This window comes from Chelonoidis abingdonii, chromosome 13, assembly GCF_003597395.2.
Source record: "Chelonoidis abingdonii isolate Lonesome George chromosome 13, CheloAbing_2.0, whole genome shotgun sequence".
Lineage (NCBI taxonomy): Eukaryota > Metazoa > Chordata > Testudines > Testudinidae > Chelonoidis > Chelonoidis abingdonii.
In genome coordinates this window covers 16,745,377-16,888,271 of record NC_133781.1, presented here as the reverse complement: position 1 = coordinate 16,888,271, position 142,895 = coordinate 16,745,377, and the positions used below count along the sequence as shown (strand labels likewise).

At 49.9% G+C, this 142,895-nt stretch overlaps 3 protein-coding genes across 6 annotated transcripts in view; 1 reads left to right on the top strand and 2 right to left on the bottom strand.

The window, feature by feature from the left end:
- Positions 1 to 16,168, bottom strand: part of RNF157 (ring finger protein 157) — an 89,084-nt gene extending 72,916 nt beyond the window's left edge. For all 3 annotated transcript variants that reach the window (XM_032792842.2, XM_075071777.1, XM_032792841.2), the window contains exon 1: positions 15,687 to 16,168. In XM_032792842.2, coding sequence (XP_032648733.1) covers positions 15,687 to 15,774 — 88 coding nt within the window. In that variant the 5' untranslated portion in view covers positions 15,775 to 16,168. The remainder of the gene's footprint in view (positions 1 to 15,686) is intronic.
- Positions 16,169 to 33,852: 17,684 nt separating this feature from the next.
- On the top strand, positions 33,853 to 48,884 carry UBALD2 (UBA like domain containing 2). The gene is made up of 3 exons (XM_032792840.2): positions 33,853 to 34,372; positions 36,066 to 36,128; positions 47,239 to 48,884. The coding sequence occupies exons 1-3, from the start codon at positions 34,253 to 34,255 to the stop codon at positions 47,557 to 47,559; spliced, it is 504 nt and encodes a 167-aa protein (XP_032648731.1). The 5' UTR covers positions 33,853 to 34,252; the 3' UTR covers positions 47,560 to 48,884.
- A 29,046-nt stretch (positions 48,885 to 77,930) lies between these two features.
- Positions 77,931 to 135,585, bottom strand: QRICH2 (glutamine rich 2). Of its 2 annotated transcripts, XM_075071775.1 has the most exons (20): positions 134,611 to 135,585; positions 126,255 to 126,359; positions 122,685 to 122,765; positions 121,825 to 121,941; positions 117,476 to 118,616; positions 107,759 to 107,853; positions 106,677 to 106,777; positions 104,831 to 104,945; positions 102,910 to 103,161; positions 100,211 to 100,333; positions 99,414 to 99,488; positions 98,422 to 98,586; positions 96,230 to 96,351; positions 93,536 to 93,601; positions 91,332 to 91,433; positions 89,572 to 89,784; positions 87,184 to 87,349; positions 82,876 to 82,963; positions 80,628 to 80,750; positions 77,931 to 78,445 (listed from the first exon to the last, which is right to left on the bottom strand). In XM_075071775.1, exons 1-20 carry the CDS (start codon positions 135,151 to 135,153, stop codon positions 78,243 to 78,245), a joined length of 3,996 nt encoding a protein of 1,331 aa, XP_074927876.1. In that variant the 5' UTR covers positions 135,154 to 135,585; the 3' UTR covers positions 77,931 to 78,242. The 2 variants fall into 2 exon arrangements, with proteins under 2 accessions (XP_074927876.1, XP_074927875.1); XM_075071774.1 differs by lacking the exons at positions 89,572 to 89,784; positions 102,910 to 103,161; positions 104,831 to 104,945; positions 106,677 to 106,777.
- Positions 135,586 to 142,895: the final 7,310 nt, after the last annotated feature.

Genomic DNA, 142,895 nt, shown 5'->3' with positions numbered 1-142,895 from the left:
CTGAATGGCGCTGGAAAGTGAATTCAGTAAACTGCTGAGCAATGAAATGATCCCAGCGATTTCCAATTCAGCCACATGCTACCATTGAAATTAAACAAATTTAGTCAATGCGTTCAGATTTTGTTTGTCTGTGGAAGTGCTTCACTTGAATCCCCCGGGGCTGAAGCCTCCAAAGCCAGCTGTAACTGACATGAGACCTGTTCAAAACTGCGACATTGTGGAGGGATGATCCAAGGTCTCAAGAACCAGGAGCCCTATTCTTCACGCTGTCTGAGTAACTGAAACAGTCCTTCTGCTTGGGGTTAGCACCACTGTCTATATTAACTGTCTAGTCTGAAAGGGAAACTCCAGAGAGTTGTTCTGTTACCATAATTTGGTGATTAGACAGAGTCACGGAAGAGAGGAGAATTCAAGGCAGCTTTTAAAAGACACCTGTCCTGATGTCAGCAGCTCCTCTGATCTAGCTCAGAGGAGGGGACCATTTTAATGACACTTCCCCAAAAGAACCTGTCAGTAAGTGGTGCTCCCATCCTACTCGAAACAAAACTGCACAGAGTCATCCTGAAGTCTGGTTTGTTAACCACGACACTTCCAAAATAACTCTACGCAAAATCCCCGCCTAAGGCTTCCCCCCAGGCGCAGCTGCTCCTAGGTGTCTTTCCATCGTGACCTGTGCACTCCACTCCTCCCTGTACCCATGCGCTCTCTGCTGGATGCCTACCCTACTACTCCCAGGAGTCAGTGAAACTTACTACATGGCTTTCCCAGCAGGATCACCAATCAGGTAAAGAGGTGGGTTATTTTCAGCAGACACTGACAGCCTGGACAGGCCTCCTTAAACTGCTCACGGTCAGACTGAAAGGATCGCGTTTTTCACTGGAAATCAGACAGTTTCCAAGTTGCTACGAAGCTTGTAAGGGTCATTTCAATGGAGCAACCCTCTCCTCCCTGCTCCCTTGTCTTTTTAAGTGATAGACATGACTTTGCCATCGCTTGGAAGTGGATCTGCAATGCTACTCCCTTCGGCTTTGTTTAATAAAATGTATTTATTTAAATCGCAATAAGAGAAATTGGACAAACAAAAGATAGGGAAAAAAAATCATCAGGATTTGCAAATCTAGAACCATGTCCATTACATGCCCATGAAATAAAGCATCGGTACTGGTTGAATCAGATGCTCTGCAAAGAAATTAACTCTGTCCCACAGGCCAGCACAAGGCATAGGTGTCACTTAGCCCACGGGGACTTGCTTAGACCTTGGGTTTGCCCTCTGAAAAGGGGACCCAGTTCAGCCCTGGGAGTTCCACTCTAGTAGTAGTCATTATTACATCATATGAAAGAGAGAACTCCACCTTTAAGGCTCTCTCATGGAAAACCTGATCCCTCTGGTCCCATTTACTTCTTCAGAGCAGCATTATGGCAGCTTCTGGTCCAATTGTTAGCCTGATTTTAAAGCGCCTCTCTGGTCTAGTGAGTTGCGTCTCTTAGCACCTGGTTAGAGTGATTAGCTCTCTTTTATCAAGAAAAACCTCGTCGCAGGACAGACTTGGAAATCTTCATGCAGATTTTACTGAGGGTAACATTTTCAAGAGCACAGAAGTGATTGAAGAGCCCGAGTTGTTTCTCAGGCAAATTCCCAATGGAGACAATGGGAATCTGCTTGCATAAGGGCGTAGCCTGTGGGCCAAATCTTGAGGTCAGTTTTCATCAGTACAGGCACCTTAGTGAAAAGTACAATTAAGGTTTACCTCTAAGAATGATCTATGTGCAGCACATTCTTCCTTCAGTGCCTGCACACTGCCTGGTTATGGATGCTATCTACCTGCCCCTGGGGAGAGCAGATTCCCAGCATGAGTTAATGCATCACATACATTTCCCAGGCCTCTGACACCTGCCCCTTCGCCCTCTAAACAATTCACAGATTTCACAGTAAAAGGTCAAACCACCTTTTAAGGAGCTAGCCTTAATCCCAGCCACGCCAGCAGCAATAGATAGCCAGCCTCTGACTTGCAAGAGATAAAAGAGGGGGGATTGTTCTCCAATGATTCTTCAGTTTCACAAATGGAGGGAGAGCAAATCAACATTGGGGATTAGAAACAGAGGTATTAATCCTTATAATAGACTTGATTTAATTTCTAGGCTTGCTAGAGAATACAGCAGCGGCAGCCGCTCTTCCCCCACCCCCATCACCCAGTCACTGTCATGCCAGAATGCAGGGATGTCTCCAAAAGCCCTGGGAATGGCAGGAAAGGGAGCAGCTGGAGGTCAGAAGCTGAGTCAGTCTAGCTCTGCTGCTGAGCCAGTAAACACTGCCAGAATAGTGAGATACTGACAAACACTAGAAAACACTGGGCCCATTTCTGCTCTCACTGGCTCGATGTAGATCAGGAAAGATTCTGGTGCAGCCAATGGAGTTAAAAACTGGCGTGGGATCAGACTCAGACCCTGTGTGTCTCAATATATCTGTTCAGTTCAAACAGTGACTGCCTACAACTCCCAGCTTTACACTGGCATGTCCCCACAGCTCCTAGGAGGAGGGGCGGCCGGGAGGGCTCCACACGCTGCCCGCGAGTGCCACCCCTGCTGCAGTTCCCGGCCAACGGGAGCTGCACCTGTGGAGCCAGGTTAGGGTTAGGGGACTTGCAGGTAGGAGCCGGGTCGGAAGCCTGCCAGCCCTGCCAATCTCCTCCCCTGCCAGCACCCACGGGGGTCCTGGGCCACGGGCCGCTGCCCACCTCTGCCCCCCACCCCTCCCCAGGACCAGCAGGGATCCCGGGCCACCCCCCCATAGCACCCACAGCCCCCGGCCCAAGGTTTACGTAGGGGTATATAGTAGAAGTCACGGACAGGTCACAGGGCCAGGAAGTTTTGTTTACTGCACATGACTTTTACTGAAAATCCCTGTGACCAAAACATAGCCTTACCTATAAACACTTTGGTGCAAGGACTAGTTCTCACTGTTGACACAATGGGGGCCATACCTGAAACTGGCCTCTTTAGGCACTACCATATCACAACGAATAATACGGTTGTTTAATTAACCTTAACTTACACAGTTGTTTAATTAATCTTAATTTCAATGTTCTAACATTTGAGCGCTTTGCACCCTTTGGCACCTGTGGACTCCATGCAGATACAGGGTGGATCAGAGCCTTCTGGGGGGGGTAGGAGAGTGTGAGGTGACATTTGACATGATTCCTAAAAGCAGCTAAAAGTTACACTGTGCAATTTAAAAAAAGAAAACCACCAGACACCTAAGCGGGTACAATGACGTAGCTCACAGCTGAGGAAGGCTCGACTATCAATTATTGATGCCTGCTGCTTTCTGGCCCCATTTTCCACGTGCATAATTTATAGGTAAGATAGTTTCACAGAGAGAAAGCTGCCATCTGAAAGAACTCAACAGTGAGCTGCCCTCAACCTTTGCTAAAACCGGTATGGGCACATGTCTGGGGAGGAGAGGTGAGGATATACATCACATGGCTTCACTTGGACAGATTAAGGGACTTGGGCAGAAGAGTAAATCACAGAAGTGCACATTAAACCGTCTAAGGGGAGTTTCCTAGGCCCCTACAAAAGTTTAAAAGGGGGCAGCCTGCAGTAAGCAGCAGAGCCATTTATTGTGTGTGCTCAACAATCCTGGAGCCCTGGGTTCAAATCCTGATCTAGCACCAGATCCACTTCTGACTACGCTCAGTGGAAAGGCCCCCAGTGGACTGGGCACTTTGACCACGATGGTCTCCCGTTACTTCTCAGTGAGCACGCTCCCCACACAATTCAGTCAGCCAGGTGAGAGAGGGCTCTCTGGAGGACAGGTGCTGCAGATCAGAAGGGAGGTGTCTCTTACCTGTGCATGGCACTCTATAGAGAGCACATGCAGAGACACATGAGGAAGCTGGCACTGCATCCGCCTAGACAATGCCTGGTTCTAGATAGGGCCCAGCAACCTCTCACTTCTCTGAGCGACTGAAGTTCAGGGTGAAGGTTAAAAGAAGTTGAAGGCCAGGGCCCAAGGCCCCCAATGCAGGCAAGGGAGAGCAAAAGCTAGTGTAGATGGGGCAGCACCTCTCCAGAATCCCATGGAAACCCCTGGGCAGGACTGGAGCTCGGAGGCAGGGGACTCAGGGGGAAGACACTTTACACTGCTTGCTCTCATCTGAACCCAGGGGAATTCAACACAGCAGTCAGTGCTGAAAGCACTAGCTCCTATTTCCCCTGGGCACAGGGGTGGGCAGGGGAGTCAACGGCTGCATTTCTCCCACGGAAGCAACTATGCTGGAAAAGCTCCCTATGCAGGCATGAACTTTCCTTCCCCTGGGATCAGAGGGATTTGGAGACTGTCCCGCCTACCTCCTCTGATGTTCGCCCAAGCCCCTCCACCTTTCGTATTACTCCGGACCGTTCTGTTGTCTTGTGGCCGCTGGGGCTCAGCAGCTCTGGACTATGTCCAGATCCACCAGAAAACCTGTGTGACCTGGTGCAAACCAAATGATCTCCCTGGGCCTCAGTTCCTCATCTGTGAAATGGGGATATGGTGTGTGGTATCACTCACCCCCTGGGGAGCCACTGGGACTGCATGTTCCCACATTCACACGGCATTCCCTCGCCCCTTCATAAACACCGTCTTCCTTTCAGATGCAGACTTAGTGCTTGCGAGAGGGGAAATGTTGCCTTGTAAGGATGCCCGAGGAAGGTGTTTAGTTTTCCCAGGTTTCTGGGTGGGGACTTGAGCTGCTTTTGTTTTGTAATCTGAAGAGGAACCCCTAGATAGTGAACCAGGCTCTTGCTGCTCCTGACACCACCCGGCAGAGTGGTTATACCCCTTTCCTCTCTCTTATTTAGACTGTAAGGTCTGCCCGGCAGGGACTGTCCCTTACTATGCACTTGTACAGCACCTAGCATATCAAGGCCCTGGTCTCAGCTACGGTGTCTCGGTGCTACTACAATACCAATAAATAGCAACACCACTCAGTCAGGTGAGCCTTGGGGTTCGCTACCCCGCCTGCCCCCAGCTCATTGGCTGAAGGGGGATGTAAGAGAAGGGGCTGAGGGGAAGAGTTGCCTAGTGATTACAGTGCTAGCCTGGAACTCAGGAGACCCAGGTTCAAGCCCCATCTCTGCCACAGATTTCCTTTGTGACCTTGTGCACTTATTTCAGAGTAGCTGCCATGTTAGCCTGTATCTGCAAAAAGATCAGGAGTACTTGTGGCACCTTAGAGACTAACAAATTTATTTGAGCATAAGATTTCATAGGCTACAGCCCACTTCTTCGGATGCACAGAATGGAACATTAGCAGGGAGATACATATACATACAGAGAACATGAAAAGGTGGGGATTGTCCTACCCACTCTAAGAGGCTAATTAATTAAGATGAGCTATAATCAGCTTTGCCTCGATTTCCCAACTATAAAATGCAGATACCAGCATTGACCTACCCCACGAGTGCGGTGAGGATAACTGCACCATATGCTGTGGCAGTGGCGGGTATATGACAGATTTCATTATGCTCAAAACTGAGTGAAAACACCCCTCCTTTTACCTTCTTTAATACAGGATCACTTTGGTACATAAGAAGTCAGAGTTTGGAAAATAAGTTGGCAAATGGAATAAGAAAAAGCATTAAAGGGAAAAAATAAATAAAAGCATTTCCAAGACTGGTTTGTTTTTCTGTTATGAGGGAAGAAGATCTATAACCAACTCCTTACTGGAGGGAAAATGTCTAGCTTCCACTCCAGCTACCATGAAATCATTTGGACACAAACAACGAAAGCTCTGGAGCAATGAGAGCCTTTGGATTTTTCTCCAGGTAATCTGGATAACAGCAAGATGTCTTGGCTCCTGGCTATGCTTGAGCCCTCCTTTCAATACCAAAACTCCGCTACTGCCCACCTACAAAACTCTTTGCTTTTCAAGCAATAATTGAGCAGGAAGCCTTATAAATTTTCCATAGGCCCAGCAGAACGGCATCAGTCATGGCAGAGGAGATTAAAGAGGGAAGTGGTAAATTGACAGTTTTGGCTCATCCACATGAAAGAGGAGAAGGAGGAAGCAAATGGGTTGTGCTGGTCCAATGCTCCCCTCCCAATTAGGTGCAAGAGGGGGAGCGGGGAAAGAGAACAACAGATCTATTGTTGCATGGAGTTTGCCGTCTCTATGATCAGCCTTTAGTGAGCGCAAAGTGAATGGTTCCAGTGGGATCAGAGGGTAGTTATATGCTGCTGGGGCACGTCAACTCTGACACCGGACTCCCGAAACACTAACTGTTGTTTCCATCATGCTGCTGCCTTCATCATCAGTTCATGGTCTGGAGTATTAATACTTTGCTTCCTTTCCTTTCCTCCCTTAAGTCACTCACACATGCAGGGACATAGGTCATGAGCAACAAGATCAGAGATTCATTCTACGCTGACACCCTGGTGCAGGAAAACTTGCAAACCAGGCTACCTTGCCCCACCTCCGGTGAAGAGCTTGCTTTGAACATTCTCCCAGAAATCAACCCTTGAGCCAAACACTTTAACTGCCTGGGCACTGCTGGGAACAGAGGGGAGGAGGGGTCTGAAGTCCCCACTGTCAAGCAACAAGCTTCCTATTATTGGCTAATTATAATTCTTTAACTGGCACCTGCCTCAAGAGGATTAAACTCTGTCAAGGATGGTTAAATTGTTGAGGGAGAGCCAGGTTCTAATAAGATTTAAAACTTCTGAGACCTCAAGGAACAAATGAAGAATACAGTAGAAGTGAACTGTGCGATTTTAAAAAAGCAACAGAAGTTTGAACAAGGCATCACGATGTCACCTGTACACTAAGACAAGCCTCGTGTATCAGCATCCCTCCATGTCAACGTATTCACGTAAGAGAAGTCATAGACGTACACAATGCGTATTTGATGTGACCGGACTCCTTTTCATGTGTGTGCTGAACACCCAGCAGGTGAATTGCTACAGAGAAGGAATCTTGGGTTTGTCTTGTCCCGGGAAGAGATCTAATTAGGGTTCCACCTGCAATACCGTACACTCTGAGACAAAGAACTCGGCCATGGAGTACAGACAAGCACAAGGCTAAGTAGCTTGCAAGCAGCAGGCAGCTTTTTCCAGTTACTGTGCAATGCAAGGCTAATATACTAATGACAGCTGGGCTAATCAACTTAAGAGCACAAATAAAGCTCTCTTGCAAGTGTCCAATCGCTGTGGGTCTGTTTCCATTTTGCTGATCACAAAGAATTTGCTCGGCAGGAGGGGGTGGGTGGAGAAAGATAATGCCCCATCCAGCTCTATAGAAAACACTGCAGTTTAAACAGGAGTCAATTGACACCCTACACAGACAGCTCCCTCATCAAGTGGGCTGAAAGGCACTGTTCACCTTGAGAACTCCTGTGCACATAAAGCAATTGAAGCCAGTTTTGCTGGTTTTCTAGAATCTATTGCTGACAATCACCTGAGACTGCGGCTTTGCATTTCATTTCAGCTCCAAATCTGCTATACCACATTCCTTGCAATATACACCATTCATTACACTTCACACTCAGGATTACACATTAGTTACATCTCATCCCTTAGGAACAAAAGGCTGAAACCACTTTCCAGTTGAAAGGTGCACCACGGGGCAGTGTTACAGGGCAGATCAGAGGGTGACCATTTTTACAAAAGGGTTTGAAATCAAAAGAACAATGAAAATGGGTGGACGTGCTGGGGGGGCCAATTCATACTTCGTCTTGAAGCACTTAGCACACTGTTGGTGACGCATAAATAATCATATTGGGACTCCAAACACAACTGGGTCGGGCTAGTGCATTACAACCCTAAAGGGAAACTGATTAAAAAGAGGGGAAACTGACCAGGCTACTGCCACTGTCCAACTTGATCCAAGTGGAGCAAACAACACAAATGAGGATAAGTGAATTACTTTTTTTTTTTAATACCGATTGGATCATCTAAGATGTCACTAACACCACACATAAGGGATTCTTCTCGAAATGTACAGTGAAGCCTCTGCTTCTGGCCACCTGCTGTCCACAGCTGTGTTAACGGCTTGCAAAAATCTCAGTCCCTGTGAGATTTCCCAGTTAGAGTAATTTAGGCTGTAGCAGGCACCTGCAAGCCCCTCCCACCCCCGCACACACACACCTGCATACATTGTTGGTAACCTGCATCGACGGCTGCTGCTTTTCCTGTAGAGAAGAATGTCAGCAGTGTGTTAACTGTAAACTGAAGGCAAGATCATGCCCAACCCTGCGCAGGCATACAAGGAAGAGAGGTGGAGGGGGGAGGAGTTCAGGCACTAGGATCCTTCCATCTAGGGTGACCAGATGTCCCGATTTTATAGGGACTGTCCTGATTTTTGGGTCTTTTTCTTATATAGGCTCCTATTACCCCCCACCCCTTCATGTCTGGGCAGAAACCTGTGGAGCACCTGATGCACCCCACTGTAAGGTGCAGTGGATGCAGGTGATTTTGGAGGCATCATCTCTGTCTCAACAGCTGCCTCTGGCCTGATGCATGTCTGCATTTCCTACTGTGGGAAGTGGTTCAAAGCCACCCTCCCTCCTCAGCTGCCTCTGGCCTGATGCATGTCTGCATTTCCTACTGTGGGAAGTGGTTCAAAGCCACCCTCCCTCCTCCCTTAGCCCATTGTGGTATGGCTCATTTAGATTAGTGCAATAAGCCAGACAGAAGCCCTCAGGAGAAAGCACAGGGAGAACAAAGCTGAAACAGGAGAACGCTGTTTGGATTGTCTTCTTTTAAACAAACAAACTGGCAGCCACAAGCCAAAAATGTGGAGTCCTTGAGTCCCTATGGCAGCCTCTGATATGAACAGGTTCCACTGTTTGTATTATTTATTCCAATCGCACCTACGGACTCCGACCCAGTACAGGGCCCCATTGTGCTGTGCCAATGCATGAGAGACAGTTACTGCCCTGAAGATCCTCCATCTATCTGGATAAGGTAGTTAATGGGTGGGAGGCAAAGCAAAGGCACAGAGAGGTTATGTGACTTGGCCAAAGCCACACAGGAGGGCACTGGCAAAGGCAGAAGTAGCGCACAGGCACCCCAGCTCCTAACCTAATCCCCTGGATCATACCACGACACTTCCTCTTCTTTTGACTGTCACCTGGATGGAATGCTCAATTCCATCAGCGTGCCAGCACGACTCAGCACATATGCACCTTAACCGTGGCATCAAACCCCAGTATTTTGTTTGCACGGCATCACTGGTTGATTAGACCCCTCACGTCAGAGCCACTCGTATGCTCAGAGCACCTAAGGTTCAGTTTATGAATTTCAATAAAAACCACCTTTGTCTACCATAGCAGATTGGACAGTGGGTGGGGGAATCAACTTGTAAAGATAAACAAGCCTCCTTGACAAATAGTTTCTGAAGCCGATTCCATAATGGATAAGGCCCAGTGTGACAGTGAGCACTCAGTTATCAGACCCAATGTGAACTCAGATCTCTGCACTGCTGGTGGCAGTTTTCACAGACTTTAAGGCTGGAAGGGTTTATTAGGAACATCTAGTCCGAGCTTCTGCATAACATAGACCTGAGAGTCTCACCCAGCGATTCCTGCCTCAGGGGCACCTCTACACTGCAATACTGATGCGGGCCAGACAAGGGTCTTTCACTGCAGTGTAGACAGGGGTCAGCAACCTTTCAGAAGTGCTGTGCCACGTCTTCATTTATTCATTCTAATTTAAGGTTTCACATGCCAGTAACACATTTTAACCTTTTTATAAGGTCTCTTTTTAAAAGTCTATAATATATAATATATAACTAAACTATTGTTGTATGTAAAGTAAATAAGATTTTTAAAATGTTTAAGAAGCTTCATTTAAAATTAAATTAAAATGCAGAGCCCCCTGGACCAGTGGCCAGGACCCAGGCAGTGGGAGTGCCACTGAAAATCAGCTCACGTGCCACCTTCGGCACGCTGCATAGGTTATACCCTGGTGTAGACATACCTAATAGTCCAACGACCTGAGGCTGAACATATATCCATTAGAAAGACATCCAGACTTGATTTAAGACTCCAGGTGATGGGGAATTTGCCACAACCCTTGATGATCTGTTCCAACAATTAGTTACCCTTGTGACGTTGTAGTCTACGTGGTTTTATAAAAATATGCTATGAGTGAATAAATGTAACTGGAATATGCTTCATGCAAAAGGTCTCTTGTAAGGTATCACTACAAAGCTTATAATCTACTGAGTGCGATCATCTTATTTTGTATAAATGTACCACTCTTGTATCTGAACTAGAAATATGAAATATAACTCTGAGGCCTACTGTAATTATGCAATGTGGGCCATTATTGGTGGTTCGGAATCTTGATGACTCTCATTAACCAGGACAATTGTCTGCAGATGGCTGCGGTTTACTTGTAAGGGCTTGGCTACACTCGAAACTCCAAAGCACTGCCGCGGCAGCACTTTGAAGTGTGAGTGTGGTTGCAGCGCCAGCGCTGGGGCACTGTGAGCTCTCCCAGCGCTGCAGGTCCTCCACCTCCTCATGGGGATTAGCTTGCAGCGCTGGGGCTCCCAGCACTGGGGCACTGTTTACACTAGAGCTTTACAGCGCTGTAACTTGCTGCACTCAGGGGTGTGTTTTTTTCACACCCCTGAGCGAGACAGCTGCAGCGCTGTAAAGCGCCAGTGTAGCCCAGGCCTAAGTCTTCCTGTATACTTGTGTGCTGGCAAGTGGGCAATGAAGTGTTGCAGTGACATGTGATCATCTCACCAGAACTGGAATCCATCTTTAACATGGTGTTTTTCTAATGAGAAGGAGGGGGCGGGAACCCAAAGAGGGACAAAGGATTCCTGCCTTATGCAAAAGATACATAAAGGGGTGGAACAGAACAAAGGATGGAGAGGAGCCATCATGAAGAATCCTCTAGCTACCACCTGAGCTGGAACAAGAGCTGTACCAGGGGAAAGAATTGTGCCCAGGCTGGAAAGTGTCCAGTCTGAGGAAAAAACTTACTGAAGCATCTCTGAGGGTGAGATTATCTATATTCAGTTTGATTAGACATAGATTTTGCACGTTTTATTTTATTTTGCTTGGTGACTTACTTTGTTCTGTCTGTTACTACTTGGAACCACTTAAATCCTACTTTCTGTATTTAATAAAATCAGTTTTTACTTATTAATTAACTCAGAGTATGTATTAATACCTGGGGGAGCAAACAGCTGTGCATATCTCTCTATCAGTGTTATAGAGGGCGAACAATTTGAGTTTACCCTCCAATAAGCTTTATACAGGGTAAAATGGATTTATTTGGGTTTAGACCCCATTGGGAGTTGGGCATCTGACTACTGAAGACAGGAACACTTCTGTTAGCTGCTTTCAGGTAAACTCACAGCATTGGGGCAAGTAATTCAGACCCTGGGCCTTTGCTGGAGCAGACGAGAGTGTCTGGCTCAGCAAGACAGAGTGCTGGGGCCTCGAGCTGGCAGGGACGGCAGGGGTAGAAGTAGTCTTGGCATATCGGGTGGCAGCTCCCAGGGGGTTTCTGTGATCCAACCCGTCACAACCCTCATTGTTAAACACTTGCCTCTTGTTTCCAGTTGGGTAAACTGGGGTTCTGGATACCTTTATCCCAGTACATACAGTCTTCAAATTGGCTTCCACATCACTACATCCCATGGTGGGGCTCTGCATGAGAAGATACCAGCAGAGCTGCTGCACAGGAGATTTACGAACGGATGCTTTGGAGGTGCTCCCCCTGTTTGTCTATGTGACAGAAGTGAATGAGAGGAGACAGGCACAGTGTCCACAGTTACCCCTATTCGGTGGCTCTAAATATCTCACGTAAGGGATGCAAGAGGAGCTACAGCCATTCTTCCAGAGTGCAGGGAAGGAGCTACAGAACCGCAATCTAGCCCTGGTGCATCACCCCCTCCAAGCCTCCTGCATGCTTCACCAGCGTAGAGTGTGACTAATGAGTTGAAGTAAATTTCACCCTTAAACCTGGGGTGCAAGCTGAGTTACTTGCATCTTCCAACCAGTAGAAAGGAAACTAGATGCAACTGGGAGCAGAGAAAGGGCGTCACCTTTTTCCACACAATGAATAATAGTGCATTTCAATTCTTCGCATAACTGGCCTGACCCAGCTTAACAAGAAGCAAGAGGACATGACCATATTTCATTAATATGGCCGCATGTGTCTGACGACTTGCACGCATGAGTAAAGCGCCTGAGTCAGCAGAACCATGACTTTGGCCAAAGCAATGTCTCAGACTTTCAACAGAGAAACAGCTATGGCTGGGTAAAATAAGATACTTACGCAGTGAGGGAAAGGGCAACTGACAAGTCCCATGCTGATCAGTTAGACCCAGAACCCCTAAATCTATGAGAAAACAATAGGAGCTGCAAAATCTCGGCATCTCTGAAGCAGGGAACCAAGGACCATGCATACGTTCTGAGCCCCACCGCTTCCTCTTTGCTACAGCTATCATGTTCCCTCACCTCTGGAGAAGGTTACTTTTAATAATACACCCATCTCTAGATTTGCATTCCCAACTTTTGCATTTCAGAGAATGTTTACACTTCACACAAGCGACGCATGACACTTGTAGAAACCAACACCACAAGCATCTCTCCCACCCACGCCCAGAACTGTTCTTCTAACTCAGCCATCCCGCAAAAATTGAAAGAAAATTCCACTTAAGACCACAAGCAAAACAATTGTAATTTCTCTTGGTTACTAGTCCCCGGTCATCTTAGGTTCAGATGGCGGTATTTGCTCCGAAGACAACTTCTGGTAAACATCTGACTTGGTGAATTACTACTTCAGTTCCTGATCCAGCCTCGCAACTTTGAACCCGAGACACACTAAAAAAAATCACATGGGGGAACCCAGACAGTGCTAGAACCTGCCCCATTGCACCACGCTGCACTTTGCCTGGTAACGGAGTGCTCCAGTACCAGATTTGATACAGCATCTGTAAGTGTCTCTATAAGCCCGGACTTCTCCAGTGATAACCTGGACCCAACCAATCATCTAAAACACCTAGCAGCTGAACTGAGCTTTGCAGGTGCTCAGCCAAGCAACCGAACTGAAGATGAGAAAGTCCTTCTCACTCACGAAGAGCTCACTCTGTTGAGGAGCAGGATAAAGACATCTACCCCCAGCACTGCGGCCTCCAGTCTAGTCACTCCTTGATATTTTGAGGACATCAAATCACGGTAATACCAAACTAACCCATTGCCCTTCCTCAGCATCTTTCATCTGAGGACTGCAAAGCAGCTTACAGACGTTGATGAATGATGCCTCTCAAATCCCGGTGAAGTAAGTGGGGGAAGTATTATCACCCCCATTTCACAGGTAGGGAAACTGAGGCTCAGAAAGGTTAAATGACTTGCCTGGCATGACAGAGCCAGGAATAGACTCCCTGGGGCGGGGCCTTGGGGGACAGGGCGATATCGGGGGTGGAGTCATGGTTTGGGCACCGGTGCCCCCCCACACTTTTAGGAAGCTTCCGCCATTCCTGATGGGGATCTGCGGCAAAGAGATTAAATGACTCTCCCAAGGTCACACAGGGAGTCTGTGGCAGCACCGGGAGTTAAATCCACCTCTCTCAAGCACTCGTCCAATACCTTAACTACAAAGCTACCATTCCGCCTCTTCACATTTTTCCTTCTGAACTTTAGATACCTACTGTAAATGTCACTCATTTCCCAAAGATTTTCCATCAGGTCACGATACAAAACTTAGTTACATTTAAGGAAGGCAAAATAAAAGGATACAACAAAAATGACAGCATTTAAAGTGGCTCATGGGAAAGTGGAAAGCGAATCATCTCTAGCAGTCCCAGCACATGCCAAGCTCACAGTATCTACTGCAGTATTCAGGGACTCCACATAACTCCCCTTGCTGTAAAAAAGTGCGACTCCCATGTGTGCATCAAGAGGAGATTAAAACCACCAGGCATCACCTGTTTAAAATGATGACCCCACCAGAATAGACCTTGTAGTGTGTCCGGTGGAAATGAAGTTGTTAAACGCCAATAACCAGACAGATGTTTCGGCAGACCGATTCCAGCTATGCTGGCTATTACAAAGGCAAGCACGTATTTTCAGTACAGAACACAATTTATGTTAGCAGTAATTCTTTCTAAAAAGGTCCTTGCTAGTAATTAGCTAACAGTTTTTTATAGCACTAGAGCCCTTAGCTTTTACCTTAACCTATTAATATTCAGTGCCTCAAGGTTCATTTTGCAAACCAAGTACAAACGCATGGTGGATCAAGACATCTTTAAAATAGGCACCCCATCATGCAATACTTTGCACATCCATAACACCTTCCATCCAAGGATCACAATACTCTTTATATTTATTACTGAATTAACCCTCTCATAAGATAGATATTGCCATTCCCATTATACAGGGGGAAAAGGAGGTCAGTGATTCCTCAAGGTCACTCACTCTTCCATGAGGAAGAGCCAAGATCAGAATTCAGAACTGCTGACTCTCAATGTTGTGCGGTTTCATCTAGACCAGACATCCTGCTTGCATGATCATGTCAGAAGCACAGGTTCACCGGCTAGGAGAATTGCAAACCACACTCATGAAATCCTCAGGGGAAAGGTCAGTCTCAGATTGGTCAATAGGGAACTCGAGGGGAGTTTAAACAATGGTTTTAAAAATAACATGCAGCCCTGGTAAGTATCTGAAAGAGCGCAAGCCCCTAGTGCCTTGAGTGATATTGTCACCCTGGGAATTATTCTTCAAAACACAAAAGAAAAATGAAGTGGAACACGATACAGCTAAGTTTTTAAAGCCAGACAACTGTTTGCACCTTGTAATGACAATTTATCAATGCAATCTATTTAAAAGAGAATCATTAAGCTGGCAGACTGGAACTGAACCTGTACTTACTGAAGTTCTTATCAGAACCCAAAGTTCATTCCTCATCGTTGCAATATTCGTAAGCCGTTCTTTTCCGTGCCACACAAATAATGCAGAACACTGGCAAGAACAGCTGATGACACAGCTTTGTGTAATAGGCCAGAATTGTATAACCCCCACCCAGCATTTACGCATTTCATTTTTTAAAATGCAAGTAACACACGAGGCAAACATTCCAACCTGTGTGAACATACACAAGCCACCACATTTACGGTTAATTTGTATTCCATGCATGCACACACGAAGATGGGTATGTAGCAATTCATTGTGGGATGCTGTGGTCCCAGTTCAGTTTTTACTAGGGACTTCAAAAGGAATTTTGCCACAGCAAGGACTGAGTAAAACTCACTTCAATCTCTAGATTTAATCCTATAGCTATATCCACATTAGATACAATTAATAAAACAAATAGAATAGAAAGGTCATTTCTTTACCAGTGAGCACGGTGCTATGAATGTCACCAATATAATTCAGGCCCCGTGTAAAAATGTTGCAGCCTGACAAAGTATCAGCCTGCAAGCAAGGGAAAAGAGGATTTAGGGCAGTCCAGACCTTTGAGAACCTTTGCCTGGAAGCTCATACTTCCTGAAACAAACTCCACGAAAACTGATCAATTTCAGAAACTACTGCATCGCCCCCTACCCTGCAGAAGGACTGGACCAGCCCTTTTCCCTCACCACACATGAAATGATTGCCACGCTAGTTGAGGCTGGAGTTAGCTCCTGAGCATGCACAGGTCAGTCACATTGCTTCCCATATGTCCCCCCCTCTTTAAGCCTTACCAGATTTAGGAGGATATCTGTAGACTGAATTAGAAGGGATGTCCACCTCTTCCACCCCTGCGTTCTGCCTGCTAGTCAGCGCCCCCATGGCTGAGCCTTGCAGAGGGGATCCAGAGGCTGGGCTGGGGTGTTCCTAACGGGAAGAACGCAAGAGCAGGCAATGCAAGCGGGAGAGGGGCAGGAGGAGGAGGGCAGCTTCACACAGTCCTCAGTTAACCGCACTGGCTTTGCCCACTGCTCCTTCAGTGGGGAGGCTGCCGCATTGACTCTCCTGCTGCTGCTGAGCAGGGGACAGGAACAGCTGCCCTCACGCCCATCCCTTCCTCGCCGGAGCTGAATGCACGGCTGGACTGGGCAGGGGCTAGCGGGGGCCCCTCCTGGAGCACTGCGGCTCACCAGGGGCGGGGGATGGTGCCTGCATCGCCAGGGCTGAGGATGCCGCCGCCGCCGCTGTTGCTGGAGGGCCGAGAGGCAGCCCCTGCCCGCAGCAACATCATCTCCCCCTGCGCCGGCAGCCGCGCGAAGCCTTTGCACGGGGGGCTGGGCGCCGCCTTGACGTTCAGGCGGCTCGCCAGCCAATGGAGGCGGGGAGGAGGCAGCTGTCACCGGCCGGGCCGGGCCGGGCCGGGCCGGGGGGCAGGAGCCGCCTGCAGGCAGCTGCACGAGCTCACCTGGCTGCAGCAGCAGCGCCCCAGCTGGGGCGGGGTCTAGGCTCGGGGGGCAGAACTGGGGGGCCCGGCCCCGGGTCCAGCCCCGGCCCGGGGTGGGAGGAGCTGCTCAGAGGCAGGTCCTGCAGCCGCGAGCGGGACCCAGAAGTCACCTGCCGGAGGCACCTTGTGTGCATGGAGAGGCCGGTGTGGGGCCTCTCCCGCTCTTCTGAGCAGGATCTCCCCAGTCTGGGGCTGCGGCCCCTGCCCGCCCGCCTCCCTCTGCGCAAGGGGCTGGAAGGATTCGCTAGACAAGTCTATTAACCGGGTCCCCAAGGGATTCCATCAATGACACCAAAGGGGCCCCCTGAGTGCTCCCAGCACCTTCCCTGTCCTGGCTGGGAGCTCGCTAGACAGGGCGATGGGCCCTTTCCACGGAGACTAGATTGGTCTTGGAACTCCCTTTAAATGGGCCAAATGTGTCTTTTTTCACAGGCAAAACCAGAAGTTGGGCCCCAACCCAGCCAGTTGTTCCCTGCGCATGGACTGCACTGGAGATCCACCTGCAGAGCTCAGTGCAGGATCAGGGCCCCAGTACCCTGCTGATTATACTTTCAAGCCTAGGCCCGGAGCCACAAAGGTACATCAGCACCTCCTAAGTCTGGGCTTTAGGGGCCTAAGCCCCAGTTTTGGCCAGAGAACTCCCACCAAACCCCATAGGCACCTAAACACCCAGCTCCTAAGCAGTCAGGGCAAAAGTTCCTCAGCACCTGCATTTCTGCCTGGGGGCCTGTGCACTGCCTCTCTCTAGGCACCCAGACACCTATCTCTGCCTAACCGCAGGGGGAAGATAGGCAGGCAAATGCCTGAATCACATGCAGGGTCCAGTCTGGTCGGGGTGCTCAGGAGTTGCCTATGGGCTCGGGGCCCCTTCAAAATCCTGCCAGAGGAGAAGCTGCTGCTCCCCACGGTATAACGTTCAGTCCAGTAGTTACAGTATTCATTCATGGCAGAGGGGGAGAAAGGATTTGAACAGGGGTCTCCCGACAAGCTGCCTGCCTCCAGGCGGCTAGTTCCCGTTCGTGGATCGCTAGCAGGGATAGGCATCTCTGTTTAAATGCCTGTCTCCAAGAGAGGGGCAAGGCTTAGTATGTACCGCTCTCATTGGCATGGCCCATTGGGAAATTAGGTGGCTCCTCGCCTAGCGTGCTGGCTTCTGTGGATCCCATTCTAAGGCGCCTTTCTCCCCATTTGTTGTATAAGGAGCCTAGACACCTAGCTCAGCTTTGGGGATCATGACGTGTTCCTGCCCCTAAAAGTTGGCACCGTGCGCTTAGTGTTGCAATGCCGAAGTCCCTTCATAGATCCCACCCAGAGGCACTGTCTGTTCTGTACAGACGTGATAAACCAGTGGCTCTTTTATTAAGTACAGAGGTTTTACCTCATTTCCCCACCTACCTCCTTGTTTTGCATTGTACTGTGAAATGATTGTCAGGCTCCAACCCAGAAGTGGCTGCATTTCATTGGTGCTCTCCATATAGCAGCTGTAAAGCACTTTCATAGAATCATAGAGTATCAGGGTTGGAAAGGACCTCAGGAAGTCATCTAGTCCAACCTCCTGCTCAAAGCAGGACCAATCTCCAGACAGATTTTTGACACAGGTCCCTAAATAGCCCTCTCAAGGATTGAACTCACAAACCTGGGTTTAGCAGGCACATTATATAAATGTGAGATTATTATTATTTATCCTCAGATACCCCCTTAATGCTTCCTGGAGTTCCCATACATACAAACACACTTTCCCCCAAACTACTTGAGTATCAGTTCCAGAACAAGATTCCATGGGTATACGATGCCATTTTTAAAATATCATCGTTCTGACCTATTTTCATATATAAATGTCAGAGAACAGAAACTTCTTTTAAAATGCTAGAAATTAATCAATCCTCCAATGCAAATTAATGGAGGATCACATGAATGTACTTTAAGTTGATATCACAGTTGCTACAAATACTAAATCAGAGAGGCATGTATGAAATTAGATGAATGACCACGTTGCCCTAAGATGTATATTCAATGATGAATGAAACTATTAATGTTTTTTCTCTCCTCCATAGGTTCCACCCTTCTTTCATTTATAACTTCCTGTTTCCTCTTTCCTCAAGAAATTAGTGCAAACATCCAAAGCTCTAAACATACTAAATGCTGGATGTGTTTCACTTCAAACAATTGCTTTTGATTCTCTTGTAAAGAACACACGCAGCATTGCCAACTGCAAAATTGTGAGTCAGGCCCTCAAAAATAATGAAATTTTACAAAAACAATAACTTTGGGGTTCCTTTTATTTGCCTTCTGGTTTTTGAACCTTTGTAGTACACTCAGGACTCATTATCTAGCTTTTTTTCTGAAGCTCTGGGGTTAGAAACTTACCTTTTTCTTCTTTTCTAATGGAACTTGAGAGTCTCACAAATTCACGTGACTCCAGGAGGTGGAGCTTTAAGAAAAAACACCCCCAAAAAATGAGACTAGCAATCACATCCAAGTGCTGACAACCCTGATTCAATGCCTGACACTGCAGTTCATGCAGAGGCAAGACACGTGTAGGGATCAGACACTGTCACAAGAGTTTTTCTCCCATGCAGATTCCAGGACTGGCCCTTCGAGCACTCTGTATTATTTTAGTTCACTTTATTTTTCCCTGCTGCTTGCATGTTAGTTTTACAAGCAACAATTTCTCCATTCCACCCACCCTTTTTCCCCCATGTTGACACACTCTCTTGCATCTCTGTTGATTCTTAGGTCCTGATCCTGCAGAAAGTCTGGGGGAGCAGACCCCCTGCACTTGCATGGAGTCCCAATGATGTCAACAGGGAAATCTGCCCACCCAGACCTTACAGCAGGAGTGAGGGCTTATATTTTACTTTCCAGCAACCCTATGCCTCCTTTTTTTCATATCTGTTGAGCTCCGATATTATTATTTCATGGGGTAGCTACCTTCTTTCTTGATCCCCTTATAAAAACTGTAAGAGATGGAGGATACACTCAGTTACATGGTGTTCTGTATTTCTGGTGGCTGAACCTACAATTGGTCTTTGTATCCCATTTATTCTCTTGCCACGCCAAGCAATTGCATTTATATAGAAAATGGTTGGCAAGTATTTCCGGCACAAATGCCCATATCTGCACACAAAAAAGCTCACCCTCAAATATTAATGCAAACAGAAGACTGTCCTGTGAAAGTTTGCAGAAAAGGAGACCACACGGATGGATCAAATCACAAGTCAGATTTCACATGCATGTTCGAATTTTTTGTGGCCATTCATCCAGCTCTAGTCCTGATGCTGAGCACTCACCAAGCAGCTATAACCTGGCAGCCAAGGTTAGGTTTGAGCAAATTACATGTTAAAGGCAAATGTTAAACTTAAGACAGATTTTGCATCTGTTTTTTCCAGAATAAAACTTCATAGATTTTAGGGAATAAAAGCAAAACTAAGATTGACAGACAATGTAACATTGGCAATTCACATCATCATCAAAAGAAATGGAGGCACACGAATTGATAACTTATGGTTTTCTTTTCCGTGTACCACACCTTTAAGATTGCTAGTAGTTTGCTGCCTGCAAAGGCCCCTGACATTTTGTGAGGCTAAACTGACAGTGTGTTATGGAGCCAGAGACGCACAACAAACTGCACTGTCTCACCAGGACTTTGCATTTATTCCTCAGTCTTTGTAAACATCATTCAGTCTAGAAACACAGTCTGTGGCTGGGGATGGAAAATATAGCAGAAGTTATGTGCTCTATATATTCTGCAAACCACTAATGAACTCAATGGGCCTTCAACACAATTTGTTCTGCATAGGCAGATCCCTGCCTTTCAAGCCCCACTGAAGTCAATGAGGTCCAGCTGTGCAGAGCAAGGTATAGGGCTCAGAGAAGCTTATGGGATCAGGCCCATGCAGCTAGAGATGGTCTGATCCAAAACTCCGTATCCACACCTACCTGAATTTTGGGGAGAGGGTCAGAATTCAAACCTGGATGCAAATTTCCCAGCTGGGGTGAACTAAGCACTCTGGATCTGCACAACGCTCAGCGTTAGCAGGGGCAAATGCCAGAGGTGGGTCTGAATTTCAATGCTCAGGATCCATCTCCATATTCACTTCTGTACAGAGAAAACCCCAGGGAAGTATAAATGTGGGCACAGGGGAGAAAGAGCCAGCAAATTTCATTAGAATGAATCCCATCAAACAGACTGCAGGATTTTACAGCAGACAATAATTCAAAATTATGCCCGAAAAGAGCCATAAAACACCAGTTATTATGCCCAGTGTTGGTGTTTTATGGTGTCGTACTGCAGCGTAGTATTTTATGATGCAGTGCTGTAGTGGAGGAATGTTGTTTAAGAATATTGCTACGGGAGGATCTGAGTCTAGATCTTTTTTTTCTTTTCCTTTTTTTCCCCTTTCAAAGCGTTGCTTGCAGAATTTAAATACTGTATCTCATCAGGCAAAACACCGACAGCCAAAACAAAGTCAAGGCAGATATAGCTGGGCCAATGTACAAGGCTCAACGTCTCCAGCTTGGGGAGGGCGGGAGGGAGGGGGAATGGAAGAGAGACAGGCAGTGTTTAGACTGACTCTGCATCTGTTGTGCAAGACCCGAGGGCTGAAGCACTAAGCCTATTCATCTAGTAGATTAGGAAGCCAGAGTATTCATTAAAGGGGGCGATCGCCAAGAACTGTAATCCTGCTAGCATGTCTGTTCTCTCCGCTGTATCCCCCTTGTCTGGAGTTCCTGCTTTAAAATCTGATCTGACCCTCACTCAGCTGCACTCACTGCAGAGAAGCAGCAGTAAGTGCAGAGTATTAGTTGCTGACATCACCCAGCTTAATAACGATACAGCTGCCGCTCCGGCCGCATGAAGTGGACACACCGGAGGGCAACACAGCACAGCAGCCAGCCTGCCAGGAGTCGCAGCTGAAGGCTGTAGGGAAACGCTGGCCTGTATCGTGCCATCAGTATGAAGCAGAACCCCTCACCGGAGTGAGTGGCATGACAGGACCCTCGGCTGCTCTTTTGAATGACTGTTTGGCTGGTATCGTTCAGCGATTTCTAAGGATGGAGTTTCAAGGGGCAATGCAGAATGTGCTGCTAGGACCCACCCAGGCCTGCACTCCTCACCCACACAAAATTCCCCCATTGCAGCAATGACAAGCCAGCAGAGAATCAGGCCCTTAAATATAAACAATACTAAAATTAAATGTAAGGGGATTCTGATGCTTGAGAGAAGTGCTGGACAATGAAGCGATTCTTCCGTATGGATTAATACTTAGTTATTTTCATGCAAAGATCACAAAGCACGTTACTCAGGAGGGGAAATATCATTACCGTCATTTTAATGATGGGGAAACCAAGGCACAGAGAGACAGTGGCTTGCCGAAGCTGGGGAGAAGTTCAGCTCTCCCAAGTCTAGTAGACCCTGCTGCCTCTGCTGAGGTCAACAGGCCTACTCCAGGGAGTAAGATGATCAGAATTTGTCCTTACATCTAATGCAATGTCAGCTCCTTCTCTACCCCTTCAGTGGTGATTGGCATATGCAGACAGTTTATCCCAGAGCACCCTTCCCTTCATTGTTTCTTACCCAAGCTCTCTCCTGTAGGAGATAAAGCTTTCCAGGTGGCCTTTTGGCTAAGATCACGATCTGACATGTCCTGTGTCAGGAGCCTGTTTGCTGCTCTCACAAGGGGAATGGGCTTAGCTATCTAGTTGAATAGCTCTTTTCCATCTCTATCTACTATGAGTCTGTCTCATGACCTTCCTTTTTATCTTGTGCTGATTGAAATTGCCATTGGGTTTCTATGACTCCGTCCTTTTCTGGGCCTCCTCCTACCGCCCTGACTGCTCTTTCAGCAAGTCCTCTTGCTCCTCTGCCCATCCCCTTCTGTGTTGATGTTTCCCCACAGATCTGTCCTTGGACCTCTCCTTCCCCACCTCTCTCCTCATGACCTCCGATGGTCTCTCTCATCACCTCCATGTCCATGCCTCTTGGATCTCTCTCCCCACCCCAGCTCTTCCTGTCTCTTCAATGTACCTACTTGTGAATGTCACACCACAGCCTTAAACGGGCCCTGGATTAATTAGATTGTCTCATTTTTCCTCTTTACGCTCTCCCCTTTCACCAGGGACAACTCCAGTCCCTTCCCCCATCACTCAGATGAAGGGTTATCTTTGACTCCTCTCTTTCTTTCTCCCGATCCAGGATCTTGCCACATTCTGCCTGATAACACTTCTAAAACCTGCCCCATCCTCTCCAGTCTCTCTGCAAGAACCATGGTTCTCCTTAACCTGCACCAACAGAACCGCCCTCTTTCTAATTCCCCCCTCCCCGCAAGCTTCTCACCTCTCCCCCTTCCATCGACTGAATATGGAGCAGCTCACTTGATCTTCTTCCTGGACTGCCTACTTAAGTCCCTTCACCGGCTCTCTCTCTCTTCTTACAGAATCCCGCTCGTTTCTAAGGCTTTGCTCATAACTACATCTCACCTCCCATTGCGGGAAGAGAAGCTGAGGCTCTCACTCCAGATTCAGCCATTGCATGGGTCCACATATCACATAGCTACTGCCCAGGCCTAAGGATTGACGACACAGAGGGGAGGGGAGGTTTGAAGTACAGTAAGAGGCCACTGTAATCTCCTCTAGGCTTTTCACCAAGCAGCCAACAGTCAAATAAACATAAAGGCCTTGTGCTAAACTGCAAGTAGCCCCCTTCCTTGCCCACTGTAGCCACCTTCATGGACCATGGGGCACCAATTGCAGGAGGCACAGGAACTCTGTCTGCCTTCACATGGCCAGAACATTCGCTGTAGTTAACTAGTTGTCTTAATAAGGAGCCAGTTTAGTCTGAAAAGCATGGAGCCCTTTCATGTTACTACCCAGCCCGTGGTACACGAAACACCCACTATGCATACAAACAGTTTATAGACTGGGATTAGTCTACCCCCATCCTCCCCACTGACTGGAGTTCCAGTCTTCTCTCTGCCTGAAACTGCCCATAGTCACACTTCCCTCTACCTTTCAATTACCAGCCCTTCCACTGCTTATTGATTACAGCTGGAAGATCTTTTGTCCACCACCATGGCAGGTGTTGCATGACTGTCTTAATAAATGCCCTGGATTCAGGACAATTGGTTAATCAATCCCTTCCTGCTTATGCCAAGGTTAGAGACTATGCACTCCATCAAAATTGCCCATGGAAACTTTACTCACTTTTGACCTCGGTAATATTGCTTATGACACTGAAGATTTGAGATTTTAAGGGATAATAAACGGGTCAATAATCTGACTGAGAAACTCAGATTCTTTTGGACAGTGGAGCTACAAGACACTTAATGTCTGATGATTTTGCTGGCCTCGCTCTCCTAACAATGGAGATGGTGAATGCGAGTAAGCAAGCAGAACTGATTAACGAGCCTATTGTGGCAGGCAAAAGGAGCCCCCACACAGACTAAGCCATGTAGTGGAGCTGGGGAATCTTTTTCTAGAGAACCCTAGGATGTATGGAGTCTGACGTTGAATCCAGTGAAACCACTGGGACTTCTATCACTGCTTTAACGGGAGACTGAGCCCATGCTGGAGCGCTTAGTCAGTTCTGGCTAACACAGTGTCAAGAAAACCCAGGCTAGGTGCATAATGCTGTCCAGGTGCACACTCGAGACTAGTTATGCCAAAAACTTGTGCCCTCATCCAACAAGCCAGACAGCCTTTTCCCTGTGCAACGAAAAAACCCCTCTGAACAGCTCTTCGGTCCTATTGCAGGGTCTGCTGCATGTCACAGGGAACTCAATGTGGGCTCAAAACAGAGGTGAAATTGGGCCGGTACGAGCTGATACGGTGTACTGGTAAGAAGTTGGTACCGGCCTGTACGCAGCTGTTGCTGCCCCTTTTGCCAGCCCCGGTGGCGGCCCTGCCAGTAGGGACCCACCTTAAAGTGCTGCCACTTTAACATCGTTCCCCCTTTTACTGGGAGGGGAGGAGCAAAAGAGGCAGCTGCCCTGGGGCAGGCAATTTAAAAGGGCCCGGGGCTCCTGGCCACTGCCGCCACTACCACATCAGTGGCCAGAGCACCAAGCCCTTTTAAATTGCTGCTGAGCCCTTTAAATCCCAGCCCCAGCCTGGCTGCTGGAGCCGCGGCCAGGATTCAAAGGGCTCTGGGCTGCCTGCAGCCGCGTGGAGCTCTGAGCCCTTTAAATCCCAGCCCCAGCCCATCCACTGGAGCCGCGGCCGGGATTTAAAGGGCTCTGGGCTGCCTGCAGCCACGGGCAGCCCAAAGCCCTTTAAATCCCCTCCACAGAAGCCGGTGCGGTCTGGCATGGTATACTGGCTCTTGCCGGTACGCCATACCGGACCGTACCTGCTTACTTTCACCTCTGGAATGGGGTATTTCAAGAGGCCCTCAGACATTTTTGGTCTACCTAGATGACCTGTTGGTTTGCAAGTAAAACACAGGTAGAACATAAACAACATTTTAAAACAGCATTTAAAGTCAGTTTACAGGCAGGAAATAGGCAGCTCATAAACAACAGTTAAAGGCAGCCTTGTATATCCTTCTACAAATCGGTTGGTACAGCAAATTGGATTTTCAGCAAGCAGGAAATCCAGTACCGTTCCTAAGGTTTATTGTGTCCAGTAGAGGTGTATCTATCTAGGAGCCAATGGAAAGTCACATCCGCCTTGAAGTGGCCACACTTGTGTTGTAGGTGTGAGAACTTTCCTTCCACTTGCAAGTTACTAGAGGAAATGTGTTGCAAGATTTTGCCTAAATTGCCTTTGTCTTACTCAAACTGTTTAAAAGCAGTGATGCCCCTGAACCAGAACCCCAGATGCAAACTGTTATGTTCATGGCATACACAGAGAGAGAAGGTAGATGAAAACAAAATACTCTTGCTGGAAGGTTGTAATGTAACACTGCATTATTTCTTAGAATTCAGAACAATAACACATGAGAACCAAAACCACAGAGACAGACAAAGCAGGCTGCTCCCTAAAACGGGGAGGCACAACTCAACCCACCTTCCTCTAGGCTATCTGTCTGCAGTGCAGACTGACCGCTGCACCTTCTAGGTCACATGCTTCCCTACAGAGCCATCTAGCCTGCAAGCAGGATCAGGAACTCTTCCCTCCTCCCTCCCCCCATTTCCTATGCAGTCCTCAGTACACCACACAAACCTCCTCAAACTTTGAGAAAATTCAGATCCAGACTGCATGGATTATTCCGCTCTCCATAAAGGATCTGAACTGGAACCTCCAAGGTCTGAACACCACTGAACTTGAGGAAAGTTCTGGTCCAGATACGGAACTTCATGACCTGGGTCCACCTCTAGTGAAAGATAAATGCATATTTTTGACGGTGAGTAAAAAGCAAGTGCTTGCTGTAGCCCAAAATAAGCTTTTCTTTGTGAATCCCCACATTTGCCTTATATAGTTATGACAGACGATTTTCCTAAGGCAGAAAGAGCTGGTTTGAGTTGAGTCCAACCATTGGTTTCAGAGTTTGGACAGTTTACACTGGCTGAACAAATTTATGCTACTTTTGAAAAGGAATGATTGACGATTGTACAGTTATTTGTAATGCATGTAAGAAAGCCAAAATGTCTTCCAGAGAGGTATTCTGTAGTTTGAATGGATCATACCTCCTTCCATTATTTAGAAACTCAAATAAATCTGTCCCAGAGACAGACCAGCTGGATGGAACTGCTACAGATATGTATGACTTTGAGAGACAGTTTTATCCCAGGGAGGCTGACACAGCAGCCAAAACCTTAGCTAGCAGCTAGAAGTCAATATACTTATTGATGTACAAGCTGACCAGAAATGTCTCCTGTTGCCTTGAGATACTTATTTTAAACATCTTTATTTTAATAACATTTTTGGACAATATACAAGCTCGTGTAACAATATAAAGACAAGAGAACTAGTTCTTCTCCCAGTTACACCAGTTTGGCACCAGTATAAGGTCACTGACTGCAGGAGAGTTACTTCTGATTTACACTTGTGTGAGTGAGTGGAGAATCTGGCCAATGATAATTATTAGGAAAAAAGGATAGATTATTCTCTATATATCCCAACGTGGCAGAGCCATATGCCTCAGACCTTCTAGATCCCCACAATGCTTTTTGTTTATTTGGGGGAATTGATATAACCAGTAAAAACTTCTTGTCTTTGTTTTACTGGCCCAATATGTGGCAGGATGGTAGGTGGAAGGAAGGTGGTGAAATGTGTCTGTGACATACTGAGCTGTAGGCAGTGCAATCTAGTGATCAGAGCAGGAGCAGAGTGCAGAAGCTGAGGCATGGTTGGACGGCAAGCAAATGGTTGGAGTCAGGAGTTCAGAGGTAGACAAGGCCTCGGGCTGGAGCAGACATGGGCTGGAGCAGGCTGGACAGGAAACAAGTCTGGCACAGCTATGGGCATGGAACACATTGAGCAGCCACTGCGCTGCTCTTGCTACAGGGCTTAACTCAGGGCTGGTGCAACCATTTAGGCGACCTTGGCTGTTGCCTAGGGCACTGGGATTTGGGGGGGCGCCATTTTCTTCAGCAGCGACCACGGCGGCTGGATCTTCGGCTGCCCCGGTCGCCATCAGCATTTAGACAGAGGGAGCTGGGGCAGAGGCACAAGGGGAGGGCCGCCTGAAGCAAGTAAGGGGGGAGGGCGGCATGCAGGGGAACTACCTGCCCAAGCTCACCCCTGCCCTGCCTCCTCCCTGAGCACGCCATAGCTGCTTCACTTCTCCCACCACCCAGTCTTGCAGTGCCTAAGCTGCCGCAAGGGGGCACCTCAGGGCAGAACGGGGGAGCTGCCGCAGGGGGGGCACCTCGGGCGGGGGCGTGGAGCGCAAGGTAGAAGTTTCGCCTAGGGCGCGAAACATCCTTGCACCGACCCTGGCTTAACTGATGAGCTGTTGGATCTTCTGACCAATAAGGGAGTCACTTAAGCTATGTCTACACTTAAGCCGCTACAGGGGGACAGCTGCAGCTGCTTCAGTGTAGACACTCACTACAGCAACTGTAGTTCCCCCATCACTGTAATTAATCCACCTCTCAGAGGGGCAGTAGCTAAGTTGCTGGCAGAATTCTTCCCTGGACCAAGCACTCTCTTTGCTGGGGGTCAGGTCAGCTTGACATGGTGCTCTGGGGTGTGGATTTTTCACACCCCTGTGCACAGCCGTAACAAGGAATTTTTTGCGCCCGAGGCAAGCGCTGGCTCCAGGCTCTTTGGCAGTGGGTCCCTGAGTCCCTCTCGGATAGGAGGACCCGCCGCCGAATTGCCGCCGAAGAATGAATGAAGCAGTGGCGGCAATTCGGTGGCAGGTCCTTCCCTCTGAGAGGGATGCAGAAACCCGCCGCCGAATTGTCACCGAAGCAGCAGGAACAGTAGAGCTGCCGCCGAACGCGCCGCCGATCGCGGTAGAGCTGCGCCCCTCTGCTTTGTGCACCCGAGCCAAGTGTCTCACTCGCCTCGCCCTTGTTACAGCTCTGCCCCTGCGCAACGTAGCTGGAGCGACCTAACTTTTTAGTGTAGACTTGGCCATACTGAGGGTTTGTTGCACCCCGCTGAGCTCATGGGATTGCCAGGCAACCTGAGCCCAGAGGCAGCTTGGTTCCTGAGAGTGCCAGTGTATAAACATACTGCTCAAATGCCTGTTGGGCTATTGCGAGTGATTCTTTTACCTCCATGGGAACAGATGACGATGAAGTTTGTTACATACATGTCCAGGACAAAACATTGCTATGACCCCACTTGGTTGTGGGCTACCATACCAAGGCCCTAATCCCGCAAGCAGCTCCACATAGGCATGCAGACTTCCGTGGGATTTTTGCATAGGAGCAGGGGACTATCCACTACGATCAGCTTGCAGCATGGGGGAGCCTAGAGATCAGGAGTCAGATTCTAATCTCAGTCACATTGGGGGAAATCTAGACCCCTCTGACTGCAGTGTTGTTATTCTGCCTTCCCACTGCTGTGACTGAGGTCAGAATCTGATCATTCTCAGCACCCTCCCTTGCCTTGCTTCCTAACTGCAATCGGGAAAGCAGGCTGCAATCCACAATTTGCCAAAAGATTTTGGAACACGAAGTGTGGTTTTGGTGGGGGAATAAAATCTAGTTTTGCCTACAGCTTGTTACCCTCAGGGGGAGGGACTGAGTGATCACAGAAGGGAATGCTGGTCCTTTCACTGAGGCACCAGAGAGTAACTCAGGAGATCTGGGTTCAATTCCTGGCTCTGCTACAAACTTCCTATGTGACTTTGGGAAAATCACGTAATTGCTCTGTGCTTCAGACCCCCTCTCTAAAATGGGGGTTATACTTCCTTTCTCCCACACTTAGTACATCTTCCATATTTAGAGTGTGAGCTCCTCAGGACAAGGACTATATCTTCTTATGTGTACATACAGCACCTGGCACAATAAAGCTCTAATCTCTAGGTGCTACTGTAATACAAACAGCAACCTGCTAACCAACCCATGTCACTTGGCTTTGTTAATCAAAGGAAGCCTGGATGGATGAGTGGCTGCTGAATATGTGTACAATCTCATCCAACTGGCAACTAGTTATGCCCCATTTTATTCAGCGACCTGGACACTGAAGCAACCATTTTTTGCCAATTACCTCTCCCCCCTGTCTTTTTTTGGTGAGTTTGAACACATTAGACAAGTCTCAGATTTGTTCATTATTTGGAATTATTCCGCACGTCTTCAACAAATAATTCTTCACTAATGATTCAGTGTGAACCCTCATAAACTGTGCTGTGTTATGTCAACCACATGGTCTGGTTTCTTTTCCTGGATTGGACGACTAATGTAACCAATCCATTGCATTACAATCACCTCTCTTCAAAGGGCCAGCTCAAAGTCCTATGCCTCACCCATGCCTGTTATCTCAATGGGCCATGAGTGGTATATAGGCTTGGTGCTGGTCTTTATTGATTTGGAATGTGAGCTTTTTCTCTTCATGTTCAACATGAATGGGAGTTGTGTGCTGGACAGGAGGGTACAGCCTCAGGGACGGAAAGCATGAGGCATGTTTCTGACCTGAATAGGAGGAGGCATTATATTTTGGAGAGGAGGCGCGGGAGGGGATGAATCACTGTACAAAGAGAATAATCATGTCTATTTGTTCACAAGAATCTGACCTTTACAATGTAGAAGAAATGGCCCCATTTCAAACCACAGCAAATGTTAGCAAAGTGGGAAACTCCAGATAGTATAGAAACAGTTTTTTGAGTGTCAGTGGGGTTCCTTTGGTTTCGGTTTTCGTGCTTCTGGGGTTACTGAATTATAGAAAGCAAAAGTAGGGCAAGGCCAATTCTGGATAATTTGGATCAAAATGTTGCTCCAAAGAATACCATCTCCCACAGCCTGAACAAGAGCTGATATTCCAATGGAATTTACCCACTAGATGACATCATGGTAAAATCCATACATAGCTGTCTGTGTATTTATATTGTCCTCATGATTATGACAATTCCCATCAACCATAGTATCTCAGTCTCTGCAGGCTCTTTTCATCTTAAATCAACTGTTTTCACTGTGTCTGGTTGCAAAGTCCAGGCAGTCCTTTGGACAACACTTGTTTCTCTGTTTAGTTATATGCTTTAAAGAAGTTTAAAACAATAGCAGCAGGCAGGCTACTCCGTGATGAGCAACCCTACAACAACCAATCAATGTGTGTGAAGTGGAGGCAAGAATGACTGGATCAGGAAAGAGATTTCTGTCTCAAATTTCTCACTGGTTAGTACACTGAGTCAAATGTATTACAACATTGTGGGGGAGGGGAAGGGGGAGGAAGCAAAACATATAAGCCCGGCCAGTGTCCTTTAAACTTCCCTGTCCTCTCTGCCTATTTCCCTTGCCTGTCCTTGCTGACAGGGAAGATATTTGTAAATTTCAGCTTTCTGCTCAATGGCTTCGCTGTTCCTGAGATGTGATTCCATGATAGGGAACTATAATATCACAAATTGGATTGTGACGTCTCTGAAAGTATTGGGCCTGGAAGCAGGCCGATTTGACACTTGTATTAATAACAACAAGCTGGTATGTGGCCCTTTTCACAAACACAAGGGCCCAGATACTCAAAGGCATTTAAGTGCTCAACAACCATTGAACTCAGTGGCACTTAGGCACCTAAGAATCTTTGAGAATCTGGGCCAAAGATCTTGGCAAAATCATGCAGTGGGAGGATGGAAATTCAGGGAAAGAAATTTTGTAGGTAAACAGCAACTTATTAAAATGTTAGTTTTAAATGTCAACTCCAGCTAGAGTTACCTGTCACTAACGGTGTATTTGACATTCAAATCCTCCTTTTACTTAACGTACCTATGTTAGCTCCACAGGTGTGCTTGATGCTTCACAGAGAAGCTGGGAGGAATAGTCCCTGCCCCTGCAGAGTAGCTGGGGGGCTCAGGGCCCATGTGCTGCTGCCACCGAAGTCAGTACGACTCCCACTGGTGCTGGATCAGACCGTAAGACCCACACACTTACTACCAAGTGTAGTGCTTACTACTGTGACTGATTTAATTGCTTACAGCAGTAACACAGAGACTCTGGGCCAGATTCTCAGCAGGTGTAATTGATTTACGCCACCTGAAAAGCTGGACCAGCATCTGCAAAGTTAGGCTTTAAGATCAAATGACAAACCTGGGACCCTTGCATGGGAAAGGGTGAGAGTACATAAAACAAGTTTGGGTGGGTGCTAAGGTGTCACGTGGTGCATTGTGGTGGCTCCGTTTTTTAGCTGTTCCCTCTAGGGGGTATGTGTTTGAAGGAATGTAATGAAAGGTGGGGTTAAAGGCAGGATCTGAAGGGGAGGGCAGTAACATGGCAGGAAGGATGTTGCCAATGTAGAGTGAAAGTACAGAAGTGCTTGCCTGAAAAGGAAACAGAGGGGCCCTTGCGGGAAATTGAATTCGTGGAGTGCAGGGGCCTAAAAGTATGAGAAGAGGGAAGCTGGTGATGTGTCTGTTTCTTCTTCAACAGTCAATCACCTCACTAACACCTAATGCTGCATAGGAGGAAGCAAAGACTGTCACCGACCACAGAATCTGGGTAATTGGGCTACATGCTGGGGATCTCTGCTGGAGCAGGAGGAATTCTCACCCTTGGGATCATGGAGCTGGCCACAGATGCAGTAGCCGATATGGGAAGCATGATGGATCTGCACAGTTGTGGAACTACTAGGTCTGCCCTGAGACCTCTCTTGTCTTACCCTTTCCCCAGATCTCACCTTTAAGGCAGTTTGCAATGACCCACACACACTCCTGGCAACCTGGATCCCACTCCTGCCCCAGCATAAATGTCTGGATGGATCCATTTCCGCAGGCTGCTCTATGCAACTGGAAGCAGCGTTTGCCCCTGTGAGCAGCTCTCATACACTGTTTAAAGTGCCTGACACTGTCCGCTCTTGGAAAAACACCAATTAGAGCTCTAAATTCAGATTTTGGCACCTAAAAAACCTCTGTGGGTCACCTTTACCTGACTGTGGCAAGCAGGGCTGGCTTTAGCAAGTGCAGGGCCCAATTCGAACAGTTTCGACGGAGCCTCAGCAGGGATGACTAAAAAAAAAAAAAACACGTAAAAAACACGTGGGGCTTGTACTCACTGGGCAGCGCTCCGACTCTTCGGTGGCGTGTCCTTCACTCGCTCCGGGTCCTCAGCGGCACTGAAGGACCCGTTGCTGAAGTGTCACCAACGACCCAGAGTGCCGCCGGGTGAGTAAAAATTAAAAAGGAACCTCTAGCCAGGGAAGGGATTCTTGGCCACTTGTCCCCTTGCCCCCCGGCGGCCCTGCCACTGGGCGCGAGGTCTGATTTGGGGAAATTGGTGGAATTGGCCTAAAGCCGGCCCTGGTGGCAAGCAGGACCAACCCTAGGCATTTTGTTACCCAGGGCAGAAATGTTTCTGGTGCTTCCTGAGCAGCTGAGGAGGGGAAAAAAAGTTGTGTGTATGTCTGTGTGTGTGTGTGAGAGAGAGAGAGAGCGCAGAACACCCAAGTGCACCCTCAAAAGTTGCTCTGCAGGGTGACTGCCCTGATCACCTGCCCCTAAGGATGATCCCGGTGGGAAACTCATTCAAGAAAAATGAATTGCTCCTCACATAAATTCAGCAAGAGAGCCAACAGAGGCTAGTGGACTGAGCAAGGGGCTGGAAGTCAGGAATTCCTAAGCCCTAATATTAGCGCTCCCCATACATTGTGTGTGGTCTCACATTACTTGACCTCTCTATACCTCATTCAGTTCCACATCTGTAAAACAAGTATGATAGCTCTGTCCACATATCTATTCAAGTGACACCATCATAGGACCTAATCACATCAGCCACGCCATCAGGGACTCGTTCACCTGCACATCTACCAACGTGATATGTGCCAGCAATGCCCCTCTGCCATGCACATTGGCCAAATCGGACAGTCTCAACACAAGTATGACACTTACCTGTCCCACATGGATGGTGTGCAGCTTCATTCATTTACGCCTCATGAAGACCCTCTTAGTATTTGGTTTGTTATCAATTCTATGGCAGTCAACACTGCGCTCTTCAAAAACTTGAAGTCTGTGAGGAAGTATCATTAACTGCATTTTGCAGATAGGTAAACTGAAGCACAGAGCAGCAATGTCACTTGCTCAAGGTCATGCCATGAGCCTGTAGCAGAGCCAGGAACACAGCCCAGCTTTGATGCCACAGAGACCTGATTATCTCTGCAGTTATGGGCTGAAGTCTGGGAATTCCACATATGCAACTGATGGGGTAACAGGGCCCTGTACCCCAGATTTAACTTTGTACTAGAAGTGAGATTCTCACACACATCCATCCAACGGGCTGATTCTGAATCCTTCCCATGTCCCCAAAGGACACTATGGGTTGAGGTGCTACAGAAGTGCAGAATTGTGACATTGCAGCTTTTTACCACTGTGCTTTTCCGGGGGTGGGGGGGAATTGGATTCCATTGTTTGCCATGTCTCAAAACTAATTAAAAAATGAATAAATAAATAGAAATAGCAACCCTCAACCCCCAGGATTAAATAAACTGCAAGAATCGGAAGTTGCAAATGTGCTTTCTATTGTGATAAGTTTGGTTCTCAGGATCACTAGTTCTTTCAAAGGAAATGAGTCAGAGCTGTTTCTGCTGTTGCTCGGTCGAGTCCTGCTTTTCCAGCTGAGCATGTTGGTTTCAATGAAGCTCCTGAATGAACTTGGCTTTACAAACATTTTTTTTTTCAACCAGAGAAAAACAGAAAGCGGTGACAGCCAATCAACAAGCCGGCCGGGCTTTCGAGCTCAGTTCGCACAAGAGCACAGCCTCACCCGCCCCTGGAAAGACAGAGGCCAATGATGGGCCTCTCCCTATCCAAAACACAGCAGCCATCCAATGGGGAAAGAGCCCGATGGCTCGTTCTCCCCCAATGAAGCATGAGCTGGGGGGAAGGGAGCGAGAGAAACAGCCACAGCCTGGGGAGCTGGAAGATTCGAATCGAACGTTCATACATGTGAAGAACACGGCGGTGGCCAATCAGCGGGCTTGGAACGCCGGGAACGGAACGTTGAGACACCTCCGGCCTCCCCCCGCTCTTTCCTCACATGCTCCTCCCCTGCTGCTGTTGTTTGTGGTGCTCAAGCCGCTGAGGAGCTGAGGGACTGGGGCAGGGGGGAGCACAACATAACCGGCTCGGTGCCGATTGAAGCAGGCGGGGGGAAGCAGGGGTGGCTTGGCCGAGCCGAGGGACCACGGGAGCAGAGTGTGGGGTGGAGAAGGAGAAGGCGAGAAGGGCCTTTGTGGATTTTTCCCCCTACACACGCACGCCGCAGCGGCACCGTGTGTGTTCGGCCCCGATTCCCTCGTTATTGTGGTTTCGTTTCTCTCGCCATGTCGGTGAATATGGAGGAGCTGAGGCACCAGGTCATGATCAACCAGTTCGTGCTGGCCGCGGGCTGCGCTGCCGACCAGGCGAAGCAATTGCTGCAGGCGGCTCACTGGCAGTTCGAGGTGCGTGGCTTAGGGGGGACGAGACCCCACGGGGGGCAGGGTTCGTGGGGGGCCTCGCGTGCTGCTTCTGCTGCCTTTCCTCCTTCCATCACCCTCTGACCCTCGGATTCACCCCTTTCCTCCACCTAATCGCTCCCCTTTGCTAAAACAGTTGGCCTTGGAAACAGTTGTGGGGGTGGAATGTGTGTGTGTACGCGGCTTTAAATAACAACAGCTGGGACACTGCCGGCTGTGCCACACAGGGCCCTGGCGCCGCCGCTGAATAGCAAGTTAGGGAGCTGCACATAAACAATCCTTTTACTAGGACTTCATTACGATTACCTATTGCAGCAAGTGCCTTCAGGGGGCCAGCAACGCACGAGGCCTCGCACGTAATGTCTGTTGCTGCTGTTGTGGGTAGAAGGGAGGAGGGGAGAATACATTTTATTCATGTAATTTCCGAGGGGGGGAGAAACCGACTTGCAGATCTCCTGGTGCCTATTTATATATCGCGCTGTAACCAAATCTGTGGCTCTCCTGGGCCTTGGAACGAAGCATAGAAACGTGGTCTGGTCTCTCTTCGCCCCCGATTCCTCTGGTGGGGGAGGGAATTCATAGGGGAAGCTTGCTCTGGAGCTGGGGAGAGGATTCACTATGTGCTGAACCACTTCCCAGCCCCACACGGGGATGCGGAATACGGAGGAAGCCTGTGTAGTAAAATGTGGTGTCGCCGTTTTTCGGTTGTTTTTTTCAAAGAGGGGGCTGTTATGTAAGGTGATAACGGCTTTAACTCCCTTCACGTGGATAAAGACGGGGGAGGAAGCGGGTGACAAGTGTATTTTATATATATATATATATATATATATATATATATATAAAAAGACTCGCATCAAAGGAAATAATTACACATGGGATTTTGTCAATTTCTTGCTGCCCTGTGGGCGAAGGCTTTTTTGGTGTGTATATTCCTGGGGAGACTTTGTGACACTACCCCTTTTCCTGCCCCGATTTATTGTCACTCGTGTCAGCGAAACCGACCTGGGGTCTCTTAGCCAGATTTTACTGACCTGCTTTGATGGTACGTCGGCCGGATTCTTCCTTGCCTGGCAGTGTTTTGCGTTTCTGGGTTAGGTAGGCATGAGATCAGTCCAGCTGGGGAAGGGCTTGGGGCTGTGTTCTTGTTTTGGATTCCTTTGTAGCTTCATTCCTCCTTTTGCAGGGGAGAAAATTAGCATTTCAAAGCCAGTCCAGGCCTGCGGTGTAAAATGCAAACAGCTAGATCAATCATGTTTGTTTGTTTGTTGCCTTAAATTATTTGTTTACAGTTGAAACATACTGCAGGGTGGAAAAACAAGATCTAATCACTTTTTTATAAAACACAACATTTCCCGGGTCTTTACTAGCACTAGCCCCTATCCCAGTGGCTCTCAAACTTTTTTACTGGTGACCCTTTTCACATAGCAAGTCTCTGAGTGTGACCCCTCCCCATAAATTAAAAACACTTTTTTGTATATTTAACACCATTATAAATGATGGAGACAAAGCAGGGTTTGGGGTGGCGGCTGACAGCTCATGACTCCCCGTGTAATAACCTTGTGACCCCCTGAGGTGTCCTGATCCCCAGTTTGAGAACCCCTGCCCTATCCTGTGTGTCTGCATTTTCCCCCTTTGCTCTGTCTGACTGCTGGAATTAACTAATCGTTGTTTTTTGCAGACTGCTTTGAGTGCATTTTTTCAAGAAACTAACATTCCCAACAATCATCACCACCATCAAATGGTAAGTGACCCAAACTTCACAGACATGTGCTGTTCCCTATGTTATCTTCACTTCCTGTGGGCTAGAACGAAATTTACAATGGTGCGTTCTTCCTCCCTCCCACCCTCCAAATATTGCTTAATCTCATGAATATATGAAATCTGAAAAGGTTATTTCTTATCTCGGAGAGCCTCATAAAAGCAGCTACAAATGCTTCATCAGTTGCCACTCTTAACCACCCCCTACCTGTTAAAGTTTTCTTATGAAAAAATATGGAACCAAGGGGAGGGATTCCCTGTTTCGCACATGCAGCGTCTGCATTTTTGGAGGCCACCTTTGATACTGGGGAGGGGAACACGAGGCTGGAAGCAGAAGTGGTTGTGCATTCAAAACTCTCTGTTCTCGTGACAGCCATATTGGTCTGCAACAAGAGAAATACACAGACTACAAATGTAAACAAGAGCCAAAATGTCTGCCAGGAAATAGTTTGTCTTCACATAGATCTAGATCGTTGTAACAAGTACAAGATCTAAGTGAATTGGGATGGGAAAGGGGGGCAGGCCCTTTCTCTCAAATGTTTCCTCAGAACTTTCAGCAAAACTTTATTTGACCTTGGCTGAGGGCAAATCTCTTTAGCGAAACAGAGGAAGTTTTTTTTTTTAGGAAGCTAAACCAGTGCTGTGTGTGAGGATAAATAGTGGATGGAGGCTAAGCCATCAATTTTTCTTTTCCTGTACTTGCCATTGTTAAAACCTGCAGCCAGTTCTAAAAGATTTGGAATAAAACAGAAAAATGGCTCTTGGGAACTTGGTATTAACGCTCTTATTTCCTCACTTAATACCTTTTTTCCCCCCTTTCTGGCAGAAAATTTCTTGCCAGTATTAGAGTATTATGGAGGCCTGAGCAGAAACAATTCCCTGTTGTGCTAGGTGCTGTGCAGACAGCCCTGCCCTGAAGAGCTTTCAGTTTAAATAGACAAGACTGAGTGTGGGGAAGGGAAACTGAGGCACAGATTAAATTACTTGCCCAACGTCATGCAGCAAGCTAGTGGCTGAGCTGGGCATCGAAGTCAGATATCCTGAGATTTAGTCCAGTGCCTTTCTCAGTAGAAGAGCCTCTGTGAAAGGAACTAGATTTATTTTGTTTCTTTACTCCTAGGATAAATCTAGTGTTAGGCCTATCTTGTATTTGTAAATTAGCTTGGAAATTCATAGGCACTGTCCCTGGGTGGCTTGATTGAGGGCAAGCTTTCACTCAGGCTAGAGGTTGCAGTTACTAGTTTACAAACCCTGATCAAGCTCTGAAGATGCAGAGGTGATTCAAGCTGTTTGAAATGCTTAACTCACAGCAGGAGTGATTCCTTACCAAGCTGAATCATTTACTGCTTGGTTGCTACAGGAAGCTTAACGTATTTTAATCAGGCTGGTTTACATGAGAGTATTAAAACCCCCAGAACTGGAATATGAACTGAAGTGAAATCTACCTCCAAGCTCTTATTTTAAATAAGGGAGGCCAACATTTTAGCCGATAGCCCTGAATCACTTAAATTCAACACTGAACAGTCATTTCTGGTGTTCTAAAAATCTTTGAACCCTGATACTTAGTCAGATGCAGGAGCAATGACATTGGCATGCTTGTCCCATTACTCATAAAACGATTTGACACTTAGATCTAAGTAGATCTTCAGTTATGAGGTTGTCTCATCAAAAGAAAAAGGCAGAGGAGCCTATTCCTGAATGCTTTAAAACCTCTCTGTGCTGTCCAGTGTTCACCCTCTTCATTACAAGCTTACAAATACTGGATTCTCTAAAAGCAGCTTAATAGTATTTCCAAGCAAAGGAAATCTTGGCTGCTTGGTAGGCTAGCTTCACCTCTCCCTCTTTTTATAACCAGTTACACATTAATCAGGAAACTGGTATACATGTCATGATCTGCAATGTGACCATTCTGTTTGCCAAATGTTATTCATCTCTCGTTCCCAGATACTAGTCTGACTTTTGTGCTGCATTTTTGTTGTTGTGTGGTGTTCCCTGTGCCTTAATGACTTGATTTCTGCTCAAACTTAAATGCCATGAACAATTTTGATCACTGAGAGAATAGACATTAAGAGGAGAGGTTTTCCAGTATCTCAATTTGTTCTGAAACACAATTTTACAAGTAAAACTATGAGCAAACCCCACCAAAAATTGCACAAAGTGAGCAGCTACACACCATCTCAGATACATCTGTTTCTCTTTCGATAAGAGATACTCCCCATATCACAAATTCTTACACACCATTAACCTTATAAATTTATAAGTCACTCAATTACACTATTTCCATCCTGTCAATACACCCATCTGAAATGGGATGTGAACATTCCAAGTGAAGAATTTCTTGGGACACCCAAGGGTAACTTCATATGTTTAAAAAAACAAACAGTATTCTTTGTGGACAGGAGAAAAGTCATGTAGCAAATGGGGTGCTTTTTAGTCCCCAGTCCTGCAGACTGCTCAGCATGGGCAACGCCCCAATGGAGCTCAGCTGGAGTGTGGCTGCCTGAAATTCATTGCCAGACTGGGGCCTTTCACCTGGTAACTGAAAGTTCCATATAGTTTCCAGAGCAGAAATTGTAATAGCCAAATTTCACTCGTTGAAGGATAGAGGCGAACCCTGAAGTGTGAGTGTCTAGATTCTAAAGTGGCTCTGAGGTGTTGAATTAGTTGGTTTGGTTTTTTAATCAGGGATGCATAAACTGAGTGGAACCTACTCTGGCTTTTTACTAGATCTGATTCATTGCCGTAAAATACAGGTGATGACAGAAGCTGGGTGGGAAGTTAATCAGCCCTGCTGATAAAACTGCAGGCCCTCGCCTGCAGCAAGGAGGGTCGCTGTCCCTGCATAAAGATGCCCTGATCACCCCCCTTTGACTCCTGTCAATTGCTGTTTTCTGTTCCTCTCCCCACCCCATGGTGCATTGGGAAAAATCCTAGGAGCAAAAAGGTGCCTGCAGAATGTAAGCAAAATCCCCCCCACCCTCTTTTGTTACGTTGTCCCGGCTATTTGCTCAAGCATGGTCTGGTCTGGTAAGGATCCAAATGAGGCAGGTTTGAGACCCACCTTTCCCTGCCCTTTGCTGTGCAGAAGTCAGTCCGTAAAGCAGCAAATGCGATATCCTGGTCCCGTAAAGCAAACCAGCCAGAAAAGAGGAGCCTATTTGTCCTTGTTGCTTTTTGTTTGTTCGAATCACTTTGTTTAAAAAAAAAAAAAAAAAAAAATTCCCTCCTGCCCCTGGGGTGAAGGTTCAGCACCAGACAGAGTGCATTTCTCTGGCCAGCATTCTTGTTAAACACGCAATATCCACCCAATGCACAAAGGTCCAGCAGCTCAGAGGCCCCCTCCCTCCAGTTTTTTCATGCTGTCACATGGGGTCGTGTCTTCTGAGCACAAACAAGATTAACTTATTTATTCAACGTATCGAATGGGCTTGTCCTGCAGGCAGCTGAGTGCCAAAGGATAAAAGGCAGTTCAAGTTATTGACGGTGTCTGAATAAAAAGGACCATGGGGAATTTGGAGATCAAACCCAGCTCTCTTTCTCCATTTTTCAGGCAGAAGTCTGAGGAGCAGCATCTTGTTACTCTGGTGTACACTTGAAGTAATTCCACTGAAATCAGCTAGAACTGATCCTGCTACCCCACGTGTAGCTGAGATCAGAATCTAGCCCCGGGGAGGGATAGCTCAGTGGTCCCCAACCTTTTTCGTCTGGCGGGCGCTGGACGAAGAGCCACCGAGGACTGTGGTCGGCGGACGAGCGTCTGCTGAAATCCCGCTGAGAATCGGCAACGTCATTAGGCATCGCCGCTGAAATGCCACTGACAAGCAGCAGCATCCAGAGGCGTCGCTGCTGAAATGCCACCGAAAATCAGCGGCATTTTGGCGGCAACGCCTCTGGATGATGCTGCTTCTTGGTGGCATTTCAGTGGGTGCTCATCTGCCGAACACATAGATGCCCCAGACACCACTTTGAGGACCACTGGCTCAGTGGTTTGAGCATTGGCCTGCTAAACCCAGGGTTGTGAGTTCAATCCTTGAGGGGGCCATTTAGGGATCTTGGGCAGAAATCTGTCTGGGGATTGGCCTTGCTTTGAGCAAGGTGTTAAACTAGATGACCTCCTGAGGTCCCTTCCAACCCTGATATTCTATGATTCTAAATGGCCCTTACACAGTCTCTTGAAGTTCACAAACAAACTCGGGCTCTGCTGCTTCAACAGAGGAAGAGGAGTAGGACTAGCGTAATGGAGCCTGCATGTTGTGATTTCTCTCCTATTGCTCCCCGCAACCATCAGAGCGTCTGCTGACCTGTAGCTGTGTATTGCAGATCGCTTTCTGATGGCTGTCACTTCTCCTGAAACGATGATAGTTTCTTCTGCTTTGCTCTTTGAAGATTTAGGCACTCAGGCCACTTTGCACATGATCTGGTTTGCATTCAGTAATTTGTACCGCCTTAACCGAGGGTCTCATTCTGCCACCTTGTATTGAACAGTGCCTTTCTCCACACATAGCCCTATTCACTTCATGGGGACTGCTCCGTGTGGGTAACATGGCAGAATTGCTGTCTTTAAACTAAGATGGGCTGAGGACAAACCCACCTGGATTCCTTTTGGCTGCAGTATTTAGGGATATTTTCAAACTAGACTATTGGAGTGCTTTGCATAATCCCAGCTCTTACCAAGAATTACCAAGAGACGATACAAAAGTTATGTGGGAAAAAGAAGGTAAATCCTGAAACTCTCTCTGTTAGTGTATTTACTACGTAGGAATAGGTAGACTGGATCAGACCCAAGATCCATCTAGTTCAGTATTCCAGCTATGACAGAGGCCAGTGTAAGAATCCCACAGGAGGTAGATGCTCCCTGCTCCTTCCACCAAAGATTTTTGTCTATTACCTAATAATTAGAGATTGTCTTAAGCCTTGAAGCATGAGGTTTTGTCTCTTCCAAAATTAATTAGCGTTACCTCTAACAACTCTGGATATTATCATCAACAGTAAAAGATTGGGCACTTATATGAATAAGTTTTTTAGCACTACTGACATCCGGTGGCAATGAGTTCCACAGTCTAATTAGATAAGAAATCACTAGGCTGGGAAAATCAGTTATATTCCCTGTTCAGGTTGTGTGGCAAACACTTAAAAAAACAAAACAAAAATCTTAGACGTGTGTCTTAAGATCTTGAACACCCTCACCCGTCTCCCCCACAAATTGATTTGGGCAACTGGGTATGGTGGGGGAGTGAATCAGGTTTAATGCAACCTCACTTCCATAGAATTGGTACCAGTTACAAAATTCTGCCTTTCCATTCCCTCCCAACACACAAGGGAGGTGTATGAAAGAGCCTGTTTGCAGGCACAAATTTGAAGGTACGAAGAAAGAGGCTCCTTTGAAACTTGACATATAATATTTCATATAAGATGGATTTAGTTAGGATAGGTTTTAAAGGACTTAGCTATAGCTAAGCCTCAGTGACCTGCAGAAGGATTGTGGCAGCTCTGCCTTTCTGGATGAGAAGAACATACACGAAGAACAAGTACAATGTTTAGAAGTTAACTTAGGCCTGGTCTGCTCACAAAGTTGAACACAAGTGTTTGATCTGATTTCCTTAAACCAACGTGGATCCCTTTGTGGACACTCTTAGTTCAGTTTAAGCCTAATTTTTACAAGTGGAGCTTCAAAAGCTGCAATAAAGCAAGTCTAAAACGAGTTAAGAGGGTCCACACACGCAGGTTTGTACTAGAGCAACTGAATCACTCTTTAAACTGGTGCAACTTCTGTGTGCGGACAAGGTTTTGGTGCAGTGCTTCTCTTTAAGAGGAAGACACCTACAAATCCCATCCTTTCTAAAAACCCAACAAAACCGCTGTCCTTTTGAAAACACACGTCTCTAGGAATTGTTCTTACAAGGCTGTTTATAAAGAGGGATTTTTCTGGGAGGTCAGTAATGAATTCTCATGCTAGGTAGCGATTTCGGAGATTATGCCCAGGACTAAAACTAGCAACTCTGCTTCCGGTTGCTGAGCTACAGTATTAATTCTGCAGCTTTTGTTTGTTGTTGTTGAAGGGGGCGGTTAGGAAGGGTGAGTCACTGTGTGTATGTGTGTTGCAATCCCTTCCCTTATGTCTGCACCCTCCCCCATTCATTATTTTGGCCAGTGTCGGTATTTCTTAAGTTCTGGGCTTGCCGTTCTGCCCTGGGCCGCTAGAGGGGAGCAGCTGGGACAATCTCCCCCTCTGGGTGTGTTGCTCGTGTAGCAGGAGGGACAGACTCCACTAGTAACTTCCTGAACCTGTCCTTTTAATTACAAGGGTATGGCCTTTGTGGGCTGCCTTCCTAACTTCTCTTTCTCTAGATGCAAGCATGCGATTCTCTAGGGAGTCCGCCCACCAGGAGGCATCCACCTTCTGTTAACCTGCTGATCTAGGCCCTGATTCAGCAAAGCACTCGCCCATGTGCTTAAAGTTAAGCACGTGTCTAAGTCTTTGCTGAATCAGGGCCTAGTTACTACCTAAACCGTCTGGAGCAGGGGACTGCATCTTATCAGCTTTTTTGCCTCCAGTCAAGTGCATCGAAGTTGATTGACCCCCACAGACTTCAGAGCCTGATGATGATACAGGCTGCTGCCTGTTCCCAATACAGCCCAGGCTAACCATTTTTCTGCCTCTGCTAGTTATGCTTTTTTCACTTCCATTCTGCTGCTCCGCAGGCTGTGTGCTGCACGCTGTCTGTGCACTAGCTTTAGCTAGCTTGCTCCATCTCTCGTGGGTTGGTTTCAGTGTTGGATTTTTCTCTCTCACGGCTGTTGCACAGAGAGGGTGTGACACTGATTACAAAAATATAAAGACCTATCACAAGACTAAGCTGGAGTCCTGGGGAGGGCCTAGGAGGGAGGAGGGCACTTGAGACTAAAATTAGAATGAATGGTTTACCAGGAAATGAAAAAAAGCTGATAAGTTGCTTTTAACAGTGGCTGTTGTGTTTGTCCTCTCTGAAGCGTGTGTGTGTGTGTCCGTCCGTCCGTCCACTTCTTTCTCACTCCCTTAGAGCTGGGTAAATTGTGATAGTTGGAAGGTGAGATCATCTAAAATAGCCAACAACTGTCCACCGCTGGCCCCAGCACAAAATTTACTCCTTCACCTGGATTATAATGGGAGGAAGTTTATTTGCATTACAGTAGCAGCTAGGGGCCTCAAGGGAGAATTTCCTCATCTATCCAGCGTTGCTTGCTGGGGGCTGGTAGAATTCTGCAAGGATGATTGGAAAGAAATTAAATTGTGTAAAAAATCTTTGGTACAAAGACCTCTCGCTGTCGGTCTCTCTGGCGTCACCCACACTAGTGGCCTGGGTGTTCAAAGATTGCTTCACTTTTGCAAACGGTTGCACAGCCACTCAGTCACGCCCCCACCCCCAGCTTTGTCCCCTGAGAGGTCTATAATGGTCTGACTTCTCCTTCCTCTTTGCTGTATCTGAGTTGTGCATGGGGCTTGCCAGTCCTCGAGGGTGCACTTCCCTTCTCCCCAGGCTTGAAGTAACCAGGTTCCTCCCCTTCGCCCTCCCACACCTATGGCATATTCTGACCTTTTGTACACATTGTTTCTCCCGGTCTATTTATAGTGGGTGGAAATGTCAGATGTGGGTTTGGGGGGCCTCTCTGATTTTGCCTTTAAAAAATCCAAACCAAACCCCTCTGTTCCACCTCTTAAATGTGCCTCTGAAGAATTCACAGATTATGAAGGTGGGACAAGCCAAGCCAATCAGTTTGTGTTGCGGCCAAATCTGAGGGCATTTGCCATCCCCCAGTGTCCTCGGTGTTGGGGGTAGAGCCTGGGCCTGAGGAGCAGAGTTGCAGTAACCCAATCAGAGCAAAGTCCTCTGTGAGACAGCAGAGGTAGCCGCTCATCCTGCAAGTTCTGTTTGTTGTGGTAACGCTCCTGTCTCGGTTGCTACCCTGGGTCACTGGGATATTGTTAACATGAGGCCCTGGTGATTCCGGAGAGGGGACCCACGATCTGGACACTTGTTTAGCAGCAGGAGTAGCACTGCGTGTACACACGTCTTCCCTTTTCCCCTCCTGCCCCCCCCCCCCCACGAGACCGCTGATCAGGCAGACAGTCACTGCCATGTGTTCAGGGGCTGCTTTATAGCCTCTGAATCACTTTTTTGCCATTGGAACCTCTAACTCCTAGTGAATTGGGAAAAGCTGAACCCCCATCCAGCCATGGGTTAGAAGGGAGATCAGATCCCTTGCATTAGAGCCATGGAAACTGTTTGGAGAGATGGGTGGAGGAGGCTGTGGTTTGCAAGACCCTTTATTCCTGTAAGAGCTGAAATTTTCCTTTCACCCTCTTCATTCCCCTCCACTGGCTGTAGGCAGACATGGCACTGATCTGATATCTGCAACATACGCTATTGGACTTAACCCAAAGGGAGCCTGTGGTTTTAGAGCAGAGGCTAGAAACTCAGATAGACCCAGTTTCTCTCCCAATAGTGATGCCTTGCAAAAAAGAAGTGGTAATGGATCAGGCCTGGTTGCCTTGGAAAGGAACGAGGAGGAACCATAGGGCTATTTTGGTTATGTTCGCTTCGTAAGTTATGCTGACTACTATGATGGATTTGTTATAAAACCCTGGATGTAGAGATCCATTTGGAAATCGAGGTTCTAGATTTTGTCATGACAGTTATGACTTTTGACTATACCTGCAATTTGCAGAACAGATAACAGGGGCGGACTAGGAGGCACCTTATCAGAATACTCGGACAGTCTTTCAAAGAGGTACCTGGAACTGGTTTGTCACCTTTTTCGGGACCTTCTGGTTGACTCTTTTTAGGGGTTTTTCTTGTAATAAGTTAAAGGGATTTTCCATTGATTTGACCCAAAAGTTAGGCTTAAAAAAAAAACAAAACTAAAAATGTTTCTATGACCTTTAAAAAGTCAGCTGCACGGGGTTGAGCTTTTAAAGTAAAAATTCCCCTGGATTAAAGCACGGCATAGGTGCGCTAGTGCATGGAAAGGGAGTGAAATGGCTAGTTGTTTTTTTTTTACTGTCACAGCACGTGTTTGAAAGAATAAATTCCCCTTCTCCCCCAGGGAAGAGTGAATTAGACTTTCAAAATCTCTCCATTTAAAGTATTTAAAGCACCGTTAGTATTAGGCTAATAGGATCCTAACCTCCAAATCAGATTTGTCTGGGGATTTTTATTTATTTACACCCACTGTTACAATGATTCCTAGAATACTGGAACTGGCCAGTTATTTGAAACATTCCTTTTTTGGCTGGTTTGTTCATTTGGCAGCACTTTGCATATAGCCAGTTTCACCCTTTCCCCTGTGAAATCAGTTAGTCAGTTTCCCCTCTTGGCCCTCTTCGGTCCTTTGCTGTTGTGAGAGGTTTTAAATAGGAAAATGTGATCGTGACCAGAGAGACTGGCTGGGGGAGAGTTGTTCAGGGACAGCTGGAGCACTCAAAACTACTCCTAACTCAGAGTCGCAAGCGTAGCAGGGCCCTGACCTTAGGGTTCCTAGGTACGACCATATTGCTACTAAATAATCTCCTTCAGAACTGACTAGATTTCATTTCAGTTGCAGCCCTTTAAAATAGCTTTACATTTTTCAACCTACTGGCACCCCTTTAAGATCTTAATGCACAGCAGCAACAGAATCAGGCAGTGAAGTTCTGTGTACAGAGCCAGCACTATCCTCAAAACAAAGCCAGCCACAGCACAAGCAGAACAGGCTGAACCCAGGGCAGAGCCTCAGTGAATTTCACCTGAAGGTTAGTGAAGGGAGAGGAGTCTTGCACCGACACACCTTAAGCCCTGGAGCTTTTAGCCAATGTTGAGAAGAGGCTGTGCCTCCTGCAGCCCCTCCTGGCATGGGGAGGTTGCTGAGAGAATCCTGGGTGCTGCATTTCAGAAAAGCAGCACAAGGGGTGGAGCTGACTGCTGAGATTCAGATGTGCCTTTGGGAGGCAGGTGGAGGAGGGGTGGATTGGTTTCAGCCTGTTCTGAGGCGGGATGGTGGGTAAATGCCAAGATCTTCCCAAAGTCGCTGATCACAGTTGGGAGCACCGGGGAGGGGGACCCATATCATGCTGATCCCTTAAATCTCTGTGGCGTGGATACGGGTCCCCCTCCCCGGTGCTCCCTGAGGGAGGCTGTTCAGTCACAGAAAAGTTGAGCTTTACTGGTAGCATTCATCAGAAGACGGCAGCCTCCTTCCGAAGCAGAGCGGTGGGAAAGTTCTGCTGTTTCACTGGCGTGCTTCGCGGAGGTTAGAAAGTGGTGTTGTAGGGGGCCGGTGTCTGGCAGACTAGCAAATGTGTCGTGTCAGGTTCATCAGGTGCCCAAGGCCAGCAGGGGACGGGGACAAGTGGCCGGGCAAGATGTGGTAGAGGAATCTAAGGGCTGGGTTCCTTTGATACTGGAATAGGACAAAGCCACAATCCTGAACAGGGCCTGGTGTAATGGCATCCAGGCCATCCCAGCAATGGCTTTCCTCCATCTCTGATGTCAGCGGCTTTACACCCCCCCAGGAGAGGTGCAGAGGGGCGAAGTAACTTTTTCAAGGCCAAGCCGAGTTGGTGCCACCAGTGGAATCAGAACCCAGGCTATCCTGGGTCCCAGGCTTACAATCAGACCACTCTAGCCCAGCAAACAGGGAAATAGAGCGGGAGTCACGTTTCAGCATTGGTTGCGGCCTTGGGCAATGAACCAGTCTCTGTTGCCCTGTCTATACAGTCAGTTACTAACATCAATTCAGCTCCACCATCATTGGGAGCCCTAGTGGCCACCGCATCAATTAGACTTGCTCTGATCAGGGCTAGACGTTGCGGTGGCTATAGCAGCACCAGTTTTACAGTAGGGCTGCTCAGGTGGCTATCCCAGGTGGCCGTCCAAACTTTATGGCAGGAGAAACGTTTCTGCTGCTGACACAGAGAGGGTTAGTGTCATCACTCCTTGAGACTGAAATGGTTTTACTGAGGTAGTTCCCAGCTAACAATGACAGGTTCTGCCTTTCCAGCTCGAGCAGATGATGCCACGGTGTTGTAGTGGTCGCTGATGTACATGTCTGATGCTCTGTCCTTTCTCTACCTGCAGATGTGCACACCTAGCAATACTCCAGCCACACCTCCCAACTTCCCGGACGCACTCGCTATGTTTTCTAAGCTGCGGACCTCAGAGAACCTACAGAGCAGTAACAGCCCCATCACATCTATGGCCTGCTCTCCACCGGGTAACTTCAGCCCCTTTTGGGCCTCCTCACCTCCCAACCACCAACCCGCCTGGATGCCACCCTCCTCTCCAACTAGCCACAACCTCCACCATCATCTCCACCATCAGCAGCCCATGTGGCCACCCGGGTCTCAGCAAGGAGGCTCCCAGCAGAAAGCTATGGCTGCAATGGATGGGCAGAGATAAGACTGGATAACACTGAAGTGGGGGACAGGGGGGGCAAGGCTGGGGGGAGGGGAAAACAGAGAAGAGGTGCAGGAGATCAGGGCAGTGAGGGAGGGGGTTCCCGAAGATGGCACTGGAATATTTTATAATTCTTTTTGTAACTCTGCTGGGATGGTTGTCAGCCCATGTGGTTTTTCCCTTCCGGAGCGTCAATAACTGGTCTTCTCTTTTTTAATATATAACTATATAATATATAAATATCTAATGTATATAAATCCAGAGAGAATGAGAGCAATGGAAAGAGATTGGGCAATGGAAAGAGACTGGCAGCCCGGTGGGCAATCGCAGGATGGTCACGACGCTGCTTGGGTGAAGAGGATGTTGCTGGACACTGAGAGCTTCCCTTGGGCAGAGGGTGGGCTGGCTCAGAAGCTGTTGCCATTGGCTTCACTTCCCCACTCCCCTATTCTTTGGCTGCTGCTGCGGTGTCGCTAGATGAGACGGGGTTGGCCGTCAGAAGGCTGTATGACTCGCGCATGTGGCTCGCCTGAAATCTGCTCTTACAAAGTGAGGGAGGAGGGGGAGACGCACCCACTGAAACTTGGCCACTGTGGGAAAGTGTCCAGCGTGGGGAGGGAACGTGCCCTTTGAACCCGGAACTCCCGTGCTGCAGGAACAGGATTAGGGAAGGAGATGTATGGCTGCTGGAACAACGTGGAGCAGGAGGAGCAGGGCACATTGCCGACACCTCTCCCCTCTCGGTAACACCAGGCTGCGTTTTGGCAGGCTCTGGGAACAGGCGTCGGAAGCTCCCGAAGGACAGTGTGACTCTGAGATATTAGGTAACCAGTCCGCTTTAGGTCAGCGAGAGGACTGGGGGATGGAGCCAGGGGTCTGGATTTCCTGGACATCCTTGCTGGGCATGGTAAAGCCCTCCTCCTTTGACCTCTGTTGAAAATCATCCAAGTCTGCGCATGTGCCCTGAAAACGAACGAGCCTGGGATTCGTGTCAATGAAATCTCACCATGCCCAGGCCCTGGGATGCACCCTTTTGCCCCCCTCGCCCTGGGGAACAGTTGGTCTCCTCCTCCCTCCTGCTCTGGCCCTGTTCCCACACCAGACAATGCTCAGCCTGGAGAGGCCGAGCTGGAAGGGCAGTTGTGCAAACTGTAAAGGACCATCCTTCGCCGCCCGGCTCAGCAGCAGGGGCCGAGGGCTCCTTCCAGCCATGGCAACACGGAGGGGCTGCGACTTTGGGGTTTTAGTTTCCAAATCAGAATCTTGCTTAAACAGGTTGAAGGTTTTTTATTAATTTAAAAATTAAAAAAAGAATCACTTTTTTTTAACCTAACGGCTCCCTGACTTTTCTCTGCGCTGCTGCTGGGTAGCTAGAAACAACCCAGTGCCCCAGTGATGGTGAGCTCCACACCAGGTGCAATGAGGGAGACCAAGGGGCACTTTCCCCCCCACGCCTGCTCTTTCCAGTGCAGATTCTCACTCCCACCAGTCGGGCAGTGCCTTGGGGTGGCTGAACGTGTCCTATTGCCTCTTTGCACTGCATCTCTGGCCAAGGGTGTTAGGCTGGGTCTAGGTACAGATTTTTTTACTGACTTCACTGTCTGATTTAAGAACGTAGGAACACCAGACTGGGTCAGAGCAGTGGTCCATTTAGCCCAGTAGCCTGTTTTCTGGTAGTGGCCAATGCCAGGTGCCCCAGAGGGAATGAACAGACCAGGCAATCAGAGTGATCCATTCCCAGCTTCTGGCAAACAGAGGCTCGGGACACTTCAGAGCGTGGTTTTACATTTTCTGCTGAATTGGTCCAACACCTAGTGTGGACACAGTTATAAAGGTGCCTAACACCATTCTCCTAACTTACTGGAATATGCTGTACCAGCATAACGGTGCCTCACCCCAGTAAATTAGCATTGTGCTGCTTCCACAAGACTGGTTTCAAACACGTGGCTAAAGTGCTACATCAGAGGGTGCAGACATGTCCTTTGCCTGGCTGAGAATTCTGCCCCACATCCCCCCGTTTGTCCTCTTGGTCTCACTTGAACTCCAAAGCCGCTATTCTGTTTGTAGCTGCCAGCGGTGACTAAGGATTTTCCTGAGCCTCTTCAAGGCAGGGCTTGAAAAGTTTGCCAGCTGCCTGCTCGCCAGAGGCAGGTATGAAAAGCAACACCCTGGTGAAACAGACTGCTGGGAAAAGGGATGGGGCTGAGCTTCTTGCCAGGGGCCCATTTCAACCCTACACAGGATCCCTCTTTTGTGTTCCACTCTGGCGAGTGGGAGTATGAAGACAGGTTAAGTCTACGCCTCTTGGACTGATGGAAGTGGAAAAGCAGTCCCACCTCTCTTCTCCTTTGCCCCCAAGCCCTGGCTGCTGGGAAGGGGAGGGCTGCTCGTCCACTCTGCCACTCCCTTGGTGTCCCGTCCCGTCCCTCCCACTGCACTCAGCTTTCCCCAGCACCGGTTCAGATTCTTGTCCCTTTGCTAGCCATAGCATCAGTGAGGCTTAGCCCCACTAGCTAGAAGAGCAGCACTCAAGCTGCCTGCAGCCTCAGGAAGCCGGCACCATGTCTGTTTTACCGAGGGAAGGTTCTTAGCAAACAGGAAGCTTAAATTCTGCAGAACTTCTAGTTCAAGTGCTCACACCCCGCCCCAGAGCCTAGCTGAGTCTATGGTGAAGGGAGGAGAGGGGGGCTCGTCACTAAAGCAAAAGACTAAGTGAGGTGCTACTGCAGGGATGGCTCAAGTGCTTAGTGACAATAAGGAGCAGCACATGCTCAGTCTCTCTAGGAACGAGTCTTAGCAGAGTAAACAAGTTATAACTCGCCATCATTAGCTCCAATGCAGTAGGGCTGGGGGAGCCTCTCCCCACCCATGCCAGAGGCACCACACGTGGGGCTGGCCTGGTGGGAGGGACTCCTGGGTCCAGCATCCCCACCTGAAACCTGTGGCAGGCCAGTCTCTAGAATGAGCCTCAGGCCCCAGTGTTTCAGTGAGATACTGCACATGTGGTGCACACTGAGGAGGAGGATGAAGGTTGAAACCTTCCTGTTTTTTTCTGAGGAGGAGTCACCTGAGTTGGAGGGGCTGGTTTGGGGCCTTCTGCCAGCTCCCTGGAAAGGGTGGGTAAGCTGGGCCACCAAGATCCTGGGCCATGGCCAGAGATTTTTCCACACAGCTGCTCCATGGGGTTAGAAAGGAGGACCACTTCATGCCCTTCAGTAGAGGGGAGATGATGTGTGGCTAGTGCCCTTCCCCCAAGGGATCTTTCCTCTCCACGGTTCACAACCCAACCCTGAGCAGGTCCATTGCCCTGGTTAGCAGGTCGCCGAGCTGTATTGTAAGTGCAGAGAGCTAGCTGCGCGACGGCGGGAAGCCTCACACACCTCGCGTTTCCTGAAAGCTGCCAGGAGCGACTTGGGAACTAGTGGGAAATAACCCCATGGGAGGGTTAAGCCAGCTATTGTTTGCTGGGAGTTCGGCTTCTGAACTCCTACTCTTGCTCTTTCATTGGGCAAAACCTTGAAACTGAAAAGCTTTTCACTGGGGGCTTCAAAAACCAACAATCTGGGGGTAGGAAAGTGCCACTCAAATCCATAAGGGTGTAAATGGGAGGCAAGCGCAAATTACCATCAGACTTTCACTTCTCTGGCCCTGGCCCTGAGTCCCTTGTTTCCTCCAGAGGCGGGATCTGAATTCAGAGCTTTGTGCATTCCCAGCAGGTAAGCCCCTTCCAGCAGGCAATGGACCAGCCTAGCACGACAAGTGGTGCTGGCGTAATTCATCACTATGGCTGGAGTTCAGCTCTCTGGAGAGGGCCAGCCCGAGGCCTATGGACTGCCCAAAGCATACTACTTCTTTGTCTTTCAGTAGCACCTAGGGGCCTCCTAGAATTTACTACAATCCGAGCAAAAGATCAAAGTGACAAATTGCCAGCATGTTACAAAATTCTGTTCCTTTTTCCAAGGAGTCACTCCCGCTTTCCCATATGAGTAACACGCACTAAGGCGTCACTCACTCCAAGAAGCCCCATGTTCGTTACAGCACTCTAGCTGAAAATCTAGATGCACAAACTCCACGTCCGTTCTACAGCCCCTGTGTTGCAAGCACCTGCCATCTCAGTCATGACCCTGTGCAAGTTCTTGCCTCAATGCACTCAGCATCAGAATATATTCACTGCCCTCTGCATGCATGTCCCCTGGACTCTGTCCCCTACGGAGTTCCCAGAGCAGACTGGGGCAACCACGACTCCCTTGGCGCCTGTTTGCAGTGGGATAAAAAGCCATGTGTGTTGTCATCAATTCAGTTGGCCCATGACCACGTGGGGCTAGAAACATGGTTGGACTTGCAGTGTCTTTGATGGGTTTTGAGGTGGGGGAGCTGTAGGAGGCAGATACGTTTCGGGAACAATGCCGAAGACAGCGCTCCAGAAAGTGAGCCAGCACGTAGCAAAGGGGTGAGGCAGCCAGTGCCCCAGACCGCTGAGAACTTAAGCCCTGATAGTCAGTGAGCCCTTCATTGCTGTCACTAAATACACTGCTCACTGCAGAGGCTCAGAAACATGGGTCTTTTTGCCTGCCAGTTCAGCCCTGCTATCCTGTGTCACCGATGTCTGATGTGTGTCCTGCAAGCAGGGCCGGCTCCAGGCAACAGTTTAGCAAGCAGGTGCTTGGAGTGGCCACTCTGGAGAGGGGCGGCACATCCAGCTAGTTGGTGGCAATTTGGCGGAGGGTCCCTCACTCCCAGTTGGAGCGAAGGACCTCCCACTGAATTGCTGCAGATCGTGATTGCGATCGTGGCTTTTTTTTTTTTTTTTTGGTCTGCTTGGGGTGGCAAAACCCCTGGAGCTGGCCCTGCCCGCAAGGGGAACTGTCAGGCTTTTGATACAGGTGAAAACTGTCTAGTTGCATCCACTCCCGCCCATTTCTGAATGCGTCAGTCCCCCTGCGCCGGAGGAGAACGTGTCCTAGGAGCTGCACATGAGCCGTTCCTGCTGGCGTGAAGCACAAGACTGACTTGCATGTTTGCAGTTTAATGCTGGTGGAGGTGCTGGATTGACGGCCTAGGAAAATGAATTCCTCAATCCGTGCAAAGCCAAATTTTTCAGGAGAGCCCTGCACCCCGTGTGCTGAGCTCCTTTGAAAAACTGGGTCCAGTTGTGCGTGCTGAGCCCCACTGACCATTCCAGCCATAATGTATCCACAGTTCAATCCCCAGATTGCTGTACCAACAGGCCCTGATCTGGAAGGTCACTTCTAGGGTGGAGAGGGTTGTACAGTGCCTATTCAGATCCTTGGCTCACTTGCTCAGACTGCCAGCTGGAGTTGTGGTTTCCTTAGCATGGATATAAGAACGGCCGTAGTGGGTCCATCCAGCCTAGTATCTTGTCTCTAACAGTGGCCAGTTCTAGATGCTTCAGAGGAAATTAACAGAACAGGACAACTTTGAGTGATCCATCCCCTGTCATTCAGTCCCAGCATCTGGCAGTGGGAGGTTTAAGGACACCCAAACCATGTGATTGTGTCCCTAATCATGTTGGCTAATAGCCATTGCTGGACCAATCCTCCTCAAATTTACCTAATTCTTTTTTTAACCTAGTTATACTTTTGGCCTTCACAACATCCCCTGGCAATGAGTTCCACAGGTTGACTGTGTATTGTGTGAAGAAGTACTTATGTTTGTTTTAAATCTGCTGACTAGTAATTTCATTGGGTGACTCCTAGTTCTTGTGTTGTGTGAAGGGGTAAATATCTATTCGCTTTCTCCACACCATTCATGATTGATAGACCTCTATCATATACCCCCCTTAGACATCTCTTTTCTAAAATGAACAGGCTCTTTAATCTCCTTGTATGGAAGTTGTTCATACCCCTAATAATTCTTGTTGCCCTCCTCTTTGAAATGGGGCAACCACACAGTATTCAAGGTGTGGGTGTACCATGGATTTAGATAGTTGCATTATGATGTTTTCTGTTTTATTATCTTTCCCTTTCCCAATTGTTCCTAACGTTGTTAGATTTTTTTGACTGCACACTGAGCAGATGTTTTCAAAGGACTATCCACAATGACTCAAGATCTTCCTTGAGTGGGAACAGCTCCTTTAAACCTCATAATTTGTATGTATAGTTGGGATTATATTTGTCCAATATGCATTATTTTGCACTTAGCAACACTGAATTTCGTCTGCCATTTTGTTGCCCAGTCACCCAATTTTGTAAGATCTCTTTGTAACTCTTCACAGTCAGCTTTGAACTTAACTGTCTTGAGTAATTTTGTATCATCTGCAAATTTTGCCACCTCACTGTTAATCCCTTTTTCCAGATCATTTATAAATACACCGAACAGCACTTGTTCCACTACAGATCCTTGGGGGACCCTGCTATTTACCCCTTTCTGCTGTGAAAACTAACCATTTATTCCTACCCTTTGTTTCCTATATTTTACTAGTTACTGATCCATGAGAGGATCTTCCCTCTTATCCCATGACAGCTTACTTTGCTTAGGTGCCTTTGGTGAGGGACCTTGTCAAGGCTTTCTGAAAGTCACAGTCCACTGTATCCATTGGATACCCCTTGTCCACATGCTTGTTAACCCTCTCAAAGAATTCTAACAGATTGGTGAGGCATGATTTCCTTTTACAAAAAGCATGTTAACTCTTCCCCAGCATATTGTGTTTATCTATGTGTGTCTGATAATTCTGTTCTTTACTATAGTTTCAACCAATTTGCCTGCTACTGAAGTTAGGCTTGCTGTGCTGTAATTGCCAGGATCACCACTGGAGCCTTGTTTAAAAATAGGCATTACATTAGCCAGCCTCCAGTCATCTGGTACAGAAGCTGATTTAAGCAATATCTGCCCATTAGTGACTGGATAGAGACCACCAAACTCATCTCCCATGATGGTAAAAACGATTGACCCAGATTTGGATTTGATCCTGCGACAGAAGTAAAAAGTGACATCCTCTTATTGTCAAGAGCCCAGCCAAGCTGATCATTTCACTAGTGAACATTCCAAGCACAGGGCCCAGTTTTCACAGAAATAAAGAGAAGAGATCAATGTGTAACTTCATGCTGACCACTTGCACTATCACTCACTATCGCTATAATGGAGAGAGAATGACACATTTAAAATAAGTGGCTTTTCTCTGAAAAGAGAGACAGTGAAACAATACAAAAAAGCCACCTTAACTCAACAGATCATCCCCCCTGGGTGTATCGGAATACCAGCTGCTGACTCAAGTGACTACTATCCTGTGAGGGTTGTTTTTTTTTTACTACTTTCTGCTTCTGCTGGGGGTGCAAAGCCAGCACAGCTGAGAATACAAGATGGATTCTCTTCCTTCTGGAGCATCATCAACAGATGTGTATTAAATTTCAATCAATTAAATCCGGGCAAGGCCACTGATGGCAGGTGTCACTGTGTGCATAGTCCAAAGACAATGGGACCGCACACGTGTCACTGAAGGTCTAATGTAGCCTGGTTAACGTCTCACAGGTGGGGACATCTGAGAAGCAAAGAGCCCAGCTTGATTCTCAGATCCCAGGCTGAGTTAGCTGGACTGGTTGTTACAACCCCCATCTCTTTTCACATGTGCACTGAGCATTTTTGCTGGGAGTCTGTGATACGCGCCAAACACAGAACCTCATACTGCGGTTCTTACAGAGCTTTCCTACACCGTACATGGTGATGAAAAAGATCCTGCCCCAAAGAGTTTAGGGTCCATAGACTTGTGCATATGACAAAATGTTTGACATCGAGACAGCTTGCTGGTCTGGTCAGTGTGGATGAGATCAAGCTGTGTTAGAACCATGTGACAATTCAGTAAAGACCAGGGCTGTAGCATGAGTCCATAACATGGGCCTATCCACAGAGACAATCACTCTGCTTGTAAGTTATATCTCTCCCCTGCAACCCTTTGCTTGTCTCATCTATTTACATTACAAGCGCTTCAGGGCCGTGACTCTCTGTTAGTTCGTACAGCCCCTGGCGCAACGGAGCCCTGATCTCGGTTGGTGTGACTCAGTGCTACTGTGATACAAATAATGCAACCAAAACCATTAATCTTGTGCCCCAACTCCAACGAGATAAAACCCTGGACAGCAGCACAGGTGGGGGAGGTGGAGCCCAATGAATGAAGAGAGGACGCTGCATGGCTAAGATGTGGTGAGACTGTTCATGTAGTGGGAAATGCATTGGAGTTTGTAGGGAGGAGGGTTTCCTTCTCCAATGATTCTGCATTGCGAGCTGCTGCAGTGAGCTGGTGAAACTTAATGGGGCAGAGCAAGGGAGGGGATGTGGGGAGGCTTCTGGCCTCACTACTGGGTGAGTGTTCATCTGGCAGGGGTTGCTGGGTTCCCCTTCCCCTTCCCCTTCCCCCCTCCAGCAGTGCTCAGATCTGGACGGCAGCGTGGTGAATGGGCCACTTCAGAGAGCTCTTGCACTGTGTACTAAAACCCTTTCAATGCTCTCTCTGTTCAGGCAGCGAGAGGGGCCGCCAGCCCTGAAAACTGAAGTTCTCTGTTCATTCACAAGCCTGGGATACCAGGCAACACATTAACCTTTGCAAGTCTCCTCTCTGTGCTCTTCCCAGAGCAGCTTTTCACTGATACAGGGCCTAAGAATAAGGTTGCTCAACTCTTCCCATTGCAAGACTTTGTTTTCAGTTGCTCATAACTTTGCCAGGCTGTAACTGTCCCATGCTGGGTGTCTGCCTCAGGCTGAGAATTTCTGGAAAATTTCAACCAGAATGTTAAAAAATTCTGGGGACCTTTTCTTTGAGAATCTCTAGCCCCCCACCACATACCCCGTTGGAGCAGGGACTTGAGACGTGTCCCTTTGTATTGGGGATGTGCCTTTTGCTATCCCTGTGAAAATCCACCTCCATGTGGCCAAGTCTTTGAAAATTTGCAGTTCACACATGCTCAGTAGGGACTTGCTAGAGCTTTGCAGCTAAGAACTCTGAAGATTGTCTGCACTGAGCATGCTCCAGCCCCAGGCAGAGTCCGACCATCTGCCTACAATTGCAGCCCCTGGCTGCTGCGGGCTGTGTCAGGTCCAGGCCCCTGGACCGAGAACAGGGAGCCTTTCATGTGACCTCAATGGTTCCCCTCCTGGCACCCAAGCAATGTGGACGGTGAAGGACCCAGATCCACAAAGGGCTTGAGGTATTGCAACACAGAGCACTGCACAAAATGGCCAGTGCTTGTCCCACAGCTGCCTTCCCCCATCAACTTTTAGGCCAGTCACTTAGGACAAGCGAGACCCTGGTTCAATTCCCCCCTCTGCCTGAGGGGGAGAAAGGATTAGAGCAGAGGTCTCCCCGCATCCTCTCCTCAGGAGAGTGCTCTAACCACTGAGCTATGGGATATTCCAATGTGAGGTTCCCCCAGGCACTCCTCTTGGAGCTGTTCCATTGTGAATAAACAATGAAAGAGTCGGAGTAGGGGGGGCCGGACCCTGGCTCTCCCACCACCTAGCTGGGTGCCTAGCCACTGGGCTACCGAGTCATTCTCTCTCCCTCGTCCAGGGACCACTTCCTTATTTACCCTCCTCCAGCCAGATTCTGAATGAAGTGGGTGGCCTCTGGCCCTGCAGGTGAGAGAGGCGTCCCTTGCCTCTCTTCCCCCGGGGGCTGGAGCCTGCTGGGGCTTAGGCAGGAAATAGGTGTCCAGGATCTTAGCATCTCGCATGCCCAGAGGTGGAAATGTGGGTCCCTAGAGAACTGTCACAGCAAAACTTCAGGAGCTCAGTGAGTTCAGGTGTCTCCAGGGAAAGATACATTTTGCTATCCGCAAGCTGTGTTAGTCCAGCTCCTAAGGAAAGTGGAGGAGGCCTCCTCGCTTGGGATTCTTAGCACTAGTCTGGCCAAAGCACCAGGAGATGAATATGGGGACAAGCCTGTACTGGAAGGGAGACAGGCTGAGTGACCAGGAGGACTTTTCTCATTGCTAATTTCTGGGATCATAAACACAGCTCTAAATGAGCCCACGGATGGAAAATGATGCAATACAAACAGCTGCTTTAAATACGAACAGGAAAAGGAACTAGACTGCCCAGCGGGAACCAAAGTCAGAGACAAACTGCTATGAAGAGCACAGCTCGGTGCAGCCCTCTGGCTTGCACAGCAAAGGTCTTTAACAGCCCCGCAGAGCCCAGGGGGAACCTGTGTCAGCTGAAAGACTCCCCAGGAGCATGTTCCACATCTGCACAGATAAAGGGGAAAAGCCAGGCAAAACCAACGTAAACTGAATCACTTACCAGCGAGAAGGGCTGGGGTCCCAACCTGCAGCACTCAGCAGCCAGAGGACTACCATAGGGCTGCAGCTGGTTCGTCAGCCCAGATTTAAAGGGCCAGGCGCCAGGAGAGCATGCTGAGAAAGGCTCCTAGAAGATGATAGCCAGTGATAGGGAGTGCTGTGGCCAGCTAGGTAGTGAAGCAGAGAATTTATGGGACTAGCTTTTCAAATGGTCAATGCCTATAACTGGGGCTAGGTTTTTTCAAAGTTATTTAGCTCCTTTTTCTGGCACGTAACTAAGGGCTGGGCTTTGCAAGGTGCTCTGTTTCCACTGGGCCCCTAAGGGGCAGAGTTCAGAAGGGCTCAGCACCCAGTCAGGTACCGTGGGGTGTCCATGGGCAATGAGCTCCCTGGGCAAGCGGATTGATTTCTTCTCTCTGAGGAGCTGGGCTCTTGGCGAAAGGTAGCCGCATGTGCTCTGTCTAGGAGCTGAGCATGTCTGCCTTTGCGTAAGGTTTGCTGCCCTTTCATCACATGCCCACACAGTGAACTACCTGCAACTGCTGCAGCTCTGCCTACTTGATGCTGAAGGGCTGAGTTCGTTCTGGCAGGATTTGAGCTTGTGGTTCCAGAGAGTCTAGCGATCTCACACCCAAGATAGCTAATCTGCAGGAATCAGTATGAGGAGACTAAGGCTATGGCTACACTGTGATTAAAAAACCGGCAGCCGGCTCAGCTGACTCAAGCTCATGAGGCTAGGGCTGCAGGGCTAAAACTAGTCCTGGAGATGTTCAGGCTCTAGCTGGAGCCCAGGCTAGCTCCTCCATGGTCACAGAGCCCAGAGGGTCTGTGCACAGAAAAGTGCATGGAGATCTCAGGACAGAAAGTGCCACAAATGCTCAGCAAGCAAGACCAGTACTAGCATCCCTTGGGAGAGTGTCTCCTTAGAGCCTTATGCCCAGCACATGATCTTGGTCCCATTGAACCCAAGGGGCCACCTCCAGGTGATTTCAGGAGCCTCAGGACTGGATCCAGGACACACCTCCCTCTCTGGTACTTCTGGTAGGATATGGGGTGACTCTAAGCTGAAAATCATCTGCTGCTCCTATCTGAACTCCTGCAGGCACTTCTGTTTTCTGGATGGCTTTTGTGTGGCTTGGCCTGTTCTGAGATGACACCCTGGGGTTTGCTCCTGCCCCTGCTCACATGGCTCAGCAGCCCCTCCCCAAGTCCGTTCCCCCTGCCACCCCTTTGCTTCCTGTAGCTTTGGCAGCCTCTGAACCAATTCCTTCAGGATGTGGTTGACCCCAGGCACTCCAGAGAGGGAGAGAGGCAAGTCACTGACAGAGCACTGAAAAACTGTCCCTTCACGCTCAGCGCTCAGCTGACCTCTCTGTCCTGTTCCTATTTCGGGGCTGGAGGGGAACTGGGCTTGCAAACACATGGGCTAGGGAATACAGGGCACTTAGCATTCCCCCGGAGAGTCCTCTTCTCCACTCCCCAGCAAGAGCGCCCCACATCATGATCCCCCTGCCTCCCATCTTGGGAACAGCTCCTATCTCATGGCCCTTAAAAGGAGGGTAGTTAAATGGGATTATTTAGTTGAATAGTGGTAGTGTCTGGGTGTGTGTGTCAACACTGCAGCGTAAGACTAGGGCTTGACCTCAGGCTCAAGCCTAACCCCCTCCTTGTGTCTACACATAAATTGTGTTAACCCAGGGCTCGGACCCAGGGGCCAGGACTCCACAGGTGTGGCCAGGGCCGGCACTAGGATTTCTGACGCCCTAGGCGCCGGGACATTTCGCCGCCCCCCGCGCGGGTCTCGCGGCTCCCTGACCCAGGAGAGGAGATGATCAAGTGTTAATTTAAGCTTCCTTTTTCTGGCACTACAGGGCTGGACTTGAGAGACTAACCGTGTCTTGTTTGCATGTTTCACAAGCTCCAGAAAGTGCAGACCCCCTAGATGCAACGAGCAGAAGATTCCAGAAAGGGCATCACACCTACATGAAAACCATGCTTGGACAGTGTCGAATGTATCTGAGCCACATGAGGGTACCTGGTGGGGCATGGTTACATATAATTCTCAGATGCAGCCAGCCAGGCTAGAGGGGTAAGAAGCGGGCACGAAAGAGTCCATCCGTGACCCACCGTCCGTGGCAAGCGGATTGATTTTCGCCTTACCTACATAACACTCTGAGGAGCAGCGCCTCTTGGCGCTCCGAAAGGTAGCCGCATGCTGCTCGTCTAGGGAGCTGAGCATGTCTGCCTTTAACGTAAGGTTGGCTGCCCTTTGTCAATCTCACATGCCACACAGTGACTACCTGCAACTGTGCTGCCTAGGCATAGCTCCTACTTGAATGGAGAATTCGCTCTGAGTTCGTGGTCTGCGCAGGATGAGCTGTGGTTAGTAAAAGTCTAACAGATCGTGCGATCACACCATGACTGACCATCGATAGCTATCTGCAGCCATTCAGATCTAGGTTATGAAATAGGAGACCTTGCACAGGCTAATGGGCTCACAGTCGTGATGCGCTTTTAAAAAAAAACAGTCTGCATTCACGGCAGCCGAGAAGGCGGGGCTTGCCACGCAGCTAGACACATTCCAAGCTTTTCATTGGCAGAGGCCTTCACGAAGGGTGCTGATCACCAGGCGCTCATACACACAGAGGCCGCACAGATCGATGCACAACATTCTTCCCATAGAGCTCTAGTCCTTGGTTAAGTCCCGAGGGCGTACTTATGCTGTACCTTCCACTAAGGTCACAGAAAGTGACCCAGAGGTGGATGAAATCAGAAAACAATTGCAGTGTGCAGAGTAGAGCTCAAGGACAGAAAAGTGCCAGAATGCTCAGCCTCCAGGAGCAATGCTGAGCAGTAACTGCAGACTTCCAGCATTCTGTCCACTCTGGAGGAGAAGTGAGACAGCTCCTAAGGAGCCGGCCAATGTGCACAGTGTGATCCTTCAGATCATCAGCATGATCTGTGGCTCCCAAGTCAGTGATCTCCAAAGACGCACGGATGCTAGGACATTGCGTAACTTTTGGTCACGAAGTGCTGATTGGCACTGGTGAGAGCGCGTCAAGGGAGTACTGGCGATTCCGAGGCCACGACTAGCGCATCTCACTGAGCACGTGGGCATAGAATTCCTCATTCTGGGGCACATCCACAGGATATGGGTTATGATCCAACCCGAAGCAGGTCTACTGATGGCTAGCAAATAATCATACTGCTGGCAATTGTCAATCAAGGCCTACCACTCTGAAATACACAGACTAAGCCTGCCACGAGGTCAGTGGGCATACTTCGAACAGTAAGTCACATAGCGTCTGGGGTGATGTTCGATGCTGATTGTGAACTGCTGTCGAAGCCAAAACGGCGACGCGCCCATGCGACAGCTCGCGTTACGACAGAAAGTGTATCAAACACTCAAGCCATCACAGTGCTAGAAAATCTCCAGCACTAGCAGTCATGCTATGTGGCGGAACTGACGGATTTTGCTGCTGGCACACTGAATCGTAAATGTGTTCACAAATCTTGGGTTTTGCATCCTGCCCCTGCTCACATTGGCTCAGCAGATCCCTCCACACCTCAAAAGTCAACAGAAGATCCAGAAATCTGCGCCACTCATGGCGTGCCACCTGCTTTTAAAACTGGGCCAAATTTTGACATATCCTCGCGAGCTGAAGGTTCAAATTACAATATTCATATGGCAGCCTCTTTACTTGTTAACCACTCAATCCGTACTTTCTAGAATGACATTGTGGTTGAACAAAATACACCAAGGCAGCTACCACGTCAAAGGGGAATACCGAAGAGAGGAAGTAGAGCCAGTGGCATCATCTAGTAAACAGAACTTATTTGACTAGGGACTACATAATGACGCAAACAACCTACTAATTAGACTATTAAAAAAACACTCAATGATCAACACAAAAAAGTGAACATTACTTCCTTTTTTAAATAGTAGGCTCAGACTCTGATCATAGAGATTTCTAAATTACCTATTCTGCTCAGCATTAGCTGACCTACAAGAAGAATCAGCTCCTGTGTTGTATTAGCGCATAAAGAATAACTACAATAAGAGGCTACATGTATAGGTGGAACTGGAACAAATTGACATGGACAGAGAACATATCTTGCCTTTAAAGAAAAGAATAGACACTAAATATGAAATTTATTTGGAGCACCTGAGAAATACACGAGCTCGGTCTCTACCTAGGTGTTAAAATATACATATGGCACTGTCTAACGCATACCTAGAGCAAGTTAGCCCAGTCAGACGCATGTAGCCACCGATCGCTCACAATTAACCTCTGACAATCATTTGCCACAGAGACACCGAGCACATTGAAATAGTCCAACAATCCATATGTAATATGTGATAGTATCACCCCACCATGGCCAGCCTAGCACACCATCTTGGGAACACATTCGTGGCATATGCGTTGTCAATATGGCTTCATGTGTCATCCTCTATAACAATGGAAAACAGGTGGAGGGTTGATTCATATAAGTCCGAAATTAGACGCAAAGCATATCTAATTGATAGTTGTATACTAATCTGTGGAGTAAAGTAATGGACGCAGGTCTTGGTGTCGAAGGAACATCTATAAGCGGGCACCCCCGCCGTATAAGATCTAATATAGAAAGGACTTTTTTGTGACACAATCAAGAAGCATTCAAATAGCCTAACAACACATCTGCCTTCAGAACTCTTCCTCGAGGTCTACAAACTTCAGAGTGTGGCAGAGTATATCTGTAGCCGTAGTGTTAGCAGTTGGCAGAATGTCAATTTCCCATGCGCAGCCGTCTTTGCTCATCGCATACACTGCCCACGCAGTGGCACCAATTTTGTTAGGACAGTTCAGCTCTGAGTTGTTTCGACTCTGAAGAAGTAGAGCCTCTACGGCACTATTCTGAACAATAACATTGTTCAATGTGAGCTAACTTTCTTTAAGCCCACACCTAGCACAACACTCTCAAGAAGCGGAGGCAATTCAGTTATTCCGCTCTCTGCGCCTGAGCTCCAATCCGCAAACAGACTGGAACCTGAGAAACATTATAAGGAGCGCGATGTCAATTCGCGGCCCCATCTAAATAGATCAATCCCTTAGCAATACCGGGGGGGGGACGCCCCGCGCCCAGCCGGAAAATCAGTCTTAAGTCACACTAGTACTGGCAAAAGACTGCAAGACCATAAAGTTCGTGCAGACCCTATCCATACCACATAGTACGGCTCTTATACTAAACGGGGAAATGCAGCCAAGTTAATTCGAGAGCGCGCCCGGAACCGCCGCGGCGCCTCCTGACCCGGGGGACACCCTGGGTTGCGGCCGCTGCGGGCGGCGTCTGACCCGGGGCGCCCTATAAGCGCCCGGCTGCCCGCGGCTGCGCGCTGACCCCGGGGGCGCCCTAAGCTGCCGGGCTGCAGGCAGCTGCTGCCGCCGGCAGCTCAGACTACGCAGCAGCTGCTGCAACCATTTAAAAAATTTGGGGGGGGCGCCGCTTTTTGGCACCCCCAAATCTTGGCGCCCTAGGCAACCGCCTAGTTCGCCTAAATGGTTGCACCGGCCCTGGGTGTGGCAGGTCTGAGCCTGAGTCAAGCTGGGATCCAGGGTTCAAGCCCTCTTGCTTTTTAGTGTAGAGACAGCCCCTCTGTACTCCTGCTGCAGGAGTCCGCCAAAAGTATCCCACAATTCCACAGGCCAATAAGACAAGCATTTCCAAATGAACGGGGTGGGGGGGTTGGGGGGGCAGAATACAAAAGTTGATGATGTACAAAGGATGGGAGAGAGCTGGGGAGAGAGGAAAGGGCTGGCCAGAGCAAGGGCGGGAAAGAGAAAAACCTGGACAGGGAGGTATAAAAAGGCAGGCGCTGGGGCTAATGGATGGGTTGAGTGGGGAGTCCTTACTTAGCTTGTGCGTGTGTTTGGGCAGGGAGGGAGAGTGAGAGACTGGGAGGCCGGATCCCAGGGCTCCACGCCCAGGTACATTGCAGTGTCCTTGAGCCAGTCCTTAACCCCAGCCACAGGCATTGACTTTCCAATGTGCTGGGGGGTCCTTGACCCCCCAGCTCTGCCCCAGACTCCATCCCACTTCCTCCAAGTCCCCACCCACCCCATTTGGCCTCCTCCCCCGAGTGCACTGCATCCTCGCTACTCCCCCCTACCCCTCCCAGAGCCTCCTAATTGCTGCAAAACAGCTGATCACGGCAGGCATGGGGAGGGAGGAGGAGGTGCTGCCCATTGGTGGGGGGCACCAGCAGGTGGGAGGCACTGGGGGAGGAAGGGAAAGGGTAATGGGGGTGGCAGAGCACCCACCATTTTTTCCCTGTGGGTGCTCCAGCCCCGGAGCATTCACGGACTCGGTGCCTATGACCCTAGGTGTGAGGAGGTGGGGTGGAGGGGAGTGATATTAACCTGGCTCACTGGGGTGCTGCGAGGGTTACTGCTAGCGTTTGCTAATAACCTACCAACAATCCACAGCTGCAGCCGGAGCTGACAAGCCTCAGCTTGGGAACCGACTCCCCCTGGGACTTGCAGGCACGAGCCAGCCTCTCGATCCCCATTAGCTAAATTGTGCTCCGTACCCCTTACTCTGCACGAGGGGCTCTTGAGACCGGGCTCGTGCAAGGCCACTGGCTCCTGAGGCCCTGTCCCTAAGGCAGGGCTTTGCCCAAATGGCTCCTCCTCATCTTTAAGGCACCTGCATTTCAGTGGCTCTGTGGGACAGCCCATGGGGAATGTGGCCAGGGGAAGGGCCTTTCAGCATGTCCTGGGGCACGGGGCAGGAGCTGCCCCCTGCATCACATGTTAGAGGAGATGGAGAAACCGACCCCCTCGCACTGGTTTTCTGAGAATGAGACTCAGCAGAAGGTGCTGTTCCTTGGTGTGTTCGGGGTTCCTGCCACAATCGCTCCCCACCCACTCTGCCCTGCATGGCACCCATTGCAGCACTCACACAGCCTGTCTCAGGAGAGAAGAAGATGAAACCTACTTGGGTTGGACCCTCCCAGCACAGAAACCTGAGAGCCACCAGCTTCAGTCATTCAACTGGGGCTTCCCACCACTGGGCCATGAGCCCCACTGAGACCTGCTTCCCAGCTCCTAGAAGAACCTAACTCCCTCCTAGTCACTCCTTTGTTCACAGGCATGTCTCACCAGCCCTTCTGGGGGATGGCTTCCCACGGCCACCCAATACCACACGCTAGTTTCCACTGCAGCAACGTCTTCTGAGCCATGAAGGAGCAGCCCTCATGGGCTGAAAGGAGCCTCCAAAGGGAGACTAGTCCCGGGCCAGAAAGATCGGAGCCATGTGGGGGGGTGGGGGGGACTGAGGTTGGGTGAACACTAGGCTAGCGAGCAGCTCACATGCCTGGGATCTGAGGGCAGCATGTTAACGAGTGTTAGTGTGCGGCACTATTGGGAGTGGGGCTCTGGGGGTATCGGAGACAATGGATCCCTTAGGAGTGAGCACGGAAGCGGCTTTGTGGGAGACGCAGTGGAAGCCGGAAGGAGTGCATTGCATTTGGAAGGGGTGTTGTCGGCTGGTTCCTGCACACATATATAACTTTAGGTGGTTCTGAGCTATGGTGTGGGTGTGGAAGCCACATGTGGCTGTGTAAGGGAGAGAATGCATGAGAGAGAGAGAGAGTGTATGTGTGTGTGAGAGAGAGCGAGCATGCAAGTGGGAGGCTGGGAGTAGAAATGTGTATGTTTGACTGAGCATTTGTGTGTGTGTTTAAGGCTTGTCTGCATGGGAAAGCTGCACCAACGCACCTGGTATGAATTTACAGATTGCTAGCAGTGAACACTTATTTCCATATCAGCTTGGACTAGTTCAATTAAACCAGTTCCTGACCCACTGAAGCTAAACTGAAATCAGCCTCCTTGATGCTGCAGTCAGAATGCCCTTTGCTCCAATTTAACAATCAATTCTCATTACACTGGTGCAACTGTCCCATGTAGACAAGCCCTAATTCCTGGCCGTGTCGCCATGAGAACAATTTGTCAGCTTTCCACTGCACCTGAGCAGCTGCCCTCATGCTACACGGGTCGTTGTTGGCCGCCCTGGCCGAGCTGCACGCGTGCCAAAACCCATTCCCCTTGTGGCGAAGCATTAGCTCACCCGTAGGGGCTGTGCAGGGCCATGGGGTAGTGAGGGTGAGCGGCTGTAATGCAGCAGGCCAGCCTCCAGACGCAGGGCTGGCCTCGTTCTCTGCAGCCCAGTCCCTGCTGCAGCCGTCACTCCCCGGCTGTTTCTGTTCTGCACTCTGTGATAATATTGGATTTCGGAGAAAGAGGAAGTTGAGATGACTGTGACCTTTTAGCATTTGGCAGGGAGGGGAAAGCGAAGCCAGCAGGTGCTTTGCCTTTCGCAGAAGGATGAGCAACCCCTAGGGACTGTAGCCATGAGAGTCACATACAGCTGGGGCAGAGGGGGATATCCCCAGGGGAAGGGGGCTGCCCCTCTTTCCCCACCCACTCTGCTGTACTCACTTAGCACCTGCTGGTTATTCCCACCCCCTGTTTTGGCCTCAGGGGAGCTGCCAGGGCAAGCCCTACCTCTTCACGCCACCCACCACTGCCCGGCCTGGAGCCTGGGAAAGTTTTGCTGGGCAGGTGATGGGGTTTTACTGTAGCCCCAGCTGCCCTGGCTTTAGAAGGCTTCCATGAAATAGAATCACACTCTCCCATGCCTCTCCTCGCCCCAGGACCCCCCTGCACTCTGCTGCCTGCCAGCTGATGGTAGGAATTAGCTAAGGAGTCAGGTTTTCAACACAGCACCGTCCCCAGCAGCGTTCACAGTGTTTTCAGGCTGCCATGATCTGCTGGGTGCAGACTCAGAGCACTTGAAAATCTGGCAGCTTCCTTCATAGGAGCTGAGCTCTTCGGCAAACCTAGTCAACGCTGGAGGAAGCTTTCAGGAGCTTCTCAATCTCCCATAGTAAAGGCGAGGCCTCCCTGCATGTTGCTGGAGTCTCCCTCTCTTTGGGTGCTATAAAATCATCTCTTCCCAGAGCTGACTCAGTCCTGGGGTTCATGAAGTTCCCAGGCCTCTGCTCCATGGTTCTAGCCCACTTCCTGTGCCCAATGAGCCAAAGCGAAGGCTGCACACTCTGGGCCTGGTCTCACTTACACTTAAGGCCCCGACTGATTTGCAAGTGTTTCCAGCCCCAGGAAGCCGAGCACTAGGAGAACTGCTTGGGGGATTAAGGGGTTTACTACAAAACCTTTCAACCAAAACTGGGGGGAAATTTCATTTCCAACAGAATGTCCATGAAAAGTTTTTCAACAGAAAATCCCCATGTTTCCATCCCATCTTCCTTTCCAAAACTCATTGTCACCTTTTTTTATTTTTTTTAAATGGACATTTGCTTAGAAGTTTGTGAGCAGCTGAAACCGGCAGCTCCTGCCCGGTGTAAGGGGTGCGGCAGCCTGGGGTCTGATTCTGAGAAACCAAAGGACTGATTCCTCTGAGTGCACCTGGCCTTAGTTGCACTGCAGCAGCGTCTGGGAGGCCTAATCTAGGATCAGGGCTCACTGTGCTACGCGTTGTACAAAACCCAGAACCAAAAGCTGGTCCCTGCCCCAAAGCCCTTACAATCCAAGTATAGGACAAGAGACAACAGATGGACACAGATAGCCTGGGACATACAAGTGACCAGTGAGACAGAACTGCTCCGCGTGATGGGGAGCGATAACAGTGCCACTAGCAGTCTAACCACCGTCAGGGGTTTTTTTGGTAAGTTCCAAGGCAAAGGAGAGTTTGAAGGAAGGATTTGCAGGAGCATAGGTGCCAACTCCATGGGTGCACCAGGGCTGGAGCACCCAAGGGGAAAAATTAGTGGGTGTTCTGCACCCACCGGCAGCCAAGCTCCCCCCCACCTCTCTCCCCATATATGATGTGTCCCCACTCCTCTGCCTACCTCCCAGCACTTCCCCTGCCCCCCGTCCTGCCACTGCCAAACAGCTGTTTAGCAGCATAGCAAGCTCGGGGGGGGGGGGGGGGGGCAAAGGTGGCATGCTCAGGGGAGGAGGCGGGGAAGAGGCGGGGATTTGGGGAAAGAATCAGAATAGGCGCAGAGAGGGGGCGGAATTGGGGTGGGGACTTTGGGGAAGGGGTTGGGATGGGGGCAGGGACTCATGGAAGGGGTGGAGTTGGGGCAGGGCCAGGGGCAGAGGGTGGTCGAGCACCCACCGGTGGGAGCAGCAGTCGGCACCTACGTGCAGAAGGATCACGAGGTAGCTTTGGAGAGGTTTATGGGGAGCATGGGGAAAAGCACAAAGGTGCGTGTTTGAAAATTAAACAAGTGGCTGATGGAGGCAGACGTCCTTGGGTCTCGGCTCGATGGGCAAATGGGAGATGAGAGGTAGGGTGGGGACAGGCTGAAGGGCCTTGGAAAGTGAAGACAGGCAGCTTGTGTGTGATGCGATAGAGACGGGGGAGCCGTTGGAGAGATTCAAAGGGAGGCCAAGGGCTGAACGGCCTGGAAGCTGAGCTATCACTGCACACCTAGAGTCAGCCCTGGGGAATGCTGGGGGGTGTAGGCAGCACATCTTGGATGGGAGATGCCCCCGGTGGAGCTCTGCGCTGTGGCTGAATGATCTCACCCCACCCACATTGTCACTTTCTCCCCAGAAGTTGGTTCACTTTAGAAGCCTGGGAGTTGTGAAGTTCCCAATAGCTCTGCGCTCGCTGTGGCAGGCTGGGCCGGGCCTGGGGCGAGTAACCATCAGTATCCGGCCGGTGCTTCCCGCTGGCTTGGGCAGGCCCAGCTGCATTCCCAAGCACTGCAGAGATGGAGCTATGCCCCCATGTCAGCAAGGGGGCTGGCCCAGCACAGCGGCCTCCGCAGCCTGAGCCCTGCTGCAATCTTTCTCCCAGCCCAGTAAAATCCCATTGTACACACACACGCTAACCCATGCGCCCCTGTACCCAGGCTCTCCACCCCCATCCTCTCACACTACCCCTGCTTACCCCCCAGACTCACCCAAACACACCCAGCCATATACACTACAGGGGCACAGCCCACTTGTGTAGTGGGGAAGGGGCCTAGGAAGTAAACACTACGTCTTGAATAGTCCCTTAGCGAGTAGTTTTGGCCCACGTCAATGTGTGTCCAAGTGAGCTAAACAAGCTTCTGGTCCAACCTCGGGGTGAGGGGGGCTGAAGCCCCCTAAGTGCCTAGTGGTTTATGCCCATGCTCACCTCTGCTCAGTCACACTCCATACACTCTACTCCATTACATGCCCTGAACCCCCGACATCTACCCCCCAGCACGACAACCCCCACTCCTTACCTTCCCACGCCCGCCCCAGCCTACATACCAAAACACACACCCCCGTTCTTGTGGCAACATCTAGCACTGAGCACATAGCTGGAAGCTTTGTCGTGGGAGGACGAGGAGCCCTATTGCCAGTCAACAAATTGTTCCTGTAAAGGGCCTGCCCTAAGCTCCTCTTCTCACCTTTCAGTCAGCAACAAGTCAGCGCTTTGGGGCTGGGAACAGACTCTGTCTAATGCGGTTCTGCAGCAGCAGTGGGAGGGGAGCCTGTCCTAAGCCTCGGTGCTGCAAGGATCGCACCCAGAACTCCTCTGGGTTGGGCAGGATTAGCACAGTGCGAGAGAAACCAGGGCCCTGCTCGGAGGCGGTTTTCCTTCCATCCTTTCTCCTGCTGCCAATCACATGGAGACACAGGGGATGGAACAGTGGGACTGGACCAGGCTTAGTAGATTGATGTAGGAGCCCCAGCGAAGGATCAGGGCTAGCTGTACAGCCAGGTAACAGACAGTCCCTGCCAACAGAGTTCACAATGAAGGTGGGGGGGCGGGGAAGATGCCAGAGGGAGTGGATCTACCTGAGCCTCTTGACCTATTGTTATTATCCCCAAATGTTGGAGGAGGTTGACAGTACATTCAGATTTAAACTTTGCACGCACACACACACGTATAACAGCCCACCACTGAAATGCAGCCACCGACAGGGTGGAAGGCAGCTGCAGGTTCACATGGTGGTTTAGAGCAAACAGTACCAAGAACCCTAATTCTGTTCGCTGAAGCTGCAGGGGGGATTTAGGGTGATAGAATGTAATCACCCCAATTTGCCTTTGACCAGGACACTGGGGTTATCGGCCTTCTTCTTAGGGAAAGCAGAATGGGTCCCAGATGGGCCGAGTTGGGTTTGATGTCCCATCTGAAGACAGTACGTTGTAGCCATTGAAGAAGGGAAGCATTTTGTCGCTGCCTATCTCCATTCCGCTGCCGAGTCTTCACCTAAAGAAGGTGGCAAAAACCACACCCCCTCCTGGTGTTACCCCGATGGCTGTGGTTGCCCTGTGGATGCCTTTCCAATGGTAACAGGGTGTTCCCAGCTTGAGTGTTGCAATAGCCTCAGCACGCTCCAGAGCTCTTTTGAAATGAAGCAGGGAGGAGGCAATTTGTGGCAAAGGGAGCTTGGAAAGGCAAATGAGGGTGAGAGGAAGAAGATGCAGTGACACCAGAGCAAGGGAAACTAGCAATCCAACCTTGTGCCCGCTCCAGAACAGAGTAGGGGTTTAGTTTCTTTTTCTGAAGACAGGAAACCATGTTGCAACAAGGCGGCTGACTCTTTGGGCTGTTAGTTACTGTTGTATTGGCTGCCACAACCCAGGATTTTTGGTCAGAAGCAAAGAAAGATAAGTCTCATCTTCCGTTCCAACCTAGCAAAGCTTCGGCTTTCAGCGAGGGGGCGGGAGAGGGGGCAGGGGGGAAGCAGCATAGGATGTTTTGTAAGAGGCAAAGATGAAAGAAAGTTGACAAATCAGAATTGCACCAGCCTTTGGGGTAAGTGATAAACTTCAGGACAATTCACTTGCTCAGGGAGAAGCTACCAAAAGTTTACAGTCTCTTTAAAACAGGTTCTCGCCATGCTGCGAAGTAGGGCCCAACAACTTCCCAAAAAACTCAGCTGAAACCCTCATCTTTTTACCTGGATTCAGGCTGAAACAGTGTGAAACCAGCTTTATTCTAGACCTATGCCCAGCAGCTCCCAACAGCCAGCCACGTGCTCAATACTCAGTAACTACCAGCAGTTTAGATAGGGATAGCAAAGCTGCGAGGACGGTCAGTGATGGTCTCCTGCTGTTTCAGCACCTCCTGCTGGAATTTACACATGTGCAGGCTGCAGCCTGGGTTCCTGGCGCAGTTGATTTCCGTTGATGCTTCTCAAGGAGGAGCTTTGCCACTGTACGTAGCGCACAGAGTTGAGTTGGCGGTACATTTATTGCAAGTTGATGGCATTTTCTTTCCGTGGGGCAGTGCCCCACCAGCAGAGGCATCAAGGCCTGGCCTCACGGAGCACTCTGCCCAGTTTACCCAGCCTTAGGACACACCAGTGAAGCTTTGTGGGTAGCTGGTCCCAGTTTTGGCTCTGTAATGAAACAAGAAACCAGGTGAGTGGCACCTGGGTTTAGGCTCCATTTAACATTTCTGCCCCGATTCATTGCTAATGCTTTGGAGTTGTTCCTTATAACTGGACTTCACGGCTGCACGCTGGGCCTGCTAGGACTGGTCTGGATGGGTGAGCTGTGGAACTGCAGTGCTGATTAAGTTGGCAAACAGCTGGGTCAAAAATCTCACCTGGTCTCAGTAGCAGTTGTTTCAGCAGGGAATTATCCACCTCAACCAGTTCCAGCAAACAAAATAGCAAAACCACTGAAAAAAATTAGAGAAAAATGTGCATTTCCATAAAGTGCAGGGCATCTCCAGTGCTAGTGGTTTGAAAATTAACTTTTCAGAGCAGCTTCTGGAATGGCAAAATATCCCCAAGTTTCTGCAGTATTTCAGCACTAGCCAGGACGACACACGCACACCTGTTGCCTTTTAAAGCATCACATCAAAGCAGCTGCTTTGAATTGCTTTAACCCTAGGACAGGATTATTAGAAGGGGCAGTAAAGAAGCCAGGCAGCGCCCTGGGGCTCCCATGGGAAAGTGGTGCCGTCCCATTCACTCTGCCATGTAACTCTCTCTGCTGGAGCACCCTTTCCCAGCCCTTGCTCTGAGCACCAGCTCTGGGACTTGAGGCTCTCATGACCTGTCCTCCAGGCTCTCACTTCTTACCTCTCGGAGCCTTGCTGCCGAATCCTGCTGTAGCAGTGCTGCCCGTCTCTTAGGCAAGTTGGGTGTGCTCTAGCCCAGTGGCAAGACTGGGCTTTAGAGTAGGAATGGCTGAATGTGAAGAGGCAGGCGTGGGCTGGGATTGCTCAACTAGGAGTCTGGCAAACTGGTGAAATTGCCTGTGGTCTGATGGAAAATTCCTGGGCACCTACAGCCAATATGTACAATAAGAGTTCCTTGAGGTCCCCTCCACATATTGATGCCAGGGATTCCTCAGCCAGCCCTGTTTAGCACCCCCACAAGTCCTCTCTTGCATAGCTCTGCTCAGAAGGGCTCACTCCCTCTTCCAATCCAAAACCTCCACAAAAACCGTTCAAGGAAGACAGCCTGGGATTCTGCAAGGAAGGCCTCAGGCAGTCAGCTGCACCTCTCCCAGTGAAGCTGTTGAAATCCAGGCCCATGTTCTTTCAAAGGTTTCGTGAAGGTTCTGGAACTTGGATTGCGCTTTCCATTCAGAGCCGACTAGGCTGTGTACCTTCCTTTTTCATCTGAAACTAGAACTCGCTCCCCTCGTCTCACCTCTGAGTGTGTTTACAGGAGCAAAACAAAATGCAACTGTAGCAAAAATCCAAGGGAAGCACAGAGATTTATTACTGCAATGTCCCATGGCTGACACCCATCCACCCTGGCATGTTACAGACAGGAGGGTCCCGATTCATCAACAGGATTACATTGATTTCAATGGTACTACAGTGGTATGAAAGGGAAGGATGCAGTAGTGAATCTGGGCATGTGTGAGTGTGAATCTGAACACTGCAGGGTGTGTGGGGAGGGCAATGTCTTTAGATATCCATCCTGCTTAAGAATTCTCTGGATATTTGTGCCTACAAACAAAAGCCTCTGCAAAGCAAATCTGAAATTTTCCTGTAAATGTGAACTGAGATCCAATGTCTCTCCCTTTGCTACGTATTATAATTTCTAAAGCATTTAACCCCGCCTTTCAAGCCCCAGCTTGCACATGTGCACACACAACTTTCTTCATGCAACCCCCCGACCCCTTTGTGTATTTCTTTGTGCATCAGCCCCCGTGCGACAGAGTCCAACAATAGCGACTGCATGTTCAAACCCCACTGAATACATGGAAAATGAAATTAGACAAAAATTCCACCACCTGAATGCAAGAGCACTAGTGCACAAAAAATGCACATGCAAGTGCGTGCGTGCAGAACTGGGAGCCAGCTTGAGGCCCTGCTGGTGTTCTGACTTCCAGTATTTGCTTTATGGGCGGTGTATTTTTTTTTGCAGGCAAAACATCTAGATTGATAATAAACAGCACATGGGGTCAGGTCAGGCCGAAGAGACGAGTCTGGAAAACCTTCCTGCCTTTGACTGCCGTTGGGGCCAGGTGCTCACACATTTGCAACTGACTAGTTTCATGGAATTGGACCATTGAGTTATAAAAAAAAGTGTGCACCACCCAGCTAAACAAAGCCACTGGCCCAGTCCTGATTCCAGAGCATCTGATGCCAAATTCTTCCTGATTTCAAAGGGACCAGCATTAGGTCCTGTGTATCTCTGGCTACAGATATCTGGAGAAGTAACTAATTGTCTGCCTGCTTGCAAGTCCCAGAGACTGACAGCCAGTCTAAGGCCTGGTCTACACCAAACATTTAGGTCAACCAAGCTACTTTGCTCACAGGTGTGAAAAATTCACACCCAGAAAGACACGGTTCAGCTGACCTGAGCCACGGTTTAGACACTGCCGGTCGCATCGACCAAGCTACTTGCCTGTTGGTGGGAGGGTGGATTAACTACAGATGAAAAAACCCTTCTGTCGATGAAGCAAGTGTCTACACTATGGTGCTGTGCCGCTCTAGCATCCGTAGCATAGACGAGCCCTCAGCGATCACTCTCACATTGGCTAAGACGCTTAATCCCATCACTGGAAGCAGCCAAGACAGGACGTACACAGTGGAAACTGTGGGTGCAGCCTGTTCGTGTTGCATTTTCTTTCAGATGAGAAATTTGCATCTTAGAGGCAGGGACTCAGCGTGAAGTGTGAATGAGTGAAACAAGGGAGCTGTACAGATCAGAGTGAATTAGAACACACCCACTTGAGCAGCACATTGCATCCGAAGTGTTCACGTCCTCCCCCTTCGCTCCAAGGACAATAAAACGATCCCAAGTTGTTTTGAACAAACATATGAGGAGCAGTTTACCACTGGCATAAGCAGGCACAGCTCACGGCAATGACTAGTTAGGCCCCATACAATGCTACTTAAGTAAACAAATCCACCGCTTCTGACGTGGTTAATGATGACTAAGGAGTCACGATCATTCCTTTGACAAGCCCGGGAAAGGCGAGTCAGGCAAACATTGCTTAAAACTGGTCTGTTTCAAAAGGTTTTCCCTCATCCTGGGCAATCATACGACGGAGGCGGGGGGGAATATTTTAATAGCCTGCTTCTATATGTCCAGAGTTGCTGGTTTCCAAAGGCCAGAGCCCATATTCAGTGGCTCTACCGTCAGTCGGGAGTGGCTGCACAGCAGGCTGTTTCCCATACCTGGGATGCAGCGAGGTGTTTGCCTCTTTTCAAGCTGGGGCCAAAACGGTGCTCTCGGATCCCCGCCGCCCATCACAGCTGTGCTGCAGTTCTGCTCTCAGACTCTCTCGCCTACGTCAGCGATGGCGCTGTGTGCACAGCCAGGGCACCAGCTGGGCAGAGCTGGGACGCACAGAACGAGCATTGGCATTCTCTCAGGAGTGAATCCTGCCCCTTCCGCAGCAGGCCTGGAGAGCCCTAGATACAGCGGGACTAGTGCAGTCCTGCAGCCTCTGAATGCTTGCGGAGGGGAGAGACAGGGTTTGGGAAGCTTGCAAAGACAGCAGCACAGTGAGGCCTGGGGACGGGGCACGAGCAGGCCAAGGGAGGACAGTGATGGTGGAGCCCTGCTTTCCAGAGATCCACCAGGGTGCTGGAGCAGAGAAGGCATGAAGAATTCCTCCTCCACATTCCAGCATTGGGGGTGGGGTATACACTGAGAACACAGGGCTGAGGGGTGTATCATTCTCTAAGGTTAATTTAATTTTAAACTTCAGGACCATGCAGGATGCTGTCATCTCCAAGTGACTGCAGGCTCCCAGCATACAGCCAGCCACACAGGTGCTTTCCGCAGGCCTTGGGCAGCCCATGGCATTTAAGCGCAGCAAGAAGCATTTGTAGTCGCCCACCATGCCCCACCTGTGTGGCCAGTGTGCAGTATATGGCATGTGGGTGCAGCACACATGGGCAGCCTGCCCACAGTGCATGGCATATGCTTGGCAGGAGCCAGGCAGCATCTCTGTGCTGCCAGCATGCACAGCAGGTGTCCAGCATGGGCTATTAATGAAAGGCAAAAACTCAGCAGACTATGGACAGCTTTTACCCTGGCATGGCTCTGGGTCAACCACACAGAACAGACAGCATGTCTACACTGGACTGTCGCACACTGGAGACCTACAACAAGCGTGCCATATATGGTGTTCACATGCAGTGGACATGTCACGTATGTGGGTCCAAAACTTGCCCAAGTTTAATCCACTTGGGCCTAGGCACCCTCAAAATAGAGCTCCTGTGGTGGGACCTAGTTGTAAGAGGTGCATAGGCTGTGTCCAAGCCCTCTGCACAGGGGTGAATCTTCCCCTGGTCCCTCCTCTCTAAGCTGGTCTCCACTACACACCATCACGTCCTTCACATTAAATCATTCAGCGCCCAGCCTGGTTCCCATCGAAGTCAAAGGGAGTTTTGCCATTGACTCTAATGGGAGCTGGAGCCAGCCCATACTATTCGCTTCATTCAAGTTTTCCCCTCACAGAAACACTGTTGCTTTCGGTGTGCACAGGCAAGAGCTTTCAGAATGCAGGGATAACGATCCTGAATTGTCCCTCCTCCCGGGAAGCGTCCACCATCATCGCAGGGGCAAACACTGCAGTGGCAGGATATTTACAGGTTAACAACTATGACAGAACAGGTAGAGGCAGGATGTTTATGAGACAAGTGTCAAGGGATGGACATTTAGCAACAGGGCAAGTGGCATTACAGCCTGTGCCATGTATTTACCAGGAGAGCGTCTTGGTTATTTGCAAGGTTGGTGGCAGGCAATGGGTCACATTACATAGCAAGCGTGTGATGATTTCTGATACCTGCATCAAGTCACAGATGCCATTGGCCAAGGGTAATGACAAAACAATGTTGGGACCACGCAAGGAAGTAGCTACAGGCCTTAATCAAGTAAACCCTATGTAATTACTAACCCAGTTAGGAGGACTTACACAATAATTGTGCCATGTGATCTGTCTAGTATTGGTTACACTGACAGTTCTCTCAACACAGCCTGTTGAAACCTGCTGTCCCTCACCCCAGTGGACACACAAAGGTGTGAGTGAGCAGAGGATTGAAATCAAGCTGCATCGTAGCGTTTTTACTGCTCAGCCCTCCCTTAACTACGAAACGCTACTTGCCGCCTGCACTCTGGACTTTGGTTTGCCTTCTTGTGCTAGGGCCGTCCGAAGCACCTCCAGCACTCTATGACAAGAACAAGAGTCCTCTCTTTCTCTCTCACTCTCAATCCTAGCTCCAGATGATGATCGAACCGGCACCGGCGCCATGGAGAGGATGAAAATGAAAAGCATGCAGCTAGGTTAAAGGCAGCAGGCACAAAGTGCATGAGACCGAATCAAGGAATGGGGACAATGGTGCCAGAATCTAGATGCAAGCCAGGAGGATTATAGGGTGGGGTTTTCCTGTCTGTTTTCTGTCTCCCCAACTTTGGGATTATTTGTAACCCTTCATACCATCCCCTTGCGTTTGTACAGCTCCACAGATCATGGAATCTCAAGCTGCTTTATGTGTGGATGAAGCAGGCCTCACAACAGGAACTTTTACAGATGGTGGAAATGAAGGCATACAGGGGCGGAGGAGTCCACCCAAGGTCACACAGTGAGTCAGTGGCAGAGCTAAGAACTGAACCTGGCTTTGACATTAAGTCTTGTGCCTTATCCACAGGCCACCTGTCCTCCTCAAATCACTCAGCACTATCATCTCCCTCCCTCCTCACTGACAAAAGAAAACAAAGGGCTGAGAAGTGTAGATGATATTAGATGGGGCTGGTGCCCTTTGCCTGATCCCCAATCTGAGGCCCAGGCATTCAGCGAAGCAAAGACCTGTGCGCGGGGGCCGGGGGGGGGGAAGAGCAGGTCTGATCAGAGAGGCCTTTGCGTGCACCGGATGAGGAAACGACAGCACAACAGATTCTTTTTGAATGACTTCTGGAGCACGAGCACTGCCCTGCTGTAGGAAAGGCAGCAGTCACCAAAAGTGTGTAGCCCACTGCTTAGAAATGATTGCTCTGACTCAGGCTATCTTGCCAACTCCAGTCTGAGCACAACTGCAAGAAGCCCATGCTGGATCAAGCACTGTGTGAAGGGATTGGGAGAGGGGAGGCTACCCTGGTGCTCAATCCCCTCCCTGCCTGCCCCACAAACCCTGATTTGACTTCTAGAGGGACCAGTCCTTACTGGTAATGGAGCTCAGGCTTTGCTCACATGAGGGCAGCACTAGTCATTTGCTAAGGGGCTTCCCAAGGGCCACCGCCAAAGTGCACAGAATAGAGCAGACTGTAGCCTACCCTCTCCTTCAGTACTAAGGTGCAGCCTATGAAGACTACAGCTCCCAGTATGCAGCACTCCAAGTAGCTACTGAGGGCCGGTAGTGAGCCACAGCTCTCCACCCAGGAGACAGTGGGTGGGCCGTGGGGGTAGGGTGACCAGACAGCAAGTGTGAAAAATTAGGACAGGGGATGGGGCTAATAGGAGCCTATATAAGAAAAAGACCCCAAAATCGGGACATCTGGTCACCCTACATGGGGGAGAACTTTGGGCTGCATTCTGCTCTGGTGCTTTTCGTTCAAACAAGTCACCAACAGTTTGGTTTCAAAGACTCCCCTTTGGCCATGAGGTGCGTCGGGCTCTGTGAGACACAGGACCCTGCAAGATCCCCAGGGTTGAAATGAGCCGGTGTCAAACTAGCTTAGGCAGAAGATCTGGTATTTGCAAAATCTACTCAGGCAAAGCTAGCAGCAGTGAGGGAAGGATTTGCAAAGGCCAGGGATGAATTGTTTTCACAACTGACTGTGCTGCCCACCTCCGCCTTTTCACAGTGCTGCTGCGTGGAACAGCCCTAGGTCCTGTTTGCCGCAGGGACCGCACAAAAAGCTCCCTGTTCCTATCGCTGCGACGCATGTACACAGCCTCCTCTCTGTTCTGCTCACTCTTTATTGCCTGGCTTCCGTCAGCGAGCGCTGCTTTCCTGCCATCGCAGTCACTGTAACGGAGCCGGCTGCTCAGCCGATCGCCGGCGCATGGAAAGGTCCAGCTGAAGCTCTAGGGTTTCTTTCTCCTGCATGGGAGAATCTTCTCTTCCCTCCTCAGGGGGAAGTGTTGAGGTTGATAGATGGGTCAGGTCCACCCGGGACAGTCGACCCTCTGATGACACGGGCCTGTTCTTTAGTGACCTAGCTGTACCTACAGGGAAACATTGCAGACGATTTAACTGACGGATTATCCAGCTGTCTGATTTTCTGCGCATCCTGGGCCATGTCTCTGTTTCGGCACTCATCACCCATTCATCCTGCCTTCCCCGTCCCTCACTTCCTGATCCTTCCCCATCCAGCTGCTTTTCCATCCATTATTACATCCAGCCACCCTCCATTTGCCTACCTTGCTTCTATCCTTCAACTATCAGTTGTTATGCCTCTGTCCACCCATTCGTCGACATGCTCTTCTACAAATCCATCCATCTCCCCTACCTTCCACCACATCCTCAGCCTGCTCCGGACAGCCACTCCATGTTTGTTTATTGAGACCCCGCTGAAGCGCAAATTAAGTGTGGGGCTTCAGTGAAGCAGAGAATTTGTCCCTCTGAGTGAAGTTCACCCCAATCCAATCTGTTATTTCACATATATATTGATGGATCTTTTCCTCCATCCTTGCTGCTTTCAATCCATTTCTCCAATCAAACTTTTTGCCTTCTTTCTTTCCATACCCAATTCTACCAAGCTAAACACATGCTCTTCCTGCTGAAGGCATGTCCATTGTCAAATGCTGTGTGTCTCTGTCGTAATGGTGGGAGGAGAATATTGCTCTCAGCTGTGCTGAGAGGTTCTGTGCTTTCCCGGCAAGCTTTTCACTCAGGACAGATTCTATTACAATTGTTCTAGCCGATCGTGTTTTAAATCACGGCTCAGATCACATGGTTCTGCAGCATCACGCAGCTCACCCATACCAACATGAACAGATGGATGGGCTGACACAGGGACTGCCAACAGATCTCAAATCCATCATCATCAGGGTGTTTTTATGAAGGACACCGCTGGGCACTAGTTTAGAAGAGTCTGCAATGTTGGTCGTTTTCCCCGCAGCACCAGTACAAAGCTTGGAATCAAGAACATGTCTTTCCTTCTTGCTTTGGGCCGCAGGCTGCCCTCAGCCACACAGCACTGACGGGACGGCAGGAAAGGTCCTGCATCTGGGCCGGGGAGCGCTGCTGCATCCCCCCACGGCCCATCTCTCTAGCTCCCATGTGTGGCCCTTTTCAGGGTGGATGGAACCAGAGAGCAGCTTCCCCTCCAGTCTGAGTGGATTGAATCAGCAGCATTTCCCCTTCTATGCAGCGAGTATCCCCACTGAGTGGGGTGCTGGAGCAACTGCCTGTGGGGAGGATGAGGAGCAGCGCCGGGCACTGGGGAGGTTCCCACCTGCAGATCTCAGCTGGGTGGGGCGGTGGGAGCTGAAACACCTGCCTGGGGCAGGGCAACCCAGCCACATCCCTGATGGAACGGCAGGGAGGAAGCTTTGCATGTGGCTGTTCCTCCTCCCTCCATGGGTTTTCCCCACGGATGGAGCAAGGGCCCCAGTGATTCCCCCCACCCCCAGTGTACCCCCCTGATTTGTTTACAGAGCCTGTCAGTGTCCCAGGGGTCCTTTTATTTCATTGTCAGCTTTTGTCATCGCCGAGGTTCTGGCAAACAGCCTCAGCCCTGTAATGGGAAGCAGGTTTGTTCTTTAACTCATGCCCCCTCTGCTGGCTGCCATTGCAGCAGCTGGGCACAAATACTCCTGTGCTAACCAGGGGCGTCTCTAGCCATTTCGCCGCCCCAAGCATGGTGGCATGCCGCGAGGGGTGCTCTGCCTGTCGCCGGTCCCGCGGCTCCAGTGGACCTCCCACAGACGTGCCTGCAGAGGGTCCGCTGGTCCCGCGGCTCCGGCGCACCTCTCGCAGGTGTGCCTGCAGATGCTTCACCGAAGTTGCAGGACCAGCGGACCCTCCACAGGCACGCCTGCGAGAGGTCCACCGGAGCCGCCTGCCACCCTCCCAGCGACCAGCAGAATGCCCCCTGCGGCATGCCGACCCAAGCACGCGCTTGGCATGCTGGGGCCTGGAGCCACCCCTGGTGCTAACCATGGTTAGTGGGGACTCCAGTGGGTCTCGTCCCTCGGGAGGAGGGAAGCATCCTTGAATCCTCCTCACCACAGCGCCTCCACAGAGCCTGGCATAACCTACCCCAGCTCCAGGTGAGGGGGAATCTCTGCTAGGAACACAGGGAACAAGACAGAGGATTCCGCTAGGAGCCTCTCAGTAGCACATGCTCATCAGACAGTAAATTCTCAGGGGGCTCCAACTCCCATCTAGACCCAAGTGAGGTACCTGAATTGCTGGGGGAAGACAGTTTGGCACTGTGCGGGCGTGCAGGGAGGCTGGCTGTGTCCATCAGGGCCGGCTGCCGTTGGGATGAAGACCGGGAGATCTTGGGTTTGGACTTCAAAGGACCTGGTGGGAAGCATATTGGTAAGTGGAGGCTTTCAACAGTTCTTGGAGCCACGTGGCGCCACAAGGTAATGGTGGCTCAGGTCCCACAGAGGATAGCCCATGGGAGAGCTGCGCAGATCTGAGATGGGTGTTAGCCTTAGACATTCTAGGCTACATGCATCCCTGAGGGAATCTCCTGGACCTGGACCTGGTGGAACTCCATTCAAGTCAGTGACCTGAGAATCTGCTGTGCAAGGACCTTTCACAGTGGAGTCTCTGTGGGACCCCATTGCGTGTGGCCACACAGCAGGAAGCCACCCAAAGAACAGGAAGCTGGGATAAGTGGAAAATAGCAGATCGCAGTGTACCTTGCAGAGAAGTGTATAGGAGAATTAACACAATGCCTCGTGGGGAACTGACTAGCACTCAGTGCTAGGGAGAAGCTACTTGAGAGGGGGCTGCATTCCCTGCTCACACGGAATCAGTGCTGCAGTACTGCTTGGTCCTGTTACAGTATCCTCTAGCCCAGGATCTCAAAGCTCTTTTCATACATGAATGTGTCAAGCCTCACACAATCCCCCTGCCTCCACCCCTCTAAGAAGCTTTATTAACCCCATTTTACAAATGAGGAAACTGAGGCAGCGAGCATGCAATTTCCCCAGCCCGTGGCAGAGGCAGGAAAAGACCCCAGGGTTCTTGCCCCTTCATTTCCTTGGAGAAAGGTTTGACCTGATGCATTTGCTGAGCCCCCTGGATGCTCTCCTTATTCCTGGGGACTAGCATGCAGATCTGAACATGCACACACTGTTCTGCCCTGTCAAAACTGCCGCCCGCCTCGGGCATGTTGTTATGTAACTGGCAAAGCCTACAGGAGAACAGATGAGCTACTGGGACTATAAGGGACGGACAAGTTCATTCAAGCTGCTGCTGTCACCTGGCAGTGATTCCAAGAGAGGAATGATGCACCCAAGTGCCAGACTGGATGCTTGACTGGTGACCCAGTTTTCTCCCATTTTTGATTGGCTCAGTTGCATGCTCTGATGTGGTGCCCTGGCTACTGGTGGGAATCCCCAGCACCCCATGAGCCCCATTGGCTGCTCTCTGACCCCTCCCCTCAAGTGTCCCATTGGCTGGTCCCCCTTACTCAATGGCAGGACACCACTGCCCTGCGCATTCTTGCATAGGCCGAAGTTTGGCCTATCGCTGCAGAATTTGGGAGCCATTCCCACGACAGCCAACAGGGGGCAATAGGGGCACATTCTTCACGTCTTGCCTCCAGCCTTGGTAGTTGTGTTTGTGTGGAGGGGGCAACATCTCAGTCATAGGCTAGAGGAACAGGAAGGGTTAATGCACCAGGACAAAGCATTCTGGTCCTCAGCGGTGCTCTCAAGGCGGCCAGTCTTGCCCTCTTCAATGAGGTATCCCAGAACACTGGGGGGACAGGCTCCCCTGTATCCCCGGTGACAATCCCTACTGCCTTCCAGCTAGCAGGCACAGAGCTACCTCACACTGTAGACACAGGGGACCGCTACAGCTTCCACGCCCCTATTGGACTCAGGATGGGAACTACCCAACTGTTAGGTCTGAGATGAGCACTGAAGCAGGCTTCGAGGGAGATCATACCTCCCATTTCCCAAGCTGCTGTTTTAAGGATATCGGATTTACAGGGGTTGGGGAGAGGGCCGGAGATCATGTGAGCAGCAGATTCCATCCAAGGAATCGAGATGAAGGACGATCCTGTGGTTTGGGTGCTAGCCTGGGACTCGGGACAAATCCCGCCACAGACTTTCTGTGTGACCTTGGGCAAGTCACTCTGCGTGCCTCAGTTCCCATCTGTATAATGGGGATAACAGCCCAGCCCTGCCTCCCAGCATGGTTGAGGCTAGAAATACATTAAAGATTGTCAGGTGCTCGGATACCGAGGTGCTGGGGGTCCATCATACAGTGGCTCTTTTCAGGGTGCCACGTGGACAGTGGATCCGTTTTGGAGGAACAGACAAAAGAGGGAACACGCTTCTCTGCTCTAAATCTCACATTTCTCAGTCTCTGTCTGGCCAGCATGATAAAGAAACAGTTGCATTCCATCAGCAGGCAGGAGGCAAACAAAGCCTCCCCAAAGAAAACATACAGGGGATTCGAGACTTACCATCCTTGGCTGAAATTGATGGGAGCCGAGTGTCCATCCGCCCTTTGTAGATGTGTCCATCCAGGCCCAGGATATCCACCTCTTCATGCTAGGAAAGAAACGCAAAGACAGAACTGGTGTCCGTGCTGGTGGTTAAAGTCAGACTTGGGGATAGAGTTCTTTTTAAATGCCAAGCGTTTTTAAAAGAAAACAACAGTGAAAACCCCTGGGAACAAGCTGGATGGCATTGGCCAGGTTGGCTCAGTGGTCGTTTATCTACCGTCCTGCAAAGAAATGTCATTTCAAGGTTGGGTTTGATGCAGACTAGTGACTCAGTAAGAACAGCATTGCTGGGGCCCCCTGGCTACTGCTTCTCAGTGGCTCCAGATCAATCTGCTCAGTTTGCAAGTAAACCGCTAGCTTCTCTAACCGCTCACCCTCCAAACTCAACTTGGGATCTGAGAGTCAAGCTGGGTTCTTTCCATCCTCAGTCAGAACTTGGTTAACGGGTGTGTTGATGAGACAAAAGAGAATCCAGCTTATGCTCCCAGAGCTGTGCTGGCTCTCCAGGGCTAACAGCAGTAACAACCTGTTTCAGTCACTAAAGTCACCAGTGGCTGTTTGTATGGAGTTACTGTCCAGAGAGGGCCACATGTATCAGTCCCATCCTCTGTGTATGCATGGTCTTCGCAGTCACGACACTGGTATTAGAGAGAGGGTGACAGTGACTCCCATAGTTCCATACAAACCCTGATCTGTTCTCCGAGAGGAGTCCTGCCACGGAAGAGCAAACAATATTCTACCAAAAGGTGAACGGGCATCAGAGACGTCAGGGTCTGAAATGTACATTAAAGGAAATTACACCCTGGTGGCCAGATTCTGGTCTCGGATCTGAAAAGGCTACTGGAGTTATTCTGGATTTACACTGCTAAAACTGAGACCTGGGGACTCAAGAGTTCCTAAACCACTTAGGAGCCGACATCATGTTGATTTTCAGGAGGCCTTAGGCTCCGAACTCACTGCTAACTCACCGAGGCATGTTTGAGAAAGTTATCCTAGATCTACTGCTTCGATCTTGCTGTCTCCACAAAGCAACATGTGGCATTTTGGAAAGAGGGTGTTAATATTTCATTGTAAAGACACAGGGACAAAACCTTTCCCCTTGGCAGGAGGAAGGGAGGGGAAATGTCCCATGACAGATACTACTGGTTTATTCTTAACTCTGGAAGATGCTCAAATATCTTAGGGATGGGAACAATACAGGCACCTAAACAGAATGGATTTGGCTCCAACCTCAGAGGGATATTAGCATTTCTAACCTCCATTCAGGCAGAGAAGAGTACCTGTTCCAGACCCCCATGCAGCAGCAGAGTGAACGGGTTCAACACCCTGCAGTCACCTCCTTTCCCTTCCATAATGCTCTCATGTATTTACTAGAAAACGTCAGTATCGCTCGGGAATGCTGCCCTTTGCCGACCCCTCTGTACTTAGGGCACTGTCCACATTAAGGAAATCCACATGTGCACTGCTACATCAAGGGAGTTACACAAGTATGAAGCCCGAGTGTGGATGTGCTGCACCGATGCAGAGTGGGCTTTGCACCTGCGGTAAAGTACATCACTGAATGATGAGATCAAGCTACGTGCCCAGCTTTGCATTAGTGCGGTGTTGCTAACTGATGTAACCACATTGAGATAGTAGGAATTTCCTTAATGCAGGTAGGGCCCAGGCCACTCCTCCGCCCACTAATTCCTCCCTCCCCATCCAAGCCACATCTCTTCTCCATCTCTGCCATCGTCACACCATCCTCATCCCTATCACCTTATCTCACTCTCTTACTCCCATTCTCAATTTTGAGAGCCCTGGATAGTCCATCTCTCCCCCGCAATTCTCTATCGCTGTTACCCCATCCCCCAGCCCAACCTCGCACTGTTACTCCCTCCCCCTCCATTACTCTGCTCTGTTCACTCAGATCTGGCAGGGACAGGCCAGGGGAGGTGGAGCGGGGTGAGGAGGCTCCAATGCGCATTCCTAGAGCTGAGCCGGCTCTGACTGACAGCAGTGCGCGGGAACCAGGCATGTCAGCACACCGTACAGGGCCTTAGGGGGGGCTGTAGGCACTTGGGAACGCCCTGACTTTGTGTCCCTTTTGGAACAGGCGCCAACCCCATGTCTGGGGTGTTTCCAATCATGCCTTTCTTTCTCTGCCTCCACCCGCCACAGGGAATTAATTGTGGGCTTGTACGCACACTATTAACAGGAGATACAGCCCTGAGATTTGTTTCCCAGGGACTGAGACTTCTTTGACTATCATGGATTCTACGGGGTGGCCAGGCCTGTGAGGGAAAAAGGTCTCCTGAAAAGCAGCAGGTGCAGTAAGAAAAACAACCCCTAGCTCTTACATAGCACTTTTCAATCAATGGATCTCAAAGCACTCCACAGGATCATTGCCCCCATCTTACAGATAGGGAAACCGAGGCACAGGGAGGTGACGTGACTTGCCCAAGGATACCTTGAGCCTGGGACAGAACCCAGCTCTTCTGAGTCCCAGTCCAGTGTTCTAACCACTTGGCCAGTCACAATGACACACCTGGCAATGGCCTTTGTGCGAAGCACTGGAGGTAAGGCACTGCAGAGGGGTGATGTGCAAAGGCAGGTGCATATCAACGGGCAGCTGGGGCGATGTGAAAGCAGGGTTTGTGGGGGGCAGAGGAGAGGGAGTGTATTGCTTCCTGCTTCACTCTCAGTGATATTATGTTTGCCAAAGAGGATCATCCTAACCGACTAGCCTGACCCCTGTGGACCTCCCCAGTCAGGAGCTGGTGGAGCTGGGAAATAGAGGCAGAAGTTGGAGCATCTGCGGTCCCTGACTCACTGGGGGGTTATTCTGCACCCAAGATTGGGGTGGGGAAGGGTGGAATTTCTTTAGAAACTGCTAGAGAAGCTAGAAATAAGCTCTGGTGCTAAGAGTCTCTGGGTGCTAGGGATTCTGGAGAGTCCAGATACTCCAAACCCCTCTGTATTCAGGAGGAACTCAGTTAGGAACAAACAGCTGGATTCTGAACTACTCCAGTCCTGTACTTGGGGCAGGGATTTGGGGGATAATGTGGCTTCATGTTCCCCTTATGTTGAGGCTATTGCTGGGTCTGCCTGGTCCCCAGTATAAACTGGAGCAGCCTCAGGGCTCCTCTGACTTCTACTTCCCACCATCCCTGGGAAACCAAGAGCAGACAGTGTGGTGTACCCAGGCAAGCCTGACACACTCCTCTTGTCAGTGTAGAAACTTCACACCAGCTCTGCACTGGCCAGAAGGCCTCCTGCTCCAGGGAATTCTAGGGGGGTGTTTCCAGCCTATGTAAGGCCCTTTTACAGTACCAGAGCAACACACACACACGCTTTCATGCAGCTGAGACCTGGCCCAAAGGGTTTCCTTCCCCCAACATTACCTGCATCTCCTATTCCTGCAAAAGCTGGTGATTAAAAAGCTCCAGCTAATTCTGATACTTACCAGCCCTGACCACCATTTCTGGTCCAACAGCTGTGATACACTCAGGGCACTAGCTAAAGGAAGATTTCTAAAAAGCCTTACTTTGCCAGATGATTCAAAAGTTAAATTTCCCAGTGGAAACCACAACACCCTGTTTGGGTCAAGTCAGAGACTTTTCCATTATGATTAGCAACACTGGCAGCAAAAGCCGGGTTGCTGCGGTTTAAGTAGTAAAGAGCTAAGATGTGAAAAAATTATCTAAGTTATTTCCTTCAGACCTGCTCTGAGAAGGGTAAGATGACCAGGGACTTAAAATTCTGGCAGGAACCCCATCTATGGCTCAACATTACGGCTACCATGGAGCTGAAGTGGTGTTAGCAACCGAGGGACATCTTGGCAATACGTTTCGAGCGTAGTCAAGGTTTATGAAGAAGATACATTTTATTGACTCAAAATTATTAGCATCTTGTATACAAGATCCAGACCAGCTCTGGGGCTATCTGACCTGAGATTGTATCTAGGAATATGACTGTTTTTCTGGTGATCCAACAGTGGGAACTGAAGTGGGGGGGTCAGCCCCATGTCCCAGACAGCTCTCTGGGTACCACCAGCAAGCACACTGCAGACTCCAGGTGGGGAACCTCTGGGTCTGGTTCTCCCTTGCCTTGCATATCCCCGGAGCCCAGTGCAAAGTGAGAGCATAGCACACTTCTGTCGTGACCAGGTATTGTTTGACACCCAATTTGCCTGGTGTCAATGGTCACACAAGGAGTGGGCCAGTGGAGAATCAGGCAGCTGTGTTCCTGGTCTCTCTCCCTCCCTGCCATCCCAGTCCCTGATACCTTCATCACTGTCAGCATGGCAGTCTCCTCGGGATGCACCGGCATACACTGGGAGATCTGCTGCAGCCGTGTGTAGCGCCGGTAGGGGTAGGTGAGGGTGTGGCTGCCGCCGCAGCGCCGAGGCATGGACAGGTAACCATATTCTGCCATCTCCGCCATCTTGTCACTGTGAGACAGTGAACAGCAATGCTGCAAACTCAGCCAGGTAAATAGCAGAAAGCCTCCGTGACAGCCCAGCTCCAGAGCACACTGCAAAACCGAGCTGGCTTCTGGAGTCCAGGGTTTCTATCTTCGTAAGTCACCATAGAAACAAAAACCTCCTGCTGCCACACCCCTGTGTTACCAGTGACCTGTGATGGGGAAGTAACTGGGTATGTGGCCTTTATTGCGGCTTTAAGAGGGACAAAAAAACACCTGGAAGGGGTATGGCTCTTAAAAAACATCCTGCATGTCTGTAAACTAGACATTGCTAGCTTGCCTATCCTGTGTTTTCTGTGGACAACTGGAGACCTGGTAAGATCCTGACAGCTGAGACCTCATGAAACTGACGCTTGATTGGTGAGAGGGGAAGTGACTTTTGTGCAGCCTGTTTAGAACAAAGGGCACATTTTTGTTAGCATCCATTTAACTCAATTCCTGACAAACCCTTGGGGCAAAAGTGGTCTATGTTAAAGTCTCAACACCTTTCTCTCAGCCCCTCATTTATGTGCTGAGAGATCCCGGACGAGTCCCTCCAACAAAACCAGGGACTTGAGATTTCTAAGCAGAAAGACCAAACAAAAAAAATCTTTTCAGGCACTAGCTTCTCCTTGCAGGTCACCTTCAAAGGATGTTGAAAGCGACCCCTTAAAGAGAGCGTAGATCTCCTGGCTGCTACTGCTGGAGCCCCATGCATGGACGATGAGCTAACTGTGAAGTCCATGAAGACCACAGGGACAGGGAAAAGAAGCAACTGGAGAGGGAGCTGAGGAAGGACAAGGAGCCTTGAGGTGGGAGGGACAACCTTCTAGCTGCAGGCAATTCTTGCAGTTACCTGTGCATCCATACAGTGACAAGGTAGCAGTGGGGAGAGGGGCCTGATACAGCGAGGACTCAAGGCCTGGGTATTAGGCAAAGAGAAACACTCACCCCTCAGGACAACCCATTGGGCTCTTTGGGTCTCCTCTTATTCTCCTCTGACCTATAGAGAGGGGCCCAAGCTGCCAAGTTGGATCCAAATTTAAAACTTTCCCCAAAGTCTGGATCCAGGGTTTTGGCTCAGCCTGCTGGAGGAGGCTGGAGTCTGAGGCCCGCCTTACTAATGGTAACTGATGTTGTGCGCTTGCTCTGTGGTGAATTCCATTAGAGAGGGGCTGTCTGCCATAGCACGGGTCTAATGACCAGCACTGTCAATCTGAAGTGGAAGTAAGGGAGTAGGTCTGGGGCAGAACCTGGTCCATCTCAAATACAACAGTTAAAAGAACCCAGGATCTCTCACAAGAGGAAGATCCATGTGAGCAGCTGCCATGACAACAGATCCAGAACGAGCTTCATCGCAACTGGAGCCAAACAAATATCCCCCCCTCCCCCAAACTCTTCTGGTGTCTAAAGGCCGGTTTGGCTACGAGGGGCTGTTTCTACGCCCTCACCCTCACATGCTCTTCCCTCTGATCAGAATGGACTCCGTTTGTTCCATGATTAGTATGCATGCCACCTAGGATAAAAGTCTATAAGAGATATCAGTGGTCATGCTTCGGGGGCAGAAGCCAACTGCTACCGTTCAGGATTACTTAGGAAGGAACTGTCCCTATACCAGTCCACTGGAGAGTTCTCGTAATTTCTTCTGGAGCATCCGGTACTTGCCATAGCTGGAGACAAGATACTGAACTAGCTGGACCATTGGTCTGACCCACTAGGGCAAGTCCTGTGTGCCTACGATGCCAAAGAGGGACTGACCCCTGGCTGGTCACATTGCCTGCTTTGCTGAAAAGCTAACCCTACTCTGCCCTGGGACTCTCCTGCAGTGTGGTACCCTCTCCTCGGGACGGCCTGCGGGGAGAGATCTTCCTCGGCGGGCAGAGAGCACAGCTTGTCTGTATCTGAGAGCACTGCACCGAAGGAAGTGAGATCCGTCCAGCTGTGCTCAACTAGCCAGGAAAGAGGGTGAGTCCCTCCCAGCTGCCCCTCCACAGGCTCAGGCTCTACGCTGCGTAATGACTGGGGCTGGGCTGATGACTGCCCATCACTTGAGGCTCTCCTGGCTCTGCATGCAGCAGGTATCACGTTGCCCTATCAGAAATCACTGTGGTGAATGCGTATGTGCCCGAGCTCTTCGTGTGGGCAGGGATAAGCGCCTCCCTCCCCCCATCTCTCTGGCTTTATACTCACTACTCAGACCTGCTCTCCTACCGTTTGTTATACTGGCCTGGGCTGAGACACTGCGACTGCATTATCTCCCTGATCATCTGACTGCTGGCCTTCGCCGAGCCTCCAAAGTGGATCTGCACCTTCTCTATGTCCATGAGCATCTTGGAGTGGATGCTGCGCAGCTTGCCAAGGCCCGCGCTCTTCTCCAGCTGGAGCACATCCAAGTGAGGGTAGGGCCTAAGGCCTAACTTCAGACTGGGGCGGAGGAGGAGATGCATTCAGAGAGGGGAAAGGAAAGGAGAAGTCATATGGTTACCCAGGGCTGGGACGCTGTTAGAGCTAGTACCCCAGCCTTGCTCACACGACTAGTCCCATGGGCTCTATCGGGGGCTGCTCACATGAGGAAGGATCGGGCCATTACACTGTTTGGAGAGTTGGATGAGGACCCCGAGGATAGGTGAGCCAGGCTGTACCAGCCCATTTGAGTCCTGAGAAAGGTGGCTGAAACCCCACTCCAACAGCACTGGACACTGAAGTCCTCTAGTCATCTGCAAAGCAGTGTTAGCAGCAGAGCAGGCTTCCCTCATGCAGATGAGCCTCAGCCCTGTGCAGCCGCAACCCCTCAGATCTGAGAGGGTATTTCACTCTTCAGGACTTACTCAGCCCTTTACCTCCCGGAGGAGACGTCACCAAACAGGGCCACTTGTGCGGGGTTCTCTCCTGTGGATACATTCCACAGGGCTGAGCTCTTGCAAAACTCATTGCACTCTGGCTGAAGTGATTTGTTCTTTCTGCCACAGAAAAGAGTTTTGGGTTTCCCTGTTTGTGTGACGTGGAGCTGGGCATCACCGAGCCGTGAGTTTGGAGCTATGCTCCTGCTATCGCCACAGCTGGAGGATTTCCAAAGGTTTTGTTGTGCAGGGTTGTATGGCCGAGGGGAGAAAGGGTCAGTTAACTCCTTGCAAATGTCTCCAAGGCCAAAGTCTGCTGTCACTGACACCAGTGCAACCCCCAACGAGATTAATGGGGTTGCTCCATGTAAGATCCTAGGGACATCCACATTCGATTCCTGACCAGGACTTTCGAACAACCAAAGCAGCGGTCCCTAGAGAACCCATCCTAGAGTTTACACTGAGCCCAGCCTGTGCTGGGGCAGGACCTTGGGAGTTCAATGACTGCTGTGCAGACACTTAGGTACTTCATCTCAATGCCTTCGTTTACGGGGCAGCCCCGTAAACTGGGACATGACACACAGGTGTCCCTGAGAGCAGCACTAGCCCCTAGCCAATTCACAACAGCCTGGATAAATTCCCCTCCCCCTCTCGATGACCCAGCAGGTGTAGGGCTTCCAGCTCTGGGCTTCAGGAAGCAAGGAGTGAAAGGAAGCGGCATTCACTTAACTAGCAAAGCGCAGCAGTACAAAGCTTCAGTGCATCAAAACGAAGGGCAGGAGAGTGGCCATTCTCCCTAGGAGAAGGCAGGCAGCCCTCTGCTAGGAAGAGCAGGCCTGCAGTAGGGTGATGGGGAAAGGAGGCTGGGGGGAACTGTCCCCCCTCTGCTAATTCCAAGACAGCCGGAAATGGAAGGCAGGCCTGGGAAGGGCCCCGTCTGGCTGGCTGGTCCAAGCTGCAGTTGTTGCTCCAACCCGGTCAATGTCAGAAGCTTCTGCTAGCAGAGGAACCTCTGCATTGCCACCACTCCCAGTGGAGATGGAGAGCTCTTCCCGCTCAACCCCCTTTCTCTGGTCCCCATCACACGTGAAGGCAAACACTAGGAGTAAAGGCCCCTCCCTCCCACCATACCTGCGGGTGTGCTGCCTGACTTGCTCCAGTTCGTAGACGGTGTAGGGCCGGATGGAGCGGTGGGATGGTAACCCCGGCACGGAGGGGATGGTCATGATGGTCCTGGCAAGTCAATAAGCAAAGGGGTCAGCGGAAGAAGAGAAGAAAATCCAAACATCTCTATTATTAAATCCACTGCCTGGCATGTCTGGGGTTTACCACATGTCCCTGGAGAGAGATCTCAGCCCCTCATTTGTACATGGCGCATGGTCATATGGTGCCGTAGCTGACATCCAGCAGGGGGTGTACGGGAAGCTTGGAGAACGAATCATCGATTGAATCCACCTCTCCCATTGTTGCTCCAGGGCCAGCGGTAGGAGAAGTTTACTGGACCCTAAAGCATGGATGGGGGTCAGCACCAGAGAGACTCTAATCCCTGCAGTAACACCTTCATGCCCCTCTAGCAGCGTAAAGGGGTCTGAAAGTGGACAGAAATGGCCCCTCAGAAACTCTCTTGGGCAAGGGACCTCCCTGACCAGTGAAGAGCTGGGCTTGGGGCTCCATGCCAGCCCTGGCACGGGGCGGGGTCAGGGTCATGTTGGGGGCATGGCCAGAGTGCACTGCACTAAAGCTATTCCCTACTTCCTGGGGACCATGGGAAAAAGAGCGTAAGTTTAGAGCAGCCTAAGGGCTGCTCTAAATTACACCGGGAGTTGGGCAGGACTGTGCAAGGCTCCTGAATGTGGGGAGTGCAAAAGGAATTTAAATTTATCTTTGCCCCCTGCCCCCTTCCTCAACTCATCACCCCTGGCCACAGCGCAGGAATGGAATAATTAATATCGGGTCAACTACATCTGAATTTACACTCTGAAACCTGTCACTATTCTGGTGACTGTCCTTGCTTTTCCACTTCAGTGTCAATCAGATTCTAGCATTTGATATGCCAGAGTTAAAGAGATTAAGGCTTTATCTCATTTGATCACGGCTCTTCCAAGTTTGCAGGCACTATGAAGCTTTCGTTCCTAGCACAGGGGACTAGAGATAGCACCACACAGCGAGTTTCTCACAGCAAGGGTCAGGGGAGGATGAGCTCCTGAAAACGGTTACTTCATAATCCTCCCTTTGTAGCACTTTCTGTGGACAAAGCTCTGCACAGTCATTGATTTATTAGCCTCCTAAGAGGTCAGTAAAATATTACTATCCCCCATTTTACAGCCAAGAACATGGAGAGACTAAATGACTTGCCAAAGACCAATACAGAGTCAGTGGCAGAGCTGGATGGGACCCAGATTTTCCATTTTGTGTGAAATTCCACACAATGAAACATGTTTTTCTGTTCCAAAATTGTGGGGGTGGGGGGGAAGAGAGATTAGAAAACTCCTGCAAAACAAAATTCCATTTTTTGTTCTGATTTTGGGAGTTTAAATGTGTATCTCTTTGTAAGATAAAATAAATTTCAAAACCAAAACATTCCCTTCTGAAACTGTCGCCATGGAATGCACCAACATCATCAAAACGCTTTGTATCAGGGGCTTTTTCAAACAGATTTTTTGTCAGCACCTACATGTTTCACTGTCCAAGAATTGGCATTTTCTGATGGAAAAATGTTCCCTTGGAAAACACCCAACCAGCTCGACCAGTGGCAGTGCTGGGATGACAATACAGGAAGTCCTGGTTTCCAGCTGTATGCTCACACCACTGGAGCAAGAGTTTTACCCCTGGCACCTGAACCACCCCCTTTTGTCTCCTGTAATCCCATTGGTTTGATCTGGTAAGGTGGTTCCTGTGAGCTGTAGCCAATGAACCTAATTACTGCGGCGAGTCACATTTGGGAGGGTTTCTGCACAATAAGGGTTAGAAACTTGCTTAAGATCCAATAGGAAGTTTGAGGGGTGCCCCCAAAAAGCAGCTTCTGAACCCACCTCGGGGCATGTCACCAGTGTTTGAATCACCATGCTAAGGCACACAGGGGCACAACACTGTGAAAACAGTGTACGTGGATGAGGGGGGAGGCATGTTGTTTCCCTCCCCAACATGGGGAAAATACATCACTGCCCCTCTTCCCCCACCCTATTTCTTTCTTCATGTCACTTAACCCATGTCGTTGAACTCAAGAGACCATGAGCAGCGGCTGCCCACCAGCCCCACCTGTAAAAGGCTGCAGCATTCTGGAAAGCCGCGTTTATGCCAATAAAACATTTCAAGAAACACGGTCCAGTACTTACGGGCCAGGCACCACCATTTCCAGAGGTCTGTCGCAGGAAATGCAGTGGAAATGAGCCATCAGTCTTCTGTTGGGATGAAACCAGACATGGGAATCATTACAGGCTTAGGCCCAGGGACAAATGGTTTCTTTGGATCTGTACTAAGGGCAATAGGACTGAATAAGAAGTTACAGAGCCCCAAGCCTAGAGGACCACGGAGTAGCACAGAGGGTGCTAAGAACAGTGACCTGGGACATGAAATATTTCTATAGCTCCACTGCGTGACCATATCAGCAATACACTGGCCAGGGAACTCATTTTATTCAAGTAACTACGTCGGCATTTCTGTATTGGGCCAGACCCACAGCTAGTGTGAATGCGCACAGCTCCATTGACCTCAGTGGAACTACCTACACCAGCGGAGGATCTGGCCAGTTATATGTAATATATAATGATGATAATACTTGGAGTTACTCAGATGAAAGGGGCTATACTTGACTTGTGAGCACTTTGGGGCAGGGACTCTTTTTACGCTGTATTTGTACAGTGCCTAGCACTATGGGGTCCTGGGCCATGACTAGGGCTCTGAGGCGATACAGGAACACAAATAATAAACACCACGGAAAGGTGACACATTCACTTCTTCCACATCCCCTGTGAGGTGGGCCAATGTCATTATCCTCAGTGCACAAGTGGGGAAGTGACTTGCCCGAGGTCGCCTCGCAAGTCAGAGGCAGGCTCAGCGGCCTTGACGCCAACTCCCCTGCGCTAACCACTAGCTATCATTGCCGGTGTGATTAAGTTTTGTCATAAACATAAACCTTGCACCTGTAACTGCTATGAAATCATTTTACACACCAGGCACTGGATGTTACACATGTATCGATGGATACGAAATTTACACCCACGTTCACACTTATCATACACACTGGCCTTTTACACACTACACCCAGTCTGCAGTTCTATCAGCACTAAACAAACACACCAGGAAAAAATTGCTTAAAAGCACATGTAACTTGGCATAGAACTGTGATGAAGGGGTGGAACCTGCACCCACATAAACCTTAGGAAACCCTATTGAAGCTGTCAGGGGAAGAGGGCACAGAACCGGGAACCAGATCTGCACCTTCAGACCCCAAACCCCAGAACAATCCTACTCCTAATCACTCGTATCATTAATAAAACAAGGATGGGGTCATGAATCAGCCACCGGAATTACTGAAAACCTGTCCTGAGTTGACATGAAAGCACAATCTCTCTTGCACGGACTGCATGGCAGCTCTGAACCTGCCCATTTATGTAAAGATCACCCTACAGGCAAAACTGAAATCAACCACATAGGCACCCCTGCCTTCCCCCGAGAGGCTGCCTGATGCTGGGGGAAAACCTGACTCATCTCAGAGCTTGTTTGCTTTTATTTTCCACCCCTCCCAGTGGATCTGATGTTAGGTTCAATAAAAAATAACAGGTGGCCCATGGGAGAGAGCACAAAAGTACATGTGTGAGCTGGGAAGTGGATTCTGGATGTCAGAACACGTGGGCCATACAAAACTGTTATTGTGTCATCTGGCTAACAGGGTGCGAGAGGACCCACCAGGTTTCATTTCTCTGGCAGCGCCTGCAGTGTGTGGGCCCGTGCCTAGGACCTACACACTGAGCACGGGTGCCCTCTAGTGGCCCTACATAGGGGACAACTCACAACTGGTGGCAATTCACCGTGTTGGTAAAACTCATGGGAAAGTTTCACTTCACTTCTTTCATCCTAGGATCGCCAAGCAGTTTGTGAATGTTGACACCACTTGAGGAGCAAACCCCTGTGAAGTTCTTAAGTAGATATGACACGTGAGTAAATTGAGGCAGAAAGAGGCAGTAAGCGGCTTCCCCAGAAAACACAATGAATCTGGTCAGCGCTAGGAATAAAAGCCATGAGTCACATACGCCCACCCTCACATATTCCTCCAAATGGCTCTGTCTGAAGAGGCAGCGATCTCTCTTATATAAGGGCTTTGTACTGCTGCCCACCACCATAGTATCTGATGGCCTTCCACATAAAATCAGTAGCAATGCCGAAGTCCCTAGTGCACTTCAAGAGCTACCAGCTCTTAGGTTTTAAGACAGGATTTTTCAAACCTGTGCAAGGGATTTAGATGCCTGTTCATTTCCAATCCCTTAGGCAGCTTTGAAAATCTCCATCTTCATTGTTAATAGCCTCCCTGTTCCGCAACTGAGCTTCTGCCTGCAACAGAACAACAGGAGCAAAGAAGCTGGAAACACTTTTAGGTCAGGAAAGCTGCAACAGTATTTGAATAGGCAAGCACTAGAAAAATCCTAAAGCCAGGTCTGCACACAATTTTTATACCAGTATAGCTATGTTGTCTAGACGGGTGATTTTTTTTTTTAACCGACTGTGTTATAGTACAAGCTCTAGTGTGGATACAGTTATACCAGGATAAAGTTGCCTTATCGTTATTCCCCTTCCCGTATGGAGCAGCTGTACTCGTCTAAGCATATTTATACTGGTATAATTACATCCACACTAGGTGCTTGTAGTGCTTTAACTATCCTGGCATGGTTACAGTGGTACAACTTGCGTGTGTAGATAAGCCCCAAGAGAAGTCAACCTGACTGAGGTTATCCCAGGAAGACAGAGAGACCAATCCCTCGGTGTAACGTGTTTCTCTCAAGCTGTAGCTGTCCATCTCTGGATGTGCTTACTTTCTAATTCCAGCAGCATCATCCGCTGCATACTGCGGAGACCTCTCCTTCAGCTGTTTCCGGATGGCCTTCCAACGCTCTTCCAGCTGCTGTCTGAAGGGATCTAATTCCAGGCGGTCCAGCTGCAAGGCAATGCACACTTAGTGAAAGCTGTGCGCATTTGTATGCATGTGTACAACTGGCTCACCAATGGGTTCAAAGGCAGTGAACACCCAGGAGAAGAGAGATGCTTTCTAAAAGGAGACATGGAGGTAGAAGCAGGAGCTGTGGGATGAAGCTAGGCAAAGGAACTCAGAGGCTGTCCCATCTCACCCTGGGAAGTTTCCCCTGCAGTTCAGATTGGAACAGTCTCTCAAGAAAAGTGGTGGAAGCTCCATCACTCCGGTCATTTGGAATAAGATAGCAGGAAGATGTTAGGAAATGTACTGCAGAGAACAATCTTGGATTGCTGGGAGTGATCTAACAGTGAGTGGGGCCTTTCCATCTTTACCTCCTAAGGTTCCTAGACTCACCGAATGTCCACAGATCATCTCTAAGTGACGGGACAGCAGCAGGGCACCACTAGAACCACACAGACAGCACATCAAACAAGGGGGGCAATTCTGCTCAGGCCACAGTCAGGGGGTGTCACAATTCAGGGCAACTCCACCTGTATTTCCACTCACTGGCCCAGCCAGGGCACCTGCTCTCTGGCTTCCAGCTCCCCAGCTGTTGCTTCTCCCGCCTCTCAATCCCTTCTGACCAGGGTATTTCCAGACTGCACAGTTCCCTGCCTTCACTGTTTATTTCCCAGCACAGACAGGTTGCCCCTGGGCACCCGCTTGCTTTCTCTTCAGAGATGGTTTGGTAAACAGGTGTGATTGCTCCGGTTATGAGTACCATACAGCCCGTTCTATGCAAGTCTCTTTGATTCTTGAGGTAAAAAGCATTACAGAGAAAACATGTTACAAACAAAGAACCTCCACACACACTAATAAGGCTACCAGACATCACCCCCACCCTAACATGGGCTCAGGCAGGAGCAGTCCTTCAAACCCCCACCAAGGGGCTGCCTTGTGGTTTCAAGTTCATCACAGCTTCTGCTCAGTCTTATGGGGCCTCAGTAGGCCCAGTCCTTCCAACCCTCCCCTAACGACTGGGGCCCTCAGTGGACCAGGGGTCCTGTCCATTGGCTGGATCAAGAAGAAGGCCCTGAGCCAGTTTAAAATCAGGCTATTTACCCCAAATTCCTTTCTTTGTCTGTAGATCCCTGGAGTTTGAACTAGTACACATCAGCCTGTCCAGGGCAGTGGTTTCCCTGGGGGTGTTACAATCTGAGTGAATTTGCCTAATCACTCACTGCTGGTCTCCTATTTACCCTTCCCATGGAAATACACACAATCCCACCACTACACACACACAACTGCATTTTTAATACGATGGAGCCCAAAGGAATTCACTTAATTCAGTGAAGCTCATTGAGGATACTGCAGGGAACTCTCATTCTGTCACAGGGGGTACATCCGTCAGTGCTGGGGAATGCTGAGCCATGCGAAATAGGAAGAGAGGAAAACAAAAAGTCATGCCTGGTTTAGCACCAGCATGCTCAGCATTGTCACAGAATCCCTGCCCCAAGAAGATCCTGGTTTAAGAGCTAAATGCATAGAAGGCAGGACACCTTGTGTCACATCCCCTGCACCCTCTCTGAGGCCAGCAGCAGCTGGATGAGATCTGGTCCTGCATGGCAGGGGTAGCAGATCAGGCTTGGTGTGTGTTGCACGGCAATCTGTTCCCTGAGCACTCCTAGCATGCATGAGAAAGTCCCCTTGCTCCTGGGCTCAGGTCTGGATCCATTACAGGAGGCAGAAGGAAATGAGAATTAAAAATAAAACACTGCTGGCTGGGTTCCCATATACACCACGGCCCCTTTGCAGAGGGGTCTGACAGCGTGAAAGTGCCTTGAGCGTAACTTTTGCTCACTTGAAGGCCCCAGAGTAACGTAAAGGGGCCCGAGGAAGACTAGGACCCAGGCCCTGCATGAAAACCCCAGCAGTTATAGCAGAGACAGTGTTTAGAGAGGACCAAGCTCCTCATCCTGTCCTGTTATAAACTGGGCCAAGTCCCTTCCCCCATTTGCCCTTCCTGTGGCTGGCAGCTGGCTAATGCACTGGGTGGGGCTGTGAGTCATGCAGAAGGCAGGTCTCCAGCTTTACCTTGGAGTCCATCTCCACCAAGATTTTGTCGAGCACTTTGTGCCAGTCCTGCTCCTGCCCGCTCATCTTGTTCACCAGATCCTGCATCATCTTATTCAGCTGCTCCGTGGTGGCATCAAACTGGGTGCGGCTGACTTTGCCAGCCAGGGCGATCTTGTCTGCTTTCTGGCCAGGGGGAGAAAGGAGAATGACGGGGAGGGAGCGGAGGGAGGAAGAACCTCAGCTTGATCTGGGGCACAAGAGAAGCATTCCACCCAACATTCCCATTTCACAGGGCCCCATGTGAGCATACGGCTTCCCCTCTCCACTGCCCAGAAAGAAACGCCTCCCTCTCTTCACAATCAAGGCTCTGGTGCTCTGCGTAAGGGCTCCATCCTTCAACTCTATCCATTTTCTTTCTCCCTTCTCCCCTTTGCCCACTTATATCAGGCCCTTCCTCATTAAAGCAGATGATGTCATAGCATTTCAGATGGCTGGCCTGGGACAGCTCCTCACCAATACCCCAGGACAACTCTAGCATGGACCCTCCTCTTCCATACTCTGGTATGGGTCAGGAGTAGTTGCAATTGGAGCTGCAGGTACTCAGCACCTCTGAAAGCTCAAGGTGTCTCATACAGACACTGAGCAGCTGAGGCACCAAAATAAGGGGCCACGACTGACAATTCTGGCTTCTGTGTAGGTAATATAAGTGTAACAGCGTGTGCACGACAGGGAGAGTCTCCTTAAAGTTGCATTTAGAGGATGTAAAATGCTAAGTAATCATGGTTAGCACTTTTCATCAGCAGATCTCACAGCCTCATTTAAAAGAGTTACAGAGAGGCGACGGGACTTGTCCAAGTCCCACGCAGAAGAGCCAGCTCTCCAGCTTGGGATCCTAGCCAGGGGACCACACCACCTCCCACTGACTAGAGAGCCTAAACATACATCTCCTGTGCTTGTGAAAGAAACCACGTGCGTCTGTCCCACCCAAGCGGTGCTGCACACCCTCTTACCACGTCAATTTCTGTCTCCAGATGCTCCTTGTCTGCTTTCTCTTTTTCCAACTTCTCCAGCGACTGGAAGAGAAGCTTTACAGAACACAGAAGAGGCAGAGATGAAAACTGGTCAGAAAACGGGGAGGCTGACATTACTGTACAATCCTTGCCATCTCCCAGACCACCAGGAGCACCTGCACGTGCTCCCTGGTGGCCGGAGGCCTCTTGGGGCTCAGATAACTTGAGTCATCACTAAACACAACAGCAGGGTGATGAAGGGGGCACATGCGGGCCTAGTCAGTGTAAGAACCTGCAGACAGGAGAGCTGTCCATGTGATATTCCCTGTCTGACCTTTGATCCCCTCTCCAGGTCTCCTCGCTCTCAAGAGGGCGCTCATCTAGCAGAGACTCACTGTGCACCAGGCCCCTCGTGTTTTAATGCCTGTGGTGGGCGTTATATTTCTGGGGTCAGTCTCTGACGACAGCCTCAGCAAATCCCCGGTGTATTATAACAGGCAACTCAGTCGCATGACTCAGTCTCCTGCAGTACTTGATGTTGGACTAGGAGAGAGTGGCTCCGGGGCTAACACCTACCTATCCTCTGTGCTATGTAGAGCCCCAGATGTGTTGGGTTCTCCCAGGGCAGGAGAGAGGATCCTTTGTCTCCTCTGCTCGTCCCTTTGTTTTCCTTGCTAACGAACGTCCATGATGAGGATGCACAGTGCTATGAGCATCCCTGATTACCAAGCAACCTAAACCCTTGGTGAGTACTGGAAGCACCTTATCCTCTAGCCAGGCCCCCTGCTGTCACTTACAGCAATATCTTTCTGCTTCTGCCGATGGTCTTCTATGAGGTTCCCTGTGGTGGCAAGGAGATTCTCACAGTCTCCTTGCACCTGGAGGATGGTGTTTTGGATGCGACTCAGCAGCTCTTCGTCCTGATTCAAAGGCAATGGAGGGGAAAGTGAAGCTCTGTAGCAGATAATTACTGACAGACACAAAGCCTTCAAACCACAGAGCAGGCCTGGCATGGGCAAGAGGTACAACGCCTCATCCCTCCCTTGGAAGGCTCTCCGCTACGGCTGGGCCCAGCCAGTGCTTGGCTTCACTTCTGAGACTGCCAGCCGTGGATGTGCTTTTGGTGACATGGACACCTGCTCACTTGCACATGGAGATCTGGATCGACCACATGTGTCACACAGACCACACTTACATGGTATCCATGGGAAAGATTTTCAGCCAGTACTAGTCAATTCAAATGAGCGACCTCAAGGTGACAGGCTCCATAGACAACTCTTCACCAATCCCCAGTCCCCCTTGGGCAGAATGATATATGGGGTATCTGGGACACATCCCTTCCTGCTGGACACAGTCCAGATAAAAAGTGGTTCCCTGTGGCAGTCGAGGGCCCAGAGTTCTGTGCCAGCACCCACGGGTTGTACTGGAACTGGCTAAGTATGTATCTGTTTGAGCCCCTGAGCCTTCCTTTTAGGAGTGATATTTACAACATGCCTAGTGCTGGCTATTGTTTTTGCAGACTCTGCTTCCAAAAGAGGGTGCATACTCCAGATATACAAAGCCAGCACTTGTGTGCGCACTATCGCTGCTCACCCTTATCTCAGATCCGTTTGTGCAAAAAGGGCCTGTGCCCACTTTTGCAGACACAATCAACTACTGTGACTTTTAACGCAAAAGAGAAGCTGCAGCTGAATATCTGAGCCTAGGAATCATTCCAGCATCTCCTGGGACCCATACGGCTTGGCGAAGGTGCCGCCATACCCTGCCATTTGGATCAGCTAAAAAATGACTGCTGAAACACCACCAGAAACTCAAACACCATCAGAAACCACCAACTCCCAAAACATTTTCCATACGTTGAGCAAGTAAGCCTCACAAACCCACCCCCAAGAAGTAAGTATTTTTGTTCACATTTCACCAAACAGGAAACTAAGGCATGGAGAGGTTCTGTGCCAGAAGTGATAGGAAGAGAACACAGGAGTCCTGGCCCCAATCTCATGCATAGATCTCTAGATAGATCATAACATTGCATCAGTTCATCATAATGGGGCTCTGACACAGTGAAGAATGTAACAGTCTAAGTGTCATAAAGCCACTATGTTGTCCCACACAGGAGATCAAAAAAACACCAAGAGTGGCAGGAACATAACTGTGCCGCCTACATCCACACAAAGACTGGGCTGGCCTCGTTCTCTCTAATCTCAGGTTCATCATTTAATGGCAGATGTTCTGTGAAATTTACTGATGCCACACAGGGTCACGTGGAGCCCAATTCCCCATTCAGTCACCAACTAGGGTCTTCTTCCAGCTCTGCTCTGGACAAGTGCTGATCTGAACTGCATCAAGCCAGAGACGGGATATTCCCTTTGTGACACGGGTGCACAGATGGAAGGGGCAGGAGAGAGGCGGGCTGGACTGTCTGGCTTGCAAGTTGCACATAGAACTGATAGTGCAACGAGTGTCTGAGGGCAGGGTGGGAACCTGTGCAAAGCTAGAGCTACAGACTGCAGAGCAAATGGTTGAATGGAACCTTGTGATCTGCACTGGACTCAAACTGCTATGCCAAAATCCCTGTTCAAATCCCTGCCTCCTCCTCTTCTTTGTCATTTTGGTGAAGCTGAGTGCTACCGGAAGAGAGTGACTGCGCTGCCCTCAGCCTGGCACAGGACAGCAGGTAATGAGCAAGCTGCATCACACGTAGAGCTCTGCTGATCATAACCTGCAGCACACTCTGCTAATCTGGTCTTGGAATCCCACACACACCTCTGCCAAGGCACCTCAGCCCCAACCTGCAGCAACCCCTGCTATGCCTGCCCTGAGGGCATACTGTTCACACAGCTCTGGCGATGCACCGGAGCCCTGACCTGCACCCCCACCTACTGCAGTCTGCCAATGTTCCTCGGTCCTGGCCTCCACCATCCCTGCTATTCCAGTTTGCAGCTTCTCTAGAGCAGAAACCACAAGCCAGGTGGAATGCTGGGATGGCTTTGTAGGGCTGGCCATGAGCCCACTAGGCAGTGGGAAGACACACAAAACTCACTCTGATATGTGACCCCTAAAATCAGGATTTGAGACCAGGCCTCGAGATGAGAAGTCAGGGCACCCACCTCCCAGGCCAGCCAGCAGGTGTAAACCAAGGCTAAACAAGGAGCCAGAACAACAATGGGCTTCCCAGGGAGCCGGCAGTGATCTGCTCCTGCATGGTGTGCAGCACAGAGGGGCTGAATTGATCACAGTCACATGACTCCCGTGTGCAGCTCTTCCCGTGGGCTCTGCATTAGGAGCAATCAGCATGCCCTGGTCTGCCGCCTGCTGCTCCGACTCACTGCTGCACTGGGCTATGGACCCAGATCCAAAGGATCCAGTCTGAACCATCTCCTCACAGGGCCACTGAAATCCTTCATCCCTCACTCCCCCCAGGTACTGCATTACGGTCACAGCTTTGGCCTGGAAGCCTGGACAATAAAGCAGAGTGTTTCCCTTTGGCTGGCCTTACCTGGCTCCTCAGCTGCGGCCTCTTTGCTGGCTTGCTTTCCGTGTGCCTCGTCATGAAGCTGCTAATTAAATCCTGCAGCTGTTCATAGCGTTTGAACAGCTGGCTAACCTGCTCGCTGACATCTAGGCTGCAGGCTGGGCACGTGCCATTCGGCGCTGCCTCCCCAGGCTCTGGGCTAGTGGGCATGCTCATGGATAGCAAGGTGGATGAGGAGGTCATCATGTTCTCTATGATAGATCTAAGCTTGTCTAACTGTAGGCAGAGGAGAGAAGGAGTTGGGTTTGAAACAGGCAGTGCCCAGCAGAATTTCTCTGCTTGCTAAGGCACCTGGGCGATGGGTGCTGAGCTCTATCAGAGAGGTGTCTCCAGCACCCCATTGCTGCTGGCCAGCAGGGATATTAGCAATGCCCGAGGCAATACATTCTGGCCAAGACTCCAAGGATTGGCCCATGGATGGATGGGCCCTAGGTTCTTCTCCAGTTAGCAGCTGAGGAAGCAGTGCTCCCCCTAGAGGCTAACCCTAACTGCCTTGGAGTCTATCACTAAGATCCCTATCTTGGGCCAGTCGGCATGGAGTGGAGTTCTAGAAGTATTCCAGAAGACGTACTGGCTGGTACCTGAGCAAAGCATCTTATTGCTACCAGACCAAGGAGTGGGTCTGGCTCATCTGCATAAGGCAGCCCACTGAACTGCCACCAGGACAAGCTAAGGAACAGTTGTGTTTCTACCCTGCTTCCCCTCAGATAGCAGAGCAAAGCTTTAGCCTACAGCGAGCTTTAACAAACCCTGCTGCATTCCTGTGGATAAGCACGTCCTTGGGGCACTACCCAGGGTTGTCATCTCCTACACCAGGGGTGAGCAAACTTTTTGGCCCAAGGGCCATATTTGGGAATAGAATTTATATGGCAGGCCATGAATGCTCACGAAATTGGGGCTGGGTTGCAGGAGGGGGTGAGGGCTCTGGCTGGGGGTGCAGGCTCCAGGATGGGGCCAGTAAAGAGGAGTTCAGGATGCAGGAGGGGGCTCTGGGCTGGGGTGGAGGGAGTAGGGTGTGGGTGTGTGTGTGAGGGCTCCATCTGGGGGTGAGGCATTTGGGGTGTAGGAGAATGCTCCCGGCTGGGATCAAGAGGTTCGGAGGGCAGGAGGGTGACCAGGGTTGGGGCAGGGGGTTGGGGTGCGGGGAGAGGATCGGGGTGCAGGTTCTGGGTGGTGCTTACCTCAAGCGGCTGCTGGAAGCAGCGGCATGTCCCTTCTCCGTCTCCTAAGCGGAGGTGCAGTCAGGCAGTTCTGCAAGCTGCCTCATCCGCAGGCACCACCCCTGCAGCTCCCATTGGCTGTGGTTCCTGGCCAATGGGAGCTGTGGGGATAGTGCTTGGAGTGGGGGCAGTGTGCAGAGCAGAGCCCCCTGGCTTCCCCTATGCGTAGGAGCCAGCAAGGGGACATGCCGCTGCTTCCAAGAGCCGCATGGAGCGGCCCCCGACCCTGCTCCCCAACTGGAGTGCCGGAGATCCCACTCCCCAGCAGGAGTTCGAAGGCCGGATGAAAATGGCTGCCGGGCTGTATCTGGCCCACGGGCCATAGTTTGCCCACCTTGTCCTACACCCATGAAAAACGTTTCCCCAGCTCTGGAGGGAGCTCAAAAGCCCCTTCCTTCCCCTGCAGGATCCAGGGAGGGAGGCAGCAGTTAGTGAGGCCAGAGGCCCTTTGGAGCCCAGCTAAGAGCTTTGACCCACTCCACAAGGCTAGGGCGCTGGCTTCAAGAGGAGGAAATCTCTAGACCTTTGTACTGAGCAGCTGTCCAACACCACAGGGAAACTGGGCAAGCAGAGATACCCAGAATTACCACTGCGCCAACCCCAAAGGGCAGCTATTTCACAGCAAGCTAGTGAGCAGCCCGTCCTCTCGCCTCAAACCACCTGACCTGTTCCTGCAGGTAGAGGGCTGTGTCAGTGACCGACTGCTCCAACTTGGCTTTGCCGTGATCCTGCTGCTCCCTCAGCTCCTGCAGCTCTTTCTCTATGTCATGTACTGTCGATCTGGATCACAGAGCCAACAACAGAACGGGTCATTTGCTGAGCAGAGGTGCTGCCATGGCGCTTGGAGCACGGAGACAGGGACCAGCACCCAGCACAGGCAGGTGCTAACCCTCCGCTGTGCCAAATGAAGCTCCCCTGAAGTCAGCTTGTTTACCTTAGGGCTGAATTTGGCCCCTGACACAGTTGCTGGGAGGTAACTCTGTGATTTAGATTACTATCACACCACACAGCAACACACAGTCCATAGAAAGAATGCAGCCGTTCTTATGGCTCTGTCCAGCTTCTTTGATGTGGGTGAGATGGGAACGTAGAGCCAGCCTGAGGCACATGCAAAGACCAGCTGCAGGGGTCCCTCTGCTTTGAGGAGAGGTGAGGAGGAGTGAGGTCTTGCACTGTTAGACTCTCTTCCCCTTCCCAGCATTCTGCTAGGAACCCCTCCCCTCCAGCTTAATGGCCCAGCGTTTCCCTCCCCCCGCCTCGCCCTCTTGAAAGATGAGCTGGTGAACAACAATCCAATCCCCAAAGCAGCTGGATCTTGACATTCCCTCCCACCCAGTAATGGCAAACCCCTTCCCCCTAAGGTGACCAGGCAGCAAGTGTGAAAAATCGGGACAGGGGGTGGGGAGTAATAGGAGCCTGTATAAGAAAAAGACCCCAAAATTGGGACTGTCCCTATAAAATCAAGACATCTGGTCACCCTACTTCCCCTGCAACTCCTCTGCCCCGGGTGCCAAAACCCTCTCACAGCCACTTAGCAAGGTACCTCCCTGCCCTGCCCAATGTCCCACGCCTAGGTGTGCTATTCAGGTTATAGATGTTGGCCTGGCTCAGAGCCCTGCAAAACCTAGAATCAGGGCCTGGAGCACTTCAGTTTACTACTTCTACTTCTATGCTTTAAAGCAAGCCCAGCTGCGTATACGTAGATTTAGCACAATCCATGCCTCTGATCGGTCCAGGAGCGATACATGGATGCTCTCTGCAGTATATTAATCAAGTGGAACACTGGCTACCCTGCAGGTAGTTCTGTTCTACGAACCATGGCATATGGGTCACCTGTTACAAAATAGTTCTACATGCACCAAAACCCTTTGGGAGGCTGGGAATGAGCCTAGCTCATTTTTAAGCCAGCCTTAGTGGGATGCGGGCTAGTTAGCATGGATGAGCCCTATAGGTTATGCAGTTCATAAGTCCTCCAGAATGTGGACCAGATGCTACAGCTCAGCCCCATCCCGGGGAATGGAATAGGGACAGCAGTCCTGGTCATGACGAACTACTTGGGATCATGAGTAGTTAACTGTAGTTCAGTTCTGCATCAACTCAGGTCTGAACCTGGTGAGACTGAACTAGATATCACAGCTCAGGTCTACATGAGGGATTCGGATCAGAAACTGTAGATTGTATGAAAGAATAACAAACGAGGCACTGGAATCCAGCTCTACAGCATAGGTACGAATCCTCTGGAGTCTGGACCAGTATTAGAGTCCAGCTTTATTATAGCATCATAGAATATCAGGGTTGGAAGAGACCTCAGGAGGTCATCTAGTCCAACCCCCTACTCAAAGCAGGACGAACACCAACTAAATAATGTAACCTGTCTGATAACAGGCCCCTGTCTTATCAGAGGCCAGCTCTACAGGTCGTGTGAATCCTGTGGGACCAAGGCTTGTTGTTGGAGCCTGTTGCATTAGCAGCAGGATGCACACATCCACAGCTCTCCTCTCCTCTTTTTACCTGAGGTAACCTAACTGCAGGTTAATCTGACTGGATCCCTTCACTTTCTGATCTGCTTCTGTTGCCACCTCTGCTTCAAGGACATTCTGCAGCTTCCTTACCTAGAACCATGAAGAGTCAGGACTTTAGGCACACATCTGCCTGCAAGGACTTCCCTCAAAATGGCTGAATAACTCCCCACCCCCCGGCCCCAGCACGTGCGCTGGGTTCAAATACGGCTAAATGCAGCCCTGATGTAAGCAGATGACACTCTAATTATTTCAAAGGATTTGCATCCACTCAGACCTGAATTTAGTTCAGTGTATTAAGCACAAAAATGTGATACACACACACACACTGGGGATCTTGGACTAACCTATTCAGTAGCTAGGAATCTGCACACTGTCCCATTCACCCAGCTGTCCTCTTGCTTCCAAACTGCCCTGAACACAGAAAGCAACAGGGCAGTCTAGTGTACATCGTGACGGAAAATGATCCTTGACAAGATGTACAGCAGAGATGGACGTGGGTAGGACTGCTGAAGAATGTGGGGGCTAGGTGGGGAGGAAGCCTGGAGCAACCTGTTCTGAGGGACACAAGGGCCAATCTCCCACACACACACCCCTTCCCAGGGGTTTCTCCCCCACCTCATACTGATCTTATTATTGTTCTTAATATTCTGAGCGTGCCGAGAAGCCAGTGAGTTCAGGGAACCGTTGTGCTGGGCACTTTACTAAAGACACCGTAAGAGAGTCTCTGCCCTTAAGAGCTCACAGTCTAAACAGACAAGCCAGACAAACGTGTGTGGGAATCAAGTCCTAAGTGACTTGCTTAAGGTCATTGAGGCAGTCTGTGGCAGAGTCTGAAATTGAACCCAAAAGTCTCCAAAGTGTCAGTTCAGAGCCTTAACCACACTGCCAAACAAGAGGGATGTTCTCCAGTAATGCCCATACCGCAACTCCACAGACTACAGCACATGTTCAGACCCTGGAAGATACAGTATCAATGTCCCTGTCTCGCACACCCTCCAAGCCAACCATAGTGGACTTGTTACCATTGTTGATTCCATGGTTAGGTTACAAGACGGCACACCAGCTGCTCACCTTGGCCTTTACATCTTTCATGTCTTCTGCCGTGGCCTTCAGGGAAGACAGCTGGTCCATGAGGTCAGCAGGCATGCTGGAGAGGTTCTCAGGGACTAGACACCACCACGGAAATACAAAGGAAGCACTTAATTGATTGTGTACATAAGAACGGCCATACTGGGTCAGACCACTGGTCCATCTAGCCCAGTATCCTGTCTTTGGACAGTGGCCAGTGCCAGAAGCTTCAGAGGGAATGAACAGAACAGGGCAATTATCAAGAGAGCCGCTGTCCAGTCCCAGCTTCTGGCTGTCAGAGATTTCGGGACACCCAGAACAACGTCCTGACCATCTTGGCTAATAGCCATTGATAGAGCTATCCTCCATGAACTTATCTAACCCTTGTTGAACCCAAATATACTTGTGACCTTTACAACATTCTCTGTCAACGAGTTCCACAGGTTGACTGCGCGTTGTGTGAAGTCCTTCTGTTTATTTTAAACCTGCTGCTTATTAATTTCATTGGGTGACCTCTGGTTCTTATGTTATGTGATGGGGTAAATAACACTCCCCTCATTCACTTTCTCCACATTATTTGTCACTTTATAGACCTCTATCATATCCCCCACAAGTCGTCTCTTTTCTAAGCTGACCCGTCCCAGTTTTTTTCTCTCTCCTTGTACCGAAGCTGTTCCATACCTCTAATTATATTGGTTGCCCTACTGTGTGCCTTTTCCAATTCTAATACATATTTTTGAGATGGGGCAACCAGAACTGCATGCAGCATTCAAGGTGTGTGCATGCCATGGATTTATATAGTGGCATTATTATATTTTCTGTCTTATTATCTATCCCTTTCTTAATCATTCCTAACATCCTGTTAGCGTTTTTGACTGCTAGTGCACATTCAGCAGATATTTTCAGAAAACTATCACCAATGCCTCCAAGATCTCTTTCTTGAGTGGTAACAGCTCATTTAGACCCCATCATTTTGTATGTTTAGTTGGGATTATTTCTTCCAAAGTGAACTACTTTCTGCTTACCAACACTGAATTTCATCTGCCATTTTGGTGCCCAATTACCCAGTTTTGTAAGATCCCTCTGTAACTCTTCGCAGTAAGTTTTGGACTTAACTATCTTGAGTAATTTTGTATCATCTGCAAATTTTGCCACCTCCCTGTTTACCCCCCTTTTCCTGATCATTTATGAATGTGTTAAACAGTACTGATCCCAGTAGAGAACCCCGGGGGGACAACTGCTATTTACCTCTCTCCGCTGTGAAAACTGACCATTTACTCTTACCTTTTGTTTCCTATCTTTTAACCAGTTACCGATCCAGAAGAGGACCTTCCCTCTTATCCCAAAACTGCTTATTTTGCTTGACAGTCTTGGATGAGGGACTTTGCCAAAGGCTTTCTGAACGTGCAAGTACACTATATTCACTGTCATGCTTATGGACTCCCTCAAAATATTCTGATTGATCGGGGAGGCATGATTTCCCTTTGCAAACGCCACTTTGACTCTTCCTCAAAATATCATATTCATTTCTGTGTCTGATAATTCTGTTCTTTACTATAGTTTCAGCCAATTTGCCTGGTACTGAAGTTCGGCTTACCAGCCTATAATTGCCAGGATCACCTCTGGAACCTTTTTTAAAAATCAGCGTCACATTAGCTATCCTCCAGTCATCTGGCACAAAGATTTAAGCAACAGGTTACATACCACAGTTAATAGTTCTGCAATTTCATATCTTAAGTTCCTTCAGAACTCTTGGGTGAATACCATCTGGTCCTGGTGACTGTTACTGTTTAATTTATCAATTTGTTCCAAAACCTCCTTATTGTCACCTAAATCTGAGACAGTTCCCCAGATCTATCACCTTAAAGAGAATTCCAGACCTGAACCAACCCCTCTCTGCAGCGAAGACTGATGCAAAGAACTAATTTAGCTTGTCTGCAACAATCTTGTCTTCCCTGAGCGCTTCTTTAGCACCTGATTCTGATATACTTAAAAAACTTGCTGCTAGTTTTTGTGTCTTTGCTAGTTGCTCTTCAAATTCTTTTTCGGCTTGTCGAATTATACTTTTACATTTGCATGACTTGCCAGAGTTTTTGCTCCCTTCTATTTTCCTCGGTATGATTTGACTTCCAATTTTTACAGGATGTCTTTTTGCCTCTAACTGCCTCTTTTACTCTGTTGTTCAGCCATGGTGGCATTTTTTTTTTTTTTGGTCCTTGTACTGTTTTTTTTTTATTTAGGGCATATACATTTAATTTGAGCCTTTACGGTGTTTTTAAAGTGTTTCCAGGTAGCTTGCAGGCATTTCACTCTTGTGGCTGTTCCTTTTAATTTCATTTCCATTTAACTAGTTTCCTTATTTTTGTGTAGTTCCTCTTTTTGAAGCTAAATGCTACTGTGGTAGGTTTCTTTGGTATTTCCCCCAATAGGAACATTACATGCAATCACATTATGGCATTACCAAGCAGTTCAATTATATTCACATCTTGTACCGGATCCTGCATTTTATCTAGGATTAAAGCAAGAATTGCCTCTCCCTTTGTGGGTTCCAGGACTAGCTTCTTCAAGAAGCATCTATTAATAGTGTCTAGTAATTTTATCTCTGCAGTCCATCCTTAGGTGACATGTCTCCTGGAAATATGGTGACATCCTAATTATTACTGGGTTTTCTGGTCAGGTGGTTGGTAGTATATTCCTATGGCTATACTCTTACTATTCAAGCATGGAATTTTTATCCATACAGAGTCTATGGTACAGTTTAAGCATTTAAAATTTTAGTATATTTGACTCTGCTTTCTTTCACCTATAGTTCCACTCCCCCACCAGCATGACTTACTCCGTCATTCCTACATATTTTGTACCCTAGTACTACTGTGTTCCATTGATTATAATTGTGATGGAGTAGGGGCTGTCTGCATGGGGAATGGGAGAGCAGGGGATGTCTTTAGGTGACGGACAGGTGCTGGGGCTGTAACCTGACCCGGCAGGGGGGAGGGGGGAGCACCTGGGCGGAGGAGAAGGGAACAAAGGGTTCGGGCGGAGGAGGAAAGGCAGGACAGTTTGGGTTTGGGGCTGTGGGGCGGAATTCAGGGTATCCTAGCTGGGATCCAAGCACCCTGAACCCCCAGAAGGACTCAGTGGAGGGGTCCTGACTGTGCCTGCAAGCTCTGCTGTAACCTGTGTTCCTGTTGTCCAATAAACCTTCTGTTTTACTGGTGGCTAAAAGTCACTGCTGAGGGTCCCAGGAAGAGGGTGCAGGCTGGAACCCCCCAGACTCCGTGACAACTGGTGGCAGCGGTGGGAGATACTGCACCCTGTGGACGGCGCTTCCTGCAGTAAGTGACTGGGAGCAGTAAAACGAAGGGGTGATTAACCCTGGGAGTGTGTGCCCAGTGAGAAGGACTTTGCAGTAACAGGGTCCCCGGGGGATTGCAGTGAGCGGTCCCAGGGCGGCGGAGGAGAGTCTGCAGCTCGACCCTGGCAGAGAGGTGGTGACCTCAAGAAGGGCTGGTGCACTAGGGTCCCCCTGGAAACCGTGGGGCGGCGAGCACCCCGGCCTGTGAGTGGCAAGCAGGAAGATGTACGCCAAGCGGCGCAAGTGTGACCTGCTGGAGCTGTGCAAGCAGAGGGGCTGCGCACAGGGAGGCTGACCAAGGACCAGCTGATTGCCCAGCTGGAGGAGGGAGACCGGAACCCTGTCTCTGAGGGAAGCAGCCTGGCAGATGCAGCGCAGTCACCAGTGTCTGTCCCCCTGGGAGTGGTCAGACGGCGGATGAGGGCTTCCCGAGACCCCCCCTTCCTAGGCCTAGAGGAAGGGCGGGGGAGGAGCCCAGCGAATGCCGAGGGCACCGTGACCCCCCGGCCAGCAGGGGATCCTGCCAGCGAAGCTCACCCCCAGCAGGGATCCTCCCGGCGACACTCGACATCCGTGGAGCAGCCGTGGCTGGAGAGGAAAGGAAGTTGAGACGGGAGGAGCTCGAGTTAAAGAGGCAAGAGCTGGAGGAGAAGGCGAAACAGCGTAAACATGAGGAGAACCAGCGCAAGCATGAGCTGGAGGAAGGAGAAACAGCGTAAACATGAGCTGGGAGCTGGAAGAGAACAGCGTAAACATGAGCTGGAGCTGCCCAGCTGAGGAGCCGTGAGGCCCCGGCTGCGGTGAGTGAGGGGGACCCAAGCCTACAAAGAGCTTTGATAAGCACTTGCTGCCCCGGCGTAAGGAGGGGGAGGACATAGATACCTTCCTGACGGCCTTTGAGAATGCCTGCGAGCTGCACGGGGTTGGCCTGCAGACAGGATCGCAGTTCTCACCCCCTTACTGGACTCCACAGCCGTGGAGGTGTACAGCCGACTGAAAGGGGCGGAGGCGGGGACTACGAACTGTTCAACACAGCCCTGCTCCGCGAGTTTGGGCTGACTCCTGAGATGTACCGGAAAAGGTTCCGAGTCCAGCGTAAAACCCGTGAGATCACATACTACAACTGGTCAACCGGGCGCAGGGGTATGCCCGCAAAGTGGACAGCTGGGGCCCAGACTAAAGAGGACTGCTTGACCTATTCATACTGGAGCACCTGTATGAGCAGTGCCCGTCCGACCTGAGGCTGTGGTTGAGGGACCAGAAGCCGGAGAACCGCAGCACGCAGGCCACTTGCCGACCAATTTGTGGACAGTCGGGCAGGGGATGGCAGGGAGGAGTCTCGAAGGAGCAGGCCTGCCTCAACGCAGAGAGAGAGTCATCATGGGACCTCCAGCGGGGGCCTATGGAGAACCCCCCCAAAAGGGGAACATCCAGTGTCAGGTCCCTCCGACCCACTCAAGGGGACCCACGAGACATGGGGCTGCTATCAATGTGGCCAACGAGGCCACATACGGGCCCAGTGCCCCAAGCTCAGGGACAGACCAAGCAGACCCAACCCGCAGAGGGTGGACTGGGTAAAAAACCCAATCGGAAGATGGGCTACATTCCGGAAAGGGGGCTGGCAACATACCACCTATGAAGGAGGGAGGAGGTCCCCAGGTCAGCTCCTCTGGGGGGCTGGAAGCGCCAGCCTCCGGGTTCTTAGTTTACCGGGTGGGCGCGGGGCTGCCCCTCCGGAAGGAGAGTGCATTGTGTTCCCTGGAGGTAGATGGAGGGAGGTCACTGGGTACTGGGACACGGGTGCAGAGGTGACGCTTGCCCGACCCGAGGTGGTGGCTCAGATCGGATGGTGCCCGACACCTACCTGACCCTGATGGGGCATGGGCGGGCCCCATTCAAGGTGCCCGTGCGAGAGTACATCTGAAGTGGGAGGCCAAGGAGGGCCCCAAGGACGTGGGGGTACACCCATATTTGCCCACAGACGTGTTAATGGGAGGGGACCTTGAGGACTGGCCTAGTAGCACTCAGAGTGCCCTGGTCGTGACTCGTAGTCAGAGTCGGCAAAGGGCACTGCACCCCGACAACGGGGAAGGTACTCGGCCCGAGGTGCAGGACCCTAACCTGGGGGCGGGGAGCGCCCAGGGGCATGGCTCAGAGAGGCTGCGACCTCAGACCCAGCCAGCAAGAGAGAGCTGGTCCCCATCCCTGTCCCAGCTGCTGAGTTCCAGGCGGAGTTGCAGAAAGATCCCTCCTTGCGGAAGCCCAGGGACCGGGCTGACCTTAGTGCGGAACAGACCCTGAGGAGAGGTTGCAAGGAGAGGTTCCTGTGGGAAGGGGTTCCTGTACCGAGAATGGGCTCCCCAGGGGAAGTAGAGTCATGGGGGATCAGGAGGCAGCTGGTGGTTCCCAGAAGTTTCGCCACAAGCTGCTGTACCTGGCCCATGACATCCCTCTCGCAGGACACCAGGGAATCCGGCGTACCAGCAGAGGCTGCTACAGAACTTTTACTGGCCTGGGGTCTTTACCCAGGTCCGACAGTACTGCCAATCCTGTGACCCCTGCCAGAGGGTGGGAAGGCCCGGGACAAGGGGAAAGCAGCTTGAGGCCTTTACCATCATAGAAGAACCTTTCCAGAAGGTGGCCATGGACATAGTGGGACCTCTCAGCAAGATGACCCGGTCAGGGAAAAAATACATCCTGGTGGTGGTGGATTTTGCCACTCGCTACCCCGAGGCGGTGGCCTTGTCCTCTATCGAAGCAGACACAGTGCAGATGCGCTGCTGACAATTTTCAGCCGGGTGGGGTTCCCCAAGGAGGTCTTAACGGATCAGGGGTCCAACTTCATGTCGACCCTGCTCCTGGGGTCCTTATATGGCAGAAATGTGGGGTGCCAGCACAACTGGGCCTCAGCGTATCACCCCCAGTCCAACGGGCTGGTGGAAAGGTTCAACGGGACGCTGAAGATGATGCTAAAAACATTTATGAACCAGCACCCGCAGGATTGGGACAAAATACTTACCTCACCTGCTGTTCGCGTACAGGGAGGTACCCCAGGAGTCTACCGGGTTTTCGCCTTTCGAACTGTTGTATGGAAGGCGAGTAAGGGGGCCCCTGACCTGATGAGAGATGAATGGAGGGGAAGGCCACCCCGAGGGAGAGTCAGTGGTGGAGTATGTCCTGACCTTCCGGGAAAGACTGGCCGAGCTCATGGGCCTGGCCAGGGAGAATCTGGCCGAGCCCAGAGGAAGCAGAAGGTCTGGTATGACCGCACGGCCCGGGCCCGGGCCTTTGCCACCGGGGATCAGGTGATGGTTCTCATCCCCGTGAGGAAAAACAAACTCCAGGCCGCCTGGGAAGGACCCTTCAAGGTTATCAAGCAACTGAATGAGGTAAACTATGTGGTGGAGCTGTCAAACCGGGCACATCACCGCGGGTGTACCATGTGAACATGATGAAACCATACTATGACAGGGGAAATGTGGTGTTGGCCGTGTGTGGACACTGGGAGGGGCAGGGAGATGACCCTTTAGTGGATCTATTCCCTGGGACAAAAGCTGGTTCCCCCTGGAGGCGATTCCCCTCTCTGATCAGCTGACCATGGCCAGCACGCTGAGATCAGAGGGGGTGCTGCATCGGTACGACAGCTGTTTTCCAACCAGCCTGGACGCACTAATTTGACTGTCCACAGGTGTGAGACCGGGTCACATCCCCTATAAGATGCTCCCTTTTCGGGTCACTGGTAAACTGCCCAGGATCTGGAAGAGAGGTCAGGGACATGCTGGCTTTGGGGTGATCCAGCCAGTCTCCAGCCCTTGGGCACCTCGCCAGTGGTGCTGGTCCCCAAGAAGGATGGGTCAATCCGGTTCTGTGTGGACTATCGAAAGCTCAATGCCATCACCGTATCTGATGCCTACCCCATGCCCAGGCCTGACGAGCTCCTAGACAAGCTGGGAGGTGCTCGGACTACCTCACACATGGATCTTACCAAGGGCTACTGGCAAGTGCCGCTGGACGCAGATGCCAGGCTGAAATCGGCCTTTATCACCCCTCTGGGGCTCTACGAGTTTCTGACCCTGCCCTTGGCCTCAAGGGAGCGCCGGCCACCTTCCAGCGCCTGGTGGATCAGCTACTGAGGGGGATGGAGAGTTTTGCCGTGGCCTATATTGACGACATCTGCGTCTTCAGCCAGAGCTGGGAGGACCATGTGTCCCAGGTTACACAAGTCTGGACCGAATCCGGGAGGGCTGGGTTAACCGTAAAGGCTGAGAAGTGCAAGGTGGGGATGGCTGGAAGTATCTTACCTGGGTCATCGGGTGGGAGCGGCTGCCTGAAAGCCGGAACCAGCCAAGGTGGAGGTGATCAGAGACTGGCCTGCTCCCCAACCAAGAAGCAGGTCCAGGCCTTTATTGGATGGCGGGGTTTAGTTTGCCCCGCTCCAAGCCAGGGTACTATCGAAGGTTCGTGCCCCACTTTAGCGCCATAGCCGGCCCCATCACTGAACTGTGCAAAAAGGGGAAGCCAGACAAGGTGATCTGGACCGAGCAGTGCCAGGAGGCTTTCCGGGCGCTGAAGGAGGCTCTGGTCAGTGGCCCAGTTCTGGCGAACCCAGATTTTGACAAACCCTTTATGGTGTTCACCGACGCCTCAGACACGGGGGACTGGGGGCGGTGTTAATGCAGGAGGATGAAAAGGGGAGAGAGAGACACCCCATCGTGTACCTGAGCAAGAAGCTGCTACCCGGGAGCAAAAACTACGCGGCCATTCGAGAAGGAATGCCTGGCCATGGTGTGGGCCTTAAGAAGCTAGAGCCATATCTCTTTTTGGCGACACTTCACCGTGTACACCGACCACTCTCCCCTGACCTGGCTGCACCAGGATGAAAGGAGCCAACGCCAAGCTCCTGAGGTGGAGCCTGCTCCTGCAGGACTATGACATGGACGTGGTCCATGTGAAGGAAGTGCCAACCTGATAGCGGACGCGTTGTCCCGGAGAGGGGGCCTGAACTTCCCCAGGTCACTGGGCAGAGTGACCCCGCTCAGTTCAGTTCGAAGGGGGGAGAGATGTGATGGAGTAGGGGCTGTCTGTGTGGGGAATGGGAGAGCAGGGGATGACTTTAGGTGATGTAGGACAGGTGCTGGGGCTTGTAACCCGACCCCGGCAGGGAGGAGGGGGGTTAACACCTGGGCGGGGGGAAGGAGGGAACAAAGGGGGCGGAGGAGGAAAGGCAGGACAGTTTGGGTTTGGGGCTGTGGGGCGAATTCAGGGTAATCCTAGCTGGGATCCAAGCACCCTGAACCCCCAGAAGGACTCAGTGGAGGGGTCCTGACTGTGCCTGCAAGCTCTGCTGTAACCTGTGTTCCTGTTGTCCAATAAACCTTCTGTTTTACTGGCTGGATAAAAGTCACTGAGGGTCCCAGGAAGAGGGGTGCAGGGCTGGAACCCCCAGACTCCGTGACAATAATCTTTTCACCAAATGTCTCTGACGCCGGTTATGTCAATAGCCTCATTTAATACCAGGCACTCAAGTTCATCCACCTCAGCATTTCGACTTCGAGCATTTGTGCACAAGCACTTATAAAACGTGTCCGTATTCAGCTCTCTGCCTTTGTGTGATGTAATTGAATTAGATTCTTTTGTTTAATTGTTTCTCTTCAGTTCCTACCTGCACTTTATCAGCTTCTATCCCTCTTCTCTTTACTAGGATACAGAAGCCCCCTTTGATAAGTCTATGACTTAGCTCAGAGGCAGACCCGGAAAGCAGATTACCAGCTACTGCCTCCAAACCAACACAAGCAGAGAGGTGAAGCTCCCCTAAGAATGGAATTGCACTCCCTGTGCCCCTATTTAGCCCCACAGACCCCATCAGTGTCCCCCACTGGGATATTTTGTATCATTTCAGGACGGAGGATGGAAATGCAACAAGATACTGAGAAATGAACCAGAAAATGATCTAAATGCAATAAAAGGCTCCTTTTCAAAATGGTACCTTGGGAGCGAACCCTAGACCTCCGTCAAAGTCAGGGCAAGAGTCCCAAGGTGGAATATTTATGATCGTTAAGTGTACCACTCAGGATATTTATGCCCTCAAACGACAGCCCGGTCAAAGTAAGCTGCACCCATTCCACCAAGCGCGTCTCACTGGGGAGTCAGCCCAAAGGTATGAGCAGTGCGCCAGTCACTGAGGAACCATGGGGAGGGATCCAGGCCACAGCCAAGAGCACCACTGCTCACCCAGACACCCCTATGGATCCAGCAGAAGGCTACGGTCAGCACCACTCTGGGAAGCCATACCCGAGGAGTGTTTGTCCAGGAAGCCACCTGCAGAAGGCCATGAAGACGACACTGGCTGATGGAGAAGTCCCTACCTGCATCCAAGAAGAATTGTCGCAGCTTGTCGAGGTCAGCGTGGCTACACTTGAATTGCTCCAGGTGGTTTATCTGCTCCTGCAAGGCGGTGTAGAGGTCGGTCAGCTGCCCGACCCGGCGCAGCGCTTCCACAGTATCCGAGTAGCGGCTGGAGGCGCTGCTAGAGCCGGAGGACTCTCGCGGCGTGGATGAGGTTAGGTGTTTGTCCTTCTCTTGTAAAGGTGATGCCGGGGATGTAACGGCAGAGTAAGGGCCAGGTGGAATTGCAAGCTGGGCTGCTAGAGCTGAGGGACCTGCTGCAGGTGATGTGGGCTGAAATGCTGAAGTGTCTGCTGGGGTCCCGAGGTAGCCTGCTTGGGCCCCTGGAGCTCCATGCCAGACTCCAGGAGACCCCACCTGGGTCACTGGGGAACTGGGCCAGGTGCCAGGGAAGCTCGGCTGGATTCCTGGAGCACCTGCCTGGGCCCCGGGGGAGCCTGTCTGGGCCCTGAGAGAGCCTGTCTGAGCCCTGGGGGAGCCTGGCTGTGCTTCTGGCTGGGCCCCTGGGAAGCCTGGCTGGGCCCCTGGAAAGCCTGGCTGGGCCCCTGGCTGGGCCCCTGGAAAGCCTGGCTGGGCCCCTGGCTGGGCTCCTGGCTGGGCCCAGGGAGAGCCTGGCTGGGCTCCTGGCTGGGCCCCGGGAGAGCCTGGCTGGGCCCCGGGAGAGCCTGGCTGGGCTCCGGGCTGGGCCCCGGGAGAGCCTGGCTGGGCCCCTGGCTGGGCCCCGGGAGAGCCTGGCTGGGCCCCGGGGGGTCCTGGCTGAACCCTGGGGAAGCCTGGCTGGGCTCCTGGCTGGGCCCCCAGGGAGCCTGGCTGGGTCCTGGGGAAGCCTGGGTGGGCCGCTGGAGTGATTGCTTGGGCTTCTGGTGTGCCTGCCCTGGTTCCTGGAGCGCCTGCCCGGGCTGCTGGCTGGACTGCTGGCATGCCTGCCCTGGTCCCTGCCTGCATCCCTGGAGTACCAGGTCTGCTGCTGGTTGAGCCAGGCTGGCTCCCTGGAGCCCCTGCCAAGGGTGCAGAGGGTTTTCTGGCTTGGGTGTCCATAACTGAAGCTGGTTGCTCAGCTGGAGAGGGCTGGCCTAGGCTGGGATCCGCAGACTGGGCTTCCTGGAAACCAATGGAATAGGAACAATTTACTGATGGGCACTAGTTCAAAGCAAAGTGTGTGTGTGTGTGTGTGGGAGGGGGGGACTGGGATATTCAAAACCATCTTCTTCTATTTCTGCAGTTCAACTGGAAGTAATGCTACCGTCCAATCAGACAGACCTATCTGGACAGAATGGGCAATGGGACAGGACGTGCCCTCAAACCGGCCTTTATATTGAAAGGAAGCAGCAATCACAAAACGCCCTCTGAGGACACTGCTGGTCGCTGAACCAATTCCACTAGTGGCCAAGTGTTTCCTAGGAGCCTGCTTTCTAGAGGAGTCTCTGGGATGGGGTTCCTAGCAGATATCTGACCCTCCCTCTCAATTGTGTACACTTGCCCCTGTCAGTCACACCCTTCCCCACCATGGGGAAAATCACCAGCTACTTCCCACATTCCCTTCCCACCAGGTATTACAGTTACTCTCTCTGCCAAAACGCCCTCCATAGGAACAACAAGCATTGTGTATGCATGAAAATCACATAAGCCTGGACTGAAGCACTCTTGAGCTAAAATGTGTGAGGCTGAGGTTGCGGGAGGAGTTGGTATCAGGATCCTGAGCATAAATCTGTAGCGGGGTCCCCAGGTCAAATCAGAACCTCAGCTCCACCCTCAGACTCTCAGGAGCTGGAAATCCACATCCAACTCTAGATCTGGTGGCTCAGGCCTATCCCATTCTGAGAAGGTCTGATCAGCTTTATCACCTCCTAACAGCACCAATACATTCCAGGGACTGTCTGGAATGACTGATTCTGGGAATTAGCAGTCACATTCAAACGAAATGTCATTCTGTGGTAAGGAAAGAAATGATTTCTTCTGGAAACTATGCCACCCGCATGCATCCGTATGGGGTAACTTCATGGAGTTTCTGACACAAAACAAGAATAGCACGCGTTAGGAATATCATGTGTTGCTTACTATAGAGATTAGCACAGGAACAGAAGCTCCCAATTGATCAATTAACCTCTTGTATTCCTATGGGTTGATTTACCCTATAGGATATCACCTCCTGTGCCCTGTGCACGTCTCTATTTTTCTACTCCATGCCTACAGAGGGATCTCAGTAGCTAATCTGTGAGTCCCATAGAATGGTACAGTCATAATGTGGCCACCTTGTATGATGCTATATGAAGCTAATTGTTTGACAGGCACGCTATGAGCCACATGCTGCCCCTGAGCATCCCTCACAGCCTGTTCATGGACGGAGGGGTGTATTACAGATGTGTTCAATCAGGCACATTCCTTCGTTAGCTTGGATTTAAAGTTGCTGAAGTACAAACCCCACCAAGGTGATTACTACAAGTTGAAGTCCCCAGTTAAACCAATCTTCACCCACAAGCCTTCCTGTGCAAACACGCTCACAGGCACCTCACCTCCACTACAAGCTCCCTTGCACCTCCAATGAGGACCAATCACAATACATACATGCAGCTATTCTAACCTACTCCCAAGTGCATAACTGTAACTCTGATCGCAGCTAAACTGATCTAATCTCCACAGATGCAAGTGCGCTGGTAAAGTGCAGAATGTGTCATTTGCACATGATGAAGTAGGAGGTCAAAGCGAAGGGGAGGGTGTTTGCATGTGAATTAGAGTAACAGGATGTGTGCATTCTGGGAGAGACACGGGGCGTGAGCCGGAGGGGGAGAAGTGGAGATCTGCTCTGATGAACCTCTTGGAAAAGAGCAGGGTTTAGTCCTGGGTGTGTAAAGTACCCAGTTCTGCTAGCACAATGGTACACGGAAACACCGTGTAAGTTCCTCCACACCTTCCAACGCTCTGCCAAATACATCTCCATCCAGACCCACAACACCTTGCCTTACTCCACCCTAGCATTCCTCCAGCTTGACCACAAGCTACCAATTGTGTCACGCTGTGGGGCTATTTTCTGAGGCTGGCAGCCATCCCCTGGCAACAGCCACCAAATTCATCTTTACTCAGGACTAGCCTTCTAATCAAGCCCTATAAGACATGGTGACTCCACGGCTATCTAATCATGAAGATTCAGCCAGTGACTTCCTTGGACAGTTAAATGCAACAGGAAGCTTCCCTAGGCCTGCACCACGAAGACAAGAAAAAGGAAAGAACCGGATCATTTAGCTCATCTATAAGACGTTTTTAACGTGCACGGAAAGAAAGGACTGGGTAAAGCTGATGGGTCAGTGATGTTACACCAGTGGTTAATTTAGTCCAGTGACCATTGTAAAATTCTGTAATGCATAAATTCGTAGAATGTGAGGCCTCCAAATGACACAAATAACCCTTCTCATATTGTGCTGGTTAGACACTGTGACAGGGGTGGTGGAGACTTCCCAAAAGTGGCCCCCTCCGTGGCCCCACTCCTGCCACCCTCTTCCCCCTGAGGCCCTGCCCCCAGCAAAGCAGGAAGCAGGAGTGAGGTCAGGGACCCTGGGCCCCAACATCTGCCCATGGTGGGGGGGCGGGGGCAGAAAGCAGCCCCAGGCTCATGTCCCTGCCCCCGGACTCCTCCGCCCAGGGCAGATGGAGGGTCAGCGGCTCCCCACCATTCCCCAGGTTCCCTGGCCCAGGCTCCACTTCTGGCCTGGCTGGGAGATGGAAAATCAGGGAGACAAAGAGGGACAGGGCTGGGGCCGGTGGTGAAAAGTGGACGGGCAAAAAGTGGGAGGGCCCTGGCCCCTTGGCTCCCCTGTTCCGGTGCCCCTGCACTGGGAAGCCCTGGGTAGGAGTCATTCAAGGATTTCCAGTGCTCAGGCATGGCCCCTTGGTGTCAGAGAATGGCAATCACAAGGTGCCATCACAACTTATGGTCAGAGGGCAGGTGGAGGGAAAAGGCCTCTTACATCTCCAGTTTCACACAGCTTTGCTCAGAAAAGGACACATTTAGAGAGAGAAGCCTTGGACAAGAGCCTGATCAAGTGGAACCTTGCATGGCACTGGGCCCTAGAAATGCGAAACGTGACAGAGGTGCAGGCTGATCCCCCAAAGCCAGTTCCGGACATCCTGCCCCAGAGAAGAGCGTCTCAGATCAAACACGTTCATGTCAAGCCGCATGAAGGCCGGAAAAGTTCCACATTCACAAGATCTCCCTCCCCACTATTACATGGATGTCTCAGCAGAGGTAGAGGAAGGGGGCAAATCTATTAAGCTTTGCCCTCCCCCCTGGCACCCTAATTGAAGTCACACTCACAGTGGGTGGGCTCTTGCCTTTGCCTGTCACAAGGCAGTCCTCCAGAACTTCCCAGCGCACCATGCTATACATTTCTTCGGGGGAAGGATAGAGGTTTATCCTTCGCTCTAGGTTCCTCTGGGAAAAAAGCAAACAGAGATGACTGTACTTCTATGGGGCATGTCCAGGAAGGGACTTCATTCTCTCCTCCATTAACTCCTCAGAGACTAGCAGGCCAGAGATTACCCAAGAAGGTAGCTCGACAGAGAATGTATGTTCCCCAAGCTGAACAGCTGACTTCGTCTTAGACCCACCCGTCTCTGCCCCAGGCCCTGCTCTGACTCTGTCCCTGCCCTGCCCTCATTCCAACCCCTTCCCCAAAGTCCCAGCCCCAACTCCACCTCCTCCCTGCCCCTATTCTGACTCCTTCCCCAAATCCCCACCCCGGCCCCGCCTCTTCCCCGCCCCTCCCCTGAGTGTGCCACGGTTCCTTCTCCTCCCCCCTCTCTCCCGGAGCAAGTGCTGGGAGGTAGGCGGAGGAGCGGGGACACAGCGCACTCAGGGGCGGAGGCAACGGGGGATGGGGAGGGGAGCTTGGCTGCTGGTGGGTACAGAGCACCCACTAATTTTTCCCCATGGGTGCTCCAGCCCCAGAGAACCCACGGAGTTGGCGCCTATGCTCAGGATCAGGTCCTTCCAGGCCCAAGTAGCTGAGATCTTGACTCAAAGCAGAAGACCTGGGGGGAAGAAATATCGAAGGTGGAGAAGCTAGGGATTTCAGTGAAGATCAGCATCCAAAAAGAAGGAGTCAAGGAATGAGAACTGGGGTTCCAGGGGTGCCTTGGCAATTCATATGCAAATCGTTCCTCTCAGAGACGTACCACATCATTATCCAAGTTCTTCTGATCTGCAATGCAGGTCTGCAGTCGATTGCCAATCTCCTGGGTATCTAGTTGTAAATTCTTACAAGAAAAGAGAGTTTAGTTAATCTCCTACAGTCTGGTGTGTGTCTGATTGCCTTTAAAAAGGAAGATGGCCAATTTAGACTTAGTTCCAAAATGTAGGACGGGGTTGTGAGCGCACATGTGCATACTCACACCCGCACACCCACAATGTATGTGCGCATTTATATTACCCCCTCCAATATCTAGTTTCCTGTTACTTTTATTTCAAAAGGCAGTGGCATCAGCTTGAAATGCAGTCAGTTTCAGAAACTGAGTGAAATGCCCTTTGGTCTCCCTGCCAAATTGTGGGTTTACAATGTCATTTCCCTGTCTTTTCCATGTTCTGCTCTCTGCTGTTGCTCTGCGAAGGTCATGCAAGCAAGACGGGAAGAAACTGACTATTTGTTCTCACCGAGCAGGGAAAAGACTGACTACATAAAATGCAAAGTAAATGAACTGAAGGAGCAAGCAAAAAAACCCACTTTGCTCTAGTCTATTTCAATTCTAGTAATCTTGGGAGTTACTGTGAACTGGAAAGGGTCCAAACAAATTCAGCCAGGTATGGAAAGCTTAAGTCGATGGAGTGCTGTTAAATATTTCTTCCTCCAGGACTGAAAACTCAACACGAGAACTTTCGGCTAGTGCATCAAACAGGCCATAAGCAGAGAGCAAAACTGAGAAGATTCTTTTTTGCACTTCACTCACCTTCATTAAGGAGCATATGTTCTGAAAAACAGATTAAGAGCCCAGTGTGACAAAGCCTTCTTCAGGCAACTGAAGGGGCTGGTGTGAGTAAATTTTTGCAGAATCAAGCCTCTGATTTGTAAAGATCTTTCAGTTTTGATCATCTAAAGTAGTACTAAAAACCCAGGAAAGGATGTGATATTTATAAATATGGTTTTTTGTCTTGGTCATATACCTTCAAGCACAGCATACCAGTAAAACACTTGAAACTAGCTCTGACCTCAGGTCATTGTGTTGTATATGACGGGGATTGGGATGGATACCAATTAAATGGAAAAGGTCACCCTAAAAAACCCTGAAAGCCCAGCATTATGGGTCTGATCCACAGCCCGCTGAAGTCACTGGAAAGACCTCCACAGATCAGTTTCCTATTTACCACAGGAAAGTGGGTTTCTCAAGCCCCACTTGTTGGATTAGAAGCAGCAAGTGTTCGGAAGAGACTGGAAAGGCAAGAGGGGATGGGCTGGGGAAGCAAAATAGGGAGGGTGTTCCAGTCCTGTGTTGTGGGGGACATTGGGGCTAGGCATCAGTGGCAAAGCAGAGGGGGTTGTGATAAGGGACTAAGTCAGGCTGGGCCCCCGTCATGCAGGCTGGGGTCTGGGCTGCGAGCACCTATTCTCTCAGGTACAGCATGCTTTTGGGGCTGAAGAACACATAGAGTAAAGGCTCAGCCTTGGCATCCACTTAGCTTTTGTTTCCCTGTACTCTAGGAAACGAGATGTTTACTGCTTCCCCACGGCCCCCTTCCCTTCCCCCAATGCTCATGGGAAAAGGCAGCTTGCCAAGCTGCAAAAAGAATGAGCTCTTGAGGCTGGCTGGATCCTCGGGGGAGCTAGTGTGTTTTGCAAGCGTGCCTGCAGATGGCCACCCTGAGGATCCCTGAAAGTACAAGGAGTAAGCTGGCCACTGCCAAGCTCTGCTGCCTCCCTGTGGGCAGCATCACAAGGTTCAGACTCTCCCCCACCTGGCAAACAATCCCTCAGTTGGCAGAGACCTATGGCCAGCACAAGGCAGGTGGGAGCTCCCCCAGGCCTTGCTAGAATGATTGATCTGCTGAGAGTTCTCGCTCACCATTGACACGGAATGATGGTTCCCTGGGGCGTGGTGGACAGGTGCCCTGTCCTGGATCCCATGCTGGGCTCCTTTATCTATCTAACTCCTCCAGCAGTTAGCAGGGGATTGGCTCTTCCTCACTCCTTCCCTGCGCTAAATACCCCCTCACATTCCAATGTTCTTTCTCAGCCCCTCCACCAGTGGGGCTCCTTCTGAGCCCCCAGATGGATTCTAAAGCTGCCCCACCCTGGTGGAACTGGCAGGAGAAGGCAGCGGTGATATAAAGGCGAATGCTTCTCTATCCCACCTGCCCCATGGGCACCTGAGGACGGGAACTCCGCACACTTGTGTCACACCCATTAGGAGCTGGCATCAGACGTGTTTGTCACCTTGCTGGGATCCCTTGTGGGGGGGTCCCGAGTGCTGAATTTTTACCTCCTGGCTGCTGCATCAGCTCATGTTACCTGTGCCAGGCAATTGACTCTGCTGTTAAAGGCCTGGCCGCCCAGCACGGCTTCCCCAGGCCCTGGGAGTACGACCCCCATTCCCTCTGCTCTGGTGCTGGTTAACTCCTGGGCGGAGTGCTCAGGAACAGTAACAAGGCTCCAGGGAAGGGAAGGCCTGAGAGTGCAGGTGAGCCCAGTGCACGACTCTCCGACATGTTAATCGCCAGCCACATCGACTCAACCACGCAGTTGGCGTGCGGGGCCGGCACACAGCTCTGTCTGAATAGCCAGCTCCCCCGTGCCCATGCACAGCTCAGTTCTGACCTGTATTCTGCCCTGCTGTTCCAGGCCCGGGCTCCCCACAAGCTACTTCAGCCCCAGCATCCCCTGCTATTCCCTTCCTAGCTCAGCCGATGCATCTCAGTCCCAGCAAGCAGATCCAGTGTCTTCTGCCATCCCAGACCACCTTAGCTATCGGCTGTTTCTGCACTGTTCTCTGGCAGCATCTCCTGCTCCTTCCCCTTGTCCCATGCCACAGACACCGCACGGGCATTTTAATTGAGGCCAATATACAAACAAAATGAGATATCTTATTGGTGAACTATGGATTCTCCCCTCTCCTCAGAGCAACCCACTGCCTGCCCTTTCCTAGTATTAGAGTAATAGTGGGCAGACTTAAGGATACAAGCTGGCCTTCAGTGCAGTTCCCACAGGGGAGGAAAGGTCAGCTGGTCCCCTCTGTCTGCTCTGACCAGCATTACCACGGACAGACAGAGAGGGAGGGAGAGGAGACATTCTCTCCTACATGTGCAGCGGGGGAACAGTGCGTTCTTATCGGACACTTAGAGCATGTTGATTTGCTGCACATAAGCCAAGCACAGTCCTGGCCCCAAGCAGCTTGCACTCTAAGTTACCCCCAAAACACAGGAGGGGTGGGGAACACCAGCTCATAAAGGCCTGGGGAGTAGCGAGAAGAGAAATCAAGGGGATGGGGACCGGGAGAGACATCTCATTCTCTTTGCTGCCCTCACTCAAGCGGTAACTCCCCCTGGGGTTGAGCGCTGTTCGTGGCAGAAGGGAGAGCCCCGCAGCGGGTGCATGGCACAAGGTAGCCCAGGTGGTGGGGGGTGGAGGACAGAGAGGGCTCAGCAAGAGGGACTAGGGAATGTTGGTGCCTCAGGGGTGGAAGGAGAAGGCTTGGCATTCCCCTCACCAGGGAACGTGATCAGTCTGACTCTGCTCTGTGGGCAAGGGTCACACTCACCAAGTCAAGTTTCTCCTTCATGTTTTCGAGGCCCTCGTTCATATGGAAATTGGCTGCCTTCACGCCATTGACCTCATTCAGCAGATCCTGGAACAGAGCCATGGCCTGGAACAGACAGAGGAGCGAATTTAGGGCCACAAGAACACCTGGTATGCCCCAGTGAGGATGCTAGGAAGGGCTGCAGGGCCTAGCAAATCGGACAAGAGGCAGGGAGCGATCATTCCAGGCTCTGCCACTGACTGGCTGTGCGACCTGTGGCAGGGCATTCCCCTGTCTCATGGGTGTCAGGTTTGTATAATTTTTGGTGGTGCCCAGAACGAGTTGAAGCAGAACTGTCCTGTCTCTATGGACGGCTCTGAAAATATAAGCCCAAACGTTGGTAGAGCCAGGCCCACATTCCTGAATATTGGTGGAGCACGGGCACCATGGGCCCATGTAACTCACTGCCTATACCTGTCTGTCTCAGTTTCCTTAGCTTTATATTTAGCAGAGAGAATAATACCCACCTATCTGGCTGAGGAGATGGACACAGGGAGGGGCCAGGGGATGGACTCTGTTAGGCAAGCTCCAGCTGCCAATGGAGTGTGGACGGTGCCGAGGGGCTTGCCAGGGAGCCAGCTTAAACAGGTGGGAGCTGGGGCCAAAAGCTTCCAGGACAGAACAACACAGCAGCTCCACCCAGAGCATCCTCCCCAACAGGGAGCTGGACACAGGGAGGGGCTCAGCAGAGCTTCTCCTTTCACTCCCCAAGTAATTAACAACTTATAATGAATAAATTAATTAAGCCTGGCAGCCCCACACCTCCAGGCAGACCAATGATCCGCTAGATTAACCGGAAGGGTTAAATGAAAGTACCAGCCTGGCCCTCCTCCCCGCACACCCCCTGTCAGCGCATTTCCAGATAGGGGGTAAATATCATTGCATTGGGTACCTAACTGAGTGTGAACAGATCAAGTGCAGACATGCCCTGCGGTCTATGCCAGGACAGCGTGATGTGCGAGCATTCACTGTTCATTAGCTTGCTGCCTTCCCATTTTAGCTTGGACTCTGCAGACTTCTCCTTCCAGATTGGGTCCTATATGCTTCTCCCTCTGGTACTGTTGTCCTGCCCACACAATACCCTTAATTCTATAGCTTTTGCTACAAAAACTGCCTCTGATACACAAATACTGGGACAAAAACTTCCCTGATGCTGTGCTCAACAGCTGGTGCCAAATACCCGTGAGTGGCTTAACTATTCATTAGCTGGACGTGGCCTTTCACACAGAGCATTTGACCACAGCAAACTCAAACCAGGACTCTCACAGTAAACGGGCAACGTCTGCTACAGTAGCTCTATCTCATGGTTAGAATGGGGACGGGAGATTTGGGATATGCCACTAACTCACCAAACAGCTTGCCAAAGGCCACGCAATCTCCCCATGCCTCAGTTTCTTCATCTGTAAAATGGGGATAGTGATATTTACCTACAGCCGCAAGGCAATGATGTTTGGAAAGTGCTTTGAGATCAGCTAGAAGCTGCTGGGGACACTGCAAAGCGTAAAAGCAGACTGTGCCAAGCTGCTTGCGCTGGAAAGTGTTCTTGGCATAAGATATGGCAAGTTACGTGAGTTGCCCTCACCTCACCACCTCCAACCTGGATAATAAATGACCCAGGCCACAGGGTTGTTGGCACTGTCCCACTTTCCCCCTGCCAGTGGACTGGATGCTCACCTCTCCTTGGAACTCCAGCATTAGAGGGTTGTTCCCTTTGAATCCCATTAACCAAGGCTCTCAGCTGTGCAGATCTTTAGTAAAACATTGATCAGGGATCAACCATGCCGCTGGGCATCTTATTAACGAGCATAGTTCTACAACAACACTGTGCATCCACATAGCATTGCTCAGTGCGGTGTTTCCCAGTGATTTACAAACAGCCTCGTCTCATCCTCGCCAAGCGCAGAGGACATTATCCTCCATTTTACAGATGGGCAAAATGAAGCACCAAGAGGGTCAAGTGACTTGCTCAAGGTCACAGGATGACTCCATGGCAAAAGCAGGAATGGAACCCAGGTGTCCTGACACATGTTCTAACTATTGGAGCCCCCCCGTCTCCCAATTAATGCTGAGCACTTCTGAAGATTAAAATGGCCAGGTATTAGATACACACCTATGACTAAAAGGATGATTAAACAACAGGAGCAACTGGAGAGTTACATTCACTAGGGCTGGAGGGCGAATGTGAGCAGTTATCCACGTGGGTAGCCAATTCACCCGAGGCAAAGCCAGCACAAAAATGATGCATCCTTAGCAGTCCCACTTAAACTCTCAAAATAAAACTTAAGTTGTGCATAGGTCTTGTGCTGGGTCCGCTGCACGGGGTTGAGTTCCACCCTATTGTATAGGGTTTACAAACTGGCCTCGCAACACCTGGAAATTCCAATCTCTTGACCAGAAAATTGGTTTTCTTTTATCTTGGGGTTCTGTGCTGTCACCCGTCAGCAGCTCACGCTGATTATCACACTAACATTTTATTTCCATTAACTCGGCACAAGTAAGATCAATCCATAAAATCATTTAAAAAAAGAAAAAGTCAGGCCCAGTCCTGCAAGGTGCTGAGCATTCTCAATTCTCCTTAGCTTCACTGAGGATGCTCACGCAGCAGCCAGCTGCAGGCTCTCTGTGCCTCACAGAATGGGGCCCTTATTTCCTAGCTGAAATGCTGCTCTTGGATCAAACTAGCGGCAACCCCGGTTTACACTCAGATGGCTTAAGGTGTCAGCACTGTACTCAGACTGATGGGGAACATCGATGTTCTCACAAATATTAGATCATTCCGGAGATGAATTGGAAACCAGAGCCCAGCTCCCACCGATCACAATAGGGATGCTTTGGTTTTTTATTTAACATGACCCTCCCGAGGCAGCACTGGCAAAGAATTAAACATTTACAGCCTGCCATATTGGATTGCAATAACTGTGCTACAAGAGCCTGGGTGCTGATTTAATGCTCTGAGAAGGAACTGTGTATCAGCCGCAGCAAAGGCTCATTATCTTGTCAAAGCAGTTCCTTTTCCCTCCCAATACGCTACACAGAGGAATGAATAATTCAGCCGGGACTTGCTTTAACCTTGTGGTTCAACTCTTCCCCTATCACCGCTGCAATTGCTCCTGCTTTGGAGGCATTCTCTGGCCATGGCTTTTCCTTTCGCCACATTTGATCACTATCCTAAAGACAGCCTGCTAGTGCCTGAAGCACGGCTCACTAGGCTTTGCTGGGTACACGCAAGATCCACACTGGCTGGCCTCCATGACAAGATCTGCTCTCCATGCTGGTCTAAAGCAGACAGTCCCCGCTGCCGCTTCTGAGATTGTCAATTTCAGCCAATCATTCTGTCAGCAAACTCTGCTAATGAGCAGGAGTGGCATTCTCCTCCCCATGCCACACGAGGCCTACACATCACCTACATCCTCAACATAAGAGATGCCAGTCCCACTGCACAAGGGCCAGTTGCCTCCTCAGAGCACGTTCATAACTTTCTCCACCTAGATCACACAAACCGATGGCAGGGAACAGAAAGGGAGGTTCACTTGGCACAATGTGTTCCCCTTGCAGAGACATTATCTGTGCCAGGAGCTCCCTCTTTGTGACAAATGCTCACAGCTCTGCAAAACAGGCAGAACCTAGGATAGGCCCCCCTCTGCTCCAACCAGCCCATAGTGTCACACCCTCTTCCCCTATGCCAGAGCTTTGTTTAGAGCTGTCAATGCCACAGCCCAGCAGGCTCCCCAGCTCAGTGTAGGGCTTGGAAGAATCCCAATTTTGTGGAATGGTGCTAGGCGTAACATGGGACTGTGAGGCCAAGGGCCATCCAGGTGCATCAATCTGGTTCCTATGCAAAACCAGCCGAGCACAGAACCTGCTCTGGGATGAGACCTAACAACCAGGTCCTCCCCGCTCCCAAACACTCTATCCAGGAGAAAGGAAGGGAAAATCCATCGTCCAGTGACAGATGGAGAAAAGGAGGAGGAATGGGGGTAGAGGGGGCCATGGAATCTACGGACTGCAATAATAACCTTGTTGAGCTCCCTGCAAGCCCTAAATCCTGACTCATGCTGCATGAATTTTGGACTGTGATGGGAGCTGGAAGGGCAGAGCACCTCCAATCTACAATAGTCAGTAGTATCTTGCTGAATGTGCAAGACAGAAGCAGTAGGATAACCAGCACCTGATCCTGTGAGACACTGAAAGCCATGGGAAATGAGGGCACACAGCACCTTTGTCCATCTTTTGTCAATATCTGTTTAACTCAGATGCATGAGAAATACCTGGAGGAACAAGAGGTCTCTGCTAAAGAGTCAAACCCTTGAACCCTTAGATGAAGGATTTAGAAAGGTCATAATCCACACTGAGGACCTCCAATGAATCCTCTCGCAAAAGCATGGACAAACATGTTTGAGATTTTTAAGAGGACAGCAAGCAGAAAAACTCAGAATTTTCACCCTCCTCCCCAACCCTTCAGAACTTCTTTATCCATACTAAGGAAGCAAAGCAGGCCCAACGTCCCCAGTCGCCCTCCTCCATTTGAATATTACCTCCCCTTCATCACCACTCCACATATATTTAATTATCACTTGGCCAACCCTACACATTTAGCTCTATACATCTTCTTTCTGAGTCAGCTCCTCCAGGCCACGGGTCAGTTTTTTGTTCTTCTCCTGTCATAAACGTACAGCTCAGGGTAGCATAAAATCCCTCCTTTACCTGTAAGGGGTTAAGAAGCTCAAATAACCTGGTTGGCCCCTGACCAAAAGGACCAATAAGGGAAGAAGATACTTTCAAATCTGTGGGGGAAGGTTTTGCTTGTGGTCTCTTTGTTGTTCTCTCTTGGGGAGAGAGGAACCAGGGCAGGAAAAAAAATCATTTCCTAAAACCTTACCTGAAATAGAATCATAGAATTATCGAATATAAGGATTGGAATCTTAGGTTACAAAAATTGTAAGTAAAGCAAGAAAATGCATTAGATTATCTTTTGTATTAACTTGTGAATTTTCCCTATGCTCAGAGGGAGGTTTATTCCTGTTTTTTGTAACACTAAAGTTGAGCCTAGAGAGGAATCCTTCCATCCTGATTTTACAGAGGTGCTTCTTTTACTTTTTTCTTTACTATAAAGTTCTGCTTTTAAGACCCAGATTAGTTTTTAGTGTCCTAAAAACCCAAGGGTCTGGTCTGTGCTCACTTGGTTAACCTGTTGGTTGGTATATTATTCTCAAGCCTCCCCAGGAAAGGAGGTGAAGGGACATGGGGGGATATTTTGGGGAAACAGGAACTCCAAGTGGTCCTTTTCCTGAATCTTGGTCTAAATCACTTGGTGGTGGCAGCAACACCATCCAAGGGCAAGGAAAGGATTTGTGCCTTGGGGAAGTTTTTAACCTAAGCTGGTAGAAATAAGCTTAGGGGTCTTTCATGCAGGTGCCCACATCTGTACCCCAGAGTTCAGAGTGAGAGGGAACCCTGACATCTCCCAATTCCCCCTAACTTGTAACTGTCCTTCTGGTACTAAGGAACCCAAAGTGACCCCAGTACCCCAGATATGGCTGTGCTACTGCTGCCTAGGGAGGGAATATTACACATCCCTGTTCCATGACACCTTTGTCCTTTCTATGGTCACATCCTACTGATTGGTCCAGGCTGCACTGCCAGTGCATCCCATGAATTGGAATGTGGAGAGGCTGCTCTAAAAAGAACAAGTTATTCCTTGTGCCCCCAAAAGAGCCCACCTTTCTCCTCTTTTTTTTACTCCCCCCGTCCCAATTTTCGATTGCAGTACAGACTCTCCCCTTCCAGTGGGGAAAATCCCCAGGGTTTTCCCCTACTGAGCCTATGCAACATGCTGGTATCCTTGGCCTTAGAACAGAACCGTGGGTCCCCTCTCGCACACCACTCCAGCTCCTTAGCCAGCCTCCCGCCTCCTGGAATGGCAGGAATTAACTTGGCAACACTACAACCCGTCCTGAGTGAGAGGGGAGGAAAAGAAAACGGCTAGAATCTGAACTCAAACCGCTTTCAGAGAGCCCCAGGCTATGAGGGGGAGAGCAGACACCCTGGAGGTGATGTTATTTACCTACAAGAGGAAGCGTAACTCCTACAGAACAGCTACATGGTCTCAGGCAGCCCGCTGGGGTATCTGTGCCATGGTAGATCTGCCACTAATGTACATGGAGTGAGGAAAGGATCTGAGGGCAGAGGTAAGTCAGGGGACAGAGATGGGGGAAAATATTTTTCCCTCGCTCGTAAACCGACAGCATCACATGGCACTAACTTCATCAGGCCAGAGCATATCTGGCAATACATCCTCCAAGATTTCAATGTAACTCCTCCCTTCTCCTCTCCCCCCGACTCCAATGGAAACTTTGTATGTGTTCTGACCGCAGGGTATGACCCCTCAGAGAGAGACGGGTCCAATTTCTTTGAACGCTATTGGAATCCTAGAATAGAAAATGCCACTTGCACCGGGGTGGCAGAAATGGGGATGGCAGAAATGGGGAGCAGGAACAGGGAAATATTGTGGAGGCCACTGCCGTGAGGCCTAGGAGCCAAGAAGCAGGTAGTGGGACACATCGGGGCTGGAATGAGTCAGGGAGCAGGTACGAACCCCTGGGCTGGGACCCTCCTTCCCAGCTTAGAGCCAGCTGCCTTTCCCCACCCTGCCAAGTGTCGGTACCTCTCCTCACTCCTCCTCTTGTCCCTCTGCCCCCCCTTTGTAGGGAGCTTTTCTCCCTCCCTTCCACTTTGCACCTCTATAGTTTCCTTGTGACCAAGGACATCAAAGCATTTCACTACATTAAATTAAGCGCCCCAACTACCTGTGAAGTAGGTAAGTGAGATCACCTACAGGTTCTGGATGGGGAAACTGAGGCACGGAGCAGCCAAGGGCTGGATTTTTAGAGGTGCTGAGAACCCAGTTCTACTGAAGTGAAGAGGAGCTGCAGGTTCTTAGCACTTCTGAAAGCATCAGGTCCTTGAAAACTTGCTAGAGGTCACACAGGAAGACTGTAGAGCAGAGCTGGAAACAGCACTGTGATCCTACCTCTCAATGCATTAAACCATTCTGCCCCTTAAAAGCATACAGCACAACTGGCAATCAGGGCTGACAAGAGGGATGGAGAGGGGGAACTGTACTGGGGTTCCAAACTCAGGGGCCCCCCAAAATGACTAATGTCTGTGTAGCTAAAGAAATGGGAGGCATGGAGCCCGAACAAATATGATGTACTGGCCCCCCAAACTTCTCTTGATGGGCCTGCTCCCAGTTCAGGAGTAGTTCATTTGTCAACAGCGTCTAACGGAGGTCTACACAGATCACTGACAAAGGACAATAAAAGGTCAAAGGAGAACACGTTCCCTAGACTGATGATAAGATGAACGAAAACAAGAATACACCCTTTGTTAAAACTATGGCGCATGTTAAATGAGCAACTCCCTGATTGTCCCCATCCAGCACTTTAATTAAATGGGTAGCAGCAATCAGAACTTTATTCCCCTTGCAACTTTAGAAGAATCAGTGCAGAGATGCTCTTGTAAAATTCATGCAACAAGTCCCAGCTGTAATAAGAACTGTGTAACACCTGATCATGGTTTTCCCTGTTATCCAGCATTGACAATACATGCCAGATCACAACCCTCATAACAACATGCAACGTAAATAACACTGGACGAAGCATGTAAAAGATAATTGGAGGCTGGCCCTGAGGATTCAGAAAATATTTCCTTTCTTATCGTTTAGCTCCAACCCTAACACAGTGAGAGTCTTAAAAATGATTGATTTCTACATGAGAGACAAGGTGGGAGAGGTAATATCTTTTCTTGGCCCAACATCTGTTGGTGAAAAAGAAGCTTTCTGGTTACGTGAGCTCTTCTTCAGGTCATGATTTCCAAGTGTCTTTCATACATCCACAAACCTCTCAATGTCCTTCACTTTAGACCCTAACTTACCATCATTTTGCACAAATTTGGAGTCTTGTTGCTTACTACTGGAAATTATTTTTAATCAAACTATAAAATAAATAAAATAATACCCCCAAGAACTAATACAGAACACAGATCTGGTAATCAGTGCTATATAAGGAACTTAAAACAGAGCAATTATCTACTACTATTCTTCCAACAGGCTCAGGACCCTTTATAAGGGTGGAGATTAACTCCATTTTCTAGGTGGGGAAACTGAGGCACAACGGGTTAAAGTGAGTGACTTGCTCAAAGTTGAACAGCAAGTCAGTAGCAGAGGCAAGGCTATAGCACATATTTGCTGATTCTCAGATCTGGGCTCTCGTCACTGGACATGTTGCCTCCTCACAACTTAAGGAATGGAAAGATTTACCTTGGAGATGCCAGTCTCATTAGCTTCTATCTTTTTCTTCATCTGCATCATTTGCCACATGTCGGCCACAGCAGAGCCATTCGGAGAGCCGCTCTTGGTCCGTTCCAGCAAGTCTGTCCCAGAAGGCAATTTTTCCAGGGCAGCCATTTGCTTCTCAAGCCCTTGAACCTGTTCTCCTATTCCATGGACCTGAGATTTCACCCCATGCACCTGAGCCTCCACTCCATCCACCTGAGCTGCCACTCCAACCACTTTGGCCTCCACGCCATGCACCTGAGCGGCCACCCCAATGACCTTCTTCTCTAAGTCAGCATAGGATAAGTCTTCCGACTCATCGCGCTTGCCCTTCCTCTCATTCTCCTCCAAAGGCGCAGGTTCCGGGGGCTTAGGTTTCTCATCATGCATCTCGGCTTTGACATCCTGCAAGTTGAGTTGTTTAATGATGGCATGGAGCAAAGCGTGGAGGGCATTAAAATTGACCACCCCGATCTCTGGTGTCCCTATGGAGAGGTCAGCCAATTCCAACAAGCTGATCAGAGTCATTGCCCCCCAACTTTAACTCCTGCCTGGTATCTGATGCCGTTAGCTTCTCATTCAAATATAAAGTTATTCTCCCCCCTCTCCCAAATAGAGCTAAGGACTTGAGCCCATGGGCTCAAATACGTTTCTCTTCTTCGCCTTGTGAGTTATTAAAGAAACAGTTAAAATCAATCCAGGCTGCTCGATCTTCTTCCCACAAGCCCAGCTCAGCTGCACACTCCATCAAATAGCAATTTCCCGGGGAATTTTCCTTCCAGGGATTTTCCCCAGCCTTTTTAAAGTTATTTATTTATTGACTTAAATTTCCCTCGACCTGTCTAGGCCTGATCCTCTTGCCCCCCGCCCCCTCCCTCCCTCCTGGACTAATGCCCCTGTCTCAGACACCTGTCGCTGCCATGCCTGACTATGGGCAGAAGCAGGGACCATGCTGCTGGCAGCCCAGCAGAGCCATCTCCACTGGGACACGCCAATCCCTTTGCCTCGGACCCGCCCCTTTCGCCCTTTCATTGGCTACAGAACACACCGCTCCACCGCCGGATTGGCCACAGCGGCTGCCCATGTGCCTTTGTTTACATCAGCGGGTTCTGATAGCTACAGTGTAGCGTCTGGAGTTGCTAGGCAGGACCGAAGCGCCCCCTATACGTTCTGTGGCTCATTGCGCCTAGGGAAGTAGTCCCCCACCCTTCCAAGGCTGAACTGAAGCGGCTGTGAAAGGCAGGGAGAAGGGCTGGCTCGTGGCCCCCCTCCTGGCCGGATCTGAAGGGCTAGGGCTGCGGGTTGCAGTGGGCCTTTGCCTCTCCCTGCCTCCAGAAACACGTGGGGAGAGAGGGAGTTAATCTGGGGAAGGGGCTGGCTGGGGGTTGGAGTGATGGGCAGGCAGCCTGGCTGCTGAGCTGGGATGAAGGGGCCCTGGCTGCGGAGGACAGAAGGGGCACTGGGTAGACGGTGGAGAGGCTCTGGAGCAGCAGGCAGGGGCACTGGAGCAATTTGTACAGTGGGGGTGCTGAGAACCATTAAACCAAACTGTAAAGCCTGCTGATGAGGGAAATCACTTCAAGCCAGTTCCAGCACCTACGGGAGTGGGCTAGCTGGGGCTGCAGGAGGCCGGGCCCTAGCTGGTTTAGCTGCAAGGCCACCCTTCAGTAAAACTTATCAGCCTCGCCTCATTTTAGGGACAGCGCAGCAGGCTGGTGTGAAGGGTGACCTTAGCCTGAAATTGCTGAGCATGTCAGACTTTACCCACAGAACTGAACTGCTCCTCCATACTGACTCTTGAATACGAACTGCCTTCTAAACGGCACAGAGGGCTCGGTGTGAGCTTGCAAAAAGAAAAAACTCAAGGAACTAGCCTTAAAAAGTAAATTCATAGGTGGCTCAACGTTCAGTTTCTGTGACAAATTCACACAACCTAAGACCAACAGAAATTTGGTCTGCTGATTTTCCGCCCCCCTCCCAAATTAATGGAAGCTACTTGTTACTCAGTAAAACACAATTTGCAACCCAGACCTTGCAGCACTGAGAATCCGACTATAGTGACTGCAGCAGCTTATTACCCACATGGAGGGAAATGCAAGAAGTAAACAAAGAGCATAAGGAGTGAAAAATAAAATACATTCTAGAAATACTTGGTGTGTCAATAAGCCAGGATTATTCGTATACAAGCACAAATATACGTTTAAAATATTTTTATTATTTTGCACTGAGCCCAACTGCACTGTGCTAGGCACAGTACAAACACGAGAGCGTCTCAGACTCAAAGAGTTTATGGTCTAATTAGACAAGAGACAGAAGGTGTGGGAAAGGGATACAAAATATCAGCATAAGACTGAGAACAGAGGGAAAGAGATGAAGTTAGTGACTACCCCAAGGTCACAAAATCCGTCTCCTGCCTCCTGGTTCAGTGCATTAACCACTAGACCATCCCTTCCTCCCTAAAGTGTGCTATTTTAAAAACTAAGCATGGGGGTGGGTGCGGGGATAATCATATAACTCACCATCAGCTAATTTGATCAAACTCAAAGGTTGGTGCATGTTTCTCAGGTGCAGCAGTTACATTCTGCAAATGTAAATCCAATTAATGAAAACCTTGTTTAAAATTGGAATTGCCAGACTGGGTCAGACCAGTAGTTCACCTAGGCTAGTGGTTCTCAACCCGAGGCCCAGGGAAGATGCCAAACCTGTGGGGAAAAAAAGGCAAAAATTGGGCTTGTTTTTTGGCTTAATTGGCTTGTGAGTTGCTTGTTGGCTAGTTTTTGGCTTATAGCTTGTTTAACTTGGCTTTTTTTGTGATCAGCTCCCGGCAAGCAGGGGCCAGGGGGGCAAGCAGGGGAGAGATTTGAGGTGCACAGCAGTCCCACTATGTCCCAGACTGCACACCAAGGGAATCTAGTCACATAGAGTGTTAGGGTTCTTAAAGATTAGCTTGTTTCGCCCTTGTTTTGAAATGGGATTAGCTTGATTTTTGGCTTACTGTCAAAGTTGGCAACTGTGGTCCGGGGCCACCAAGCTGGGTCAGCATTAGACTGCTAGGGCCCAGGGTAGAAAGCTGAAGCCTCACCATATGGGGCTGAAGCCCAGGACCCTGAGCCCCATCATCTGGGTCTGAAGCCAAAGCCTGAGCAATGTAGCTTTGTGGGGGGCCTCTGTAGCATTGGGTCCGAGGCAGTTGCCCTGGTTGCTAGCCCTTAACACTAGCCCTGGCTTTTATATGCAGAAAACCAGATACTGTGGCACATGTGGGCTGTGCAGTTTTTATAGCATGGTGGGGGGGGGGGGGGGGCTCAGAAAGAAAAAGGTTGAGAACCCCAGATCTAGGCCAACACACTGTCTCCAACAGGGGGCAGTAGCAGCTGTGTCGCAGGAAATAGCCCTACTCTTAGGGGTTAACACTTCCCTCAGGGAAAGTTTCTTCTTAATCCCCAAGAGGCTGGGTTATGACCCAAAATTTAAGTGTTTATATGTTCTAGGTAATAACTGGAGATATACCAATTTTTGCCCCAGCTCCCTAAGTGGCCCCCTCAAGGATTGAACTCACAATCCTGGGTTTAGCAGGCCAATGTTCAAATCACTGAGCTATCCCTCCCCGCTTCTTTAAACATCCTGGTGGTTTTTGTTTGTTTTTTAATATTGTAACTAGGCCTGCATACCACATAAATGCCTAGTCCTTTTTTGAATATTACTGATCTCTTGGCATTATGAGATCCTGTGGCAAGGAGTCCCACAATAATTTTGTGCTGAGTGAAGAATAGCCTGTATTATCAGAAAATATGCTTTGACAGTTTCTCCATGATGACAGGCATATAGGATTCACAGCATCACCTCAGTATCCCTCCTAACTTGGGTATTTTGTCTAAAAGTATTTTCTACACTGGTAAAAATATCACTTCATCCACTGCCGCAATACAGTCAGTTCTGCACTGGAACACAGCAGCTGTCTAGCAGTGCAGATCAATTTAGGACAGGAAGTAAATGCTGTAACTGTATCCATTTGAAAGCACAGGATGTTTGTTTAGGTAAACATTGAAATCATCAAATTAGAATTTGGCCAGGACAGTGATGTTAATCGATTACTCTTATGAGATAAGCCATGGCCTCCCCGCTGGGCACTGTGAGGACTTACCGTATTGTTCTGAACCAGCTATAACTTGGCACTAGTTTTAGGATAATGCTCCCAAAACTCAGTCAGTGGTAGTGTTCCTGTGCTTGTAACCCCAGCACAACTTTCTCCAGCATGACAGTTATTCCCGTGGATGGGAACCTTCCAAGGGTAGAGGCCTGACCCTATACCACTTGAAGTCAACTAAATTTTTACTATTGACTTCCATGAACTTTGGCTCAGGCCCTTCCCACGTAAGGCTGGACAATGTAGTTCAGTTTCTTCCAGAAGGACCGTTCTCCTGGGTAGTGAAAATGATGCATTCAGTAACGTGATGGGGGAAAATATTTTCAGAGACATTCCAACTATTTTCCTGGCTCCAATCCCACTTGTCATTTTAACCTTACGACAGTCTTCCATGAGTCGTCATCCCTTCTGGTTGCTAGGTAAGAGCAAAGCTGAGGGGAGAGTTGTGATAGGATGTATGTTTTTATATCCGCTCCACCCAGGCCCATGGCAGGGAACAGTTATTCTGTGCACACATGGATTAACAGAGCTAGGGCCATAAACATTGATAGGAAAGGAGCTTCCATTTTCAGTTTTCCCCCCAAGACTAGAACCCGTTAGCTTCAACATCGAATGAAAGATGCACAGATGCCAGCCTCACTCACATGGAGTATTACGGAATGAATGCAAACCAAACATTCTGGCCCTACCGCACATGTGAGGAGCCAGCCAGGTTCTAGCTTAAGTAACTCCTCTCATAAAGGTATTACATGAAGTGCTCTTTAAATCTCATTTCCATATTGTATCAAGGCCCTCCAGGCCAAGATAGATCCCAGCTGGGTTATTACTTTCAATACATTAAAACAGTCTGCCAGTGGTTTTATCAGGACTGAGCCTCAACATCCAGCAGATGTCAGCACACCACATGAAATGGAGGTGAGGTCTATACTCAGTGAAGGAAAGCACTTACCCCCACTTATGAACATCCATTGTAGAGTAATGTTGAGTTCTGACAGCTGCTTGCTTGCAGCCCTCCCAAGACAGAGGGAACAGGGGATACAGAGGAGGCTTCAGTGTTTTCTGTTCTTATAACAAGACTGGTCATCCATAGCACAGAGAGGTTGCAGACAAGAAGGGGAAATGAATCTCTTTTCTACAAATGGGACTATATTAAGGATATTTAAAAAACCAGCAAACCAACTTCACATAGTCCTCAGTGCAGAAGTGCTTGAGCACAAACTGAAATTTAATGTAGAGTGTGTGTGTGAGGGGCAGGTGTTATTCTCACCAAACTCATGGGCAGGTTTATAACAGACTGAGCCAAAAACTGCCATCTGGACATATCTTCTCCTACCCCTACAACCGAGATTTTGCTAGGTTCAAATGTTTGATCTGAATTTCACTGTCACAGTGGGTCGATGGCCCCAGTCACGATAGTATCTGAGCACCACCCTAATGTTAATGAACTAGTTCTCACAGCAGTCACAGGTAAGGAAATCCTCATTTAGTGAGAGATTTAGTGTCTTGCCCAAGGTCACAAGTCTTAGCGCAGGGCCCTAAACCTCAGGATGAGCCTTCTCGTTTTAACCTGTTTTACAGAAGTAAAAAATAAAATGCTTTAGGGCAGGGACTATATAACATATAATATGCAGTGATTAAAATAGCAGTGATTAAAATAGCAGTAACTCAGGGTTTTTGGTTAGAAAAAGTTCCCCAAGCAGATCTCCCTGGGCAGATTGAAAGGATAGTTCACGATACGTATACCATCACTTTTCATTAGAAGGTGTTTTTTAGGCATTGCTGTTTGTAGAAAACTTTCCAGTCATCCAACACCAAGTCCTCTTCCTAAGATGGAAGCCAACCTGCCCGGAACAAGCACTCAGAAGATGCGATTGACTTGAGTCTTCTGCCACTTGCTTGTGTCTTAGCACAAGGTACCATTCAGTATAAATCACATCCCTAAGCCCTATGGTGGTGTTTTTTCTGCACATCCTCCCTGCAGTAGATCTGCAGGCACAGCAAAGTCTCCTTAGTGCCATTTGGTGGCTAGGCAGGCAAAGAGCTGCATTGCAGGAACAGCTGGTCATGCTCACATTGTTGCCTCATCCTCCAGTACCCCACCCACTGCCATTTGTTTCATGCACTTGTGGCATCTTGTCATTAACCAAGATTATAAGAACATTAGACACCGTAAAGAGGCTGTCCTAACACCACAAAACCATGACTCCTGATTGGGGCCTCTTGGTGCAGTTTATAGAAATAAGTACCTCTCTCTGAAGAGGGCATTAATTCTGTAGCTTACTGACTACAGTTTGAGCATCAATATCACTCATTTTTAAGAAATTTGGACAAACTTTTGTAGGCTAAAACCCATGCATCTGATGGAGTGAGTTTTAGTCCACAAAAGCTTGTACCCAAATAAATTTGTTAGTCTCTAAGATGCCACAAAGACTCCTTGTTGTTTTTGCTGATACTGACTAACACGGCTACCCCTCTGAAACTGTCATTTATCATGGCAATTTTAGCACAAACAGGTGCTCAGGGACCATGCACAGAGCCTGTGGAGATAAAATACTGCTTCCATCACCTTCTCAAATATCTGACTCTGTTCTAGACATCACTGTTGCCATGCCTTAATAAAAATTAAAATAAGCCGAGTTTCCTCTCCTGAAGTTTCAGGCTCACCACTTCCACATACTGCAGAGATGGCTGGGGAGACAAACTGCACTAATTTAAACAAAGCCTCTTTTATAAGAGGGAGAATTACTGCAGTGAGATCCTTCCCTCTTCCCCTCCATGGTCTTGGTATTTGCTTAGTCACTGAACTGGAAGTTCTCAAGGACGACCATTAGTGGAAGAGAGCAGTAGCCAAATCTTGTTGAAAAGAAAATACAGACTCCCCCCTCCCCGTTTAAAACCGGAAAAGGTTTAAGGCTCCTAACCCAGGTATACTAACAAATGCAGGATCATGCCGTATCAGCTTAACCTATAGCTCTACAGCACGAGGCCTTTGGGGAGGTTACACAAGCCTTAGCATCATATAGTATAAATTACATACATTCGCCCTAACGAGTTCTTTTTTCCTGCACATATTTATGGAAATGACTCAAAGCCACACACCTTTCCAATAGACATGCAAGTACAGGAAAGGCTTATTACTATGAATGAAATCAAAATAAAGCTGCAGCAGTGATTGTCAACATCAGAGTGAAGTTTAACCTAGTGCAAAGAAGCTACCCAGGGCCCTTTGCATTACATAATGTCTGTATTGAAGTTTAAGTGTCATTTAGTCCCTGGGGTAAATAACTCTTAGGACTTGTCTACCTGGTGAGTTACTGCACAGCCAGCCAAAGTGTGAATCTACAGCAAGCAAGTCTCAGAGATGGGTCTACAGACTCCAGCTCATGTGATGCTCCTCAGAGCCCATGTGTCTATACAGCGATTTTTAACGGGAGCCTGAGTGCATTGCCCTAGGCTCAGACTTGCTGCCGCGGGTTTCTGCGTACCATGCTGCTGTACCATTAAAGAGCCCTGCTCTGCAATCCATTATGTATACTGACCTTTTGAATGGCCCCGTTCAAGTCAAAGGGACCCTACTCAGTGCAAGCAAAGGGTTCAGAATCGTGCCCACATGACTCAGCCTGGCTGATCTGCATGGGTGTATGTAGAGATTAAAATTAGCACCTTTTGTCAGAAGCAAGGAAGACGACAAACTCTTAACTGCAACTGTCTCTACTAATGCTGTTGTCACTATAGCAGAAGCCCGTTTTCATGTCCGGCAGCTCATCCAGCATAAACATTAAGAAGTTTGATTGGTTGGAGACTCAAACCCCAGGCAGGATTCCTTGCTCTAGGATCAAGAAGAAAAGCCATGACCGAAATAAATTCTCAGTCATTTGACAGGCATTACACCTGCTAGCACAGATGACTTAATACAGGCACCATCTTCAAGGAGGGCAGTACAGTTCTTTGCAAAGGCACAAAAAGATGTAAAAAATATTTTCCACCCTATAGACTTAAAATAAGTTAGCTGGACTTTGACCCTGTAGAGGAGTAGACAGCTGTGACCATGAAATTGAGTAAAGGATATATATATGCTATGGTCTTACTGAATTTGATCTGTTACTGAATGTTTTGCTTTGTA

Coding starts and splice junctions, on each gene's coding strand:
- QRICH2 (XM_075071775.1), bottom strand. CDS start 135,153: ATGACTCTGATCAGCTTGTTGGAATTGGCTGACCTCTCCATAGGGACA. Junction 121,942..122,684: donor AGAACTTGGATAATGATGTG/GTACGTCTCTGA, acceptor CTTTTTTCCCAG/AGGAACCTAGAGCGAAGGAT. Junction 80,751..82,875: donor ATCAATTTCAGCCAAGGATG/GTAAGTCTCGAA, acceptor GCTTCCCACCAG/GTCCTTTGAAGTCCAAACCC.
- UBALD2 (XM_032792840.2), top strand. CDS start 34,253: ATGTCGGTGAATATGGAGGAGCTGAGGCACCAGGTCATGATCAACCAG. Junction 34,373..36,065: donor CGGCTCACTGGCAGTTCGAG/GTGCGTGGCTTA, acceptor TGTTTTTTGCAG/ACTGCTTTGAGTGCATTTTT. Junction 36,129..47,238: donor ATCATCACCACCATCAAATG/GTAAGTGACCCA, acceptor CTCTACCTGCAG/ATGTGCACACCTAGCAATAC.